General features: G+C 38.8%; 2 protein-coding genes and 1 pseudogene across 4 annotated transcripts; all 3 read right to left on the bottom strand.

Annotated features, from left to right (window-relative positions):
• Window positions 1-10,612: 10,612 nt before the first annotated feature.
• LOC101139752 (short-chain dehydrogenase/reductase family 42E member 1-like) lies at window positions 10,613-11,515 on the bottom strand (annotated as a pseudogene).
• Window positions 11,516-24,049: 12,534 nt separating this feature from the next.
• Window positions 24,050-67,058, bottom strand: IL18R1 (interleukin 18 receptor 1). 2 transcript variants are annotated; one of them, XM_055378369.2, is made up of 12 exons: window positions 66,716-67,045; window positions 66,450-66,567; window positions 60,157-60,242; window positions 54,800-55,043; window positions 50,767-50,932; window positions 46,807-46,963; window positions 41,139-41,201; window positions 37,807-37,927; window positions 35,806-35,945; window positions 32,592-32,753; window positions 28,187-28,345; window positions 24,050-26,284 (listed from the first exon to the last, which is right to left on the bottom strand). In XM_055378369.2, the coding sequence occupies exons 3-12, from the start codon at window positions 60,212-60,214 to the stop codon at window positions 25,929-25,931; spliced, it is 1,626 nt and encodes a 541-aa protein (XP_055234344.1). In that variant the 5' UTR covers window positions 60,215-60,242; window positions 66,450-66,567; window positions 66,716-67,045; the 3' UTR covers window positions 24,050-25,928. The 2 variants fall into 2 exon arrangements, with proteins under 2 accessions (XP_055234344.1, XP_018877151.1); XM_019021606.4 differs by having other exon boundaries at window positions 32,592-32,750; window positions 66,450-67,058.
• Window positions 67,059-76,299: 9,241 nt separating this feature from the next.
• IL1RL1 (interleukin 1 receptor like 1) lies at window positions 76,300-116,483 on the bottom strand. 2 transcript variants are annotated; one of them, XM_031008340.3, is made up of 11 exons: window positions 116,413-116,483; window positions 89,945-90,154; window positions 89,222-89,432; window positions 87,997-88,171; window positions 87,441-87,603; window positions 85,984-86,055; window positions 85,103-85,244; window positions 84,865-85,010; window positions 80,185-80,331; window positions 79,030-79,197; window positions 76,300-76,740 (listed from the first exon to the last, which is right to left on the bottom strand). In XM_031008340.3, the coding sequence occupies exons 2-11, from the start codon at window positions 90,003-90,005 to the stop codon at window positions 76,355-76,357; spliced, it is 1,671 nt and encodes a 556-aa protein (XP_030864200.3). In that variant the 5' UTR covers window positions 90,006-90,154; window positions 116,413-116,483; the 3' UTR covers window positions 76,300-76,354. The 2 variants fall into 2 exon arrangements, with proteins under 2 accessions (XP_030864200.3, XP_055234345.2); XM_055378370.2 differs by lacking the exons at window positions 76,300-76,740; window positions 79,030-79,197; window positions 80,185-80,331; window positions 116,413-116,483 and adding an exon at window positions 90,933-91,013 and having other exon boundaries at window positions 84,522-85,010.
• Between the last annotated feature and the right edge of the window lie 21,162 nt (window positions 116,484-137,645).

The following is a 137,645-nucleotide window of genomic DNA, read 5'->3' as shown; positions in this document are numbered from 1 at the left end:
TTCTATTAGAGAATAGAGGCCACCTGCCTCTCCCTGCCCCACATGCAAGAGGAAAAGTTGTCACTGGATGGCATCACTATCAGCTCTCAAATATGAAAGGGGGAGCAGGTCCCCTCCAGAGAATCAGATCTGGGCTGTGTCCAAAGGACTTGAGTCCCCTCTCTTGATAAGGCAGTCATGGGACCTTTCAAACCACTTACTTGAAATATCTTGGGGATCCAGCTGGAGCATTCGCAGGGCAGAGGGGTGGGGAGGCATATGGCTCAGAGCAGGGTCTCGGTTTCAGCAGCTGGAGGGAGCCTGGGGCATCTGTAACAAGCCTGGAGTGTTTCTGTTGCCCCATAGGGGAGGGCAGATGAACTTCCCTGAGGAACCTCAACCTTTAAGAGTAGGCCAGGGCTAATGGAAAATAAAGAATGACAAACCTAAAAGGAATGCAAGGAGCAGAGCAGAGAGACCACCTTGGAAATCCAGACAGAGAAAGCTTGGAGGAGAGACTAGACATCAGTTTCAGAAGCTGCAGAGGAGTTGGGCATGAGAAGGACTGAAAAGTGTCCACCAAACAGTCTTGGTTTGGCCACCAAAAGCTCAGCATGTGCAGCTGGGGTGAGATAATGGAGTGCTTCAGGGTGGAGAGAGAGGAGTAGAGGGAATGTGGGAAGCGGGGAAGAACCACGCCTCCTAGAGTCTGCATGATGCAGGAAGACAGGAGGAAGTGTTTGCTCATTTCTGGAGATGAGAGGGCCTTGGGTAGGATTCCACTGCGAGGGGAGTGCGTCAGCAGGTCAGTGAGGACAAATACAAGTGAGAGTGAGGAGAGGGTGCATGGACTGCTTTCTCCCAGGAAGCCAGAAGAAGTGGGGTCCCTGATACCATGGAGAGATTAATCTTGGACAAGAGGCAGGTAGAACCATGCAGGTGAAAAGGAAAGTCTGCCCAGACCACTTTGTCCAGGTGGAGCCAGAAAGTACAGGAAAGTACAGGATGCTACCACCTGGCTGCTGATGCTGACCTGGCTGTCTGCTGAGAGCAAGGCATGTTCATGGAAGAAAGTAAGGGGGTTCTGTGCAATGTGCCTTGCAGAATATCAGGGATAGGTGTTAAGGTCACTGCATTATCCCCATTGCTGACAACTGACAGCTCTTCTTACAAGGACTGCAATCAAGGAACAAGGCAGGACCAGCAATGGCCTTTAAAGATGTGGTCTCCCTACTTGCCTTTCCCTTGTCCACAAAGTCTCCGAAAGAACAGTCCTCCAACTCCACCACCAGACACATCTTCCTAAGCAGCAAGCCTGGGCATTTCATTTCCATGCCCAAAACGTCACCGGCTCCCGCCACCCATGTGATGAAGCACAGATTCCAGAGCACCATGGACAAACGCTGTAGCGTTTGGCTCTCTCATGTCTTCCCTGATTTCTTCCTCAGAGAGCCGTTTCCTGACCACCTGGATAAAGAAGCGCCTCTCTCCCTTCTTGCCATCAACCATCTCTCTTGCTACTCATTTTAAATGACTTGTGTCTTAGCACATATTATTGTCTGAAAATATCTTATTCCTAAAACTTCTCCCCAACTAGAATATAAGTTCCATCCCAGCAGGAACTGAGTTTGTCTTTCTGAGTCCTGCAGCCTCTCTGCAGGAATAGTGCCTAGCTGATAACAGGAGCTCAGTAATGACTTGTTCAGGATTTAACCATGCTGCAGTAGATCAGTTGTTCCTTACACCTTGTCCTTACACTAGATTAGGAGCTCCTGAAGAGCAGAGATCCCATTTCAGAAATCATATATCCTGATCCTAGGAGAGTGCCAAATGAATAATTAGTAATAAATTCTGTGTTCTGAAAAAATGATAAACACTTCCAGAGCCATCAGAACAAACACATAGCAATCTATTATGGTGATTCACATACTGTGTGGCTCCAGTTAAGTCACTTAGGCTCTTTTTGGACCTCGGCTTTCTTACCTGCAAAATAAAATGTCTGGACTGTATCAGTAGTTCCTCCACCTTAGAATGAGGGAATCAGAATTTCTGATGTTTAAGTCGGGATATTTGTAATTTTAAAAAAAGCTCCCTGACTTGTAAATCATAAGATCAGATGGTTGCTAAGATCATCCCAGCTCTACCATCCCACAATTTATGTCTAAATGTCCAAGCCTGTAGCAAATTAGTTACCACGATGCCCAGCAGTCTCCAGCACTCAGGAATTTCCGCCAACCTTGAGATGACAGATACTGCCTACTGATGCACCCACCCACCAACTGGCCTCAGACCTCCAGCTGCCTGGGGCTGATTGCAGGCTGCAGCTTTCACTCTGGGACAGTGTTTCTCAAATCATCTTGATTATAAGAATCACCCGAAACACTTATTACAAATGCAGATTTTTGGGCTTCCTGAGGACTTATTAAATCAGATTCTCAAGGAGAAGAACAATGGAACCTACATTATAAACAAGTGTCAGAGCCACCATGCTCATCTGGGAGACATTTTTGGGAAACCCTGCTCAGGGATAAGCATAGAGCTTGGGAAGGTGGGTTAGTGCTGAGTTACAGCAGCTGTTGCCAGCATTATAGGCAACTGACCAACATGAGCCCAAGACCATTCTGGAAGTCTCATTTATGTGGGACAACACACCCACACTGTGTGGCTTGCTTGTTAATATCTACCTTTTGAAGGCCGTCTAATGTCTAAGTGATGTCTTCCATGCTGCCATCACTAAAAAGCTTCACTGAATCGGAAGGAGCCACCAAAATGCAGAGTACATCATTTACTGAGCACTGGGCAACTTAAGCCAAAGCAAGCTTCAGACTCTGCTTATGGGAATAAAATAATGTGGCACTCATTTACTTTCTGTAAAGTGAAGCAGGGTGCTGTCCTTCTCATATTACAGATGGACAACCAAGGCTCACTTTGCTTGGAATGGCAGTGCCCATTCTCAATGATAATCACATACCTGGTAAGTATTAGAAGGGGGATTCATATCCAGGTGTAGAGGGTCTCAAAGCTTCTGATTTCCCCATCACCATATGTTGTCCTTCACAGAAGGAATTGAGAGCCCAACAACGCTGGGAGAATCTACAGAATCGCTTCTTTAACTATTTTCCAGATGCGTTTTTTGAGAATCACATATGTTTTTTCAGAGGATGAAGATTTCCCTTTCAGTTGGTCAAGGCTACACCTTCATCTGTCTCTGGCAGAAATAATGAACTAAACTTTACCCACAAAACTTTTTGGTGAGAAACGGGGGAGAGAGAGGAAAGTGCTGGAGAAAGCAGTGTCAACAGGGATCTGAGACCCAGGGAGAGAAATGTCACCATCAAAGGCAGACTTAAACTACTTTACACAGAGAACACCTGCAGACAGAGATTTGGTCTTGTGTAATAGCGACAGTATTTAATTCAACTAATATCATTATGATTCTCAGATGCTCCGTGGTGGCTTTAGACCCCATTGTCTAGGGATAACAGAAAATGAAGCTGTAGTACCTGCCATCAAAGATGTTACAGTTAAGTTTAAATGGGCATTCAAATTTGGCAAATATCTTGAATCTCTCTGCTCTTAGCCCTTCCTGTAAAATGCTCAAAGCACTTTAAACGGGTTTATTTTATAACCATCAGTTTTTTTAAGTGAAGACTCTGTATATATGGAGATGTAAATTTTGTTAGTAAATAACCCATTTTGTTATTCTAAAATATTTCTTGAAAAGTAATTGTATTAGCAACTCATTTTTTAAATTATTTAAGCTATTCTCCCAACTTATGTTTTCTGGTTAGGAAATCTAGTAAAAAAAAAAGAAGTACTGCTCTCTTACCTTTATTTCCTGCTCTTAAGACATAAAAAAAAGAGGAAGGAACTTCAAGTCCTTATTTCAGTAACTGCCAGCTTTTGTATCTGAAGGAAAATATGTGAAAATATCCATTTTCAAAGGGTTCTACTATATTTCTTCCTATCCAGAGAGATACCTGGAGAAGACACAGTAGCCATGTTACTCACACCAGCTCAAAAATAAAGGGTTATAACTGGAGGAAAAAGGAAAACCTTATTTTGTAAATGACCATGGACATTGTGAAATGGATGGTCATACAGAGGAAAATCAAATAAACTACCTCTTTCAGTAGGAAGTGCTCTGAAGAAGAAGCATCTCAAACTCTTCTCTGACCAACCTCCTTGACGAGATAAAGTTTGTGGTTGGGTTTAGTTGAAAGAGTAAGCTGGTTTCCTTTACAGGAATTTCCTGTAAAGAATATTAACTCTCAACTCAATTTCTCAACTGTGGGTTTTGGTTTTCTTCTTGTAAAACTAACCTCCAAAAGTGTGACCTTTGAGATAAACACTAAAGCCTATTTTGTGATTAACTTTCTAATTTTGAAAAAGAAAAATTATGTCTCCAACACCAATTTTATAAAGCAATAACTTATTAATACATAAAGGAAAATACATTTAAAGTCTAAAGTTACTTGAGTTTTTTTGTTCCTATTGAGAGATAGTTTCAGAATATAACATATAATTGAAAACTCCATTGTTCCTTTGATAGAGCAACTGAAACCATTTAATACTTCAAATACTCTGAGACCACAATAGTTGTAATGAGTTTTGTCTAGAAACCATCTTGGTTAAGTCTAGATGACATCCTCCGTCAAGAGTCTAGTATTCTAATAAAGGTAAAGCTGGCACAGCTGAGCACATCAACGCTCCAGGCTGCTTCTACACATATGTAGAGAATAACATGAAATACAAATGAAAACTAAATTTACTTTGGTATGAAAGCAAAATAAGTGTTTACCTGAGGTGAGGGTAGGAGGATACAAGAAGAATTAGTAACTGCAGACAGGAAGGAGCCCCAAAAATGTATCCACCACTGGTCATGAGTCTACCTAGGATTCCAAGAGGATGTGAGGGTTTGTTCCAAGCCTATTCCAAGAGTGGTAACAAGGAGCAGTGAAACAGACACGCCAGGCATGTGATGCTTCAGGTTTACAATGTCATGTGGCAACAGGCCCAGTAGTAAGAACAAGGGCAGGAGACCCGGGAAGTTTTGGAGAAATGAGGTTGAATGAATGAAAAAGGCTAATAATAAGGTGTTGTTTTTGGTAAGTGTTCAATAACCATTGAATGGAACTATATTCAAGTGAATTGGGGTGTGGAAGCTGTCCTTGTGAAGTTTCAGAGATCTTGATGCAGACCTCAAAACTCAATCTAAAGTTATTGTATAAGCCATGCTTGCATTGCTATAAAGAAATATCCGAGACTGGGTAATTTCTAAGAAAACTGGTTTAATTGGCTCATGGTTCTGCAGGCCGCACAGAAAGCAGAGTGGCATCTTTTCCTGGGGAAGCCTTAGGAAGCTTCCAATCATGGCAGAAGGCAAAAGGAGAGCAGTCACATCACATGGTGAAAGCAGGTGCGAGACACGGGTGGATGCAACACACTTTTAAACTACCAGATCTCACTCACTATCATGTGGACAACACCAAAGGGATGGTGCTAAACCATCATGAGAAACCTGACCCCACCATCAGATCACCTCCCACCACGCCCCACCTCCAACATTGGAAATTACAATTTAACGTGAGATTTGTTCAGGAACTAATATACAAACTATTTCAGTTATTTAGTTGTCTCCTAAAGTGAATTTGATCACTTTAATAGAGTTTGAACAGGGCTTACAGGAGATGGAAAGTCTTGCTGTAGACATTGTGGAGCTAGTCTCTAAAAATGGCTGCCATCAATTCTTCCACCAACTCCTCACCTTTTCCCATTTACTTCCATGTGCATTTTGTTTCTCACATCAAGAGATAAAATGTGTTTTCTCTGTCTTTGAATCTAGGCTGGCTTTATGGTTCGCTTTTGATGAAAAGAACACAGTGGAAGTGACACTGTTGCTAGTTGCAGACCAGTTTTTAAAAGATCTTCAGCTTCCAATTCCTCTTTTGGGAGCCAGACACCAGGTAACAAGCCCAAATATCCTGAGATCACCTTACTGTAAAGAAGCCTAAGCTAGGCAGGTTGTGAGAACAGGAGAGAAAGAGATGCTAGGCCAAGCCCCAGCTGTTCTAACCCACCCAGCTTCAAGTCTGTGAGTGAATACCTACAGCAGATGTGATGTGGAGAAGAACAACAGCTCAGCTGAGCCCAACCCAGATTGCAGCATTGTGAAAAATAATACGTTGTTAAGTTTAAGTCACTATGTTAGGTTTAAGTCAATAAATTTTGGGGTAGTTTGTTAGACAGCAATAGATGATGGAAAAATATATTACCATATTACCATTGGCCAAATGAGTTCTATTTCACTTGAGATAAATTCCTGGATGAAATGGAAATGAGTCAATTTGGTGAATTTATGTTTCAAATTATGTTGTGCATACCTATTATTTTCTCAGAAATACGGTTCAAGGAGAAATAAAACACTTTTTTGACTTCCAACTATTCATATTTTTGAGAGAGAAATAATTATAGTGTATAGTCATGAATCTAATCCAAGAAACATATACTATCCATCTTCTACCTGCAAGATCTTTTGCTGGTCGACCTAAGAACAAGCTGTGTCATAATTAATATAAGTAAAGACTTTATTCGGGCAGAGCTTGAGGATCACATTGTGGGACCATAGATTCAAGTTGTTCTGAATATATTCTCTGACTAGCAGCAGTTACAAGTAGATTTTTAAAGGAAAATAAGAGGCAGTTTCTAAGTTGTTTAGCAAGAATTACATTAAAATAAAACAAGCTATTGATTGGCTATCCATGTTGTCTGTCTCATGATGTTCGAGAACCTGAAGATAATGAATGAGGTAGCTAGTCAGAAACAAAATGACTTTAAACAATTGCCCTAGGCATGAGTGCAATGGGGGGTGAGAGGTGGGGAGCATGACTGAAGTCACGTACTCATATCTCTCTGGGCCTAATAAATTTTGCATACCTCAGGTAGCTCACACTACTCTGAGCTATTTTTCTTCTCTCTTTTCTCCCCACTTTGATCAAAAATCTTCCCATGGAAGCACTGATGATCAAACTCTGCTTAGGTTAGAATAATAGGCATCCTTCATCCCTTGGCATCCCAAGGAAGGCCCATTCCTAGATAGATCCCAGTCAAGTGATTTATATAACTTCCATTGCTTGTTGAATTATCTCTAGTTTTTGAAGTTTTATGCTTTTGTTTGTCTTGGAAGAAGTACAGCAATGAGAGATATGTGGTGAAACCTATTTCACTGGGGATTCAATCCAAATTTTAGGAAAATAATAAAAACTCAAAAACAATTAATGGTCAGGGCTGCGATCTAATAACAGGTATGCTATAATCTTCCTTGGAAACATAATTTTACTCTCTCCAGTTTCCCATTTCTACCAAAGATAAATCTTACTAGGATCAATTTACTTGTAAAATAAGATATAGTATTATACTTGGTCTGATTATTTACATAAAGTGCAATAAGAATCATGATTAGACCTATAGGCTGTTTTAAGGTGGCTTTGCTGGAACTTTCACAGGGCATTTTGGATTACACTTTTAAAAGCCTCGAGGTTAGGAAGCCAAGCCAAGAATTTGCCACCAGAATGTACCTGTGATACCTGTACAAATTGGGTAAATTCCTCTCTTCTTGAGGTTCCAACATGTCTTGAGGACCCTAGAGCTGTCAGAAAATGGCATTCTTTACTTACTGCAAAATTAGAAATCTTAAAAAGGAACCATGTAGATAAGTTACTATGCCATCCTTTTCAAGAGGCTTTTGATCGGTTCTATAAAGTCAATTTCAATTCTTCAAAGCAGTCTGGTTATATCTGAAAATATGCCATTCCAGTCAAAGCCTTGGTAAAATAATCAGTGTCTCCAATTGTGTCCTGTTACAGAAAACAGATTCTTATTAAACTTATGCAAATAACTACATTCCCAATAAAATAAAAATACTCACATATAGTTTCCAAATTTTGGAGAAATCAGGTGGAGAGAGAGGCAAATGCTTCAATTTTACTCACAAAGATCTATTTTACCCAATGGCTATAATCTACAAATAGCTGAAAAGAATTTTTTTCATGACTCTGGCAAACAAAATATAAAAAGAATCAGCAATGCTTCAAAAAAACATCTTAAAAATCATTTCAGCCCTCTATCACTTCAGTCCCATGTCATTAACTTTTCTTGTGCTTGAGGTTGGGCTAGCAATCTTCATGAATGCATCAGTTTATTAGAGTTCTGAGTGTTTTTACACAGTCCAATCATATAATATCTAAAGTAATCAGAAACCTGTATTCAAGAGTACTTGTCAAGGTACAATTTCAAGAATCTCCTTGGAGAAAAAGCAAATTTTGGACTATAGCTGATTATAAACCATTTTTTGAGAAGAATCAAAGTAAGACAACAAATGTCTGTGGATGACAAAGGACTTAGTACTCTAAGTCTTTAGCCATGGCTAAAGATGCAAGTGACAAGGAAATTGGGTTATTTCTGTGGCAGACAACATTTTAACATAACAATCATAATTATGTCTGACAATGTATATAAAGACATATCAGAATTTTACAAATTTCACATGATTTTGGAGCACATATTAATAATATATCCACACCAATGACGCAGGATTTTTGCTCCTTAGCTCAGCTAGGTCTGGGTTTTTCTCTCAAAACCAGGAAGAAATATGCACTCAGGCATCAAAGAGTGAGTGGAGTAGAATTTATTAAGTGAAAGGAAGGCTCTCAGCAGACAGGGACCCTGAAAAGCAGGTTTCCGGCTGCCCCCTTCACAGCTGAATACCAGGGCATAAGGTGTGAATTCCTGGCAGCTCCACCCCGTCTTTCCAATGCACATGTGGGCACTTAGACTGACTTGCTCCATATTGATTTATTTTCCTTACTGCACATGTGTTAAGGGATGGGATTTTCCACTGTAGGCATGTTTAGGCAAGCCTCCTGTGCAAGTTCCCTTATCTGCACAAAACAACTGATGTAAGTGCTTATGGGGTGGGTCGCCGGTTCTCTGGGGACCCTTCTCTTACTATCTGCCTAAGGCAAGCTGGCTAACTCCTTTCATTACCCCCTCCAGGAGGAGACCCCAACTGCTATTGGAGAAAGTGGATAATGACTGTTCTTAACTGCTTCCTGCTGACAGGGTGTGCAGTTCTGGGAAAGCTGAATTAGGGCTCCTCCTAAGTATGGTTTAAGGGTCCCTGGAAGAATAGCACATCCATGCATGGATTCATTTGCATCATCGTTTGAAGTTCAATGGCCTCTAAATGAGAATAAACAATTTGGGTTATTAGCAGACATATATAAAAATGAAACAAGGGGGGAAGGACAGCTCAAAAATCCCAAGGCTGCCAACATGCCCAGATAACTGATGGCTACAGCTATGCCTGCTAAGATTTGGGTGCATGGTGCTTTGCTTTGGTTAGCTCCCTTGGTCTTATTTTCCCCAAAAAAAAAAAAAGAACCCTCTGGGTTCACCTGGCAGGATTTGCAAGATAATTGCTCAGAATTAAAATATTGATCCAGATTTTTACTTTACCCATCCCTTTTGTTTCTTCTGATCTGCAGCCAGAGATCACTGGTTGGTTCACAGGAATAAGCAAGGTTAGTCTAAAATGTAGGCAAAATCTTAAAAACAATTGATGAGATTAGAATTTAATGACAAGTATATATGTTTTGAAACATAATTTTTCTCTCTCCAGTCCTCATTTTTATCAAAAACAAATCATGATAGGACTGAGTTGTTTGCAAAATAGACTTTAGTCTTATACTTGGCCTGATTATTTGCATAAAGTGCAACAAGAATAATTATTTTTCACATAGCCTTTTAAATTGGCTTTGAGGGAACTCTGTTCCACAAGAAATCTCAGATAAAACCTTTTAAAGCCCAGCCTAGCCGTGGGTTTGTACCCTCAAACACCTATGAGTTTTGTGAATTTCTCTCTTCTTTAAGTCCCAAAAACATAGGGCCTGTTAGAAAATGACATTCTTTAGTCACCACAGGTTAGGAATCCTGTGCAGGGACGGTGTAGACAAGGAATGAGGCCAGTTTTCCTAGGGGGCTTTTATTGGCTCTTCAAGTCAAGCCAGATTCCTTAAGTGGAAGCATATCCTTCCAGTCAAAGCCTTGGTAAACAACCAGTTTCTCCAGTTGTGTCCTGTTGCAAAAGAAAATGGACTTTTATTACACTGATGCAAATAACTGTATTGCCACAGGCTAAGAATACTTACAAATAGTTTCCAAATTCTGGAGAAGCCAGGCAGAGAGAGAAACAAATATGCTCCAAATTTTGTTCAGAAGAGTATAGCTTACTCAATTATTAAAGACTGTAGATAGCTCAAAATAAGTTTCCTTGCCTCTGAAAAACAAGGATCAGCAACGTTTTAAGCCAAAAGTTAAAAAGATTACTTCAGTTTTCTATTAGCTCAGTCTATTCCATTAACTCTTGTTCTGCTTGATATTCACGAACATTTCAGCTCTTCATGAATCCTGTACATTTCCCTCTATTCCAATATTATAATCTCCAAAGTTCTCAGAAACCTGCATTTTAGAGCACCTGTCAAAGTTCTATAGCTGATTACAAACCATCTTTTGAAAAGAATCAAAACAAGACAACAATTGTCTATGCATGACAAAATGTCCAGTGTAGTTACTGTCAAGAACATGATTGACAAATAAATTTGGTTATCTCTTTCTTGGCTTTCCCTAAGCTAAAATAATGGGTGACACCAGTTTTGTAACCTTCAGTGTGGGTGAGGAGGGGCTGGAAGTTGTAGAGTCAACCCAAAATGAGGCGAGCCATCTGTTTTAGGAAAGCAAAGCAGTAGACCACAGTCAACGGCTGGTGGGTGGATGGGAGCATGTAATCGAGACCCTCAACCAGAGGCCAGAAGAACTCAAAATTGTTCACTGGTCAGCCATCTGAGACGAAGTAGGGCTGTCCAGAGGCAATATGGCCCTTGTCAGCTCTCAGAGCCTCTGAGGCCAGAATGTGAGCCTGCACCAAGTTATCCACATGGACAGACTCAACCAGGCTTCTGGGATCTCCACAGACAAACTTGAACATGTCTTTCTCAATATAGCTGACTATTCTGGGAAGGTGTCTTTGTTCTCCAGGCCCATAGATGCCAGCCGGCCTCAGAGCACAGGTTCTTAAGACACCATCACCTCTGTCCAGGGGCGTGCTCTTCGCCTCCAGCACCTTCTTCTCTGGCACCCCCTTCCTCTGGCAAACCTGGAGGATGTTGTCTGTACTCCCAATGCTGACTTCTTTGATCAGGTTTTGATTTAGTTGCTCCTTCCCTGACAAACCATAAGAGGCAATATGGAACACACATGTGACATCTGTGTCCTGGAAGGCTTTCTCTATGTCAGAGAGGTGGCGGATGTCTCCATGTACAAACTTGATTCCTTCTGGAATGGTTTGAGCAGGACTGCTGATGTCGAATAGAATTACGTGGACTCCCTTTTGGTTCAGAGCATGGCCCAGGTGGAAACCAAAATAGCCACCTCCTCCTGTAATGAGGAAAGTTTCCTTTGGAGATCTTTGGGTGTCCATATGTGGCAGTCAAAAGACAACTGGACAGCAGCAGGAAGAAGGGCGTGGCCTGCAGACTGAAGGAGACGGGCTGGCCCAGGCCTTGGGAGCCACCTGCTGCCTCTACTCGGGCACTGGAGCCCTCAGACTGGCCTCTGGTAAGTTATTTTAATTATGTTCTAGTCACAGATAAGGTCTTACTCTTTCCAGCATAGTTAAAGGGGTGGGCAATTCCATATGTCCACAAGCCTTCCCAAATTGTAAAGTATACAAATCAAACGGTTCTCAAAAGCTAAAAAAGTAGTTTATAACCTTAAAACATTTAGCAAACCTAGTATCTGACCCACATAATTTAGACCATATATTTACATATGAAGACATTTGCACTTTACCAATTATCTTTAAAACTGTTTTTATGTTTCAAAGATTAAAGTCACATGAACTAAAAGGCATTACAGCTTTTATTTCTCCTTGAAAAATATTTGATCTAAGCATTTATTTTTCTTTAGGTCAATGAATTAGAGCTGTTTTATATAACCATCACACACATAACACATATGATTACAAAGACAGAAGAAGGTCCAGTAGTTGTAAGATTTTTCATTTGGAGCCGAGCGCAGTGGCTCATGCCTGTAATCCCGGCACTTTGGGAGGCCAAGGCGGGCAGATCACTTGAGGTCAGAAGTTCGAGACCAGCCTGGCCAACATGGTGGAACCCCATCTCTACTAAAAATACAAAAATTAGCTGGGTGTTTTGGTGTGTACCTGTAATCCCAGCTACTCAGGGGGCTGAGACAGGAGAATCACTTGAACCCGGGAGGCAGAGGTTGCAGTGAGCAGAGACTGCAGCATTGCACTCTAGCCTGGGTGACAGCAAGATGCTGTTTCAAAAACAAAAACAGATTTTTTCATTTGCCTATCTCCTAATTGGGCCATTGGCCTCAGGGTGGAGTCCTTCAAGAAGCAGGGCTAGGAAAGCATGCAGTTTTCAGGGCCCAAGAAACAGGCATAGCTGGAAAACAAAAACAGATTTTGGGAGGGACCTATCTGTTTTTAATTTCTCGGGTTCCATAAGGAAAACAGAGTTTTCTTCCCAAAATGGGGTCTGTAGCACCTTCTCTGTTTTTCCCAAGGAGTCCCATGCTCTCACAAGTTATCTTAGGGCCTCTCATGCGTGCACCAAAAATGGCAAGACTAAATGGAGAGAAATAATTCAGTTGACTGAGAAAAAGCCTTTTTCCAGAAAAACAAAATCCAAGGAAAAAAAAAAAGGCCTTTTAAATATACCAATATCTTGGATATCCACTTTTAATTAAGCTGAGCACTCTTTAAGAAAGTCTTTTTAAGTCCCCTGTTAACCGACTTTAGCCAGGCCACGCGGCCAGTATTTCTGGCTTTTGAACTTTACGGAAAGTAACCTCACAGATGAAACCAACAAGCCTCAACTAAGGTTATGACTTAACTGTGAGTGTATGAGGTATTTTCAAAGAAGTGGTAAGCAGTTTTTACAAAATCTAGAATCTTTAAAGGTGGCTCTGAGAAAGGAAGATTTAAGAAAGGAAGCTAGAAGTTGTTCACAGAGGGGAAGGAAATCAGCAAATGGTAAAAGTCACACGATATTAACCACAAAGTACTCATTCCCTAAGCCAGAATTGAACCCAGGCTGCCATTATAAAATGGCAGAGACCAAAGCAAAGTATTGCCACATGGTTACAATGTCAAACTCCCAAGAACATAAAACAAGATGGAGACCCGAAGCAGGTTGCTGACCATTTGCCAGGCTGGCTTGAACAGTAGGCTTATGGGGTCCTAGGCCCATATTCTATCCTAAGGTACTCCTCTTCATGCAGAACCATATAGAAAGTCACGCAAAGCACACCAGATTGGCTACAGCTTAAGACTGGCCTCATAAATTCTTTTTTCCGTTAATCCAAACTTCACGGAGGATATAAACAGTGATTTTATCATCCATTCAATCATTTGTACAGGGAGAGGGAGGCCAGAAGTCCGACTGGTAAAAACTTTTATCCTTTTGCCGGCATGTCAGACTTCTGGGTTCCCTTCCCCTGAGCTCGGTTTTAAGCCAAGCAGCTTAAGGTTTGGGGTAATTAAGTTTTCCCTGTTTGGGGGCTGCACCCAAGGGGAGTGTCCTGTGGTATGGGAACACAATTACCCATCTGTGAAGAGAGGACGGAGGAGGCAAAAGGGGAAAGAAGGCTTTTTCTTTTTTCCTCAAAGGAATCCCAGTGATTCAGGAGGCATTTGAGAGAAACACACGCTGAAGATGATTGGTTACCCATCTAGAAAGAAGGCAACAAGTCATCCCTAGTTTCTTTATCTTCCCAGCAAATACCTGGGGTATGTGAGGGAGAGAAAGAAGCATCCCCTTTTCTTTCTTCCATCCTTATATTCCCAAGTCCTAGTGACCTCAGCAGGGTGCAACCCGTGGGTGCCAATGCAGCTTTTCACCCATGTTAACAGGGGGCCTGGGAGTGGGAACTGTCCGCATTTACCTATGCGCTGCCTTTCCCCTGCTGTCGGTAATCTTTGAGTTCCCTAGATCTTGTCTATGCCATGGATGCGAGCCTGACCTCCATCCATAAAGTGGGAAGGCCTAATTGGCTTGAATCAGTCATGCTTGGGGGCAGGAAGATGCCACCAGGCATGGGTGGAGAGAGGGCATGACTTTAGTCCTATACTTATGTCTCTCCGGACCTGATAAAGTTTGCATACCTCACATGGCTCATGCTGCTCTGAACTCTTTTTCTTTTCTCACTGGGAACTGTCATCTTACAGATGAATATGAGATGATTTTTGTCCTTCAAGGGTTAACAGTTGAGTTGAGGGAGCAGAACCTCTAAAGGTCACTTCTTATACGGTAATGCTAGACAAAGATACACAGCAGACCACAGGAGAGGAGCTCTTAGCCAACCTGAGGACTGAAGGATGGCTTCTCGAGATCATTCACTGAATTTTCATTAATTTTTTTTAAACCTTACATGTAGATGGTGAAGGCGATGAGCTCTAATATTTTCACACTCTTCTCTAGACTTTCAATCCTCTGTCCCCCACAACCTGCTGCTTGACTCTCCCCTCAGGACATAGTTCCTCTAGCAGCTCACTTACCTGGTGGTTGTTTTCCCTCCCCGACTCCAGGTACCATTGGTTTCCAGCCACTGTACCTCCCTCCTCCCTAAGAACCCCCAGCTTCAAATATCATGTCCTTGGGCTATCCCACCCAGTATCCCTACTTGGTGCAGTCATCCACAAAGCCCTGGGACACTCTGCTTTATTCCCTGAAGAGTTTAGTTCTGGGCTTACTCTTACTCTTCAGAACTCTTCCTGCTTTGATTCCTGGTATTAGCATTGATATAGATGATCCATTTAACGTCCCCGTCTCTCAGTTCTTTGACTTCCTCTCCTCTAAAGCTCTTGTATTCCATCCTTACTTCACTATTTATTCCTGTAATCATAACCTAGACTTGTCATTACTAATAATTGCTATGCCTCTATATTCCCAATTGAAAGCATCCCACTCCCTTGGCAATTACCTCCTATCACCCAACTTACTTTCCAAAATATTCAAATTCCAGCACTCATTTAGTAACAAAAGAAATTTACACTGATCCTGTCAAATTTTCAATGATCCCCTTCTTGCATTTTCCAAATTAAATTCTATTATTATTATCAGTCCTTGAATAGTACAAAAAATTATTTTTATTCATTTAGTTAAATTTCTTTATATCTTTCATTAATATGTTTTTAAATTCTCCACTAGAAATGTATTTCTAGTGGAAAATTAATGCATTCTCACATTAATGCATTTTCAATGTATTCAACACATTAGGAAATCTCCTTCCTAAAGACCATCTACCTAGAACTTGCTCTTCTGCTTAAATATGGCAAATGCACAATTTTCAGCATTGGATTTCCATTACTCATCAGTCTGGAGATCTGGAGATGCCTTCCACCATTTTCCTTAGCTGGATTCCATTTCCCTGAAGCCCAAAGTACTATATGTTCCCTTTATGGAGGACCGCTTCTTCCAGGAGATCTCAGACAAAGGCACATGGCAGAAAATACCTTGAGGCCTTACTTGTCTGAAAATATCTATTTTATCCTCATATTTGAATAATTGTTTGACTCAGTAGAGAAATTTAGGTAATACATCATATTTTCTTCCAAAATGTTAAGGCAGTTCTGTCTCCATTTTGCTGAGTAATTAATTGGTGGGCTCTTTCAATCTGGAGCTTCATATCATTCTATTTTGAGATGCTTTCTTATTTCCAAAAATATTATCAGACTAATTTGCAAATTCTTCTATTTTTTCTCTATTTTCATTTATTTAGCTCCTTGTTTTACATTCTGGGTAACACTTCATTATCCTCCAACCCTGATATTGTCTTTTCCACTTTAGCTAATTCATTTCTAATTTCCAACTCATCTTTATTATTCTCTGATGTAATATCTTTTCTTGTCTCTCTGAAAATATTAAAGTTTGTTCTTTAAATATGTTTTTCCTTTGGCTTATCTCTGTTATCTCCAAGTTCCATTTTGTTATTTGTTAATCCTGGCTTTTCATAGTAAAGGATTTTCTTAAATATGTAAGGATTTTTCACTGTCTGCTAATATTTAATAATGGGATGCTATGGCAAAGGTTTTGCACACATACACACAACTACAGACAAATCTTACTTAGAAGTATATATACAAAGTTGTAAATAAAATATTAGCACGTAAAATACATATTTTTAAAATTCATTAGGATTGCAGAACTGCAAAGTTGCTTTGATATTATGAAAACATTAACATTCTCTATGGAATATGAATGGTCTATATGGTCTAAAACTGTATGGTCACCTCCAAAGTTGCAGAAAAGGTTTTGAACAAAAATAAACACTCACTTATGTTTAAAAAAAACACTAAACATGTTGTTTAGCTTCCATGTGTTTGTAAAGTTTTTGAAAATTCTCTTGTATTGATTTCTAATTGTATACCATTGTGCTCAGAAAAGATATTTGATATGATTTTAATCTTCTTAAATTTTTTAAGACTTGTTTTGTGGCCTAATATATGATCTATCCTAGAGAATGTCCCATGTTGAGAAGAATCTATATTATGCAGCTGTTGAATGGAATGTTCTGGAAATGTCTGTTACATCTATTTAGTCAGATTAACTAAGAAAAAAAGTAGAGAAAACTAGAATAAATAAAATCAGAGACCAAAAAGAAATGCTATAACCGATACCATAGAAATACAAAGGATTGTAAGAGGCTATTGTGAACAATTATATGCCAACAAATTGGATAAACTAGAAAAAATGGATACATTTCTGGACACATATAACCTACCATGAAGAAACAGAAAACCTGAAGAATCAATAACAAATAATAATATTAAGTCAGTAAAAAGTCTCCCATCAAAGAAAAGCCCAGGAGCTGACAGCTTCATTACTAAATTCTATGAAACATTTAAAGAATAACTAATACCAATTCTACTAAAACTATTATTTAAAAATTTAAGAGAAGGGAACACATTCAAACCGCATTCTACAAGGCAAGCATTACGATGATACCAAAATCAGACAAGGACACAATGAAAAAAGAAGACTACAGGCCAATATTCCCGATATATATAAATGCAAAATCCCTCAACAAAATACTAGCAATCTGAGTTCAACAGCACATTAAAAAGATTTTTCACCATTATCAAGTGGGATTTAATCCAGGAATGTGAGGATGTTCCAACATATGGAAATCAATAAACATGATGTATCACATTAACAGAATGAAGGACAAAAACTGTATGATCATTCCAATAGATGCCAAAAAAGCATTTGACAAAATTTAACATTCCTTCATGATAAAGCTCTCAACAAATTGGGAACAGAAGGTGTAGGTATGACAATGCAATAAAAGCCATATATAAAACCCACATCAATGCAATAAAAGCCATATATAAAAACCCACAACTAATATCATACTGGATGGGAAAAAATTGAAAAATTTTTCTCTAAGATCTGGAATAAGATAAGGATGCCCACTTTCACCACTTCTATTCAATATAGTACTGTAAGTCCTAGCCAGTGTAAACAAGCAAGAGAAATAAGTAAAAGGCATCAAAATTGGAGAGGAAGAAATGAAATTATCCCTGTTTATTAGACAGCATGATAATACGTATAGAAAACGCCAAAGAATTCACTAAAAAATGGTGAGAACTAACAAATTCAGTAGAGTTGCAGCATATGAAATCAACATACAAAAATCAATAACATTTTTATACCCAAATAGCAAACTGTCTGATAAAGGAATCAAGAAAACGATCCCATTTACAATAGCTACGAAAGAAATAAAATACTTAGTAATGATTTAGCCAAGGAGGCAAAAAATCTCCACACTTAAAACTATAAAACATTGATTTAAAAAATTGAAGACCACACAAAATATTGGAAAGGTATTCCATGTTCACAGATTAGAATTAATACTGTTAAAAGTGGAGAAAATATCTGGATAGCTATGTCTGAAAAGATAACATACAAATGGTCAACAGGTATATGAGAAAAATGTTCAATATCACCAATTATTAGGAAAATGCAGGTCAAAACTACAAAGAGATAAAAACTCACCTCAATAAAAATGGCAATTATCAAAAAGATAAAAAAATAACAAATGCTGGTACAAACAGGGAGAAAGGGAAACTCTTATATACTGTTGGTAGGAATGTAAATTAGTACAGCCATTATGGAAAATAGTATTAAGATTCCTCAAATAATTAAAAAATAGAACTACCATATAATTCAGAAATCCCACTGCTGAGTATATATCCCCCCAACAAAATGAAATCAGTATGTTAAAGAGATGTCTGCACTCTCATGTTTATTGCAACACTATTTGCAATAGCCAAGATATGGAATCAACCTAAGTGTCTATCAGTGAATGAATGCATAAAGGAAATGGAGTATGTATACACAATAAAATATTATTTATCCAATTAACAAAAAGAAATCCTGTCATTTGCCACATGTATAAACCTGGAGGACATTATGTTAAGTGAAATAAGCCAGGCACAGAAAGATGAATACCGCATTATCTCACTCATATGTGGAATCTAAAGAAGTTGAACACATAGAAGTAGAGAGTTAGGATAGTGGTTACCAGAGGCTAGGAAGCAGAAGGATCGGGAGAAATTGGCCTATAGGTACAAAAGTACAGTTAGGAGGGGTAAATTTTGGTGTTTCATTGCACATAGGGTGCCTATGGTTAACAAGATGGTATTATAGATTTAAAAATAGCTAGAACAGAGGGTTTTAAATGTCCTGATCACAAAGACGATAAATGTATGAAGTGATGGATATGCTAAATACCCTGATTTCAGTTTTAATAATGTGCACATGTATCAAAACATACAGTGTACCCCACAAATATGTACAATCATTATGTGTCAGTTTAAAACACATTGACCAATGGAACAGAATAGATGGTCCAGAACTAGGTCTAATAGGATATGGAAATTGAATAGACATTAAATGGGCATCTTATGTTAGTGGGTAAAAAAATGACCTTTTTAAGAAGTGGTGTTACGATAAATACACAGACATATGAAAACAATGCAATGGATCCATTTCTCAGACTAAACACCATAATAAATTCCAAATGGATTGAAGATTTAAAGTGAAAAATGAGTCCATATCTGTATTGAAAGAATGGATTAATTCTTTTAAAATCTAAAAGCAAAGAAAAAAAACTGGAAAACAATTGCAATTTACATCACAAAGTCTTAATACGTCTACCATGTAAAAACCTTCCCACAATGGTAATGAAAGAGATCAAAATCTCTGTAGAGAAATGGGCCAAAGCTGAGGGACAAGCACTCCAAGACATTGATCATAAGAATACAAAATGTTACAACCCCTATGAAGATGAATTGGGCAATATGGAGCAAAATTACATATGTATTACCCTCTGACCCAGCAATCCTATGTCTAATATCCCAAAAATATTCTAAGGAAAAAGCATGAAATATGCATGCATAAGACTTCTTTGTAACACAAATTGTAAGAGCAGAAGACTGGAAATATTTGGGACTGATTGAATAAACATGCATAAGACTTCTTTGTAACACAAATTGTAAGAGCAGAAGACTGGAAATATTTGGGACTGATTGAATAAACTATAGTACAGCCACACAATGGTATACCATGTATCTGTATTAAAAAAGTATTTATCAGAAATAGTTCCATGTACGATTATGGAGTGATCTCTAGAATATATCATCAAGTGGTAAAATCAAGGGGAGAAATTGTATATAATATCTACTGTTTATCTCTACTATTTATCTGTGAGAGGTGACAAGAAATAAATATGCATGAATATTTACTTATATAAAAATATAGAAGGATAAACCAACATCATTTTGAAAGATGTTTTGCCCTATTATAAAACAAAATAAAATTTTAAAAATCAATTCCTAAATATCAGAACAAAACAAATAAATATGTTTAACTGACAAAACCACAAAAAGAGGAATAATTTCAAATAACTTTAGAATACAATGATGACTCTATATTCTAGTGAAATATTCTCAAGGGATAAAACAGTACAAAAATGTTTTCAACTATTTTTAGGAAACAAAATATTAAAGGATGTGTTGGTATTATAATTCTTCTGAAATATATGCCTTTTCGATATATGTACATTGCGTGATAAAGCAAATTAACAATTATGTTGATGCCATTGGGAACTGGAATTTTCTGCGTGGCAGTGATTCCAATGTAAAGTTGATGAGGCTAAGTAAAACCTGCGGTCCTAAATTTAAATTGGATTTTCAGTATTAATTTATAATTCATTTTATGGATGTATATGTATTTCCTTATTATATCTACTTAGAAAGCCTAGAAACATTGATGAACTCAGTTAAGAGTGTGCAACTGTTAGACCCAAATTGTGGTCTCTGAAAACAATTTCTCACTGAAAGGAACCATGGCTCCTTAGAGAAATGGCTTTGTCCGGGACTAAGAAAAGAACAAGCCTGGAACACCTTACCATATCAGAAAATCACAACAACAAAATTAGGAAATGATCAAAAATACTACAGTGGAGTCAAAAGAACTTAGGAATCAACCTGAAGATGGCCCAAAATAGACAATTTTAGTGTTAGAAAATGATTGTTAATTTTGTTAAATGTTGGCAATCGTGATTTTGAAGATAAGCATCTATTTACTGGAGATGCATGCGGAAGTATTCAAGAGTAATGTCATCATGATGCAAGAAACCTACAACAAAAACATCCAGTATGAAAAAAAGACAGGGATAAATTAAATATGGGAAAATGTTAACAATCTTTGAGTCTGGATTGTAGATATATGAATATTTGTTGCATATTTCCTTCTACTTCTCCATATGTTTCAAATGTTTCATAACAAACATTTTAAAATGTAAAGTTAAAGCAGCCAAGTGCTCTCTTTTTTTCTCTTTGCTTAATATAAACTTGAATTCCCTCTTGGCCATACTTTTTCTAAGTTTCACAATTTGAGTGTAATAATATGATAACACTGAAAATCAAGAGAAACAACTTGAAAAGTCAGTAACTGGTTTGCAACTCACTGCAGAAAACAAATGTAACTTTAACATCACACCTTGCTTTTGATTTTTAAAAAAATCAACTTGGTTATCACCATTACTCATCAGCCTTAGCTCAAGTGACTTTGGTAATTTCAAAAATACATGACTAAAGAATGAAAACGTAAGGGTATTGGCTATTTTGTGCCTTGGTTTGTGAGTTTCTAAAGACGAATTTTAAAAGTGGTTTGATTCAAGAAAATCATTATAGAAAAGTGTGTGATCTGCTTACATGCTTACTTCCAAGAGGACAGCTCTCATATAAATGCTTAATTTCATGTATATTTGTTTAAAAATGCAAGCCAGTTATGGATCATATCTTAGTAACACCTTCATTCATCTTTTAATTTCATTCTGTACACAGTGCACATGATCACTGAGTAGAAATAAACAATGTAACAGAATCTTGAAAGTTTTAAAGCTAATTCTTTTGCTACACATATTTCTAAAAAGCCATTCATTCATTCATTCATTTTCACAGGCCATCTGAGATAATTATTTTAAAGTCAGTTTCGTTATAGAGGGCATTGTTTCTAAGGCATGTTTTGGAGTTTATATTTGTCCATATTAAGTCTGGTTGTAAGTGGTATAAAACCCAATATAAGTGGCCTTAGTCTGTTTCTTTCCAAGGTCACCCTATGACCAAGATGGTTTCTCATCAGGCCCATGTGCAAGTAACCAGAGCCAAATGCTCTTCTAGAGAAAACTCTAGGCCTAAGGCATTGACTTACTGACCTCTGTGCTCTGCTATTGTCTCCACTCTCATCTTAATAGTGTTCACTTGGAGAACATCTAAAGCAAAAGGCTTGGATCAGAAGGTGGCGCCTGCAGTGCCATTTCTGCCAATGTTTGAATGGCAGTGCCCAGCCTCACCTCCTGTTAAGACTGCCACTCAAAGCTGCTGCTCCTGGCAGTCTCAGTTAGGTGCACAATTGGCCTTCTCAATCAACAATTCCATATTAGATGGCTCTCAGTCAACTAAGACTTCAGCCTGTCTGTTTCTGGAGCTGGCAGCTGCAGCAAGAGCTTCCTGGTTGCACAGATTTCTTTCTGGTTGTGGCAAGATCAACAGCTCTATTTGGCAGCCCAGGTTTTTCATATGACTTTGGAAGACATCCCTGGAAGAGGAGCCTAGAGTCCGTTTCTTCATCTCTCTAAATAATTCTGTAATGATTTCTGTTTAAACTGGCTAGAGAGAATTATATTCATTGTATCTAAACCATGACCTCCTCGGAAGTATTCTGTCCTGTTAAATAAAATGTTATGTGAGTCCTCAACATACAACATGGATAAAAGCAGTGTGGCTCTAGTTGTGGTATGTGGAGGGGGTGGGAGCAGTGAGGTGAAAGGGAAGATCCAGGAGCCCAGCTCCCATGTTCTCCAATTTTCCATTCCACCATCCAGGATGGTCCCTGAGTCACCTCTGAGGAACCCCAAGACTCCCAAGCCACTATTTGAAAGTCAGTTAACATGTTCACCATTAATTATTAAACACACACATCAAATTGTAGCAATCACGTAAATGAGGTATGGTGTTCTCCCGGTGTGTCTGTGCACCCTCGAGTTATATGCCAGAAGCAGATAAAAATTTTCAAAAGTCTCACACAGAAATCTAGGTGTTGGTCTTAAGCTCCCAGCCTGGACTGTGATCACTATCAGCATGGCACGCAGGTGGGGCTGGAGGGCCCTGTGCCCTGCCCATGAGTTTCCTGTTAGGTCTGTGGCTTGGTCACTCTTTGAAGATCCTTGCATTGCTTAAGGTCACACTGCTCAGAGCAGCTTCTGCTCAGATGGCTTCTGCTAACCCTGGGTCCCCTCCCTCACAGCTGAACTTCAGACCAAGGTGACAGGTTAATTCCTCTGAGTATTTACAGCTATGATTCAACTTGGTTTGGGGCACTGATTTTGCTAATGTCCTCTCTTTGGACAACTGCCTCCTTTCTGCGCCTCGCTGAGAGCCCCAGCAAACCCAACTGGCGAGTCATTTGCCTCAACACAGGCCGGGGGCTCCTAGCAGATGCCGGAGGTTCTAACTCCATGTATCTCAGCAGAGGCCACAGTGGGCGGATGTGCTCCATCAATTGTGCTCTTTCACCCTGCACTGAATTTGAATGCCTATTTTTTTTTAATGGCTTATAAGGAATCCTGAGCATCGCTCTCACTCTATTTTCCTCCTCAGAGCCAGTCCTAGACAGCCCGCTTCCCCTCCGCAGGCCCCTGCCCTAGGCCCTCTTAGTCTAAATTGTCGGCCCCAGAAAAGTGCCTGCAGCCTCCAAGATGCTCATCTCCAAGAGGAGGCCGTACGCTGTCCTGTGCCAACCTGGTCAGACCGCTCATGTGCAACTGTGACCAAGTCCCTGAACTTACCATGCCTCAAGTTCCTGGGTTTGGAATACATGGGGCCTAAGGCTTCTCACTGCTTCGAGAGGATATAGCTCTAATGAGTAAATGCTTCTAGGACATGACAGACATGTACGAGGTGTTTCTTCACGTGCCCTAGAAAGGTAGTTGTGCTGATTCTCTAAAATAGACTTCACAGTTTAAGGGCATCTGAACCATAGAAAAGAAAGCTGTTTTATACATGAAAAGTTATTTGTTGGTCCTGGTTGGGGATGTTTAAACCAGAATTTTAAAATATGCCCATTAATTAACTGACATATGAAGACTTACCATGTATAAGTCCCTGTGTTTAGTATTGAGCGGCTTGTGAGAAACAGAAGAGAATTATTTTGCTCCTGGATGGAAGGTGTGAAACAAGAAGGTAGGTGCAAGGCAATTTGACATTTAAAAAGAGAGAGGTGCATGAATTCATTTTGAATGGCCCATATTCTATTAAAACAGGTAGGAGTCTATGTTAAGAACGAGGAATTGGAATCTTAAAGCAAGTGAAAAAGACGTCACGATATTTCAAAAATAAAGGCATTAGACTAATGGCTCATTAATGTATTTCAATGTATTTTATGCATTTTAAAACACACATCTAATGTATACATTTAAGACATTTAACTTGAAATGCATGTAATACAAAATATATTCAAGTATTTTAAAGCAAGTATAATAAAAGAGAAAAGCAAAATCATTCTATGTATTAGAGACTATGCAATAGCAATGAAATCTATTTTGATTATATATGTTCACTAACATGTTTTCACACATAAAATATGAGCTATTAATTAAATTATTTTACTCTTTTTAGTCATCCAGTTGGTACACAAAATTGTAAGCACTACAAACATTAAATCACATTCTTACACTGACAATCTCACGCTTTTTTGGTTTTCAGTAATATCTACTACATCCATTTGAAACAATCTCTGCTTTAAACTTTTGTAGAACATTCATGTTGCTCCCACATGTTCTAACCAGCCTTCTGAACTGACGGTTTCACAGTCACTTGGTGATTTTCTTGAATGGCTATTATTTTTGAGATCATCAAGAAGTCTCCCAGTGCTGGGCTCCCTTTAGGGAGTAAGACATGTGTCTTCCAACGTCAAAAGAGGCAGATGTACAATGGAGAGATATCTTTTGCCCTCTGGATATGCTTCTCCAATATGCTTCTCTACATGTGCAAACCTCCTCAAATCAAAACTGCCTTCCTCCCTAGATCTGCTTCCCTTCCCTGCTCTGTAGCTTCCATTAGTCCACTGCTAAATAATTGATCTAAGTAATCATTAATAATGATAATAAAAATAGTCATGGCAACACTGACGGAGTGCTGAGTCTGTGTCAGGAACCACCGTAAGTACTTTATTATATTTATTCATTTAGTTACCCCTGGGAGGTAGGTACAATTATTATAAATTCTAATTTCACAGACGAGGAAACTGAAGCACCAAGAGGTTGGATAAGGTTCCAGAGGCCACAGAAGTAAGTAGCAAACTCAGGACTGGAGCTCAGGATGGGCTGCACAGCCCATCTCTTAAATGCCACACCATGCTGCCTTATGCCAAGGGCATTTTTAATATGTAATTTTTAAAAAACAAGCCAGTAACTATCAGTTTTTTGCTATTCAATGGCTAATACAACCTGGCAAACATTTTGATATAAACATTCACACAAAATCAACAAATGTTTCAGATCATCAAAAGTGAAAGGCCCTGATAATTAACTCAATTAGAATTTGTGTCTCTTGTGAAAGATAAAGAGCTATTCTGGGGTCCTTTTAAGAAGTTCCCATAAGTAGATCCACATAAGCAGGCTCTACGTTGCAGGGCCTTACTGATCTTTCAAGAACCGTTGGCTGCAACTGTGGCCAGGATACATTAAATGCATCCTGAGGCTGAGGCCCTGCAGCCTCTGAAGGCGGCCCTGCCAGCCCCTCCTCCCACATCCTATGCACAACCAGATCCATGGTGTTAGGGAGTGAAAGCAGCATTTCAGTTACTCAGTCACCCACTGGTCCCTAGAAAATGCCTCTTCAGACACTTAAAATCCCCTCATTCAAATTAAGCACTGGCATTACAACTCTTAAAGATGCACCCTTTTTGTAGGGCATCGGTTATTTTGCATCATGCCCGGCTTCACACTTGCTGAATATGGGATTGAGTATGAGCAGCTGCATCCAGTTATGAAAGAGGGAGAAAAAGAATAGCTCCATTTCTTTTGAATTCCAGGTCTTCTGGGAGCACGTGACCACAGCCCACAGCGCAATCTTTAGTCTTATTCCCGCCAACCTAATGACAAGTTTCATCTTCAAATTGTGAGCAAGAGTTTTACAAAGTTAAATGTTTCGAGTCACAGTCTTTGTTATGAACAGGTTCATATGCCCAGTCCCCAGAATATCTTGAGTTCTTTTTGGCATTCACTGTTTCTGAAGATTAAGACTCTGAAAGAACAGGCAAGACTTCCGATTCGTCTCTACCTGGCTTGACTGTTTTTGCAGGCATTAAGTAAAGAAGGTTCTTCCAGAACCTTGAGTTATAAGAAAGAGATTTATCGGCCTTCCACTTCAGAACTCTGTGAGATTTCAAAAGTTTTAGTGATTGGGGCAAGAATGTGAAGTCAGTAACAGGTGTAAATTCAATTAAGATTATTTTAATTTTTCTTTCCACCAATGCTTCATGGAGTCCACTTTCAAGTTCATACCTGACCTCATTAGACATATAACTTTTACTTAGGACAATGATTAGTCTTCGGCTTTTCTCTATCAGTGAGTGGATTTCATCAACAACAGCTGAAAATGAAAGATAACCCATATTAATTTAAGATAACTGAAAGGGGGAACATGAGATAAAAGTCATTTTGCACAGTCTTATTTTATATTAACTCCTAACCTCACTAATAAGTTTTTCTTTAAGACAAACCATTTGTTCTCAATTTTATATGCTTATTAAAAAATCTCTAGGTAACAATAATAATGAACAACTACTTAGCACTTATTCTGTACCATACCTTATTTTAAATGTTTTTTGTATATTAACTCATTTAATCATCATAATACCCTGCAGAGAAGATACTGTTATCACCTCCATTTAACAAACAAGGAAGCCGGAGCACAGAGTGGTTAAGTAACCTGCCTAGAGTCACACAGCTAGTAAATGGCAGAATCAGAATCTAAACCCAAGTGGAATACATTTTTCTAACTATTATACTATCCTGCTTCTCCTCAAGCAGAAAAGAGCATGCTAAAATCAGAATTTAAAGATTAAAAGACAAAAAGGCACAACAAAACAAAACCATCCATTATTTTAGGCCAGGGGTTGGCAAACTTTTTCTACAAAGGGCCAGATAGTAAATATGTTAGGCTTTGCAGGTCACACTGTCTTTGTCACAACTACTCAGTTCTGTTGTTGTAGCTCAGATGCAGACGCAGGCGACAGGTAAACCAATGTGCGTGGCTGTGTTTCAATAAGGGTTGCAGGTGTGATGGAACCCGTGGCTGGTAAACTGCCAACCCCTGTTCTAGACCTCTCACTGTTCTCAAATAGAGGTTTAACCAAGCCTAATTACAACTGAATATTCAAACATTATTTTTATTTATGAATTAAGAATAAGTCTGTTTTCTGGAAAGACCCCTAGAAAATAACAGAAATATAGTAAAATTGATGTATGGCCCAGAATAAATGCTTTCTAAGTAACAATATGCCTTCTTAGATACAAAGAACTGCTATCCAAAAATACCACAATGTATGCATCTGATAATCTGGCATATTTTTTTGACAAGTTGTTTATTACTAAACAGTAGTGTAAGTTAGCAATATTTTCCTTTCTAATTTGTAATATGGGGGGGGAAATGTAACTATTTCTTTCTCACTGTTATATCTTTGATGCCCAGTTCACAACTTGGCACAGGAATAGCATCCAATAAATATTAGATTAATACATGAATGATGGTAATAATCAAACATTTGGTTTTTTTTAAGCATCAGTATCCAGAATAATTTGACACCAGATTTTAAATGTTTGTTCTAAAGACTTCAGAGAAAATCTAAAAATGTTACTCATTTTAAAAAAAAATTTAATGGTAATTTGCTTTAATATAGGCACTATGGCCATTTGTATTCCTATATTAATAAAAAAACATTGAATTTCATAGCTATGATCTGATGGGGATCACCGCTCTCCTGTTATTTTTCCCTTTTCAATTTTCATATTTTCTACTTAAATTTCGTCACCAATATCAACACAATAAAAACCCATGCATTTTCTAGTAATAATTAACCCGTGTTTATTTCTAGTAAGAGTTACTAGTGAGGATTAACTAGTCCACACATCACATGTTAAATTAGGAACCGCTGCTGTGGTATAGATATTCTCACCATGGGTCATTTCTAAATAAAGGCTTCATGATAACGCCAGCTCTGGACCCGGTTCTGAAAAGGAAATGCCCTCCCCCTTTCCCCAAAGTTTCAGAGATCCATGAAGCACAAAGAACAGAGCCCAAGAGAAGAGACTATTGGAAGCTCATTAGTTTGTTTTCTCACTATTGATTGTTGACTTACGTGGTTATTTCTTGCTTAAAGGACCTTATTCATTTGTTTTTAAGGAAAATGGGATAGCTCTCTGGGGGTTAGCTCATTCATTTTTTTAAAAAGAAACTATCTTGAATATTTTTCTATCTGGCTTTCCCTCTTACCTCCTCCAGGCACTACGTCCCTTTCAAATATGCATAACTTATACCCAAAATGTTTCTCCAACACCCTGGGCAAAATCTCCACAGCAAAGGTGTGCTCCTCTCCATTTTCAGGTCGGCATTCTTTTAGGTAAGACACAAAAGCATCATATGTTTTTCCATCTAGGAGGTAAGATTGACTCTTTTAATTCATGTGTAAATAAAATTTTATGTAAGTACAAACTTAAGTGAATGTCGTAAGTAATGAGTATAGAATCATTGAAAAAACAAATTATATATAAAGTTGTTTATATTTAAACCTCCCATGCTAACCAAGCAACCAATTAGCCAATGTGTTTTTAAGCATATACTTTAAGATCCCACTGCTTGACACCACAGAAGAATAGAGAGATATATGAGCCATAGATCCAGGCACTAAAGGAACTTAAGTCTTTAAGTTCCTTAGAAGGCCAAGAGCCCAAAGGTGCCCTCATTCCAGGAGTGGAAAGAAAATCTCACCCTGGTTTACTCATATCATTTAATTCTACCACCATCACAATTTCTATGCTCAGAAAGACCCCCAAGAAGGTGAAAATGTCTCCTAAATAACAAAGACCATGCTCCTAATTGGGTAATTAAAACATGATACCACTCTCTCTTCTAGCTTCATCCAATCTATTTTTAAAAGCAAAGCAGATGCATGCAACAACTTGGAAAAAGTTACAGACAACACATTAGCAGAAGAAAAATAGCATAACAAAAAAAGAATAACAAAACTCACAGACAAAATAACCTGGCCAGAGAATAAAGAGTGATCCCGATGGACATGCTTTCTGAAAGGAGGAAATTTTGAGTCAGGTCCTAAAAAATGCAATGGATGCTAATTGGGATCTGTAGAGAAAGAAGGAAAGTAGTGGGGAATGGTCTACCTTTATCCCATGACAATTGTTTTGATGGCAGATGATGGCAGATGGGTAAGATTTATGCATGGCATATTGTTGGGATTAATGAATTTGCTACTGAGTTTGAGGCTACATATAACTGCAACCCCTATTAAAATCTAATAGGATAAAACCATTCTAGATCTATGTCTCTTATGGTGCCACATCATTTATGCTCAACAGCGCAGCCTGGCATCCTCCATAGCACTCATGGTCACCAAACAACACTTTCTGCTTCTGGCAAAATCTTCTTCAGTTCTACCTACAGCATTCTGTTCAGCAATTTGGGTTAGAACCTATTGTTGATTTAAAGCAATTGCTTTGCAGAGTTGCATGCACTGAAAGATGAAAAATGTTGGTAAAAATTTCAGGCTTACATAAATATCAAAGGTATGAAATGTTGGTAAAAATAAAACCAGTTATCAATCAGTAAGTAGGTTCCCCTCAAACTTTTCTTAAACTGCTATCAAATATAACTACCTACTAGTTAAGTAAGAGCTAGTGCTTCCACTAGGGTTGTCACTGTGTCAGTGACGAAACAGGCATCAACATGTAAGACAATTAAATGAGCACACTTTTTTAAAGGGCATAATTTTCTTATGATGTAATGGATTGCAATAAACTGGGAAGACGATTTCATCAAATATGGGTTTATATTACATACAATATAGCTTTGCTCTTACCTATGAAAAATTAACTTTTCAACTATTAATTGCTTTCAAATTCCTTATTTTAAGCAATTCTTTTAATATAAATATGCTAATTTTATTACAATATATTTTAAATTCAGGTAGTAAAAGGTTTAGGGGATTTGAGAATTGACAGAGTAAAGTATTCAAAAAAAGGAATTTGAAAACTAATGGTAATGTTTTTATTCCCTATATTCAAACATAAAGGAAAATTATAAAGGAAATTATAATTCAAGTGGATATTTGGGACTTCAAGGAGTAAGTTAAACAAATGTTCCTCAAACTATGCTTGGTGAATGACCATGTTTTAATTTAAATTTGCCTTTTTTTGTTGTTGTTTATTGACTAGTTTCATTTCCAATCCTTCAGAAACCAATACTGAACACTTTCTTAGATATTGCAGCAGTATTAAATTGTGATAAAAGTTTTTATCTTCATACTTATATCTCCATTTCTGTCCTTTTCATGGACTGCATTTGTTCGTGGACCATAATTTAATGGAAGTGATTTAGAGCATGTCTCTAAATGTCTCTGCACTGCCATATTGACAGTTAAGAAGTGTGAATTGAAAAAATTACCGCAAATCATGTCAAACACAACTGGAGAAGAAAAAAAGAAATCTTAGCTCCAGAAAGTCAGAAAGAGAGGAGCTAGTCAATGTTTATTTGAAGACAAACACTGGCCTATGCAAACAGAGACCATTCAGAAAATATCAAATACAGATTTCCCCGTTTGTTACAGCATCATCTCTCCCCATAGCAAACTCACACGTGCACATGCAGGCTGAAAGCTAAATTCACTAACCTTGCTAATTTTATGTTGTTCAATTTAAAGTTCTAAATGTGAAAACTAAACCTATACAAATCTCAGAGGAACTAATATAATTTTTGTATAACTTGAGGTTAAGAAGGCTGTTTTACTTATGATCCCAAATCCAGAAAGCATAAAAGATATATTTGAGTATGTTTTTCAAAAAGTCTTTTATATAGCACACCACTATAAGCAAAGTCAAAAGACAAATTACAGCCTGGGAATATTTGCATTTCATATTATAGATAATAAACTAACCTCCCTAAAATATAAATAGCTCCTAGAAATAAATATGCAAAATAAAGCCATTGCCCCATGGAACAATAGGCAAAAGATATGAATGGGTGTGTTGAGAAAGGAAATACAACTGAGCCTTACGCAAATGAAAAGTTGCTGGTTCTCTTGCATAGTAAGGGAAATGCAAATTAAAATGTCACTTAAATACAACTTTTCACCTATCAGATTGGCACAACTCCAAATGGTTATGGGTAAGGTTATGGGAAAAAATTTGCTGTCATCTTTTGAAGGCAGTAGGGAGGGTGAATTCACAGTATCTAGCAAAATAATGGCTGTGTCTCCTTCTTGTATTCTAGAAACTCCATTTTGGAGAATTTTTCTTTCAGACCTACTTCATACATATGAAACGATGAATGTATAAAGCTGTCCATTGCAGCATTTTTATAACAACAAAAGATTGGAAACAAGCCAAATGTCCATCAAAAGGAGACTAAATAAACAGTGGTAGCTCTGCACAAATAAAATACTGTGAGGCCATAAAAAATGATGGACTGCTTTATAAAGTAACATGCAAGTGTGTCTAAGGTATAAGAGAGCAAAGTTGAAAAGAGTGTGCATATTAAGCCAGGATTTGTTCTTTTTAAAAGGAGGTGTGTAATAAGAATCTGTATTGATATTTGGTCAGATGTGCTATCAATGAGGGGTGGGAATCATAGATCCAGGACCAGGCTGGAAGAGGGGCTTCTGAAGTATAATTTCATAGACATTTTGGGTTTTGAACTCTGTGAAGGTTTTTTTCCTGCAAACACACACATGCAAAACAAAATAAAGTGCAATGAATTAGACTGACTTCCCTTAAATTAGTAATTATCTGGAAACTTGAGGACTTCTGGTCACCTTTAAGTATAAGGAAACTGAGGCATAGAGCCAGCGGGTCGACATAGTAGCAGATAAAAACTGGCAGATCTAGGAGACATGATCCCAGATCATTTGGCTTCCAGCTCGGAGTTCTTTTTTTCTTTTTTTTTTTTTTTTGAGACGGAGTCTTGCTTTGTCGTCCAGGCTGGAGCACAGCAGCGCGATCTCGGCTCACTGCAAGCTCCGCCTCCCGAGTTTACACGCCATTCTCCTGCCTCAGCCTCCCGAGTAGCTGGGACTACAGGCGCCTACCACCACCCCCGGCTAATTTTTTGTATTTTTAGTAGAGACGGGGTTTCACTCTGTTAGCCAGAATGGTCTCGATCTCCTGACCTCGTGATCTGCCAGTCTCGGACTCTCAAAGTGCTGGGATTACAGGCGTGAGCCACCGCACCCGGCCAGCTGGGGGTTCTTACACGTCCATTATGTAAGCCTCCTTTGCCAGGTTGAAATAATGAGCGATAGGACAATTCAATCTAACTTAAAGCAAATTTATTGAGTGTATGTACTATAAAGATACCTAGGTGATGCATGCACAAAGACACCCAGATATACAGTTCCTGGGCCCGAGCATCTCCCAGGGCATTTAGGAGGCTATGACATACATACACGAGACAATCAGAACAATTTTGGGCAACACATAAGTAAGCACAAGAAAAGAAGACACAGACAACATTCATAATGGATGGTACAGGCAGAACAATATTTCCCACAGAAAACCTCTCCCACAGATTAATTCTACAATATCATCACAATAAGATGAAGATTAATGCCTATTTATCTGATTTCTTAATGAGAACATAAGGTAAGAAATTCCAGCATTATATGTGTTACCTGTTAATGTTTCATCTCTTCTCGTTAAATGTCTATAAAATAGAACCAAGTCAACTCTATAAATGACACACACAGTCACTAGGCACACTACTGCCACCAAGATCAAAACAGCTATGATCATTCCTCTTGTGAAGACGTGGCCTGGGATATCAGCCATGTCTGCTAGAAAAGAAAGGGAAAAAGGAAAAGAAAATAATCAAGAAATCTTACCAGTGTTGTCCATCATCACGTGCTTGTCCATTTTTACTGTTAACACTAATGCAGTAGTTGCCAACCCACATGCTGACACATTCCACTGAGTGACTCCACATTCCTGCCTTTAGTCTGGAGTAGTGATATTTCTACTCAGATTTTTAAAGAATAAAAATGTTTACACGGATATTTAGAGAACTGAAGTGAAAACATTACACAGTAATGTATTCTATCCGTACCTGTGGAAATCAGATTTCTGCGGTGAAGAGATACTAGGCTGAAATACATAGGGACTCAGAGAAATATTAGCAAGTGGGTTGAGGTGCATAGTTTTGAGAGAAGAGAGAGAGCACTGGATTGACATTTGTCTGGGTTTGCAGCCGGGCTCCATCAATTATTTTGTATTGTAGGAAAAATCGTGAATGCCCTTAAACCTTGGTACCTTCATCTGTAAAATGAAGATACTAACTGCTTCACTTACAAGGCTGCTCCTTTGGGGAAGATTAAATGAAATATAACACAAAAAGTAGTTAATACAGCGCACAGCTCTTGGAATTTTAGCAAATTCTTTGTATAAAAGTATCATTTGGAAAAAAATACATTTTCTAGACTGATTCCGTTTATGTTTATTATGGACAATCTGAGATAATACAGAGGAATAAAAAGAATAAAGTAATTTTTAACAACAAATCACAATGTGGTGAAGGCTGTGTTAACATGATAGACTATTTCCTTCTGGGTTTTCTTTTTGTCTCTTAAACTTTTTAGTTAACTGAGATTATATGGTAATCACTCGTTATTTCTGAATATTATATTATGAGCATTTCAGTAGGTCATTAAAATTATAATTCATAATATCCTAATATTTAGATTGATTGCAATTTTTAGTAAGTGGACATAAAGTTGCAGTACATTTTATATGTATAAGTGTATACATGTATAATATTTATATAAATGTGTAACCGTGTATGTATATGCATATACATTTGCAAATATGTGTATATATACATGCATATATGTATATACATATACAAAAAGGCATATACATTTATCCATATTTCTAATTCTTTCTTAAAATAGATTGTAATGGTGGGGGCATCTCTAGGTCAATGAGCATAAACGTGCTTAAAACTTTTGCCATCTTGGTGCAATTTTTAAAAATTATCTTTCCATATCTTTCTACTATCTTTAGGATTCAGGCAAGCAGCTAATGTTGTTTAATAGTGAACTCTGAGCAGACCCAGGATCTGGGGCTCCTGTACCTTGGAAAGGACCGCATAGTCATAACTGTGTCACACATTTGCAAAAACACACACGCACACATTGGCACGGGGTGATGGTGGGTTGTGAGCCCCAATTTCTAAACCTACATTTGTGAGGGCAGCAGCAGGAGAATTGACTGGCCAGAAGCGTCTAGGGCAGGAATAGGACAGTCCTGCCCTGTTCTAAGAAAGGAGAGGTGACTGGTGGTGAGCAGGCCCCAGGAAAGCCTGGCCAGGTGATGGTCCAACAAAGATTTGAGCCCCGCTCCCTCACAAGTGAGTGGACCACAGCACAGGCAATCACACAGGGGTGGAAGACCACAGGCGACAAGCCCTGTGGAAGGTAAGAACACAGATTCCAGATTTAATCAGGTCTGAGTTTCAATACCTTCACCTGCCGTGTGACCCTGGGCAAGTTTCTTCACCTCTATAAAGCTTGTCGTTAAGACTGGATGAGATCATGGGAGGAACTTCACCCAGATCCTGTCATGTAATTAACATGTATGGGATGTGAGCTGTTGTTATGAGTGCATATGGTAGAGAGGCGGCTCTAAAACATGTGTGCTGGGGGAGCTGCCCCTGGGCACCAGGATAGCCCAGCTGGAGGGGGTTTCCAGCCTTTGTGCTCTTCCTGTCCCACTCCTTCCGTTTCTCACAAAGCCAAGGCCCAGTCTGTGTGTGTGGCTGTCTCTGCATGTTTGTGTGTGTCTGTGTGTATCTCTCCCTTACTCTGTCTCTCTGTCTGTTTCACTCTCATTTCTCTGTATTTGCATCCCTTCATGTCTCTGCCTCTCTATCTCCCTCTTTCTCTGTTCCTCTGTCTCTGTGTCTCTCCCTGTCTCTCTCATTTCTCTGTCTCTCTGTCTCTGTCTCTCTTTCCGTCTCTCTTTCTGTCTTCATCTCTCTAGAGTTGTCTGTTTGTCTCTGTCCCTCCATCTCATGTATCTCTCTTTCTCCTCTCTCTGTGTCTGTCTCTCTCCGTCTCCGTCTGTCTCTGGGTGTGTTAGTCTCTGTCTCTCTCCCTTTCTCTCTCTCTTGCAGATCTTGACCTTTCTCTACATATCCAGGGAGTTGATGGTGGAGCCTGGGAATGAACAGTGAATGAGTAGTGACAACTGGAAATCACAGCTTTCTGGCTCCAGTCACAGCCATTTCTGAGCAGCTACTGGGCTGAAGGCCCTGGGCTGTGCTACTTTGGTGGAGGAAAGGGATGGCGACCCTGGGGCCCTCCATCATGTGAGCACTGAAAAACTTTAAGAGCCCACAGATCAGGGCTATCAATGGCCTGCTTGCCAAGTCCAGGAGGCAATGAATGAATGAGCACACACAAGGACCCTGAGCCTGGTACCCTGCTGAGGCAGGCTGGAGCAGCAGTCACACCAAGTTTGCACTGGCCTCACCCCACGCAGATCTGCAAACTCCCCTCTGGCTGCTCTGGCTGCAGTGCTGGGTGCAGGGGTTGTCCTGATGGCCTCCCCATGAGCCTCACTCTCAGCATCTGTATCTCCAAGCCTCAGGCCCCCCGATTTCCACATGGGGTGGAATATGACTGTGAGAGCAGGTGAATGAGTTTTGTTTTCATTCTCTGCTTGGCATCATGAGACAGAGGGGCCCCACTGAATGCCTGTGACATGAGGTGACTGATTTCCCCTCTCAGGAGCTGGGTTCTGGTGTGGAAAATGAGAAAGTGGCCATCTTTGAGATGTCTCTCAGTAGCAATGAGCTAAGCTTCAAAACTTCCAAAAATAAATCTTTCTCACCTTTTCTCACCAAGATGAAGCTTTTGGTGTCTGTGCCTCCCGTGCTGGCCACAGTGCAATTATATAAAACATTTAGATTGCTTTCACCAATATTTTCAATTCTCAATACTTTTGAAGCATGCCATTTGCCTTCTGGAGTCCTGTAAGAGGGCAAAACAGTTTAGCAGTAGGCTCTGTTCGTTACCCTTGAGAGGGGAATTCACATGTTTAAAATGCTTGAAGGCAGCTGTGATGTTGCCTGCATTATTTCTTCCCTTTCTGGCCAGTACTCTTAAAGCGTGGACTACAATAAACGTCCCCTCCTCCGTGGAGCATCAGAACTGATGGAAACAGCCCTCCTGAGGCCATGTGGGAATGGTGCTGTCAATTACCTGAAGTTTAAATGGCTGGAAGATCATGATGCTAAGTTGAAAATATGAGAAAATATTCTCTCTCAATTATTTTTCTCTACTTCTCTCTTCCTAACAACTTGGAGTTCTTTCCACAGAGTGGTTCCCACTAATTATGACAAGGCTGTAAGTTGTTTAGCATAGATGCAGATTCGTATTACGTTTGTCCATGGAATCCAACAAACTGGTTTAATGTGTTCAGCATTAAAAAACATAACACTGTTCTCAAGCACCCCGAGGCACATGAGAAGTGCCAGTTAAGCTGTTCCATGAGTGTCAGAAAATGACTTGAGAAAGCCACTGGCAGCACGTTCTTTTTCTCTTCCTTAAAGGATTCAAGTTGTCCTGTGGTTGATGCCAGGTAAACACTTATGACATCCACTTCCCCCACCAATGACAGGCTCTGATAGCTACACCAGTCAACACAGCCAGACATGGGCCCCATGTGCCCACATTCCTAGCAACAGGGATCTCTAGGACCCGGGACACAGAGCCCCACTGTAGCCTCCAACTGCCTCAAGTACATTTTGGAATGTAATTCTTTTCCTAAGTCACCCATCCAGAAATAACAACCATCTAAAACCAATGAAATCCAGAAGTAAAACACAGGAGGCCACTGAGAGGACAAAACAGATGATATCAAAGGTGTGTGCACCCAACTATAAAGAAAGACCTCCCTGCTTTTGTAGCTTAAGCTGCATTTCTAAGAAATTCACTGTGGTTTTCTACCCCTCTAAAAATTAGAAAGAGATTTTCCAAAGGGAGAAATACAAAACTCAAATGGAGGCCAGTGGCTGAGGATGAGATATGATGGCAGGAGATCCACAAAGTTCACATGAATTCAACATGTAGTGGGCATGAATCACATGCCTACTCCTGGGCAAGAAGCCAGACTTTGTGGTGTAAAGAGCTTGTAGACAAGTGTCAGCAAGAATGTAGAGCTGCCAGCATGGTAACAAAGAAGGTACCAAAAAATGTGTAAAAAGCAGAAGAAAAAACTCAACAAGTGCAGCAAAAGTGCTAGACAACTTAGGCTCAGCACTCACTAGACCCTGAGTAGTGTATCAGTATAATAATGAATAATTACAGTATGACCCAAAGTCATTCAGAAAAGCTTAGGTGACTATATGTTTAGACTGATTCTTTTTATAAGTTTGACTATTCCTTAATGGAAGAATATAGGCTTATTTAAGTATCAATATGCATGCCATTTGGAACCTTTTTGGCACATTAGAAAAATAAACAACTTAACAAATTTTTCAAATAAAAAAAAGCTTGGCCTAGGCAACTGCCCTTTTCTAAGAAGCTAAGTAAAATCCCCATCCCCATCGGATCCTGACTGACCAAGTGCTACTTTATAAGGTGATGCTAAATACCCTCAATGGCCTTCTCATGGACCTTCTTTTCCAGCTTAGATCTTGGCAATACATTTCTGCATAATGCGTCCACCTAGGGTATGGCCACTATAATTATAAAATATGTCCATTATAATTATAATTTAAACTAGCCCAAAATACACATCAGCCACCCAGTGTTTTTAATATGATGTTATACATAATATATATGATTGTTATATGGTATATATCATGACATATATATTACACATACATACATAATTCTTATTTCTTTCTCTTCATGTATATTAGGATCCGATCCATTTTCTTCCCCGAACATCCAATAAATTACATCCTCTTCATTCAGCAAAGCAGAGCAGTTGAGCCTTACATTTTTTCCTGGTAAAAGTTGGCAACTAAAGTTCTGATTTTTGAAACTCAGGTTTCTCAAAAATTTCAAAACAATATAATCAATTTATGTTAACCTAAAGCAAAACATGGTGCTCCATCCCAGAAAGAGAATAAATATGCCTTGCTTTAAATAAAAAAAATATATAAAGCAGAAGAAATAGGTAGCAATTACAAGTCATCATCAAAACATGATTTGGCTTCTTTTTAAACATTTATTTTTTAATCAACTATTAAAAGAGTGATCAGTGTACTTTCTTTTAAGTACACAATTTAGTAGGTAGCATCAGGACAATACTCTCACTGAGACTTCTAGATAAACCAAATGGATAAATCACAAAAAAATTAAATTAAGCAAACATTAAAGACATCAAAGTACAGAGAAAATAAAGAGAAATTTTTGAACTACAAGTGTACTTAAGAAGGATCCTTTCTAGGGTGAGCTAAGATAGGTGGCCATTTCATTCCATGGAAGAATTTGCTTTGGTTTGTAATAAACAGAAAGAGTCTCATAGAAACAAGAAAATCCAGTGAAGCTCCCAGCAGCTGCACAGGCTTGCAGAATTACTGCTAAGCGCTCGGACAGCGTAAAAGGATGTAAAGGCTGCATGGTATCACTTGCAGTCTCATGGTAATCAGGAGAGCAAGTCTCACTAGAGAAAAGGCCTGCATCAAACACATGACTGCAGCACCCCCTCCCTCACCAGCTATCAGAGATGAAGACAGATTGGAGTGAACATACCTATATCCCAGCCACCCCAACTCAATTCTGAGTCAACTGAGATACTCAACTCTCAGGCTACCTACTTGTAAGAAAAAATAACACAAACTGTATTCACTTTAATTGTTTGATACATAAAGATCAACAACAATAAAAAGTTAAGAGACATACAAAGACACAGAAAATGTGCACCATAATCAATAGAAAAGACAGATAATAGAAGCAGACCTACAGATGCTGAATTTAGCAGATTAAAAACTGTAACTGTTTGAAAGAAAATAGAGGAAAAGATAAACAAGTGGATGGAAATACAGTCATTTTCAACAAAGTGTAATTTATTTTAAAAAGAATAAATTGAATATTTTTATATCATGCATATATGATATACCAACTGTAACAGTAATTTTAAATATACAGATGGACTAAACACCATACTGACCATATTTCAAAAAAGATCCAAATACATGCAGTTTATGAGAGACACTTATGTATAGAACAAAAAAAAATGTTAGTAGTAAACGGATGTTTAAAAAAAGACAAATATGCCAATTCCAAGCAAAAGAAAACTTGTGTGACTATTTCATATGACAGAGCTACACATTGAGAGAGGAAGTGTTATGATAGATAAAGAGAGATATTTCATAATGATAAAAGTGTTAATTCAACAGGCATAAATCCGTGTATGCATATAAGATAGCTCCAAACTATGTAAGACAAAAATTGACAGAACTAAAGGAGATAGAGACATATTGACCATAATAGCTGGAGATATTCACATCTCTTTCAGCAACACATGGAACAAGCAGATAAAAGATTAGTCAGGATATAAATTTTTTGAACAACACCATTAATGAACTTAACCAAATAAACATTTAAAGAATAATAAAACAAAAACCTATAGAATATACCTTTGTTTCAAATGCACCTTGAACATTCAGCAAGATATACCATACTGTGGGCCTTAAGTAAGTCACTACAAATTCCAAAAGGTTGAAATGACACTGTGTATAATCTTGGACTATAATGAATCTAAACAGGACATCAATAAGAGACAATAACTAGAAAGTTCACCAAATATTTGGAAATTAAGAAACACAAATTTTTTTTGGTGGAAAAAGAAATCATAAGGGAAATTTTAAGAAATGGTTTAAACTGAATAGAATGAAAATATGAGAAACAGCTAAAGTAGTGTTTACAGGGAAACTTGGAGTTTGAATGTATATGCTACCAGAGGATAATTAAAATTAATTATCTAACTCTTCAGGTCAACAAACTAGAACAAAAGGTGCAAGTTAAGCCCCACTGAGTAGAAGAAAAAAATAATAAAAACAAAGACAGAAATAAATAAAAATATAAAGCAGGTAAACCTCATGTACAAATGGCATAGGACCCCAGCTGCACTGGGCCCATGTGGTCATATAAACCACTGTGACCCCAATTGTGGTTATAAAGTGGGGACTTTGGAAGCAAAGTCCCCACCAAACAGAGACTTGCCACTTTTTAGTGATTTAACTTTAGACAAGTTACTTAGCCTTTTTGCACTTCAATTATTTAATTCATAAAATGAGAATACATGCCTCAGTGTTGCTTGGAGGATTTAATTCAACAATATATTTCAATGACCTAGCATGATACCTGGCTTAGCATATTTGGCATATGTGAATTTCTTCCTTTCTTTCTTTCCTTTCTCTTTTGAAAGAAATTACTCAATTGGACATGTTGATTCATAAGACTTATCTAGACAAACTCCAAATATACCATCAATTCAGTCAATTGATTCAAAGTGAATCAATTAATCAAACATTCACACCACAAAATTAGTTTGACTCATCTCTCCAGAGTGTTCTCACGGAATTTTTAAATTTATTATTGTTATTATTATTATTATTTTTTAGATAGAGTCTTGCTCCGTTGCCCAGGCTGGAGTGCAGTGGTGTGATTTCAGCTCATTACAACCTTGCCTCCTGGGTTCAAGAGATTCTCCTGCCTCAGTCTCCTGAGTAGCTGGGACTACAGGTGCATGCCACCATGCCTGGCTAATTTTTGTATTTTTAGTAGAGATGGGGTTTCACCATGCTGGTCAGGTTGGTCTCAAACTCCTGACCTCAAGTGATTCACCTGCCTCGGCCTCCCAAAGTGCTGGGATTACAGGCGTGAGCCACCATGCCCGGCCTAAATTTTCATATTTAGAAATGACCATAGAGAGAGTTAAAGACAAGCCACACACAGCACAACAAAAACCTTAGTCTACAGACCACAGGCAGTTCCACTGTCTCTTGAACTTTAAAATGTTGCCACTTTTAAGTCAGGTTAAAAGTGGCAACATTCAAAAAATGGCACTCTTTTCTTAGTTTTGTAATGTTATTCAGTAAATATGAAATGTGTATCCAGTGTCATTCAATAATGAATCATATTTACGCTTGGAAGGCTCTATTATGTCCCCTACTTATAAATGCAGAATATATGTATATTGAAATATACCTAATTCCACTGCAACATGGTTAAGCTTTGGTCCAAGAAGAACCGGAACTATATTACTGCGATCTAGAAGTGACAAAAGAAAAGACAAATGTATTAGTGTTGCCTTGAGCTTCTTTATGACAAGCATCTATGATAATATGCTCATTTCATGTAACAAAGATTCCAGTAGTTACTGGTTTATGTTCACTTGAGTCCTATTTGCATTAACTAAAGGTCATATTAACTAAGATTATATTGTTTAATGCTTCATTCTCCATCAACTCCATGCTGATGGAGATGTTGAAAGCACCTTGTATCTGGTTTTCTCTCACTCAGATCTGCAGCTTCTGCTCAATTCAACTAAAAGGCAGAGGAAGATGCCCATCCACTGCAGCCTGACTCCCAGAGGATCAAACATGCAAGAGTCAAACCACGCAAAATCACTGGGAAGAGCCTTTCTGCCCTGTCTCGGTTCTCTCCATCTGTCCTCAGCTGGCCAGTGATGGATTTACATGTTGCAGGGCCAAGACAGGTTGAGAAAAGCAAATCCCTCACTCTAGGTGCCCACTGTTCCCTTGCAGGATGCTGAGAGCAGTGTCCCTTCAATATTGTGCCCCAGGAGCCTCACCTTGGCCCTGGCCCTGCTGTTAAGTTCATGCCTGTAGGCCAAGTTCTACTTCTGCTCCTGAGTGGCTTCTGACCCCGATTGGAAGTACTGCACATAAATTCTGCCCCCTCAGTCCCCATATGGTGATGTTTGGGAAGTAAGTCATCACCCAACAGGCTCTTGCTTAAGGCAGCTGGCAACTGCAAACCCTAAGAGCAGCTGTGGTCATAGATTTGAACTGGTGCATAGTCAAGTTATTGTTAGCCTTGATATCCTCATTGGTAACTTTCCTCATGACCAGGACTGTTCCCTGCTAGTAGCCCCACTGCTTTGGAGGCATTCCCAAGCAACGTCCAGAACATCCCTTCTGGGACTTGCAGGTGCTCAGCAAGCAGAATGCCTGGTTGAGTGGAGTACAGTGAGACTCAGGAGTGCTCCTGCAGCTCCCACACCTCCCTGAGCCCTCTCAGAAAGTGCAGTGCCAGAGTGAGCAGTGGAGAATGCAGTGGGCAGATATGTGAGCAAGAACAGGAGAATGAAACCAGCACAGTGGACTCCGGGGTTCAGAGTCAGGTCTGGGTTATCCTGGGATTTGGAGTCTCTGGGCAAGCCTGGAATGTTGGCAGACAGGCAGGAGGAGCTGAGATGTATCCAGGGAAAGAACTAACTCTCAGGTCTGACAGTAAGAAGCAACACTGGCTTGAATTCAAAGACAAAGGGGCAGGAGGCAATTTCGGTGTGAGGGGGAAAACTGCTACTGACTACCTTTCTCTGGATCCATTTTTTCCCCCAGAAACTTACATGGGAGACTTGAGAAGGGGCAGTGTGAAGTACATCTTCAGCAAAGGATGCTGTCTACTAACACTCAAATTATATCATTGGAAATCCAGATCAGCCCTGAGTTTGCACAACTGGTGTAAAGTGAAGGGTGCAGTCCCATGTAGGTCATGGAAGGAAGACAACATCTTAGTGCCTGCCCTTGACCTGACCAGTCTACCTAGGAGGCTATCAGAGTCAAAATGGCATAGAGGTTGTCAGCAGTAGGAGGAGACGCCATCCGATCAGCCAGAGCATAAGACCAGGAAAGTGGCAGATGCCCAGTAGGAATTCAGGTGACTGTGATTCACGAGCACAAGCTGAAGGCAGTGGAACTCCTGGGCTCCAAAAACAGTCCCAAAGTATGGTGTTTTGGCAGGCTGAGTACTTTAAACTCAACGACATTGGAAGACCTCAAAGCAGCCTCAAAAAGCAAGATCTCTCTGACCTTCTTCTACCCTCCTGCTTCATGCCTCCATTCTCCCCAAAGCAAGTCACAGAAACCAGACTCCCTCTTCCCAAAGGCAGATCATAAAAACTAGAATCCTTTTCCCCAAAGTAAGCCATAGAACCTAGAAGCATGACTCTAACCTTCTCCTGCCTTTCTGTCTAGGAGTTGGCTATAAATTCTTTGGCCTTCTTTGGTCTGACAGTAAGTCTTAAGACCCTCTGCCCTCTACCCAGGAAAAGGAAATATAACAGAGAGGCCAAGAAGAATCTGGACAGGTCTTGCTGGGTTTCCCCACTCAGTCCATTAGCATTAGGTCATATCCTTTTGTCCAATCACATTTCTACATGGCTGTCCATGCTTCTAGAACCTAAGCATTTAAAAAGAAAAAAACGGGTTTCCATGAGTCTTAGGGTATTCATTTCTTTCCTTTTTTTTTTTTTTTTGAGACCAAGTCTTGCTCTGTCACCCGGGCTGGAGTGCAATGGCACAACCTCGGCTCACTGCAACCTCCATCTCCTGGGTTCAAGCAATTCTCCCTGCCTCAGCCTCCCAAGTAGCTAGGATTACAGGTGCCCACCACCAAGCCCAGCTAATTTTTCTGTTTTTAGTCGAGATGGGGTTTTGCCATGTTGGCCAGGCCTGTCCCGAACTCCTGGCCTCAGGTGATCCACCCGCCTCGGCCCCGCAAAGTGCTAGGATTACCGGCATGAGCCACCACACCCGGCCCCAGGGTCTTCATTTCTGAAGGCTCCCATGTCACATAAAACTTGCTTGCCCCTTGTTAATCTGTCTTTTGTTATGGGAACATTGCCATGACCCTTAGGATGGGGAGGACAGGTATCACACCTTTCCACCACTACAGCAGTCACTATGTAGCAGCTGAGAGATCTCCATCTGTGAAGGCAAGGGGACTGTAATAAAGACACAACATGGAGAAGGCAGGAGCTCAGAATCCCTCTGTCCTCAACACAGGTCAGAACACCTCCTGGCTGTCCTCCCCAACTCCAAGCTCTAATTTCTGTAGACTCATGGCAAAGTTCGCCAAATCCAAAGAAAAACAGCCAGGATGGTGAAGTGTCTAGACTTCTTGTTGTATGTGGCATCGAAGGAGTTGTTTCTGTCTCAGTGATGCACAAAACAGGCATGTAATGAGCACCTTTATGTGCCAAGTGCCAATCGTAGGTATCCAAGATGCAAAGTTGAGGAACAGAACTCAGTGCAAACCTTTCCAGAAACCTTTCAAGTTATTGACAGAGACACACATGTATTGCAATTCTGACAGCAATCAGAAATACAAACAAGAGGCCATGGGGGCATGAAGGAGGAGCGACATTTGAGTGGAGTCCTGAGAGACTCAGTTGACATTCTCCAAGAAGACAAGAAAAATAAGATGGACAATTATGGGAGAAGAATAGCTTGTGCTGCAGGTGAGGTTTGGGAACCCAGGAGTGGGAGATGGTCATTACAGCAGAACTCTTACTGTCCCTAGAGCCATCCTAGAGCTGTACACACACTCACTCAGTCATCGTCAGCCAACCCTACGAGGGATGAACCATTACTGTCCCATTTCATGACGAAGAATCTGAGGCAGAGAGGAACTAAGGAAATTAACTCACCCAAGGCCACAGTCTCATAGAGCTGTTGTGAGGATTATATGACATGATTCAACTCCAGTACTTGGCACTATCCCTGGCCCATAGCAAGTACCCTTTTAATAATGGATATTCCTACAGCTTCATCAAAGAAGGAAGGAAAGAACTGCTGATGGGCAGAAAGCAAAGATGGTGGGAAAGAGGGTGTAGGTTCTGAAAGTATCAAAGTAACAGAGATTTATATGAGATTAAAAATAGATGTAGGAAAGTAAAGTTGGAGAGTTTAGGGAAGATGATTATACACAGAATTTAAGTTTTTGAGTTTAAAATTTAGTTATGGGTTTCCCAGGTTCTGGGCTATGGCAGGCAGAATAATAGACCCTGAAGTTTCCCACATCCTACTCCTGAGTTCCTGTGAATACGATATGTGACATGGCAAAAGGAACCTTAGGTGTGATTAAATTAAGGATCTTGAGATAGGGGGATCACCCTGGATTATCTAGGTGGGCACAATGCTGTCTCAAGGTCCTTATCAGAGGGAGACAGAAAGGTCAGAGTCAAAAAGGAGATGAGGTGAGGGAAGCGAATGTGTTTGGCTCTGAAATGAAGTGGCACAAGCCAAGAAATGCAGGTGGTCTCTAGAAGTTGGAGAAAGCAAAGGCAAAGAAACACATTTTCAAGCCTGGCGCAGTGGCTTATGCCTGTAATCCCAGTACTTTTGGATACCAAGGCAGGGGGATCACAAGGTCAGGAGATCGAGACCATCCTGGCTAACACGGGGAAACCCCGTCTCTACTAAAAAAAATACAAAAATTAGCCAGGCGTGGTGGCGGTGCCTGTAGTCCCAGCTACTCGGAAGGCTGAGGCAGGAGAACGGTGTGAACCCAGGAGGCGGAGCTTGCAGTGAGCCTCAAGGCTGCGCCACTGCACTCCAGCCTGGGCAACAGAGCAAGACTCCATCTCAAAAAAAAATTAAAAAAAAAAAAAAAAGAAACGCGTTTTCCCCTACAGCCTCCAGAAGTAAAGCAATTCTGCCAAAACCTTGATTTTACCGAAGACACTAAACTTGGGATAATTTGTTACTGTGGCAACATGTGGGTGTATATAGCTATATGGTTGTAGTGAAGAGTAAAGATGTTGCTAAAGCAAAGGCTGTAGCAAATGTGAGCCCACAGATTTTGTTGAACAAGCCACCCACACAAGTGTTACAGTTTCCAGTTTCTCAGGATGATGGGGAAAAAGATCCAGACTGGATAAGCAACCTGTCTTCAGATCACGAAAGGAGCTGTCATTTTAAGAAGGAGCCAGATTTAATCTGTGAAATTCTTGAAGGCAAATCAAAATCAGTGGTTGGAAGCTACGAGAAGGGATATTTGGACTCAGTGGAAAAAAAAGACTTCAACAATCAGATATTAAAATCTGGACTACACTGCTGTGTGATTTTGTCATTTCCTTGATAGTTCCCAAGAAGGGACTGGATGATCAATCACTGGCTGTACCTTATGATGAATATCTTCACTGGGTGAGGTTTAATTAAATACCTTTAATGTCCCGGGATTCTGTTCCTCCATCACACACAGCCTGGGTCCAGCATCCCTCCCCTCCCACCAGCACATCAGTGTTCCTTACACTCTCCCAGTGGAGATCCCTTCCCCCAGCAGGTCACTGCTTCATGAGGCTCCCCCTCCAAGACCCAGGTCAAATGGAGCCTCCTGCATCTGTCCTTCCTCCAACCTCCCCCTGCACTCTTGCAGCCTCACAGATGAGGCTGTTTCATACACCTTTATGTAGCTTATTGCCTCTCCTGATTATAATCAAATCCCTTGAGAATAGTACAGTGCTCACTTCATCTCATACTTCCTTGCTTCCCTGCCTCCTTGTGCTAAGTACAGTTTATTGAGTATAGATATCTTCACTAAATATTTGTAAAGTGAAAATGTAAATTCAACAACAAAAGATTCCACAATTTACTCAAATTTCATACATAAGAGAGAGCTGACTCATGTGAGGTTTATTCATACAGATTTTCATTTCCTGCCAAAAAGAAAGGTTTATTTAGCCAAGTAGAGGAGCACCGGAATGAAGATTTTGACCGTTATATTTGAACTAGTGGTCACAACCCCAACTAAGTGGACTCTCAATTCCTACACAGTTTTGAAGAATGAAAAAATTCCATTTTACTAAAATACATCTGTTTCTTCCCAATTCTAAGATTTCCCTTACCTTCCACTATTGTTATATTGAAGGTTTTGGTGATGTTAAAGAGTTTTCCATTATGATGAAGGAAATGCACGCAGGAGTAATACCCCTGATCTTCAAACTCGGCATTCTTCTTTATCGTTGGGTTTTTATTGTTCTCCAGTAGTAGCTTTTTACAGTTCTGTTTTTAATAAAACAAGTTAAAATACTTTAAGTAAAAGCCGAATTGATATTACCGTGATCCAAATTTTTGAGTTAAAGATATTTAGAGAAAAAGGAAAAAAGAATGGAAAGTAGCAATTCCTGGACATATGTCCCAGTTATTTGGTACTACTTTTACTGAAACAATTAAATGCGATCCCATTGCTGTTGGCGTGATTATCATTATTAATATATGCTGGGAAGTAGAGCATGGGACAATATGAGCACTGTAGCTGCTTTCATCAATATTCTTTCACCTCTCTCTTTTACACACATGCAGAGAGAGAGAAACAGGGAGAGTGAGAGAGAGAGAACACTACTTCAAAAATCCTTGCTTGAGTCACAACTCTATTTCATGCATGTTCAGTCCAATTGTGTGTATTCTGGACTATGCATCCCAGGGATGGATAGTGGGATGGGTGGAGAATTACTCAGAGAATGAGTAGCTAGCAGACCACCCACACCTTTGACACCCTCCATCAGAAGCCAGCGAGCTGATTAGAAATGCATCAGCAATATTCAAATCCATACATACACTGAAACATCTCTTTCTCACACACACATTTCCATACATGTCACAGGAATTAATACTAATTGTAATAAAGCCACTTTCTTCAATCCAGCACATCTGACACCCAGAGGTAGGTCCCAGAGCCATGCAGGGACAACATGTGAAGGCTGGGGGCTGAATGGCCAACCTTGACCATTGGACACTGTTTCTGCAAACACCAAGCAAGGAGAACCTACTGCCCACAGACTTCTCCCTCACAGCTGGCAGCCACTAGGGCTAGACCCATTGTGCATAGAATGTGCCCGTGAAGCACCCACATATGTACCTCACATCAGTAAATTATTTATGTATAAGTCAAAATTTTATAAAGCCAAACTAATTTTTTTCAAGCTATAGAAAAGATCAGAGACTCTCCATTTTCCTTTCCAATCAATTGCCTACTGATTTAGCCTCCTTGTTCTCAGGTGAAGTCATGATCAGTCAACAGGCTTAGAATACTTAGCCCTGTGGTCAATTGTTTAGCTAAATATCCTTGGTGCACCAATCCTCTTAATTTAAATATCTGCATTTTGGAATTTCTTTTTTTTTTTTTTTTTTTTGAGACAGAGTCTCTCTCTGTCCCCCAGGCTGGAGTGCAGTGGCCCGATCTCAGCTCACTGCAACCTCCGCCTCCTGGGTCCAGATGATTCTCCTGCTTCAGCCTCCCGAGTAGCTGGGACTACAGGCGTGTGCCACCACAGCTGGCTAATTTTTTGTATTTTTAGTAGAGACGGGGTTTCACTGTATTAGCCAGGATGGTCTCGATCTCCTGACCTTGTGATCCGCCCGCCTCGGCCTCCTAAAGTGCTGAGATTACAGGCGTGAGCCACTGCACCCGAACGGAATTTCTTAAAACTTAGCACACCAAGCCTCACTAATTTACATGTACTGTAACACATTTGTACGTTGATGGAAAATAGAGTGAAGTCAACTCAGGACTGACTCGAATGTTTAGAAAACATTTCAGATAAGAGCTGTCTTTGGAAATCACAAGTAAACAGTGTTCAAGCATAAGGCACAAACAAAAGTTTCAAGGATATTATCATCACTCGCTTCAGCTTTCCCAAGTTCTGTTCAGACCACTCTCTCTTATAGGTCTTTAAAGTTTCCACGACAGAGTCACATTATTCAGATTTGTTATTCCATATAAACTACATCAGCTGTCCCCAACCGTTTTGACACAGAGACTGATTTCATGAATGACAATTTTTCCATGGACCAGGGTGGGTAGGGGTTGAGGGGGGATGGTTGGTTTTGGGATGATTCAAGTGCATTACATTTCTTGTGCACTTTATTTCTATTATTATTACACTATAATATATAATGAAATAATTATACAACTCACCATAATGTAGAATCAGTGGAGCCCTGAGCTTGTTTTCCTGCAAATAGGTGGTCCTATCTGGGGGTGATGGGAGACAGTGACAGATCATCAGGCATTAGATTCTCATAAGGAGCATGCAACATAGATTCCTCGCATGCACAGTTCACAATAGGGTTCTTGCTCCTGTGAGAGTCTAATGCCACTGCTGACCTCACAGGAGATGGCAATGTGAGTGAGGGAGACTGGCCCAGGGACTGGGGACCCTTGAACTACACAATTTGTGGTGTGTGTTTGTGTGTGTGGACGGGAGTGTGTATGTTTTTTATGCATACACACACTCTATACTCACACACACACTATGTATGTGTATACATAATTCCTATAGGGTGGTCTAAAAGAGCTTTTATTTTTTTATTATACTTTTAAGTTCTGGGTTACATGTGCAGAATGTGCAGGTTTGTTACATAGGTATACACGTGCCATGGTGGTTTGCTGAACCCATCAATTTGAGAAGTTAGGTATTTCTCCTAATGCTATCCATCCCCTATTCCCCCACCCCCCACAACAGGCCCCGGTGTGTGATGTTCCCCTCCCTGTGTCCATGTGTTCTCATTGTTCACCTCCCACTTATGAGTGAGAACATGCAGTGTTTGGTTTTCTATTCCTGTGTTAGTTTTCTGAGAATGATGGTTTCCAGCTTCATCCATGTCCCCACAAAGGACATGAACGCATCCTTTTTTATGGCTGCATAGTATTCCATGGTGTATAACAGCTTTTAAAATTCAACAAGTAAAAGGTATGCCAACTGAAGCAAACAGAAAAAAATAAACGGGCAACCCACAAAATTGCCTGATTGCAGTAAGATGCAACAAATATATACAAAAGTTTAATTTATTACTAAGAAAAGTGAAAAAACCACTAGGAGTTTTAGAAATTTTTCATATCAAATTTTAAACATTCTAGGAGCATTATTTCCCAGTGTTGTGGAGGTGACAGAAAACTGGGATTCTTTTTTCAAGTGTGGGGTAAAATTGGCAGAGCTCCCTGGAGATGAGTTTGATAGTGTGAAGAAAAAGACATAAAAACATGCTCACAGCCTTTGATCCAGTAATTCTACATTTAGGGATTTGGTTGAAGGACAAATTATATAAACACCCAAGGATTTGTGGAAATGGTATTCATTTTAGCCTTTAAATAATAGTGAAAATTAGGCAATTCACAAATGTCCAATAACAATGGGATTAGTTAGATGAAACAAGGGGGTTAGTTAGATGAAACCAGGCACATAAAAACTGAAAGTCCATGTTTAGAAGATCATTTAAAGATGTGAAGGGATAGTCACAATGTAATTCTTAGAGGAAAAAACACACAAAAAAATAAAATATACCACTTTTAAAAAGCAGATGCTTCACAGAAAAAAAAAGTCTCTAACTGATGGATTTATGAGTGATTTTTGCTTTCTTCATTTTTCAGTTTTAAAGTTAAAATATTATAAAAGCATTACCATTTCCAATTTTATAAAATGAACTAATATATTCAGAAAAACATATACAATTGAGTTTTACATGTTAAGTACATGTGACAGGAGAAAATGGAAATCCTTAAACTAGCATTCCTAAAAACTAACTTATCTAAAGAGAAGGAAAATGAAGGAAGAGTGTGGGAGAAGAAGCTGTGATCATTTATTGAACACCAAATCCAGGGAAACTACTGTGGAACATATTTTAATACTATGTATCAGCTCTTGACAACAAGCCAGTAAGGATACTTGGCTCAAACAGGGCAAGTGAGCCATGTGGGATCAGGCAGCTTATTTGTTATGAGACCAAAATGGTAGCTCTCAGCCCCTCATTTGGGAATTTTATCTTTTCCATCAAGTCTTAAAGTTAAAATATTATAAAAGCATTACCTTATACAACGATGTGCTGTTGACCAGTGTTTGATAGTAACTGTTTTCACAGGTTATCTGAAAAAATTTTTTAACTTCCACAATTTTACTAGTTACTTGTCTTTCAGTGAAACAGCTCTGTTTATTTCTTCTGATGACATTTAATTTCCATTTCTGAGTATAATTTCTAGGGAATAAAAGTGTAAAGGTATTTTATAATGCTACAGAAACTTTGCAAATATCACCCATCTTCCCTTTAGTAACCAGTTACAATATTTTTCCTTTATTTTTATTAAAGAGATTGATTCATTGATGCGCAAACCCTGCTCTGCCTCCGCTTGATTCAGAGGAGCAAGCACTTTAAAAACTGTCATGGGAGCAGGGGGTAATAAATGAAAACCTGAGCAGTCTACACACAGAGACGCACACATGCACATGCACACACGCACATATCCTACTGCAGACAATATATTATGGATGTCAGAAAAGAAAATCTTTACAATGTCAGTGATCTTCACTGATGGATAAGTTCAGAGAGTCTTGGCCCAGGATGGGAGGGTGGCTTTGGTTTCAAAAGGTCTATAAACTCCTGATGTTGTTTTCTAAATATGTGTATATATGCATTAGGTTTTGTTTCTCAAGGCAACTTGTTCCAATCCCCTTCTTTTACTGTTGAATAAACCAAAGTCTGGAGTTGCTGCCCTCAGTGTAATTGAATTAGCTCTTTAAATGCCTTACTGACCAAAAGTGAGTGTGAATAGATTTTATAGTTGTTACTCCTGATCAGAAATTAGCGATCAGGACTATCACTAGGCCAGGTGCAGTGGCTCACACCTGTAATCCCAGCACTTTGGGAGGCCAAGGCAGGTGGATCACCTGAGGTCAGGAGTTTGAGACCAGCCTGGCCAATGTGGTGAAACTCCGTCTCTACTAAAACTACAAAAATTAGCTGGGTGCGGTAATCCCAGCTACTCGGGAAGCTGAGGCAGGAGGCGGAGGTTGCAGTGAGTGGAGATCGCGCCATTACACTCCAGCCTGGGTAACAAGAGCGAAATTCCATCTCAGAAAAAACAACAACAACAACAACAACAAAAAAAAAAGGTGATCTGGAATTGGAAAACAATACAGTATTTTTTAAATGAAGTTTTTAAAGAGAAAATGTTTCAAATTTGAAGTTTGCTTCCACTGCACCTGTGATGTACAGATTTATTTGCTAAATACAGCAGACACGTGTTTTTAAGTTATCCTCTATGCCTGACACATTTGTGCCCACCTTAGGCTCTTCCAGTTCCCCTTTAGGTCTACAATAGGACAGAAGGAAGAAAAGACTAACACTTACTGAGTTCCAGGTATTAGACTATGTACATGCAAGGGAGATGACTACTTTCCTTAGGCTCAGATGAGAATGCTAAATCTCAGACAGGTTAAACAACTCACTCAGTCCACACACTTGCTACAGGATGGGGCCAGGATACAAATGCACATCTATTTGGCCCCAGAGGCCAGAAGTGCTCTGTACAATTCTACACTTTCACAATCCAATGAATCTGGCCCCTTCACCTTGGGCATGAATTTATAAAAGATTGGCCATGACTGGAGAATGTGGCAGGCTGTTGTCACAGTTATAGGTAGTGGGTCCATGGCCATGGGACATGTTAGAGCTACCTGGCCCTTGAAATGGATTCAGGATCCCATTGGCAGCACCTTCTTCTCAAGTGTGTTTTTGTAATGTCTCCCCAACTTTGACCTCAATGAATTGGAGAGAGAGAGATTTCTGGATCTCTATGACTTGTTGCTTAAAAGGAATAGGGTACATGAATATCCCCATTTTTTCAGACTACATTGTTCTCTACCTCTGTAATCCTTAATTCCTAACACTCAACAAATGCTAGAGGACTGATAACACTCCATGTGCAGGACACTGCTCTGGGAACACTGAGACAATCAACAACACACTGCACCTGCCATCCAGGAGCTCCAAGGCTGGGGTTAACACTGAGGCCAACTGACCCAAAGCTGTGACCACACTTTCCTGCTGCAGGCCCAGCCCATCCTGGTTATGAAAACCACTCATTTTTGTCCACACACACCAGGGGATAAACACCAGCCCCCACTTCTGAGGCTGCTCACCAAGCTGAACTTGCTGCCTGTCAGCCTAGGATTGGTTTATTAGATTTCTGTGTGTACATTTCCCTCTACCTTCATTTCTTCATCTCTATCATTGAAAACTATCCCTTTTGTATCCCCTTCCTTCTTAGTTGATTCCTTTCTTAAAATTTGGTGGGATAAAGTGATTTTCACTGCAGGATTAAATTATCAGTCCTCAGTAGCATTTGATTATTAGCAATGTACTCCTAAAAATTAAAGAATTACTGTCCTAATGGGAAATTTTCAGGTGTAAAGTCTGTTCACTGATAGATCCCACATCAAACTACAAAGGGTTACACACCTAAGTTAGAACACATATATGTATACACACACATCTGCAGTAAATACTGCTTACTAATTATGCTATATTTGAATATGTCTGTATCTTCTATGCTCCTGGGTGTCTAAAACAACCTGCTTCCATGTAGAATCCCATTTATTTTCAAGGCCATTGTCAAAGCTGCTTCTCTCCTCATCACTTTACTCTCATAGTGATCAGTCTCCAATATCCACTCTGGGACACCTCGTTTTTCTTAGCATCTGCTACCCTGCCTCTCCACACCTCTCTGAAATCCTGCCTCAATCTCTTGCTTCCATTGTTGCTTCCTAAGCCAGGCTGTATTCTCTACTACCCAAATCAGAAAGATGGCCAATGCCATTTGCTTCTGTTATCTCCAAGTGATGATCATGGATGCCTGGCCGTTCCTCTCAACGTGCTCTCTCAGGCACAATTCCTTTAAATTGTGCCTTCATTCAATCAGGAGTTGGACGTTTGTGGTGGGGGGGGGCGGTGTTTGTTGTTCTTTTTCCTTTACCCCATTTGTGAGTATTCATTTTTCCTTAGCTTGTTATGAAAAATCCCAGTTGTGACCCATTTCTGTAATTATCACTCTTAAAAGGTCATCTAAAAATGTATTGGTTTTTATCAAAAGAGTTATTTAATTTTTTTCTGATGTCTGGGAGTTCCTATGTATAAAAACAAACAAAAATGACCTAATTTGGTGCAAAACCACAGAAGTGCTACCAAGGTTTCACAGTGGTAGCTCACTCTGCTCTCAACAGCATGGTTGGTAATGATCAGGACTCACTCTAGAAGTGCTTCTAAAAGAAATCTGCTACATATGAAATCTACACACCATCACCTTCAGCTGGCCCTGAGCTATTTCTTACAGGTCAGTCTCAAGTCTCTATAAAACTACCTACATATGTAGGTAGGTACATCTAACAAGAAACATGTTCGGTAAGTGTGGGTGATGCTTTCAGTTGGCTGTGCTCATTTCATGGAAGTTATGCAACCCAATTTCGAGTATCCTGGCACAATCTAGGGCCACCTCATGAGTAAAATGCAAAGCCCTTCTGTGTTGCCCTCTCTCACTGCCGCCAGCTGTGGGTTGCGATTGGCTGCCAGACACACACTTCCTCCACTAGCACTGCCACCTGGCTCCCAGTGAGCCCCTGCAGACTGGACTAGTGTGTGTCTGCATCAACCCCATCCCTGCTCCCCACCAAGGATGCCACCCAGGAAGCTGACACTGCCCCATTCACAACACATTAATATTATCGTGAAGTCCGAGCTGCTGATTTCATTTGACTGGGGGCATGTAGACAACAGGAGCAGCTGAATTTTAAAACTGACTTTCATGCAATCATCACTTGTCATTGGTAAGGATCCCCTAAAAGGAAATCCTATCAAAGTAATCTCCTTTCATTAAGGTCACTAAGAAAATAAGCAGAGAGAGATAAACTTATTTTGTTCCATAACAAAGAATGTATTTCATGTCATAGGAAGAGCAGGAAAGAAAAAGATGTGCTGATTATCTGACCTTTCAGATTACTGCATATTTGAGTTGCTGAACAAAGGACAAGAGGGCTGTGAAATACATTTTGAAAAGAAAGGGTTACTCACTCCATTTGGAAAAAGTAAGATCCTGTGTCATTCAACTCAACTGGCCAAAACTCCAAAACACAATCATGCAAAGCAATTCTCGAGGAACTCCTTGGGTTCAGCTCCACATGTTCCTGTGATCCACTGCTTTTGTACCAGCTTTTGGTGGTTGTTTCAATCTCATGTGCAAGTGAACACGAGCAATGTTTCAGATAGAAAGGTTCCCCTTCAACCACAGTAATGTGGGGACGTGAAGTACAAGATTCTTCAAAAGATTAGTAAAGTAAAATAAATAAAAACAAAAACCAAAATGACAAAGGTAACTTTTTTTGGTCTCCTAATGCATTAGGTGAAGAAGCAAGGTTAGCAAGAAAGTCCTGAGAAATCTCGGTGTCAATTTCCTGTGGGTTCTTTATTTTTGCATCAATCTTTCCAACACTAGAAAGGATAAGGCACTTTCAGAACATAGATGAAAACACAACTTCTGACAGTTTCTCCCCAACAGGAAGGTATCAGAACTTAACCAACCGTAGCTAGAAGACTGATAATTGTGTCACCTCTTAGAAGAAAATATTACACATTACAACTTCTTCATAGGGAAAGCCACAGAAGTCACAGTGCTGCCATACCTACCTCAAAATATACCCTGCTGAGGAGTCTCAGTAGAAAAGAAAACAAGAAACCTAGCAACCTTGGCATTCTTCCTCTGCACCATCAGAAATCTCACTCACCTTGCGTTCACCCTGCCTATCTAACATTCCCTGGCAAGTGTGGGGATGGTCAAAGGTGTGCCTATGTAACTTACAGTGTGTGTATATTTATTATTACTGTAGGTCACCATGTTGGTAATCAAGAATTCATTAATATAATATCAATCCAAATTTGCATATCTGTCACTTTCCCTCTTTCTCAATTGACCCAGATTCTCTGGCTTTGGAAATATATCTGAACCATCATCTACACAGGATAGGTGCTCCTTCCCCTCTTTGTGCACTTGTGGTACTTCAAGTTCAGCATTAATGGGTCTTTCTCATAATCTACCCTCCAGTGACTCTCGGGTGCACTTTTACCGCATTTTGAGGATGAGAGTATTTAAATTGAACGAAACATTTCCCTTAGGACATGGACAGAATGCCCTCTCTATAGTCAGGGTTTGTTTCTCAAAGCAGCAGTCTGGTTTTAACTCAAAATTGTTAACCACAACATAAAGAGGAAGTGATGTGATAGAAGTATTCTGATATGGTTTGGCTGTGTCCCCATTCAAACCTCATCTTGAATTTAATCATGGGGGCAGTCACCCTCATGCCGTTCTCATGATAGTGAGTGAGTTCTCATGAGATCTGATGGTTTTGTAAGGGGCTTTTCCCCCTTTTGTAAGTTTCCTGAGGCCTCCCCAGCCCTGCAGAACTGAGTCCATTAAATCTTTCTCCTTTATAAATTACCTGGTCTCAGGTATGCCTTTATTAGCAGTGTGAGAATGGACTAATACAGTAAATTGGTACCAGGAGTGGGGTGCTACTGTAAAGATACACAAAATGTGGAAGTGACTTTGGAACTGCATACAGGCAGAGGTTGGAACAGTTTGGAGGGCAGTTTGGAACAGTTGGAACAGTTTGAAGAAGATAAGAAAATATGGAAAAGTTTGGAACTTCCTACAGACTTGTTAAATGGCTTTGACCAAAATGTTGATAATGTTATGGACAATAAAGTCCAGGCTGAGGTGGTCTCAGATGGAGATGAGGAACTTTTGGGGAGCTGGAGCAAAAGTGACTCTTGTTATGTTTTAGCAAAGAGATTAGTTGCATTTTGCCCTTGCCCTAGAGATCTATGGAACTTTGAACTTGAGAGATGATTATCTGGAAGAAGAAATTTCTAAAGAGCAAATCATTCAAGAGGTGACAGAGCATAAGAGTTTGGAAAATTCACAGCTTGAGAATGTGGTAGGAGAGAAAAATCCATGTTCGTGGGAATGGGGGGCACAGAATTAAAGCTGGTTGCAGAAATTTGCATAAGAAATGAGGACCCAAATGTTAATTGCCAAGACAATGGGAAAAATGCCTCTAGGGTATGTCAGAGATCTTCTTGGCAGACCCTCCCATCACAGGCCCAGAGGCCTAAGAGGAAAAAATGATTTCCTGGGATGGGCCCAGGGCCCCCTTCTGTTTGCAGCCTAGGGACTTGGTGTCCTGCATCCTACCCCTCCAGCCATTGCTAAAACAGGCCAAGATACCAGGTCAGGCTGTGCCTTCAGAGGGTGCAAGCCCCAAACCTTGGCAGCTTCCATGTGGTGTTGAGGCTGCAGGTGCACAAAAGTCAAGAATTGAGGTTTGGGAACCTACACCTAGCTTTCAGAGGATGTATGGAAACGCTGGATGTCCAGGCAAAAGTTTGCTGCAGGGGTGGAACCCTCATGTAGAATCTTTGCTAGGGTAGTGTGGAAGGGAAATGTGGTGTTGGGGGTCCCATACAGAGTCCCCATTGGAGTACAGCTAGTGGAGTATAGAGAAGACAGCCACCATCCTCCAGGCCTCAGGATGATAGATTCACTGACAGCTTGCACCATGCACTTGAAAAAGCCCAGAAACTCAACACCAGCCCATGAAAGAAACCAGGAAGGAAGATGTACCCTGCAAAGCCACAGGAGCGTAGCTGCCCAAGGCCATGGGATCCTACCTCTCGCAGCAGCGTGACCTGGATATGAGACATGGAGTTGAAGGAGACTATTTTGGAACTTTAAGGTTTAATGACTGCCCTATTAAATTTAGAACTTGCATGGGGCCAGTACCCCCTTTGTTTTAGTCAATTTCTCCCATTTGGAAGGGGTGTATTTACTCAATGCCTGTACTCCCATTGTATCTAGGAAGTAACTAAATTGCTCTTGAATTTACTGACTCATAGGAAGGGACCTGCCTTGTCTCAGATGAGACTTTGGACTTGGATTTTAGAGTTAATGCTGGAATGAGTGAAGACTTTGGGGGACTGTTAGAAGGGCATGATTGTGTTTTGAAATGTGAGAGCATGAGATATGGGAGAGGCCAGGGGTGGAATGACATGATTTGGCTCTACCCCAACCCAAATCATCTTGAATTGTAGTTCCCATAAGCCCCATGTGTCATAGGAGGGACCTGGTGGAAGGTAATTTAATCATGGGGGTGATTACCCTCATGCTGTGCTCCTGATAGTGCGTGAGTTCTCATAAGATCTGATGTTTTTATAAGGGGCTTTTCCCCTTTTTGCTCAGCCTTCTCCTTGATGCCACCATGTGAAGAAGGATATGTTTTCTTTCCCTTCCACTATGATTGTAAGTTTCCTGAGGCCTCCCCAGCCATACAGAACTGTGAATCAATAAAGTCTCTTTCCTTTATAAATTACCCAGTCTCAAGTATGCCTTTATTAGCAGCGTGAGAATGGACTAATACACATTCTTTGAAAACATGGATGTCGAATCTACCACAAAACACAAGAGTTAAGGAGCACCAACTTCATGTTTTCTGGTTGCAATGCAATCTCTATTTTATACCAATACTTCAACATAGAAGGTGTGATACATGTGTATATGTGGGTGTCAGCTTCAATTGACATGCAAAACCCTGGTGAGTCATTAACAGTTCATTTATTTTCCTGTTTTAGAGTTAATATAATGAAGTGCATAGGCCATACAATATGTGCTCCTTTATGTCTGGGTTATTTTGACATGATTGTTATAAATGCATTCATGCTGTAGCAGTGATGTGTTCTTTTCTCATTGTAATGTAGTATCTAATCGTGTTACCATTTCGCAATTTATCCATTTTATAAAAGGATGCATGTTGGGGATTTGGTTTATTAAACAAATGTCTATTGGATATTGGCTTATTTCTGGGTTTTCAGGTTTTCGCTTGTCTTAAAAAGCTTCTATAAACACATATGACTGTGTTTGGATGGACATGTGCTCTCTGGAAGTATTATCATTTGAAGAAACTTAATGTGAATGACACACTCTCCAGAGGTGGGAGGTTGATAATTGAAAGTCCACACCACCCCCCTCCTCAGACAGCTAGAAGCTTTGGATATCTAATCATGGTTTACCATTAGAGGCTTTGTTGATTACCATAATGCTTGTTGGAAATGGTCCTTGATGGGATAAATAAGTGGAATTCAAGGTTTGTGGACTTCCAAGTGCCAAAATAGGCACTCCTATTGTTCCATAAACACAGTATAAGAACCCAGCAGTGCCAACAACCAATGCCCTTTGGAATAAAGTCTGTGTTTGAAACTGTCTTGAGTTTGGACAATCATAGCATTTTGTCACTTAAACTCAACTAGGTTCAGTGAATCCTATATGTAGAACATTGTCATGTCTCCCCAGAGTGAAACATTCATGAAAAGTGCTCTCCAGGGCAGGCAGCTGGGAGCTTGGCAACTTTGCACAACTGGCTGCATGGCTGTTTCTGTGCCTGAAACATGCTCTCATTATAATGAGGAGTAAGGCTATTAGTGTACGTCCACAGGACATGGAACTCATGACACATTTTCCTGTACCTTGCTTTTCCACTCACTTGTTTCTGACAGATCATTACATATAAAAAAATGAAGATCTACCTCATTCTTTTATCATCTGGGTAGGGTTCTATTGCAGGGATCTCAATAATAAATGGATTCACGTAAGTAAATATACCCTGAGATTGGACCTGTGTTATTTGGAAGTACCAAGAGCTTAATTCAGCTATCTCTTCAGCAGTAATTATCAAAGTAGGGAAATGACCCCATGTGTTTCCCTCTCCTAGATAATAGATCAAGGCAAATTAATATTTGTGCTCCCACTTTCTCCCCCAAAGCCTAAGGAATGCCTTGCTGTTCAATCATGGAATGCTAAAGAATGAAGTCTCAGAATCCTTCTCAATTAAAAAAAAAAAAACAACTCTAGGCAATCACTGCTAATAAGTTAAAATTGGTATTTGACATCTACTATGAAGCCTACTTGAGCTCCTTGGTCTAGCCAGTCTCTTTTTTGTATATTCTGTCTCACTCTAATTTTTTTAAGCTGTCTAATATATTTGTCATTTACTTTTCTCATTATTACCTAAATAATGAGATGAATCTTTGCCTCCCTCTCAGGAAGGAGAGAGTGCGTTTCAAACTTCCTAAAACCCAATAATAAAGATGGCTGCCACCTCCTCAGTTTCAAATAACATGAAATAAATTTTCACCTCAGACAAATGTAATTTATTTCAAGATGCAAGTTTTTCACTCTGCTCTCACTACATGAACTCAGACTGCAGAATCTTTTCTTTTCTGAATAAATTCAGCATCTTCAGTAGCCACCACATAAAAAAAAACTTTGACATTCTTCCTCAATTACTCATGAAATATGTTTGAGAATATGTATAATCACTTACCTGCAGTGCTTACAAATATAAGCACCCAAAGGGTCAAGGGTAATTCTCTACAATTCATGGTTTGGATTCTGCTTTAAATGGCTTCTCTGGAAAACAGAATAAAACAGATTCAGCCAAAGCTTTCAAACAAAAGCGTGCCTATCTTATGAAGGTTTAAAAATCTTCTGGCACACAGATTTTTAAAAAAACAACCTAGAAGATTTTTATAATCCTTAATATAGTAACCAATTCTCAGAACTTTCAGCCATATAAAATTAATAAAATTTCAAGGCAATGAAGTTTTTCTTCTGGAAGAAATTCCTAATAATTTATTTCTCTGATACAACAGAGTCTGAAGAATTTCAGGCCTGGTCTACTAAATCCTGCTTCCAAGGCCAAAGTTCAGAACAATAGTACTGCTACAAATATTACCATTCTGTGAATAAACAATCTGTGACATGCTGAGCTATGTATGGCAGTTCTGCCCATGTAAGAGAGTGTGTGTGTGTTTTCACATCAAAACGTTCCTGAATTGTAATGAGATCTTCATTTAGGGTTGAATTTTTAAAAATCCATCTTCCTCCTTCAGAACGTACGTTTCATAATTCTAGGCACTAAGTCTATTTTGCTCTTCACTGTATCACTAAAATCCAGCACAATGCCTAGCACATGGCCAGCACCCACTAACATGTGTCACTGAGGCATAGGTGTGTATGCAGGTGTTTGCGTGTGTCTGTGGCTGCCCATATGAGTTTATTTTAGGGAAATGGAGAGATGAAGTGACAGTCTCCTACACTCCAGACCCCTCCTTTACATTGACTGTGACCCAGTGGAACTAAGATCTGCGCTGAACTTTGATCCTACTACAACCTAGCATTCGGACTTCTGATTACAACTTTGAGCCCAGTGGAGGAAGGATCCCCCACAGTGGAGACCATTCAGAGTCTAAATACTGCATAAACAACACCATATCCCTTGTTTACCATCCTGAGTGCAGGGAGCACAGCCTGATGGCAGAGTCAGGTTTCAGAAACACACAAACCTGGGCTGCCACTCCAGTTTGAGTCCTGACAAGCTGTGCAAAACTTGAGCAAGTCTTAGAGCCTATTTGGTCATTACCAAAATGGAGATGATAAGAAGGCCTGCTTCTGGAATTATTGAGTGATTAAACCATCTAAGGCTTATGGAGACTTCCTGAGTGCATGGCAGCTTCTCAGCTCAGAATAATGCCCCTCTCACCAACAACTACTCATCTTCCATCCTAAAAACAGGGTTGTCAATGCCTGAATCCAGGATAAAGCTTAATGGCTAAGCTGCCAAACCATTCACATACATCCTTATGGAAAAATCACCAAATATTTGGTGGAATTTCCAAGAGATAATAATCAATAAAGTAAAGGCCAAAGAAACAAGTATGAATGGAAAGTACCAACTGTGCATAATCAAATTAGACCGGTTCTATGGTTTGAAACCTCCCCCGCTACCTCCACACACATTTTATTATTAACTCTGCCTATTCTTTTATCTTGGATAGAATAAAAAATCTTATTTCCTTTATGTCACTCTGATTAAGACTGACGTAACCTTATAAAAAGCACCACTTTTAAAAAAATATTCAATATCTACCAAGAGACAAAGTTATCAGGAGATGGTTCAGCAAACTGACAAGTTAACTCTGAGTTTCAATATGAAACACATTAAGATCTCAGTATATAAAAATTAGCTGGTATTTGCACACCATTCTGCAAATGTGGATGTGTGTATGTAAAATTTTTAATGTACTTAAGTTTTATGTGTGAATTTAACAGATTAAGGTTATATTAAATAATGAATTCATTTCCAGAAAAAGAGATATTCTGATAAATGTAACAGATACTCTAGCAAGTATTAATAAAATAGGCATAGAAGAATATAAATATTAAATGTCTCACATGTAAGAATTTTAAGGGTTTTTAATTGTTATGTTTAACATCAATATTTTTGCTTTTCCATAACTCTTAAGTTTCTTTCTTTTTAAAGTTTTTCTGATTTCTAAAGCAATTTACACTCAATGTAGGAGATTTACAAAATGAAGACTGAAAGAAGAAAATAATCTCAACATGTATAATATTTTAGCATGTTTTCTTGTACTTTTTATAAATGTTGTCACATAATTAAGATGTTTGGCCGGGTGCAGTGGCTCACGCCTGTAATCCCAGCACTTTGGGAGACCGAGATGGGCGGATCATGAGGTCAGGAGACTGAGGCCATCCTGACTAACATGGTGAAACCCCGTCTCTACTAAAAATACAAAAAATTAGCCAGGCATTTTGGCAGGCACCTGTAGTCCCAGCTACTAGGGAGGATGAGGCAGGAGAATGGTGTGAATCCGGGAGGCGGAGCTTGCAGTGAGCCGAGATCTCATCACTGAACTCCAGCCTAGGTGACAGAGCAAGACTCCTTCTCAAAAAATAAAAGATGTTTAAAAGATTGCATATCCTGCATTTCCACTTAATATTACATAATGAGCATTTTTCCTATGTCACAAAACTCTTTGTTAAAACCATTCTAATTGCCACCTAATATTACTTCATGTGGATATATTATCATTTACCAGATGTATTATGAGATAATCACATGACCATCTTCACAGGTAAGGCCGGATGGCTCAGTTTTTTTGCATCATGGGCTCAGGTGGCAGCCTGGGTGGATTTGAATCTCCATTCTACCCTCTACCAGCTAACCAACTGTGGGCAACTGACTTGCCTGTTCTGTGCCTCAATTTTCTTATCTATAGAAGGGGATAATAATACCATCTCCTGGAGCTGATGTGAAAGTTAAATGAGTTACTATTGTAAGTGTCTGGTGAATGGTAATACCACTTAAATGTTAGCTATTATTATTTGTCTACATTTCTTATTATTTCCTGGATGTTACTCGATGGCAGTACAGTGATTGAGTTGAAGACTACATTGAAACCTGACAGATGCATGCTGACAAACTGCATTCCAGAAATGTTGCAATATTCATATTCTCTCACTCAATAGCACAAGAGAGCATCTATCGACCACACCCAGAAGCACACTGAGCAGCTTTACTTTTAAAATGTAATTAGACAGCCAAAATGGAAAAATGGTATCTCATTGTTTTCTGAATTTGCATTTCTTTGGGTATAAATGAGGCAAATATTAATCACTTATTATCAGCCATTTTATTTTCATGTTTATGAGCCATCTCTTTATGTCTCAGATGTTTGTCTAACTTGTTGTTTACTTTCTCTCTTTTGTTATGCTAATATATGACAAATTTTATATTGATGTAGTCAAACCGATCATTCTTTTGCTTTGAGATGTTTTCATTGCTTTTAAGTGTAGAATATACTTTCCTGTTGGTGGTCAAATAGATGCTTACGTAGTTTCTTCATTTTTATGGCTCAGTATTGTTTTGTTTTGTTTTTATATTTAACTTTTTTCATCCACCAACAATTAATTTTCTTGATTGACATGAAGATAGGGAGTAACTAAACTTACTTTCCTCAAATATCTACTAATTACTTCTCTATTGTTAATTAAATAATCCCGTATTTCCCCTACGGTTTGCTGACACTAACTTATAATGTACAGGTCCTCTCTGAGCACTCTACTGCAAGTCTAGCACAGCATGCTTTTCCAAATGCAAACACGCACATGCACACACACACATACACACATGCTCACACACACCAATGTTCCTCTACCCTCCCATATTTAGTTTTTCTATTCATAGCACTTATCACTAACTGTCATATTTTCACTTTATGTCTGCTTGTTTCTTTGTTATTTGCTGAATTATTGAATGAATTAAATCCATAAAATATACATAATTTTGAATCTAGGTGATCATCTGATCCATTGGCACATCTGCATAATCTACTTTTGAAATGCTTTTTAAAGCATGATATCTTGGAAAGTATGTTTTAGCAACTAATGTGAAGTCTAGGCCACCAGCTCTCACCGAAGTTTGGAAAAAAATAATGATGCCCGGGCTCCACCCAGTGGTCTGGAGGACAGACTGGGCATCCTGAGTCCTCAGAACTCCGCAGGTGACTCTAACGTACAGTCAGGTAGAGAGCCGCCGACGTAGGGCACTTATTTGTATTCTTAGGAAAGTACATTTAATACATCTTAAATGCGTATATTTGATGTGTCTAAGATATATTAAATATTTGTGCATGTACATATGTATGTACGTGTGTGTACACACACATAACGAATAATCACAAACTTACCTAAATCACCCAAAAGCGTGAAGTTTTCTCTAAATGAAAAAAAAAAGTTTCCTTCAAAAATTGGGTGACCTAGGCTTAAGGTCAGTTCCAAGCTGACCACTCTGTCTCCCAAGGCAGCACAGTAAAAAGCCCTTCCAGAGGGTCCAAACAGTCACCTGAACCCCTGGCTCTGCCCAGTTGCCCTTGTTTATGGGTCCCACCCTGAGAAACTGACCTTTCTCTAAAAGTAATTCACAGAAACACATAATGTACAGGGAAAGAGCCATTTCAAAGCTCTTTCTAATGAGGAACCTGAGATTTGAGGAAGTGAAATGGCCAGCCTCAGATTACAGCTATTCACAAGGACACACATGAATCAATGTAGATGCCTCAATATAAATCACTCATTAGCAACACATACAATCGAGCAACTCCTGAGACAAAATGCCTGGATGGAAATCATAACACCAGTTTTTTTAATATAATTTTTCTTCTACAGTGTTCCATGCATAGTCGTTTTACTCAGCCTGTGAGATGATAAAACAACCAAATGCAAAGAGGAGAAAATGATCTTGGGGCATAACATACACACATGCTTAAACTCTAACAAACAAAATAATTTGTGTGGAATCTGGCTTCTCATCTGTAAGGCCAAGAAAATCAATGCCACCTCATAGTCCTTGTCACACAAGTGTCTGTTGTTAGCCTTATGCTTCCCCCCCATATCTGCCTATGCCTGTGCTACCTGGGCCACCCTCCCCACTTCTCCCAGATGCCGGGTCCCTAGAGTCCTTTCAACTTGGCTCAGTATTTGCCTTCTCAAGGAAGCTCTCCAACTGCAACAGCCCCAAATGGCACATGCCTATGTCCAAGCCCGTCTCCATCACTCTGCAGGTGTTTCCATCACTCCTGGACTAGCTCCCACTCTCTGGTGAGGTCCCTGAAGGCAGGGATCCTGCCTTTTCTTTTTTTTTTCTTTTTTTTTTTTTTTTTTTTTTTTTTTTGAGATAGAGTCTCGCTCTGTCGCCCAGGCTGGAGTGCAGTGGCACAACCTCCGCTCACTGCAACCTCTGCCTCCCAGGTTCAAGGGATTCTCCTGCCTCAGCCTCCTGAGTAGCTGGGATTACAGATGCATGCCACTATGCCTGGCTAATTTTCTGTATTTTTAGTAGAGACGGGGTTTCACCATGTTAGCCAGGATGGTCTCGATCTCCTGACCTCATGATCTGCCCACCTCAGCCTCCCAAGTGCTGGGATTTAGACCCTGCCTTTTCAATCCGCATTCCTAGGCCTTAGCCTTAGTTCTCAGCCTTTGGATGTATATTTGTGCAGGGAGAGGGAAAACACTGTCCCCAGAACCTGCACAAACCCAATTCCCCAAATTTACCCCTCCTAGCCCATCCAAGGCCCTGAGGTTGAGAGGTGTGCTCCCAATAGCAGCACTGTGTATGACACAAAATCAGTATTTGCAAAGGGTCTTGAGAATGAAGCAAGGGAAGTCAGTGAAATGAATACAATAATCTTGGATCTCTGCATCTGGCTGCAATTGACACCTCATTAATTTGTCTGATAACTGCGATGCAACGTGCTGGGCATTTTAACTTCCCAAGGCTGGGCAGAAAAAAGACAAAGTCTCTGGAATCAGAAAAACTGTAGGTGTGGGTCTGGGATCTACTACTTAGTAGCTGGATACTCTTGGGTAAATGACGGAATTCCTCCTCCCTTTTATTAAAGCATAATAATAGTTCCTACTTCATGTGGCCCTTAGGAGGATTAAGTGAAAATAAGATATCTAAAAATTTTCTACAGTGTCAGGCACAGAGTAAGCACTTAAAAAATGACAACTATTGTTATCATTATTTCAGTCGTTCTCACCTCTCCAGAAAATAATTGGGGATGTCTTAATTTCTAAAACTATACTTTCAGAGAAAGACAGGATGCTGTCTCATCAATTATTCACACGTATTCACACACACTATCTCTCTCTGTCTTAATTGATCTTGTTTTGAGAATCCCTCCCCGCATGGTGGTCTTCCTTTCCTATGGAGGGTGGGGAGGGGATGCGGGTGGCAGCGGAGCCCACCCTTACCTTCAGAGAGGCGTCCCCGAGGCTGGGGCGGGGGCGGCAGCTCCTCCTTCACGCCAGGTCGCGACTGCGGGGGCCAAGTTCAGAAAGTAGGTGAGAAGCAGCGATCCCCGCCTCCTGACTACCGTGGAAAGTGAAAGAGAGGTGTGATTAAAGAGATAAGGCACCCAGAGAGGGCTACAAAAGAAAAAAAAAAAAAAAAAGAAGACAGAAAAAAAGTAGGAACAGAAAGAAGAATGTCAGGCGTCTGGCAGCTCCTGGCTGCTAACCCCGGCCAGTGGAGGCTGCAGGTGGGCACCGCCAGCGGTCGGGCGAAGCTCTGGGTCCGGGAGTGTAGCGGTCTGGGTCGCTCTCAGTCTGGGGCGCTCCCTGGCGTAGAATCCTCCCTGACTCGGGGGTCCCGGTCTGGGGACCCTCCGGTCCGGGTGCTCCTCGCAGCCGTACTCCAGGACCGGCTCCTCCACCCAGGCGCCCCGCGTGGAGTTACCGGAGCTACTGGATCGCGGGGTCCAAAGGTTGCTGCTGGAAAACCCAGCACCTTGCCCTTTTCCCGCGGACGGCGTGGGCCCCAGGCGTCTGGCGCTTCCTCCCCAGCCGCGCGGCGCGGGTCCCGGGAAAACCCGGGCCGTAGCCGGGTGACCTGCAGGGCCGGAAGGGGGCGCGCCCGGGCCGCTCGCAAGCACCCTGCAGGCCGCGGTTCACAGCAGAGGATGCCAGGAGGGAGGACCGCCGGCCTCAGCGGCCGCCCGGCTCTTCAGAGGAAGAGGAGGGGAGGGCTGAGGGTGGAAGAGGGGTCCCCGGGGGATGCCGAAGGTGAGAGGGGCTCCGCGTCTCAAGTACACAAATGCGCCCCAGGCTTTTTGCTTTCCCAGAAGGATGGGAGTTCACTATAGGGAAGTAATAGAGAGGGGTGCAATTGTTGAAGTTTTAATTTTTTTTAAGGAGACCAAAGGGGAATGTGTGTTTCTAGATTTTTATTTTGTGGCAGAACTGTTATTTAACAAAAGGAAAAGGGAAACCCATAGCCGACAGGCAAAATGTTTAATGAGACAGTGATTTTAATTCTTTTTATCCAATCAAGATAATTCACCACATAATAAATAAAAATATGTAATTATCTCAATAAATGCAAATAAAAGCATCTGAAAAAATTCAACACCCTTTCTGAATTAATAACGATCAGAAAACCAAGAGTAGAAATGACCTTTCTTAATCTGATAAAGAACATCTATAAGAAACCTACAGGTGACCTCATAATAGTGAAACATTTTACTTTTTCCTAAGATTAGTAATGAGATAAGGATTTTGGCTCCCACCTGGGACAACTGCTTTGCAACAAGTGAAGAAATAAAAATAAAATTAGAAAGCATAAAGATTGAGAAGAAAGAATTAAAACTACTGGTTTTAACAGAGATCATAATTATATGTAGACCAACTTTTGAAATCTACAAAAAAAAACTACTGGAAATATTAAGTTTATCAAGATCATGGAATATAAAAATCAATAGCAATTCTATATATTAGAGATGGAAACTTGAAAAGTGAAGTTTGTTAAAAATGCCATTTGCCATAGCATTTAAAAATCAAAATACCAAAGTATAAATTCATTGGATAATATATGAGATATCTTCTGTGAAAACTACAAAATATTGCTAACAGAGATGAAACATCTAAGTAATAAAGGGATATACCACGTTTATGGATTGGAAGACTTAAGACATCTATTCTCCACACCGTATATTTTTAGACTCTATATATTACAGAATCTATATATTTAATACAATTCAATCCAAATCCCAGGAAAATTTTTCAGAGAAATTAAGAAGCTGTTTCTAAAATTCATATGAAAATGCAAATAATCTAGGATTGTCCGGACAGAGACGGAGTTTTGCTCTTGTTGCCCAGGCTGGAGTGAGTGCAATGACGCGATCTCGGCTCACTGCAACCTCCGCCTCCCGGGTTCAAGCGATTCTCCTGCCTCAGCCTCTCGAGTAGCTGGGATTACAGGCATGCACTATCACTCCTGGCTACTTTTGTATTTTTAGTAGAGACGGGGTTTCTCCGTGTTGGTCAGGCTGGTTTTGAACTCTCGACCTCAGGTGATCCGCCCATCTCGGCCTCCCAAAGTGTTGAAATTACAGGGGTGAGCCACCTGCCCGGCCTCTCTGGGCAATCTTGACAAAGATGAACAAAGTTGAGAGACTTATACTGACTTGAGGATTTATAATAAGGCAATAGTAATTATGGCAATGTGATATTCACAGAAACATACAAACATACAAAATAAAAAGAAGACTAACAGATCCACACATATCTAGTCAATTGATTTTTTTAACAAAGCACCATGTCAATTCAGTGGGGAAAAAAGAGTCTTTCACAAACATTGCTGGAACAGCTGGGTACCTCTACAGAAGAAGCAGCAGCAGAAAAAAGAACTTTGTCCTTGCCTTGTTCTATATACAAGTATCAATTCACAATAGACCATGGACCTAAACATAAAAGCTAGAACTGTAAATATTTCATAAAAATACAGAGAAGACCCTTGAACAGGCAAAAATAAATAAATAAATCATGCCCTTGGACAGGCAAAAAAAAAATTCTTAGCTAGGACACAAAAACCAACAGCCATTTGGGACACATTGATTAATTGGACATCACCAAAATTAAAAATGTCTATTAAACAAAGACATCACTTAAAAATGAATAGATAACCCTGGAAATATTCTCACTTTACATCTATCTGGCAAAGAACTTGCATCCACAATACATAAATAATTCCTACACATCAACAATATAAAAAGAAATACAAATTAAATAAGGCAAAATATTTTGCCTTCACTAAAAAATATATATGAATGGCCAATGAAAACATGAAAAGGGCTCATCATCATTAGTCGGGGAACTTCAAGTTAAGACCATGGTGATCTTCATCTAACACCTGTGAAAATTATTAAAATATAAAGAAACTTGACAACACCAGTTATTGGTGAGGCAATGAAGCAACAGAGCTCTCATACACAACTGATGGGAATGTAAAGTAGTACAATTAGTTTGCGAAACAATGTATAAGTTTCTCTGAAAGTTAAATATGCACCTACCCTATGACCACTCTTAAGTGTCAAAATAAAATCGCAAGTCCACAAGTATGTTCATAGGAGCCATATTCATAATAGCAATAAACAGGAAACAACTCATATGTTCATCAACAAGAAATACAAAGGAATGAACTACTGAATCATGCAAAACATGCATGAATCTTAAAAGTATTGGTGAGTAGAAGTAGCCAGACCCAATGCCATATGACTTTACTGATATGAATATAAAGATACGACAAAACTAATCCATGGAGCTAGAAATCAAAACAGTGTTTGCCTGGTAGCACAATGGAACTTTCTGGGGTGACGGAAATATATCTGGGGTGATAATTACACAGGTACGTTCAACAGTCAGAAATCATCAAACTGAGCACTTAGGATCAACGTTTTATTGTGTGCTACGCAAACTTGATTCAATTAAAAATAATTGATTTTTTTCTTACAATTCACAGTCATTTTCACCATGATTGTGTGGCAGACATTCAACAAGTTTTGGCTATATTTGTTTTATTCACACTAACTTGCATGGCAGGAGAAGTATGTATTACTGTCACTGTACAGAGGAGGAAATAAGAGAGGTCAGTGGTGGTGCTGGTGTGAGAATCCAGGTCTTCTGGCAGTTTCCTGACCTCATTATGATTGTACCACCCTGAATCATGAGCCACTGCAGCTAAGAAAGTCCTTCGGGTTCATCTTTTCCATCCTCCTATCTTTCAGTTGCAGAAACTGAGCCCCAGGGAGCTCAGGTGACTTGGGAAGTGGTGTGTAAGTTTAGGAAAAGGGCAATGGAGAAAAGAGCTCAGCAACTTCAGAGTTTTCCCCAGGCCAGCCCTATCTGAGGTCTCTGAAGTGCTTCTCTCTTCCCTGCACATTTTCACGATTGGCTCCAAATCCCATCAGGGTTAGCAAGGAGTGTGCCTTCCTGGGCTATATACATGGCTCCCATCACACCTTCCTCCTCATCCTTCCCAGAGAGGCACTCAGCACACATTCAGAAAATGTAAATGTTGAATACTTGCAAAGGAGCTTATAATATAAATGGTTAAAACATATTTTAAAATAAGAAATATGGGGGCAAACTTAAAACAAAGGTATTAGGGAGCCAAGAAAGAGATCATTACAAAATCCGTGTAACTATGTCCTATATGCCTGCTGTAGAAAAATCCCAGATTTAGCTCTGTGCTTTCAAGTAGCTAATGTAAAGAGGAAAACAAATCAATTCCAAAATTTCCTGGGTCCATAGATCAAAACCACACTTGTCATTCTAAGTGGATGGAGAACCAAGGATAAGGACACATCTCTTCCTGAGAGTGAGACTGGGGAGAATTTATTCTTTAGTGGTCCTCATTGAGAGAAGTCAGAGAATATAATTAGCAAGAAAAGAAATACAGTGAAGTTTTGTAATAACAACTATTGCCATTTATTGAATTCTTACTCTGGCCCAAATATTTTTTAAACATTTGATTAGCACAGAAATCCAAAGTGTTTTATATTATTATATTTATTTTACCTAGGGAAACTAAGCTTTGGAGAAGTTAAGTACTTTGCTGAAGATCACACAGCTGGTAGACCCATAGAGGATGGCTTGTTGATTCCAAATACTATGATATCAACCAGTTAGCCATACAATACCCTTTTCATTGACCAATATTTTAGTAACTCAACAAAACCAAATGGTAATCTACAGAAGTAAGGTAGCCAGATTTAGCAAATAAAACTACAAGATCCCCAGCCAAAACTGAATTTTAGGTCTTCAGATGAAAGTTCATTGTCTGAATTCAATCTCAACAGCTGTCCTGATATTTTAATACAGGTTTCCTGTATTTTATCTGGCAACCCAATCTGGGGGTACAGATTAAAGGTATAGGTACCTAGACAAATGAGTAACCATAAGGAATCTTCTAGAGATATGATTTATCTTAGTACAGATTCTGAAAGGTGTTGAATGACAATGAGTTCAAGATGATGCTCTCTGTCAACAGTCCAGAGTTCAGTTTTCTTTTACCAGTTTTCTTTAAGCAGTTCAACTGAGATAAGCTCTCCATCCACTTACAAAATTTGAAGCACCAACAGGATTCCTATCTGAAGGGACACTCGCGGTAGCTCTGGATCCAGTCCTGCAACCCCCAAGGGTGTGTGCTTCCCTTCAGTGCTCTGACTGAAGTGGCCCTGACTGTAAATTAACTCCATTTTGCCAAAACAGTTTTGTCAAAATTCCCTACTACCTTTATAGAAATGTTACAACAAAATGGTCTCAAATTTAAAAGACAGTTTAAAAGCAGGACATATATGATATACTGATAGGATTGTTGCAGAATTATTTATCAGGATAGATATTTAAGTTGCATCCCTGTAGTACAACTGGGAGATGGAACACTATGAATGTATTTAAATGTTTTAAAATGTTTCAGTGACATGCCACATGTTTTCATTGTGATGTTTGCAAAACTCCACATGGTATCATCTCAGCTATAAAAATGATATGTAGAAAAACAAATTTTTGTTTGTTTGTTTGTTTGTTTTTCAGATGGCTCTCACTCTGTCACCCAGGCTGTAGAGCAGTGGCGTGATCTTGGCTCACTGCAACCTGCGCCTCCCGAGTTCAAGCGATTCTCCTACCTCGGACTCCTGAGTAGCTGGGATTACAGGCACATGCCACCATGCCAGGCTAATTTTTGTAATTTTTAGTACAGACAGGGTTTCACCATGTTGGCCAGGCTGGTCTCAACTCCTGACCTCCAGTGATTCACTCGCCTTGGCCTCCCAAAGTGTTGAGATTACAGGCGTGAGCCACCACACGCAGCCATAACCTTTTTTTAAAAGAAGCAAATTTAAATCTTAAGATGATGGATTTATGAGTGACTCTTATTATTTTCTTCTTTTATATTTTATTTTCTTCCATATTCTCCTTCTATCACTTTTATAGGGAGAAAATAATATTTCTAAATAGAATAAAACTATATGAAAGGAATTTTAGAATTGAAAAAAAGCTTGATCATAATGGCAATGAGGATAAGGTATTCCAACAAAATTAACAATATTGAGATGATGAGACTGAACATCCACTGAAATAAAATATATTAGGCCAGGTGCAGTGGCTCATGCCTGTAATCTCAGCACTTTGGGAGGCCGAGGCAGGTGGATCATTTGAGGTCAGGAGTTCGAGACCAGCCTGACCAACATTATGAAACCCCATCTCTACTAAAAATCCAAAAAAAAAAAAAAACCCGAGAAATTAGCCAGGGTAAAAAACGTAGAATGCACATGTAGTCCCAGCTTCTTGGGAGGCTGAGGCAGGAGAATCGCTTGAACGCAGGAGACTGGGGCTGCAGTGGGCTGAGATCAGCCACTGCACTCCAGCCTGGGCGACAGAGAGAGACTCTGTCTCAAATACATATATATATCATATTATATGTACAATATTCTGTATAAAATATATATTATATTATGTATAATATTCTATATAAAATATACATAATATTATATATAATATTCTATATAAAATATATATTATATATAATATTATATAATATAATATATAATATAATATATAATATTATATAATATTATATAATATATAATATTATATAATATTATATATTATATTATATATTATATTATATAATATTATATATAATATTATATAATATTATATAATATATAATATTATATAATATTATATATTATATTATATATAATATTATATATCATATATTATATTATATATAATATTATACATTATATTATATATAATATATATTTTATATAGAATATTATATAGAATATTATATAGAATATTATATAGAATATTATATATAATATTATATATTATATTGTATATAATATTATATATTATATTGTATATAATATTATATATTATCTTGTATATAATATTATATATTATCTTGTATATAATATTATATATTATATTATATAATATTATATATTATATTATATAATATTATATATTATATTACATAATATTATATATTGTATTGTATAATATTATATAATATTATATATTATATTATATAATATTATATATTATATTGTATAATATTATATATTATATTGTATATAATATTATATATTATATTATAAATAATATATATTATATATAGAATATTATACATTATATATAGAATATTCTATATTATATATAGAATATTATATAAGTAATATATAGAATATTATATATATTCTATATAATATTCTATATAGAATATTATATATATTCTATATATAATATTCTATATATATAATATATAATATTATATATTATATAATGTATAATATTCTATATATATAATATTATATATAATATAATATATATTATATACTATAATATATACTACAATATAGAATATTATATAAAATATTATATATAATATATTATATATTACAAATAATATATTATATTATATATAATATATTATATGTTATATATAATATATTATATTATATATAATATATTATATATTATATTATATATAATATTATTTATAATATAATATATATAATATATATAAAATATATACTATATTATATATGAATTATATTATATATAATATAATATATAATATATATGGAATATATATTATATAATCTATGAATTGTATTATATATAATATTATATATAAAATATATATTACATTACATATAAATTATATAAAAATATTATGTAAATTATGTTATACATATAATTTATAAATTATATAATAATTTATATATAATTATTATATAAATATATATAATTTGTATTTATATAATAATTATATATAAATATATATAATTTATATTTATATAATAATTTATATAATAATTATATATAAATATATATAATATATAAATTATATTATATATCATATTGCATATAAAATATATTATATTGTACATAATTTTATATAATATTATATATAATTTATATTATGTAGAACATATATTATATAGAATATATACTATATAATATTTATATATATCAATTATATATATTATATATATAATATATATAATAATAATATATATATTTATATATGTATATAATATATATGTACATAATATTGTATTATATAATATAGTATATAATATATAATATTGTATATAAATATTATATAGAATATTGTATATAAATTTTATATAGAATATTGTATATAAATTTTATATAGAATATTGTATATAAATTTTATATAGAATATTGTACATAAATTTTATATATAATATATATAATATTATATATTATATTATATATAAAATTTATATATAATGTAATATATTTTATATACAATATGATATATAATATAATTTATATATTATATATATTTATATATAATGATTATATAAATTATTATATAAATATAAATTATATATATTTATATGTAATCATTATATAAATTATATAAATATTAATTATATATATTTATATAAGAATTATTATATAAATTATAATATAATATATAAAATATATATTATATTATATGCAATATTTCATATTATATATTATATAAAATATATAATATATTACATATAATATTTTATATAATATATTATATAATATATTATATAGAAAATATATATTATATTATATATAAAATATATATTATATATAAAATATATATTATATATTAATTCTATATAATTAATAATTATGTATAAAATATATATTATATATTAATTCTATATAATTAATAATATATAATATATAATATATCAATTCTATATAATTGATAATTATACATAAAATATATATTATATATAAAATATTATATATTATGTATAAAATGTTATATATTATATATTATATATAAAATGTTATATATTATATATCATATTTAAAATGTTATATATTGTATATTATATATAAAATGTTATATATTATATATAAAATGTTATATATTATATATTATATATAAAATATATATAAAATATTATATTATGTATAATATATAAAATATTATATATTAAACATTATATATTATATGAAATATTATATATTATATATGAAATATTATATGTTATCTATAAAATATTATAGATAATATATAATATAGATTATATATGAAATATTATATATAATATATAGATTATATATGAAATATTATATATAATATATATATTATATATAAAATATTATATATAATATATTAAATAATATTATTTTTATAGGTTATATATTATACATTATCAGATATTACATATTATATTTTATATAATTATATATAATTATATACACGTTTTATATATTATATGTTATATATAAAAATTATATATAACATATATTATATTATATATAACATATTATATATAATATTATATATAACATGTTATATATAATATTATATATAACATGTTATATATATAAAAAATAAAGAAAATCTGGCATGATGGGAACAAGATTTACAACTGACATTCTGCCTGAGGGAATCAGAATGTTCTTCAAAATGATGTGAAAATCTACTGTTGAATGATTAGTTTGCTGTTTAGACTATTGACAAAGAATGAGGAGAAACAAAGCAAGACAGAGAGAGAGGAAAAAAGAGTAGTGAAAACATCCCACACCACAGTGAAGACAGGCAAGCAAAAGGGAAAAGGGAAGGAAATGGTGGCTGGAGGATGGTGAAGGATTGAGGAGGAAAATTTCTGGCCATATTGCATCCACCCAGAAGCAGGGAAATGGAAGCAAAGTTACCAGATGAAACCTGAGGCCTGAATCCCTTTAATATTCCTGCTCCTCACACTTCAGTGCAGGGGCATAAGCCAGCTAGGAGAAGTCAGGAAAGCTTCAAACTCAGATGCCTTTGCACATCACAGCAGGCACTATTGCTTTTGGGCAGCCAAGGGAGTCAAACTAGAGGCCTTTCTGGGAATTTTGCTTGGCACAGGCATTTGGTACCTCACGTGCTTCCAGAATTTTGAATTCAGGGACCTTTTATTGGCAATGTGGTCCTCCCTCCACTTGATGGTCCCCTGTACTTTCATAAGATGCCGGAGGGAGTCCTGAAGCGCCTCAGCCTGCAGCATGTCCAGCTCGCTCGGAGCCTCCATCTCAATAAGTATCACCTTGGCGTCGTTCTGGATGAGGGCACAGTGCAGGGCAACCTCCTGCTCGTAGGCAAACTCCTTGTTGTGAGTGATCTGAGGGGTCAGGATGAAAATGTGCCGCCTGCTCTTTCGTATGTTGGTTTCCACTGCAGTGACTACATCTAGTCATACAAGAAATAGATCAGATTTCCTATCAGTCTAATGCTTTAAACATAAACATCCTGAACATTTAAAAGTCTTATTGTTATAATCTGGTGTGAGATTCTCTGACATCAAGTCACTTACTCAGAGAAGTGGAAATATGTGTGGATAGAGAACCCGTTTTGTTCTTTGTGTTCCTCTCATTTGTGAGAATATCAGCCCCAATGTCCTCTTTTTATTTCCCAGGTAGCTTAGTCTTAACTAAAACAGAGTCCTTCCAAGTAAATGGGAATGTAAAGATATTTAGTCTATTGTTGCATTAGAGACTTAGAATTCTGGTTCATTCTTCTTAGAATACATATTATCTTCTTAGAATATTTGCTTATATGTTTTTCAATGGCTTAAAATTTTAACTCACATATTAAAAAGCACAAACTCAGGAAGCTTTGCCCCTCAAAATTGTCCAAAGTCTCTAGGAAAGTAAGTCCTGACTTTACTTCACCCCCATTAATCTCTGTTGTAGAAACTGATTTGATCCAAACTAGAAAAATCTCAAGGGACAATAGATCCTCTTTCCCATTTGGTGTTTATACAGCGTAGACGCCATGGTAATTCCAATTAGCTCTGGGTGGACTCAGAAAGAACATGAAATACCCAGTCCTCACTGCAACAGGAGAAAGCACAACCGTGAATAAAACAATCCAAGATATTCTCACAGACGGGTGTCTGAGGGATTGCAGATGCATGAGGCAGGCCAGCTGAGAAGAGGTGCTCCCAGAGGGAGAAGCACAGCTGCTCCAGAAGCCCCACGTGGAGAGGCAGGTACATGACCACCCTCTGACCTCCTGCCAGTGCCTCCCATTGGCCAAACCCAGCCTGGAGCAGAGGAGAAGGGTGCAATGGATTCCATGATGATCAGCCACCCAGGGCCACTGGATGGAGTGGTGGTGCAGAGAGGATTTTGATGGGGCAAATGCAAGATAAGTTGCATGAGACTATAGACAGTACCTTAGTCAGTCATGAACTTTCCTAAGTGAAGAGTGAAGTTTGGTGTTGTTGGGTTTCATTTATTTTGGTTGAGGAAAGGTCAGAGGACATGCATTGACAGAGGGAAGTAGAAAACCATTCCAGATTAGTATGTTGTCACACATTGAAGGCAGCACAAGCTTGAGTGTGAGAGAGCTAGCATCTGGGTTTGGCTGAGGAGAAGTGTAACTAGAACTTAGGTGGATGGACTGAGAAAGAAGAGGTGAAGAGCTTGTGGCCAGATGTGGCACATTGTTGAGCTCACAAACAACAGGAGTCCCTGCAGGTTCTTGAGTACATTTGTAATATGAAAAGAGTGTTTGAGAGCATTACTCATTACTTCTACCTGCATGGGTGGCCAGTGGGAAAATGGGGGAAGAAGAGAGCCTTGAGAGAAGAAATGCATTAGATTCTCCTAAATTGTATCTTTCACAAGTCTCTTGAGCCGTTATTGAGGCTATTAGCATTCCCAGATATTCCAGGGTAAACCAAAGTCACCTGTTGTTCATACCTTTACATCTATAGGCATGTGAATTCCTCTTCTTAGTAAAATGAGTTTAAAATGTAAAACTGAACATTTACTTTATTATGCTGAGGCCCTTGATAGCTGAGCCCCAGTTATATTCCAAACCCTTCCTGGTCTGTGAGAAATTAGAGAAGAGTTCACAAGGAGGGTCCATAGGTACTGGACATAAATGTATGAAGGGAAGGGAAAAATAACTACTGCAAACACAGGAGTTGTGATAAAACTGTCAAAAGTATATAAAATTGGGTAGGAATATTAAGGAACAGAAGCTATAGTTCTTTTTGTTCTGGTGAGAATATAAATTTGCAAATGTTTCACCAACATAAAGGAAGTCATGAAGACTCTCTGAGTACTTTTAAGGTATTTCAGCTAGTGCCTATGGCTACCAGAACAAAATTCGTCAATTTTTAAGTCCTCTTTCAAATCTTATGGACAGAATTAAGAAGTGGCAGAGTTATCCTGGTGGGGGACCAAGGGAATAAAGTAGGGATGATGGTTTGCTAAGTCCTTGAAGCAAAGGACTCCTAACTCTGAATTCACACCACCAAAATTACTGTGAAGATCTCATCACCGGGACAATGATGGGAGAGGGATGATTGAAGGATAAGTGTCTGCTTCTGGATAAATATTTAAAGTTCTGGTCTTAAGGCCTGTGGTAGTAAATGCAATTCATTATCCAATGCAGGGATAAGGCCACCTAGTTCACAGCCTTTAATAAGCATGAATTTCTGTCCCTAATGTATGTCAATAGCTTTACCTTCTCCAGGTAGCATATCTCTCCCATAAATGCATAAGGTATAGCCACATTTATTTTCAAGAACATCAGGCAGAATCTGGTGAACAAAGTGCTCTACACGACTGGCCCCATCTGTACTGGATTTGTAGTTCCGTGGGTAGATAACATAAGCATCATAGAGCTTTCCATCTGAAAATGAAAACAAGAAGTACAACTTCTTACTTGATTCTAAAAATTCTCACTGGACTCTTCGAAGACATTCCTCTCCAAGTTTTATGGCTGTTGGTGAATGTATGTCATCCTCCAAAATATTCTAGACTCAAGAGATGTTGACGGCAAACCACTGCCACAAAACACTATCAGGAAATAACAGTCTTTATCCCAAAGTGTTTCTCCTTTTTACTGTCACAGACTAAATAACAAAAAAGTGGACAAGAACCTGTCCATCTCATCAATTTTGATTAATAATCTATGAATAAGGGGGCCTTCTGTGCTGAATAGACTTTGGTTTCATCTTTGGTTTCCCCATACTCCCCTGGGGAAGTGAAAAAATTTAAAGCTAATAGTAGCAAGGGCATAGAATTTTTTAAGGGATCTGAATTTTCCACAGATCAAACAATGAGCTCCTACTTCAGTCAACTGTTTGAAAAATGCAACATGTATCTGCCTCCAAATGAAAGCATGAAGTTTGCATCTAGCAGGCAGAACTGACTCCTTTCATGCACATGCTTGTGTGCCTGGGTTAGACTTTACAGATCAGGGTTTCAGGTAGAACACACATGCATTCCGATGGACCTTTCTAACCTGCTCACATCTGGAAAACAGGAACAATTTTGCTACTGTGTTTAACTTCATAATGTCTTACCAATACATTATGAAATTTACACCTTTCTGGGCTTGGGGCAGATTCTGTTATTGGGAACTCAGTAGGAATAGCAATCCTATCGGGGAAGAAAAGTGAGCTGTTGAGATGGATCTCAGGACCATGAGGATTTACATAGCAGGATGGAAAATGGCCTCTAAGAAAATCCAAAAACACAACTCACTGATAACAGATTAGCAAGCAAAATGGAATCTGGGTTTAGCAGCCTAGCTACTGAAAGATTAATAGACAAGTAACCAAGAGTTATTATGGGACTTTTTCTTTGGGAGAAAAACTTGGTATTTGCCACTTACCATTCCTAGTCTTGTAAGGTTTAGCTATGTCTCTCCAGAGCAGAGTGGCCTCAATCCAGAACATTTTTAGGATGATAACCAGGACATTGATTAGCATTAAAAATACACTACATACTGCAATTATGCAGTAGGTGCTATGATGATCAACTATTCAAAAGAAAGAAAAAGATTATTATTACTACTGACACAAGATATAATAAACTGATACATGGATGCTGGCTTCCCTTGGGAGTACAAGAATTTCACATAAGATATACCCACTGGGAATTTTCATGGCAGCTTTAAGTACCAGGACAGTCACATTTATTGAGCCTCTACAACACATCAGGCTAAGCATTATAGGGAATTCTCAAAGGCAAAAGAGGCAGAGAGACACTTGTCAACTTAACTAAGATGGGAGGCAAAAGCATGATTTTTGCTGGCAGAGGAGTTTAGAAGGAGAGCTTGCTCCATGCAGGACTGGGAAAGGGAGCCTTCCTGGAGGAGGAGGAGGCCTCTGAAAGATGAGTAGGATTCAGGGAGATGCAAAAAAGGAAATGCCCACCTGGGCAGAGAGAATACCATAAGCCTAAGTGCAGAGAGGAAGTGTGTTTTCTGAGGAAGTGGAATAACCCAGTTTGGGGAATTGGTGGAAGATATGATTAGGAAGTTTGGTCAGGGCCAGGTTCTGTCCAGACTTGAAATGCCAACTAAGGCAGATTGCCTTATTCTGAAGGTCACAGGAGCATTGGAGACTTGAGTGGTTTTCCCAAGAGATTAATCTGATGGTAGCAGAAAGTTTGTTTCTGTGGAAAGAAACTATGGGCACTCAGAGAAGAATGGAGTGTGGTACTTGGGTTGCAAGATGCAGAGTGTTGTAACTCATGCAATAATGAGAAAGGAACGGACAAGGTGCTGTCAGGGCATTATGCAGAAGGCATCAACAGGTCTGAGAGACTTGTTGCCTCTAAGGGCTTGGCAGTGTGGGAGGTGGAAGAAGAAGCGAGAGTCACCTAAGTGGCTAAAGCATCTTTGATAAAGAATTCAAAAGTCAAATTACTAAGTTCTAGGTCCTACTCATAGCCCATACTTCTCTCATGGTGAACATTACTCAACCAACCCAGAACTTTTTCCTAGTACTCCTTGCTTCACAAAATGCAGATGCAACATGCATATGCACTGATGAATGTGAGAAGAATCTCAAATGAGATTTGCTGATATGGTTCCTTTCCATCTTAAGTCTCCATGCATGGGCTCCCAGTTTTAAGGTAGAAAAATCACTGGCCCATATTCACGAATTCCTCCACAACATCGAATAGTTTATCAGTTCTCTCAGTGACCAGCAGTATGGAATCAAGGATTATCAAGGTGATATGACACAAAATTGGGGGGAAAAAGTGAAAATTGACAAAGAGCTTACTGTCATCAGGTTAAATAATGAAAACTCCGTAAGTAAATCATTTCAACAGGATTCCTTTCCAGGTCACTCTCTCTCTAAAAACCCCAGCTGGATGCACAGAGGAATGTGTACTTCCTGTGGGGATTGCTGGGAAGTAACCTTGCCATTGGCTGGATGCTTCCAAGTAGAGGAAAGAAGTTGATCCAAGACATCAGAGGAAGTCTTCATAAGTGTGAATTATTTTATAAAAGTATAAGTAATTCAGGTATGTGATGACGAAACATTACTTTCTGTATACACATATAACTAGGAAAATGCTGGCTGTGTTTGAATCCTGGCTCCATAACTGTAGTATTTGGCAAGTTATTCAACTTTCTTTGTCTTTCACTTTGAAGTATTGAGAAAATAAATGAGAAAGTTAAATGTAAAATAAGTAGATGAGTCCTTGTACATAGGAAATAATGAATAAATGTGTATTATTATTATTATGAGCATCAAATATGTATTTAGTAGTAGTTAATAAAATGGAGACATAGGCCTTTCAAGTTTTTGTTCTCTTAAATTCAAGAAATGCTATAATTTCAGAAATAAAAAAGAATTCATCATGACAACTCAATAGCAGTAGTAATAATTTGTGTTTAATTTATACAGTTGCTGAAACAGAGTGTAACCATGTTGATTTAAAGAAAAACAGGTGAAATACAAATAAGCTAGAAGGAGCAAAATCATTAAACACCTGTAACACGAAGATAATTCAAACACATAGGTAACCAGGGACATTGATCAATGACAATGTAGCAAAGCAGGAGGACACAAGGGCAGTGTGGGTGGGCAGGCTGGATGGATGGCTGCAGGGTCTACTGGGCCCACCACCACCCCAAGCATGGCCCTCACATAGCACCTTGATGGGGTCCACAGCCTTCCTGGGGTGCCACACTTATCACTGGCAGACACCAGAGACCCACAGAACACTACGGCACTTATAGCCATCTACATGAGTTATGATTCTGTTTATTTTATGAAAAACTTACAAATCAGGGGTTAAAGTCAAAATTAAAACAAGAAAATCCCCACATACCACCTCAGGCAGAGACCTGCCACGATTACACCATATTGGGGGCCCGCTGTCCCCACACCCCTATCCTTTCTCCTCCTGTTGTGCCTCTCTGTGTGTATCTGGATGAATCCTAACCATACCACACACATGGGTGGGAACTCAGGGTTTAACACTTTCTTTGGCTATTTGACAAGCACATTAAACAATTTCTACATGGTTGTACAGCCCCTGAGGAGTGATGAGTCTAAAAATATATTTCTCTCTTTCCTTCCTTTTATACGGGATACAATGCTTCACATAGCAAACAGGATGTCTTTGCCTGGATATGTGAAGAACAAGTGAGGAAACTGACAAGTGCTCAGGAGTGAAATGCTTGGAAAGCTGTTTTCCAAGACAACATTGCATTCAGAGACACACCAAGGGAGTGGGGAGAAGGATCAGTCCACCTCTGTGGGAGGAGCACTTCATCTCTGATGTTTCACATTGTCTGGGCATAGTGATGATAAAAAGCACAATGACTTGTAGACAGCTTTATCACTGTTTTGAAAACTCTGTAGACAACATATCCCCTTCTTGCCTGCACCCAGGAAGGATCACTCTCTCCACCCTGCTTTGGCTATTTGTGATGCCACCAATTATTTATATGTAAAAAAGGATGTTACATTTTTAGAACATTATATAGCGTCTGAAATTAACCCAATAAAGATTCATCAGTTTCATGTTGTCCTTTTATTGTGTCAAATTATAATGGTATCGTTAAAATCCTGCTAGATTCAGAAAAAACTGTAGGGAAGCAATAAACAATTCAACTTTCCAAATGATGAGGAAAGTTATTGAATTTACCAAACATAAATATAAAAATAGTATTTTGTTGTACAATTAAGACTTATAGCTAGAGAAGTAGAAATGTACACAAAAAAACATTTGGTATCAATAATTTGGTTGTGCATTCATTTATTCTGTCAACAAATATTTAGCTGAGCACTGGCTAGCTGCCAGGTATTGCACTAAGGACCCAAAGATGGACGAGATGATGTCCCTGCCCTCACGGAGCTTGCGGTCGTGTTGAGCAGACTGTCAAACAGATTTAGGTAAGGCAATGTGACCAGTGCTATGATACAAACAGGATGCTACAAGAGTACTTGGAAAGTGTGTATACTGCAAACTGAGGGCCAAGAAAGGCTCCCTGGAATAGGTGGTACCTGAATTACATGGTGAATAACAGATGCAATAAAGAAATGGGCTGAGCTACCAGACTTCCCATGTGTTCCATGTACCTTAAATACTTTATAAAGTTTAACAATGATAATGTGTGTGATATGGTTTGGGTCTGTGTTCCTGCCCAAATCTCATGCTGAATGGTAATCCCCAGTATTCGAGGTGGAGCCTGGTGGGAGGTGATTGGATCATGGGGGTGAGTTCATCATGAATGGTTTAGCACCATCCCCTTGATGCTGTCCTTGCAATAGTGAGTGACTTCTCATGAGATCTGGCTGTTTAAGTGTGGCACCTCTCTCTCGCTCCTGCTTTTACTGTTTGAAGTGCCTGCCTTTGCTTTGCCTTCTGCCATGAGTAAAGCTCCTGAGGTGTCCCCAGAAGCAGATGCCGCCATGCTTCCCATACAGCCTGCAGAACCGTGAGCCAATTAAACCTCTTTTCATATAAATCACCCAGTCTCAGGTATTTCTTTATATCAATGCAAGTATGGCCTAACAAATGTCTTATTATAAAGTAGCACCTAGGATTTTCTCACTGAAATGGCAGTAGTTTGATACTTCCCCTTCTTGTTCACTTTACCACCCTCGCTAACAAAATGAGTGTTCATTATGACCAGAAAAAGGTATAGAAGGGACCATGCTTACAACATGTAATACAAGTTATAAAAGAGCACAAAAGAACACGTTCAGTTTACGGTTGTTGGTGCATTTTCTTTCACATACAGTGAGACAGAGGGAGTTCATAAAGTTAGAAAGCAAGGATGACCAAAGAAGCAGCTGAGTGTTCTAGACAAACCAACGATAGGAGGGAGTGGGGGAGGACGAGCAATTTAAGCAGCAGAGAGGCTCCCAGCAAACAGGAACAGTCTACAAAGACCAGATAGCAAACAACATCCCAAAGAAGAGAAGCACATTTTAGGGCACAGGCCATTCCCATTGTCTTGATGGATCTCTTGGAACCACACTCCATTCTGCTCACACTTGCTAGAGAAAGTTCAGGTGACCAAAGTCTCAGAAACACTCCTTACTTGGATTTTTCCTACTTAGTCTTACGGTGTGCCTTCTCAAGCCATGCAAATTCAGGGCCAGACAGTCGTACTGCAGCAATAAATCCTCTTCCTTCACGTCAGCTATTCTTAAAACCATGTCTAGACAAGCCAGCCCATTGCTGAAACTAAGAAAGCAACCTGTTACTTTTAATGCCTACTTTGCAGGTGCAAACCATGTGCAAGGGGAAGAGGATGGTTCTCTTCAATATAAAAATACCTTTGATTTTGCCCTTCCTCTTGTTGAATTCTTGGTTCACCAAAGTCTGTAATTTTTGTTCCATTAAGCTGCCACAGGACGGCAGCCAAGAACTGAGTGCCTTTTCCAAAACAAGCAGAGCAAGTTAGGTTTGCGTTTTTTCCTAGAGGGGAGTAAGGACATTCACCAATAAAATTAACTTCTGCGACTGGCATTTTATCCCATTTAATGTAAAAAAAACCTTACTGAACACTTAGTATGCACCCCACCAGGACCTCCCTCCCTCATCTCTAGCACCTTCCTCTTTCTATGTCCTCTCTTGCCTCCTCCCTGCTTCCATTACCTTCATTCACCCAGCTGGGTTTGAAGCTCAGCTCCCACTATGTTCTCATCTGCATGGGAAACTAACAAGGCCAATGATTGTGTCTTCACCAACCCCACATTATAAAGGATTTCTAGTAAAAGGATTGCCCTCTACTAGAAATTAGAGTTTCTTTCCAACTGCCCTCTTCCACGTCTTTCTACAGAACTCTCTTCATCTCTCCATAAGCTACTTTGAAGATAAACATGTTTTACCGGATCTGGCTACCATTGCCCAGAATGAACACCCTGCAGGTCTCCATCCCAAGCTCTGGGATAGAGATGAAGACGAAATTAGATGCATACATGAAAACATCATGAATTACAAAGTACAATAAACAAATGTAAACACTGCAATTGCTGTGTCCCTGTTCCCAATATTAGCAAATGCTTGGGGCAGGTGCTTCCAGGGATGTCACCTCACTTACTCCTCAGGGTTCCTTATGCTAATTGCCTGACCCCTGCTAAGGGAATTCAGAACAGGGGTCATATGGAAGGATTTTTCCAGGCAATATTTACAGCATTCTGATAAATTTTCTTACCAATTTCCACTTCCTTTATTTCATTGTGTGCAGGGGCTCCGATTACTGGAAACAGAGAAAAGCCTTGCTCATCTTAAAGACAAAAAGAAATATAAGTATTAGGAGAGCATTGAATGCTAGTCAATATAAAGCTTGTATTTTCATGTTTCTATTCTATTTCATAGCAATGTTTTTCAAGTTCTTCTGACAATAACCCATAATGACAAACACACACACACACACACACACACACACACACACGAAACAGAAAGGCACTTAAATAAAACTTTCTTTTATTACCTATGATGCTCTTTAATATCTTTATTCTGTGATATCACTTAAACAAATGCAGGTCCAACCCATAAAACTAATTACATGACCTAGTAGTTGTTAGAAAACTACTCTTCTACAGAATAAGAATAAGACTACAGAGAAGATTTCAAAAGACCCATGAAAATAATAAATGGATGAGTCCACAGATTTGCTCGCAGTTCTCCACTAGGGTGGCCCATCCTCAGTGAAATCTTCCCCGTATGGAATTCTGACTCCTGTGACCACTAAGGCTGAAAGACGGGCAGTGCTTGTGGAGCACTGCTGCAATCCTCCATCCCTTCATGCTCATTTATTTAATGACAGTGTGATTAAGGACCACTGTAAGGGTTGATATTAAACAGAAAGAGGCACTGATAGAAATGTGGTCTGGTGATGCTTATTTTACAGCGGTGGAGTATTGAAAAACTCCAAAAATTTGTCTCCAATATTGCTTTGCCCTGAAAAAACTGTCAAACGTAAAGGGGCTATTACATCTACGTCTGTAGATCGACTTGTGCTAAGGAGACCCCAATCCTTTGTAGATTGATAAGCTATGATTGTGAAATCTTTCCCTTAAATAAGCTTTTATAAAATTTAAAATAACTTGGAAAACACATTTTTAGAATGAAGTGACCTACTCAAGGCCACTGATGATGTTGAAAGTATTGCAAACAAAGATTAAAAACCACTCGACAACATTTATGTACACCATAGTATACCATCACAAAGCCTCTCATTAAACTTTGAATCCAATGAGTATTACTAAAGATTAAGTTCTTTTTTAATTTGCAGAAACTCTGACACCAAACTAGAAAAAAAAAAAAAAGCTGGTTTTGCTCTCCAAATAGTTGTATTGCCATTCAAAAAAAGTAAGTTAAGTTAGCATTCAGATTGCTTTATCTTTGGAAAATTAAGTCACAAAAAAAGAATAAAGAACAGATGTGGCTTTGAATTAGTAATGTAATTTCCCCCTGAAATTTCTTAAATCTTGATAGTGTGTTCAGAAAACCTCTTTGCGTCATAGTTCAGAATGTATAAGATAAGATGGAGCAGGAGGAAGTAAAGGGAGGAGGGAGAAGTGCAAGAAACCCAACCAGAAGGGCACCACTGTTCCCACTTCGACTTCTTTCACATAGTATTCTATCTCATTAATGTCAGTAGCTTACCCTTGACCGTGAAGGACCTGGTCGCCGTCACACTATAATTGGCTCCATTTTCATTGTGTATAAATTTACAGGTGTAATCACCTGCGTCCTCAGTCATCACATTATCAATGACCAAAAATGACTTGTGCGCCCTGTACCTTGATCCTTGAAGAGCCTGACAATTCTGAAATAAGAAATTCCATTTCCTTCTCAGTAATTCTTCACTTTTATTTATTTATCTGTTGACAGAATGTTTGTTGCCTAGGCTGGAGTGAGTGGTGCAATCTGGGCTCGCTGTAACCTCTGCCTTCTATGTTCAAGTGATTTTCATACCTCAGCCTCCCAAGCTGCTGGGATTACAGGTGTGTGCCACCACACCCAGCAGATTTTTATATTTTTAGTAGAGATGGGATTTCCTCATTTTGGCCAGGCTGGTCTCGAACTCCTGGCCTCAAGTGATCTGCCTGCCTTGGCCTCCCAAAGTGCTGGGATTACAGGCATGAGCCACTGTGCCCGGCCACTTGTGTCTATTTTAATTGTGTAATTTTCATCTATTTCCTTCCAAATTTCTTCTTACCTTAAACCACTCAAGAGGTGCTGTCCAATTGTAGAGGTCAATGGTAGGACAATAAATTTTGGAAGTTTTTTCTGATCCAGATACTGTTGAATACATCAAATAATCTGGAACATAGCAATCTGATTGTTTTTTATATATGGTGACATTCGCATATCCAGTCCTATTGAATGTGGGACTGTTAAAGTAAGTCAGACAATTAAAACAGTCACTTAGCATTGTGAAATAACTTAATCTACATTCAGCCTTTACTTAATATTGCTTTTCTTCTTAAAAACCATCAATATACATAATGGTTATTTTCTTATTTAAAAATAAACATTAAAATCTAGAGTTTAAATACTTTTTTGTTACACTTGAGCTAAAAACATAGCCCCCATAGTAGCCCTAACAATGACTTCTTCACCATTTATTCATACACTACATCTGCTGTAATGCTGTAATCCCAGTGTAATAAAGATAATTACTATTTATTCAGAGTTTACTCTGTACCAGTGATGATGATGAGCACTTTTCACACATTACCTTAGTTCATTTTCACAATAATGCCTTGAGATGAAATATATTATTACATTATATGCATTTTACAGAGAAAGAAACTGAAGGGCAGAGAAGTAACTTGCTGGCATCGCACAGTTAACTAGTGGCAGAGCATGAATTTGACACTTGTCTAGTTTCAGACCTAGGTCCTTAACTAATACATCCTGCTTTTTGATTTAATTCATTTGACATTTTTTGTATGCCAAATACAACCACAAAATCAAAACATTTAACAATTTGTGAACAAAAGTAATTAATTTTTAGGCACACAATCTCATCAGCCTTCTGTGGCTTAACTTGAAGGTTAAAAGCCCCTTTTCACCTACTAGAGGCCCCCTGAGATGGAAAACATCCAGATTACTATTTTCTGTGCTAGTTTGTTCTTAATTCCAGCCAAAAGTAAGCAATTGCTCTCAGTTATCTTGGTCACTAGGAAAGCTAGGTTTTTCTCTAAGTCAGCTACAAATCAATCCCTGCATTTGTAAATCCAAATAGCTCAGAATGAGCTAGACCTCAACCTGATAGTATTCCTAGAAGTTTATCCAAATCACTTTTATTCAAATCACTTTATAAATTTAACTGTTCCAGAAAGGACTAGGGAAGGAGTGAAAGCAAGGGCAGCTCAGGCAATCAACCATTGAAGAAAGGGGAGCAGGGTGAAAGAAGATGGGAGCTTTCTGCATAATACCTTCTGACAATACAGATATAAATACCAGAATCAGCAACTTCAGCTGGTAGAAACTTAAGAAGTTGGCCTGAGGCAAACACACGATTTCTTTCCTGAGTGGGAATACTTTTGTTTGTTTGTGAGTAATACCAATCCACGGTGTAACTAGGTTTTCCTTGTCTAGGACATCTTACAATTAAAGCCTCATTTTCCAGGCCCCATGATTGTTTAACTGCAAATAAAAGATATAAAGACAATCCTGAAATGATCAAATGAAAAGATCATAATTCTTATACTCTCAATATTTTCTTCTAGGATTAAATTTAGAAGCCGGTCATATACTGTGATACCTTGGGAAAGAATAAGTAACTGATTAAGATCTCTTACGAAACGTTAATGAATTAATTTGGAGCTAAATCCCCCACAGTTATCCAATGGAAAAGCAGCCTTATCTATCTAAACAAACTGTGTGTCAGTCAGTAAACATCCACAACACTTCCCATGTGCAGGCACCACATTAAATTCTGCTGCATTTGAATACGTAAAGCCAAACTGATGATATATTCACTACAAAGAATTTATTCTGATAGATTTGTAATGAAAAATGACTGTACAAAAGCAATATATTTTTCAGTTTACAATTCAACTGGAACAACTGGAAGCAAACTGCTTAAAACAAGGTAAATGTTCTTGAAATTATTTAATTTATAAAAATTTAAATTATACTTAGAAGGCAATACTTACTAAACTTTGCTGCTGTGGAATACATGAGAATTGTGAGAATTGCTAAGATCCAAAACCCCATTCTGTTTATCAATCAAGAGCAAGTATTGGTAACTGGTTGTTGAGATTACTCCAGATGAGTCACTGGCATATGACAGTGAAGGTCACCACACATGAGGCAGTTGGTGATACTCTTCAAGACTGAGTTGGGAAGAGTAGCCTATATCTCAACTGAAAAATAAATCAGACAAAACCATAAACAGAATTTTTATCAGCCATGATTTTTACTTTCTCAGCACCACCCAGGAGAATGAATCACTCAACACATATTTATTAAGTGCAAAGAGATGTAACAGCAGGTTTCAGATATGCAAGCATTGCACTTATTCCTATGGAAGTTTTGGGTCATATAGCTCTCACAATGATCATGCTATTTCACAATTATCATGCTACTTCGCAGTTATATTTCACCAGTCTCATGAGAATGTCCTGAAAGAAATTAAATTAAGAAGAAAAGAATATGAGTTTCTATTTTTGAAAAAAAAAAACATAAAATTCAGTAGACTTTAGAAAATAAAATGTGTCATGTGAAACCACAGACATCCACACAGGCTGGTGGCAGCATGCTTACAAAAATAACCCACAAACAGACACATGTGCAAGTAGTCATCACAAAGCAACTAAGGAGTAGCAAAATCAGAACTAGACTAAAGCATTAGCCAAGTGATTGTCCTATTCTCAACCCCAAACCCTCAAACTTTTGTTCCTGACTCAGCTTGTTCCCAGGAGTCACCAAAGGCTTTCTAAGAGTAGTTGAAGGTCTATGAACAATAATAAATACATTTATTTTTTATTTCAGAAAAATAATCTTTACTTTCTTACTTCTTTTCTTAAAATATAAGGGGAAGAATAGAACCAACATAGAAATTTACTAACATAAGGGTAAACACAATCATGAATTATGAAGACTTTTCTTATTACAAATTTTAGATAAGTAATTGATGCTTACCCAAACTGAAAGACAGAGGGGATGAACTTGGAGTCAGTGACGGAGCTAAGAATAGTTTCCAGTCTTTGTAGGTCCCTCCTCATAGACTACTCACTCTCGTCTATTTTAAAGGGGAGACACTCCTCCCATCCTGAAATTTGATTTGTGGCCAAATCTATGACTTGTTCAAAAATGCTGGTGCATCATGTACTAAGAATTCTTGATGTTGACAAATAAATATTTAAACATAAAAACAACATTGAGTAATCCCTTGAGAGGAAATAATTGAATCATTTCCTCCTATTTTAGAATCAACTTCTCAGGCTGATTAATAACTAATGCTTATTGCCTGTGCCCCGATATTAGGACACTTTCAGTTCTAAATGGTCTTGACATCGGGGACCTGGAGGCTGCCTTTCCAGATATTCCTTGACTCCTCATTTGGCAGACACCACTCAGGAAAGCTCCGCCAGCCTTGGCAGCATTGGTGCCAGGAGTTTCAAAAGCAAAGGTGTGGGAGAGGAAATGCGAAGTAAGCAGCACTTTCTGGAACTTAGAAATTCTCTGTCTAGGGTCCAGAATGTGACTCCACCCCATCCCAAAACAGATTTCAGCTCCTTGGATTTAAGTCCCAGTAGGCCTCTCTGCCTGGATGAAGAAAAAAAAAAAAAAAGGAGTTTTTCTAGAGTGCATAGAGTGCACAGAAAGAGAAGGAGGCTGTGACTAAGAAGCTTCCCTCAAGGGGAGTGACAAAGGAAACCATAACCCTGAACTCTAGGGCTCCAGGTAAAAAAAACTTGAAAAGCAAAATTTGATTTTAGCTATGCATAGTTGCGATGACCCTATCATGAGTAAACTCAACCTACATTTATAAGTCATCACATCTCAGAAGGATTCAGGAACTAATTCCAGACCAATATAATAATATAATGATAATAGCTAACTTTTCTTTAGAATGTCCTCTATGCCAGACACAGTCTAAGTGATTTACATGTATTAATTCCTTCATTCTCACACTCACCCAATGAGGCAGGCGCTATTATTATGATGCCCATTTTACAGACAAGGACACTGAGGCACAGAGAGATTAAGCAACTTGCCCATGTCACTTCACATTAAGGGGTGAAGTCAGAATTTGAACTCAAGAAGGCTGGCTCTGAAGACTAGACTAATCACAGAATCCAACTGCCACTGCTTGTGGAAGGTTCAGAAAGGAGGAGCTGCAAAAGGGAGAGTTATCAGTACGTTTTTTGAGCCAGCATCTTTGCTCCCCATGGGGGCTGGGACTACTCTTGAATCTCTTATCTGTCAGGGGTTTAGTCAGCCTTTTGGCCTGTGGAGTGGCTCTGAGGAAGAGATACACAGTCCTTTGACCGCGGGAAGATTGACCACAAGAATGTTCACCGTGAATTAGAGGAATTAGGTCTGCACATTATTATTCTTGACCTACTTGTGGAAGTCCGTTTTATCAGGATATTATTGCAGTTTGGGTGTGAGATCACAGCCAGAAGCCAGCGAGTCTGCAACGCTGCCTGCGATTCCCCAAGTGCTGAATAGGGTTTGTTCAATAAAATAACACAAACTCGGAATTCTTTTACATTTGGTATCCCAAAACATCTTTTTAAAACATGTATTAAGTTGGAGCATTCATTCTTAAACTAGGCCACGTAAGCATTAGTTTCTCAGTTTAAAAAATAAAGCTTCCATCAATTTTAACATCATAATGATGAAATTCTGCAGGAGTATTTATTAAAGTTGAACTCTTCCTATAAAATAATTCAGTTGTTCATTTGACAATTAAGACCTTTCATTCAAAGTACAATACTCTGTGGTACTTATCATTAACATCACTCAAATTTTATAGTTACAAATAAAAACCCAAGGATAAGACTGTTAAAGTAATTTGACAAAGTTCACCCAGTTGTGGCTGGGGTTGAAACCAGACTTGCTGAACTTCATAGTCAAGCTTTTCTTCCCCCCAATGTCAACTAAAAAAGAGAACATTCTCTATACCAGAGATTAGGGTGGTAAAGCTTTTCTTTTTATAATTTGGACTGGGTTATTAAAATAAGCTAGTCTATAATTTCTTCTTTGAAAAGAACTAAATTATTTTGGCTTTTCACTATTCAGGCACCATTCAACATAACAGAGAGTAGTTTATAGCAACTTAAGACAAACTGCAAAAAGGCAAGGGCTTCTAATACATGAATAAAGCAAGGCATTTTAAGCACCCATAAATTTCTGCCAACTTAATCAGAAATCTTCCAGTGTCTGCTTGTTTCTCTGGCAAACACCCACTTTTTTAAGACTTCTCATAACTACTCTCCCTTTTCAGATTAATCTCATAGAATCTAACCTCATTGAACCAGCTTTTTCTTAATTTTGTTACAGTTTTGAAATCCTGTATGTGCCTATTTATAATCTACTTCACTTACATAACCACTAAAAAAACAAAAAACAAAAGAACAAACAAAACCTTATGTTTTGAGGGCAACAACTAACTGCTGGCATATGGAATGTGACACTCAAATACTTCCGAACTTAGAAGGTATCTTTCAAGGCTTCTTCATTTGCCTTAGCAGATATCACACTGAAATGTAAAATGTAAATGTCCTAACACACTCCAGAGCTGGCCATGTGTGGCCTGCTCTTACTGTAAACCGGTGTCAAAAGACAGGGAACTTGGTTACATTAATCTTACATGAATTTCAGTGAGTCAGGCTCTCATTCAGTGACTCTCACAATAAGCCGGGGATGGATTTTTTTTTCCCCCTCATTTCACTAGAGGACATCTGGGTATCATTTTTATTCTGTTTTTAAATTTTTTTTTATTGATGAAAATGTTTGCAGGACCTGCAGTTGATGGGGCAGAACAAGCATGCCCCTAGATGGCCTAGCCTGGGCCTCTGGAGAGTATGCTGGGCCCCCCAGCTCCATTAGCTGTGTAGCCGTGGGCAAAGTGCTTGTCTCTGGGATCCTTCTTGCCCATACTCCAAACTCTAGGCCCACTCAAGCCTCCACTCCTTCCCTTCAAACTCCTTCTTGCTTCACCCAATCCTCCCCTCCAAAAACCAGAAGACCCGTCTGAATGGCTATTATCAAAAACCCAAAAAACTGCAGATGTTGGCATGGATGTGGAGAAAAGGGAATGCTTATAAATTGTTGCTGGGAATGTCAATTAGTTCAATCTCTAAGGAAAACAGTACGAAGATTTCTCAATGAACCAAAAGTAAAACTACCATTCAACCCAGAAATCTCACTACTTTTCTAAGGAAAAGAAATTAGTATATAAAAAAGACACCTCTCCACCTCTACTAGTATGTTCACTGCAGCACTGTTCACAATAGGAAAGTCATGGATCCAACTTAAGTGTCCATCAACAGTTGACTAGATAAAGAAAATGTTGTACCTACGCACCACGGATTACTATTCAGCCATAAAAAGAATGAGATTATGTCCTTTGCTACATGGATGGAGCTGGAGACCATTATCTTAAGTGAACCAGTTAAGAAACAGAAAACCAAATACCACATGTTCTTACTCATATGTGGGAGCTAAACCATGGGTATGCATGGACATAAAGATGGAAATAATAGACACTGGGGACTCCAAAAGTAGGGAGGGTAGGGGGTGATGAATGAAAAATTACCTACTGGGTACAATATTCACAATTTGGGTAAGACCAGTCCCCACCAGTAATGCAATATACCTTTGTAACAAACAAGTACATGTACCTTAGAATCTAAAATTTAAAAGAACAAACAAACAAAAACAGAAGAAACCATCATATATTCAAGGAACAAGTGGAATTCACAAAAGCTTCATGTCTCCAGAACAGAACTTCTGATCTCCTCCAGCCTCCTTGCCTCCCTTGCCCCAAAGAAAATTCAGCATCTCCCATTGTCTTCTAATTGTAATGATGACAACTCCATGCTGAATGTTGGCTCAGAACAAGACTCCATTTATTGTTGACTCTTCTCTTCCTCACATATTGGACATGCAATCCATCAGGACAACTTATGGTTTCATCTTCAAAGGACATCCTACCTGCAATTGCATCTCTCCATTCTCAATGCCACCATCCTTGTCCAAGCCATTATGGTCTCTCACTTGGATTTTAATAACTGCTTCTAAATTGCTATCCCTGCTTCCACTTGTACCCTCTTAAGTATATTCCTAAAACAGACACTCTGGAGATTCTGTTAGAACCTAGGTCAAATCAAGGGGGCCTCCAAAGTCTTCCACCTCACCTAGAGGAAAAGCCAACATCTTTACAGAAGCTAGGAGGTACCACACGATGGAACACCACCAATCACCTCTCTGACCCCTCCCCTCCAACCCCGTATCCTCATTGCTGTTCCTTGAAGGCACTAGGCAGACATTGTTCCTTCTGCCTGGACAGCTTCTTCCTGTTACCCACCTCCTCCAAGAGCTAACTTACCTCCTCCAAGTGAGCACTCAAACTGTACATTCTCTGTGAGACTTAGCCTAACTACTCAATTTTCTGTTCTTTTTTTGCTTCTGATTTTTAAAAATTGCGCTGAAATTTACATAACATAAAATTAACTATTTTGAAGTGCACAATTTAGTGACATTTGGTACATTCACAATGTGGTACAACCACTAACTCTATCTAGTTTCAAAACATTTTCACCATCCCCAAGTATAACCCCATACCCATTAACATGAAGTCCCCATTCTTCCATTTCCACCACAAACCCATAGCCACCACCAATCTGCTTTCTGATTCTATGGGTTTATCTATTCGGAATATTTCCTATAAATGGAGTCACACAATAAGTGCCCTTTGTGACTGCCTTATTTCACTTAGCATAATCTTTCCAAGTTTTGCTCATGTTGTAGCATGGGTCTGTACTTTATTGCTTCTAATGACTGAATAATATTCCACTGTGTGTACCTACCACACTTTGTTTATCCATTCATCCCTTAATGGGCATCTGGGTTGCTTCTAGCTATTGACTATTTTGAATAATGCTGCTATTAGTGTCCAAGTATTTGTTTGAGTTCCTGACCAATCGATTTTGAATTGCAATGTCTCCTCTCCCAATCCCCATCTCCTTAACCTGGTCCAATCTTTTTCTAAGGCATTCATCACTGTCTAACATTCTACTTATGCATCATGTTTATTATTTTCTGTTTTATCCATGGGAATATGACCTCCAGAAGGCAAGATTATTTTTGTGAGTTTTGTTTATTGATATAGCTCATGTGCCTGGAAGAGCACCAAGTAGGTGCTCAGAAATGTTTACTTATTATCATTATCATTATTATTTCTGAGGCAAGGTCTCACTCTTTCACCCAGGATGGAGTGCAGTGGTGTGATCATGTCTCACTGCAGCCTCCACCTCCCAGGCTCAGGTGATCCTCCCACCTCAGCCTCCAGAGTAGCTGGGACTACATGCACACATCACCATGCCCAGCTAATTTTTGTATTTTTCGTAGAGATGGGGTTTCACCATATTGCCAAGGCTGGTCTCAAACATCTGGGCTCAAGAGATCCACCAACCTTGACCTCCCAAAGTGCTGGGATTACAGGCTTGAGTCACCATGCCCAGCCTCAGAAATATTTATTGAATGAACCAGTACAGATGACCAGGGGATGGAATTTGGGATTCAAAAAATAAAGCTTTTATATATGGATCTAAACAGGAGCAGTCTACCTTTTACCATGCTCTTACATGTCTACCCCGAATATCTGTCTTATTTCTTTTATCTCATCGGAAGATGAGACCTGAGTCACCCTTCGGAGGTCCCATGGGAACTCCTGGGCCGAGAAGAGATGGAGCATAGAGAGCCAGAAGAAGCTCTGTGGACTGCAGACACTCAGGAAAAAGAAATGGGCTCGTGGCCATGTGAAAAACAGCCAGCAGTCTTAACAGTTTGCACATGTGAAATGACTAAATCATCATTAAGATCCCTTCAAGACTAATATTTTAGACCATTGTGTAATTTCTCACATACTAATTCCACAGACTTTATTGCTATGGTCTGCATTTGTCATCATTTATTTAGTTCATATACATCTTCTTTTGTCCTGAGGTCAGTGTAACTTATTCTCCCAGCAGCAGAATCTGCTTCTAAAGCTTCTATGGAAATCTAAAGTCTGCATGGCAAATTAAATTACTGGGAATACCCAAGACATGGTTAAAGAATAAGAACAAAGTCAGAGAACTTACACAACCTGACCTTAAGACTTAATATAAAAGCTACCATAGTGAAAACAGTGTGGTATGGGCATAAAGACAGACATGTTGATCAAAGAAGACAGAGTCCAGAAGTAGACTCAAAAATATATAGTAAATTGATGTTTGATTAAAGTGCCAACATAAGTTTATTGTGAAAAACACTGCCTTCGACACATAATGATAGAAAAATTGACTCTCTATGTGAAAAAGCTCTACCTCACATTATACAGAAAAATAAAATAAAAATGGATTGTATTACATAACAGAACATCTTAAACCTGAATTAGGAACATATTTTTTAAATGGATACAAAAATCACTAATCATGAAAGAAAAATAAATCATAGCTGGGACTTTATTAAAATTAGAAACTTTTCTTCTTCAAAGACATCATTAGAATTTGAATAGACTAAGCCACAGACCAGACAAAATACTCATAATTTGCACATCAGATGAAAGACTTGTATCTATACTTCATAAATAACTCTTACAAGTTCATATCAAAAAGATAAAATAGCCCAATTTTTAAAATGAGGAAAAGACTTGTACTGATATTTCACAAAAGAAAATATATCTATGTTCAATAAGCACAGGACAAAGTGCACAAAGTTACTAGTTATTAGATAAATGTAAACAATTAAAATCACAATGAGATTCTATTTCTTCTTTTTATTATACTTTAAGTTTTAGGGTACATGTGCACAACGTTCAGGTTTTTTACATATGTATACATGTGCCATGTTGGTGTATTGCACCCATTAACTTGTCATTTAGGATTAGGTATATCGCCTAATGCTATGCCTCCCCCCTCCCCCCACCCCACAACAGGCCGTGGTGTGTGATGTTCCCCTTCCTGTGTCCATGTGTTCTCATTGTCCAATTCCCATCTATGAGTGAGAACATGTGGTGTTTGGTTTTTTCTCCTTGCGATAGTTTGCTGAGAATGATGGTTTCCAGCTTGATCCATGTCCCTACAAAGGACATGAACTCATCATTTTTTTATGGCTGCATAGTATTCCATGGTGTACATGTACCACATTTTCTTAATCCAGTCTATCATTGTTGGACATTTGGCTTGGTTCCAAGTCTTTGCTATTGTGAATAGTGCCACAATAAACATACATGTGCATGTGTCTTTGTAGCAGCATGATTTATAATCCTTTGGGTATATACCCAGTAATGGGATGGCTGAGTCAAATGGTAATTCTAGTTCTAGATCCCTGAGGAATCACCACACTGACTTCCACAGTGGTTGAACTAGTTTACAGTCCCACCAACAGTGTAAAAGTGTTCCTATTTCTCCACATCCTCTCCAGCACCTGTTGTTTCCTGGCTTTTTAATGATCACCATTCTAACTGGTGTGAGATGGTATCTCATTGTGGTTTTGATTTGCATTTCTCTGATGGCCAGTGATGATGAGCAATTTTTCACGTGTCTTTTGGCTGCATAAATGTCTTATTTTGAGAAGTGTCTGTTCATATCCTTTGCCCACTTTTTGATGGGGTTGTTTGTTTTTTTCTTGTAAATTTGTTTGAGTTCATTGTAGATTCTGGATATTAGCCTTTGTCAGATGAGTAGATTGCAAAAATTTTCTCCCATTCTGTAGGTTGCCTATTCACTCTGATGGCAGTTTCTTTTGCTGTGCAGAAGCTCTTTAGTTTAATTAGATCCCATTTGTCAATTTTGTCTTTTGTTGCCATTGCTTTTGATGTTTTAGACATGAAGTCCTTGCCCATGCCTATGCCCTGAATGGTATTGCCTAGGTTTTCTTCTAGGGTTTTTATGGTTTTAGGTCTAACATTTAAGTCTTTAATCCATCTTGAATTAATTTTTGTATAAGGTGTAAGGAAGGGATCCAGTTTCAGCTTTCTGCATATGGCTAGCCAGATATCCCAGCACCCTTTGTTAAATAGGGAATCCTTTCCCCATTTCTTGTTTTTGTCAGGTTTGTCAAAGATCAGATAGTTGTAGACATGCAGCATTATTTCTGAGGGCTCTGTTCTGTTCCATTGATCTATATCTCTGTTTTGGTACCAGTACCATGCTGTTTTGGTTACTGTAGCCTTGTAGTATAGTTTGAAGTCAGGTAGCGTGATGCCTCCAGCTTTGTTCTTTTGACTTAGGATTGACTTGGCAATGTGGGCTCTTTTTTGGTTCTGTGTGAACTTTAAAGTAGTTTTTTCCAATTCTGTGAAGAAAGTCATTGGTAGCTTGATGGGGATGGCATTGAATCTATAAATTACCTTGGGCAGTATGGCCATTTTCATGATATTGAGTCTTCCTACCTATGAGCATGGAATGTTCTTCCATTTGTTTGTATCCTCTTTTATTTCCTTGAGCAGTGGTTTCTAGTTCTCCTTGAAGAGGTCCTTCACATCCCTTGTAATTTGGATTCCTAGGTATTTCATTCTCTTTGAAGCAATTGTGAACGGGAGTTCACTCATGATTTGGCTCTCTGTTTGTCTGTTATTGGTGTGTAAGAATGCTTGTGATTTTTGCACATTGATTTTGTATCCTGAGACTTTGCTGAAGTTGCCTATCAGCTTAAGGAGATTTTGGGCTGAGACGATGGGGTTTTCTAGATATACAATCATGTCATCTGCAAACAGGGACAATTTGACTTCATCTTTTCCTAATTGAATACCCTTTATTTCCTTCTCCTGCCTGATTGCCCTGGCCAGAACTTCCAACAGTATGTTGAATAGGAGTGGTGAGAGAGGGCATCCCTGTCTCATGCCAGTTTTCAAAGGGAATGCTTCCAGTTTTTGCCCATTCAGTATGATATTGGCAGTGGGTTTGTCATAGATAGCTCTTATTATTTTGAGATACATCCCATCAATACCTAATTTATTCAGAGTTTTTAGCATAAAGCGTTGTTGAATTTTGTCAAAGGCCTTTTCTGCATCTATTGAGATAATCATGTGGTTTTTTTCATTGGTTCTGTTTATATGCTGGATTATGTTTATCGATTTGTGTATATTGAACCAGCCTTGCATCCCAGAGATGAAGCCCACTTGATCATGGTGGATAAGCTTTTTGATGTGCTGCTGGATTCGGTTTGCCAGTATTTTATTGAGGACTTTTGCATCAATATTCATCAGGGATATTGGTCTAAAACTCTCTTTTTTTGTTGCGTCTCTGCCAGGCTTTGGTATCAGGATGATGCTGGCCTCATAAAATGCGTTAGGGAGGATTCCCTCTTCTTCTATTGATTGGAATAGTTTCAGAAGGAATGGTAACAGCTCCTCCTTGTACCTCTGGTAGAATTCGGCTGTGAATCCATCTGGTCCTGGACTTTTTTTGGTTGGTAAGCTATTAATTATTGCCTCAATTTCAGAGCCTGTTATTGGGTCTATTCAGAGACTCAACTTCTTCCTGGTTTAGTCTTGGGAGAGTGTATGTGAACAGGAATTTATCCATTTCTTGTAGATTTTCTAGTTTATTTGCATAGAGGTGTTTGTAGTATTCTCTGATGGTAGTTTGTATTTCTATGGGATCAGTGGTGATATCGCCTTTGTCATTTTTTATTGCGTCTATTTGATTCTTCTCTCTTTTCTTCTTTATTAGTCTTGCTAGCGGTCTATCAATTTTGTTGATCTTTTCAAAAAACCAGCTCCTGTATTCATTGATTTTTTGAAGGTTTTTTTGCGTCTCTATTTCCTTCAGTTCTGCTCTGATCTTAGTTATTTCTTGCCTTCTGCTAACTTTTGAATGTGTTTGCTCTTGCTTCTCTAGTTCTTTTAATTGTGATGTTAGGGTGTCAATTTTAGATCTTTCCTGCTTTCTCTTGTGGGCATTTAGTGCTATAAATTTCCCTGTACACACTGCTTTAAATGTGTCCCAGAGATTCTGGTATGTTGTGTCTTTGTTCTCGTTGGTTTCAAAGAACATCTTTATTTCTGCCTTCATTTCGTTATGTACCCAGTAGTCATTCAGGAGCAGGTTGTTCAGTTTCCATGTAGTTGAGCGGTTTTCAGTGAGTTTATTAATCCTGAGTTCTAGTTTGATTGCACTGTGGTCTGAGAGACAGTTTGTTATAATTTCTGTTCTTTTACATTTGCTGAGGAGTGCTTTATTTCCAACTATGTGGTCAATTTTGGAATAGGTGTGGTGTGGTGCTGAAAAAAATGTATATTCTGTTGATTTTGGGTGGAGAGTTCTGTAGATGTCTATTAGGTCTGCTTGGTGCAGAGCTGAGTTCAATTCCTGGATATCCTTGTTAACTTTCTGTCTTGTTGATCTGTCTAAAGTTGAGAGTGGGGTGTTAAAGTCTCCCATTATTATTGTGTGGGAGTCTAAGTCTCTTTGTAGGTCTCTAAGGACTTGCTTTATGAATCTGGGTGCTCCTGTATTGGGTGCATATATATTTAGGATAGTTAGCTCCTCTTGTTGAATTGATCCCTTTACCATTATGTAATGGCCTTCTTTGTCTCTTTTAATCTTTGTTGGTTTAAAGTCTGTTTTATCAGAGACTAGGATTGCAACCCCTGCCTTTTTTTGTTTTCCATTTGCTTGGTAGATATTCCGCCATCCCTTTATTTTGAGCCTATGTGTGTCACGGCATGTGAGATGGGTTTCCTGAATATACGACACTGATGGGTCTTGACTCTTTATCCAATTTGCCAGTCTGTGTCTTTTAATTGGAGCATTTAGCCCATTTACATTTAAGGTTAATATTGTTATGTGTGAATTTGATCCTGGCATTATGATGTTAGCTGGTTATTTTGCTCGTTAGTTGATGCATTTTCTTCCTAGCCTTGATGGTCTTTACAATTTGGCATGTTTTTGCAGTGGCTGGTACCGGTTGTTCCTTTCCATGTTTAGTGCTTCCTTCAGGAGCTCTTGTAGGGCAGGCCTGGTGGTGACAAAATCTCTCAGCATTTGCTTGTCTGTAAAGTATTTTATTTCTCCTTCACTTATGAAGCTTAGTTTGGCTAGATATGAAATTCTGGGTTGAAAATTCTTTTCTTTAAGAATGTTGAATATTGGCCCCCACTCTCTTCTGGCTTGTAGAGTTTCTGCCAAGAGATCAGCTGTTAGTCTGATGGGCTTCCCCTTGTGGGTAACCCGACCTTTCTCTCTGGCTGCCCTTAACATTTTTGCCTTCATTTCAACTTTGGTGAACCTGACAATTATGTGTCTTGGAGTTGCTCTTCTCAAGGAGTATCTTTGTGGTGTTCTCTGTATTTCCTGAATTTGAATGTTGGCCTGCCTTGCTAGATTGGGGAAGTTCTCCTGGATAATACCCTGCAGAGTGTTTTCCAGCTTGGTTCCATTCTACCTGTCACTTTCAGGTATACAAATCAGACGTAGATTTGGTCTTTTCACATAGTCCCATATTTCTTGGAGACTTTGTTCGTTTCCTTTTATTCTACTTTCTCTAAACTTCTCTTCTCACTTCATTTCATTCATTTGATCTTCCATCACTGATACCCTTTCTTCCAGTTGATCGAATTGGCTACTGAAGCTTGTGCATTCATCACGTAGTTCTCGTGCCATGGTTTTCAGCTCCATCCGGTCATTTAAGGACTTCTCTGCATTGGTTATTCTAGTTAGCCATTCATCTAATGTTTTTTCAAGGTTTTTAACTTCTTTGCCATGGGTTCGAACTTCCTCCTTTAGCTCGGTGTAGTTTGATCATCTGAAGCCTTCTTCTCTCAACCCATCAAAGTCATTCTCCATCCAGCTTTGTTCCATTGCTGGTGAGGAGCTGTGTTCCTTTGGAGGAGGAGAGGTGCTCTGATTTTTAGAGTTTCCAGTTTTTCTGCTCTGTTTTTTCCCCATCTTTGTGGTTTTATCTACCTTTGGTCTTTGATGATGGTGACAAACAGATGGGGTTTTGGTGTGGATGTCCTTTCTGTTTGTTAGTTTTCCTTCTAACTGTCAGGACCCTCAGCTGCAGGTCTGTTGGAGTTTGCTGGCGGTCCACTCCAGACCCTGTTTGCCTGGGTATCAGCAGCAGAGGCTGCAGAACAGTGGATATTGGTGAACAGCAAAAGTTGCTGCCTGATCGTTCCTCTGGAAGTTTTGTCTCAGAAGAGTACCCAGCCGTGTGAGGTGTCAGACTGCCCCCTACTTGGGGAGGTTGCCTCCCAGTTAGGCTACTCGGGGGTCAGGGACCTACTTGAGGAGGCAGTCTGTCCGTTCTCAGATCTCCAGCTGCGTGCTGGGAGAACCACTACTCTCTTCAAAGCTGTCAGACAGGGTCATTTAAGTCTGCAGAGGTTTCTGCTGCCTTTTGTTTAGCTATGCCCTGCCCCCAGAGGTGCAGTCTCCAGAGGCAGGCAGGCCTCCTTGAGCTACGGTGGGCTCCACCCAGTTCGAGCTTCCCGGCTGCTTTGTTTACCTACTCAAGCCTCAGCAATGGTGGGCACCCCTCCCACAGCCTCGATGCCAACTTGCAGTTTGATCTCAGACTGCTCTGCTAGCAACGAGCGAGGCTCCACGGGTGTAGGACCCTCCAAGCCATGTGCAGGATATAATCTCCTGGTGTGCCATTTGCTAAGACCATTGGAAAAGCACAGTATTAGGGTGGGGTGACCCGATTTTCCAGGTGCCATCTGTCGCCCTTTTCTTTGACTAGGAAAGGGAATTCCCTGACCCCTTGTGCTTCCTGGGAGGCGATGCCTCGCCCTGCTTTGGCTCACACTCGGTGCGCTGCACCCACTGTCCTGCACCCACTATCTGACACGCCCCAGTGAGATAAACCCAGTACCTCAGTTGGAAATGCAGAAATCACCTGTCTTCTGTGTCGCTCATGCTGGGAGCTGTAGACTGTAGCTGTTCCTATTCGGCCACCTTGACTCCACAATATCGAGATTCTATTTCATAGCTAATAAAAAAGACTGACAATACCAAATTTTGGCAAGGATGTGGCACACCTGGAACTCTCATGCATCATTGATAGGAGTGTAAAATGATACAATGAACATAGTTTGGCAGTTTCTGATTATATGCTTGTGTTACACTCCAGAAATTCTCCTCCTGGGGATTTACCTAAGAGAAATAAAAACTTATGCACACAAAAAGACTTGTACACAAATGTTCATACCAGTTCAATTCATATAGCCAAATACTGGAAACAAGACCAACGACCGTCAGCACATATATGGCTAAACTATTCTATATTCATACAATGGAACACTACTCAGCAAAAAAAAAAGAACTACTGATGAATCTTAGAAACATACTGAATGAAAGAAGCCAGTTTTAAAAGAATGCATGTTATATGGTCCCATTTATATAATGTTCCCAAAATGCAAGGCCAGTGAGTGGGTACCTAGAATGGAAGATGAAGGGTAGCAATTACTTATAAAGGAGTATGAGAGAGATTTGTGGAATGTGTCAATTGAGATGATGGTTTCAGAGGTGGTATGCATGGATATTTGTACCCTCCTCACCTCATGTTGAAATTTGATCCCCAATATTGAAGGTGGGGCTTAAGGGGGAGCGTTTGGGTCATGGGGGTGGATCCCTCATGAATAGATTAATTCCCTCCTTCAATCCCCTCCCTTGGTGGTGAGTTCTCACTCTATTACTTCCCATGGGAGCTGGCTGTTAAAAAGAACTTAGCACTCCCCCATCCCTTGCTTCTTCTCTCCCATGTGATCTTTGCACAAGCCACCTCCCCTTAGCCTTCCACCAGGATTGGAAGCAGCCTGAGGCCCTCACCAGATGCTGTTGCCCAGTCTTGAACTTTGCAGCCATTAAAATCATGAGCCAAATAAACTTTTTCTTAATAAATTACCCAGCCTCAGGTATTATTTTATAGCAATACAAAACAAAGACAATGGAGTATACATGTATCAAAACTTATTGAACTTTACACTTAAAAATGTGTGTATTTTAGTGTATATAAATTATATACACCATATATATATATATATACACACACACACACACACTATATATATATATAAAACCTAACAAAAAGTTAAAGAACATCTACTGTATGGCTCAATAACTCCCCTCTTACCCAAGAGAATTAACAAACATATCCACAAAACACTTGTAAAAGAATGTTCATAAATGCCATATTCATAATACCAAAAATTAAAAATAATACAAATGTCTATCAACAGGAGAATGGATCTTTTTTTTAATGTAAACTACTCAGCAATGAAAAGGAAGGAAATACTGATATAACCACAGGATGACTGTCAAAAACATCATGTTATGTAACTCTGAGTTCGTTTCCGAACAAAAAAATAATAAAGCCTTGCTCCCGAAAAATTATGCTAAGCAAAATAAACTAAATACAGAAGACTACATATTATATATCATACCTATAGGAAGCCCAACAATAGGCAAATTATAATCTATCATGCTGGAAACTAGAGAGTATGTGGAAATTTGATTGGAAAGGGGTGAGGGCAACTCTCTGGGAAGAAGAAATGCTTTCTGTGCTGTTGGGATGGTGATATGGATGATGATACATGGGGGATACGATTGCTGAATCTCATTCAACTGAATATGTAAGATTGATGCTTTTAAATGAATATTAGTTGTTTCTCAACAAGTAAAGTAAAAGAAAAGAGTAGAAAATCATATTCTCTCATTATGTAATAGGAAGAGAACTGTATTGAAGTCGGGAGACCCAGATTCATTTCTGGGATCTGTCACAACACGATAAATGTCCACTGGAGGCCTTGCCAATATTTTGTCATCAAGCTCCTCATAATAAGCCAGCTGTAGAGGAAATGGTTCCTTTTCAAAAATTATTCATAGAACAAGTTGTCCTGTGAATAATTCTGGTTTCGATCATTTTTCCCTCAAAACTTTTAGATAAGTTTCCGCTCTGAATTTATTTCCATTTTTCCATATAAGATTAAGGGCAATGGGACAGGCAACACAAAAGCATGAAGGATGGCCAGAAGGACAGCACTGTGGAATGTGAGCAGCTGAAGGCCTGAAGAGCAAAGACTGAAGTTTCCCAAAGAAGAAGGAATTCTGCCTCAAGACTGCAACACAGAAACCCCGCCTGAAATTCCGACTGGCTGCCTTATGGAATTCAGAGTCAAGACTACAACACCAACTCTTATCTGAATTTCCAGTCTGCCAGCCTGCCTTGTAGCTTTTAGACTGCCAGGCCCCACAATCTCATGAGTCAGTTCCTTAAAATAGATAAGAGAGAGTATAGATAGATTAGGTAGATACATAGATACATAGATAGATAATCTCCTATTAGCTCTGTTTCTCTGGAGAATTCTAAGACAGCACATATCAATGACAAGACTAATCAGACTAGAGTTGTTTGACTTCGGACTGTTTTAAATGTAACTATAGTGAACCACACAATAATGTTTTTACCTTGACCACTTAAGAATGATTTAATTTTCCTCTTAATCTCCATCATCTCAAATTTGCTATGTATTGCTGATATCTCTGTGAAACAGTTTCACTTGTGTTTTCTACAATTTCCTTTGCTTGGAAGATGCAAAGAGGGGTGGATTTATGATCCCTTGGTGATTTTGGTAAGTTTGAGAGAGAGATTGGGTCATCCACCACCACTGTGCTTCCTCTAGTAAATTCATGTTTGCAGCCTTAAATGTAGATGCATCTAGTAATTATTCGGACCATAAAATATCAGGAGGGTCGGGGGCAGTGGCTATTGACTCATCGGTGGTAAGGATGTCAGTGTTCTAACATCTAACATGGCTGCACATACCAACACTGCATCAACTGGGCTTAGAAAAGCAAATACTGAACCCAGAAAACCAGTTGTTCTGCATCAACTGAGCTTAGAAAAGCAAAATACTGAACCCAGACAACCAGTGAGGGTTATTCTTTCATGCCAATCACTGTTTCAGATGCTGGGGATACAGCAATGCACCACACAGAGCAAAGGGAAATAAAAACCTCCTGCCCTTGTGGAATTCATGTCCTACAGGAGGACAATAAGTAACATAAAGAAATAAAAAAAAGTTACAAAAGATTTTAGAGTGTGATCCACTTAAGGAGAAAAATACAGCAGGAGGAGAGCAATTTCAGGCCAGATGTCCTGGGAAGGCCAACTAGGAAGGAGACATTTAATAAACAGCCCAGGTCGAAGGGGCAGGCAGCATGAAAGTCCAGCCATGGAGGCAAGCCCGGTGTGTCCAAGGGCCAGTAGGGAAGCCACATGGCCAACAGGGCCTGAGGAACTCCAGAGCAGTGAGAGCTGGTTGGAGAAGGGTAGAGACTAGATTGCGAGTGAGTCACCCTGAGCACCTTGGCTTTTATTAAGTGTAATGAAGACCACTGGAGTGTTTCAAGCTAAGGAGTGACATGACCTCTAACTTGATGTAGGTATTAAACACTCTGAATGTGAAAACACTCTTAAGAATGGCAAGGGATGAGGTATCCAGGTGAGACAGAGACGGTGGCTATGACCAGGGCGGGGAAGTGCAGGTGGTGAGACATGATTGGGATGCAGATAGATTTTGAGGGTAGAACTAGTAGGACTTCTTGATGTACAGGATATGAGAGCAGTCAAGAGAGGCTTGGGGCCCTGAGTAACTGGTCAAATAGGGTTGCTAGTTACTGAATTAGGAAATGGCAGGTGGTAGAGGTTTTAGAGTAGGATTACACTAGTTTTGGCCATATTCAGCTTGACACCTCATTAGACATAAAACTGGAGATGTGAACTCATCAGTAGGATGAATATTTGCTTCTGAAATTCAGGAGACATATTGGGCTAGAGATACAAATTTGGGATATGTCACTGTATAGATGAAATTAAATCCATGAGACCAGGTAAGATCTTCAAAAGAGTGGAAGTAGCTAGGCCATGAGGGCACAATAGAGCAACTTCTGATTTTCACTGTAAAACATCCCAGAGAATAAGTGTTCATCCTTCCCTGAAGGATGAATTTGGATCTCTGCATACAACACTGCAGAGGTGGTGAGCATCTGGCATGAAGTGACCCTGAGTTCTGACCCAGGCCAGCTGCACTGACCCCACCACCTTAAAGACGACACTGGAGTAAACACAAACCGAAGCTGTGCCATAAGGCATTGTATAGGCACCAAACAGTTTTTTGCTTTTTTCCTCACCATGGGGTAAAAGAAAATAATGCAGGACAAAACCTAACCCACTGACTTTAAGACATTTTTGTTTTGAAGAACTTCTTATAGTTTATTAAAAGGTAACAGAAAGAGAATAAAGAGAAGTTTTTAAAATAACAAAGCAAAAGAAAGGGCTGGGAGTGATGGTTCACACCAGTAATCCCAGCACTTTGGGAGGCTGAGGTGGGAGGACTGCTGGAGCCCAGGAGTTCAAGACTAGCCTGGGCAACATAGTAAGTCCCCATCTCTACAAAAAATTTAAAAATTAGTCTGCCATGATGGCACATGCCCGTGGTCCCAGCTTCTTGGGAGGCTGAGGCAAGAGGATCGCTTGAGCCTGGGAGGTCAAGGCTGCAATGAGCCATGATCATGTCACTGCACTACAGCCTGGATGACAGAATGAGATCTTGTGTCACAAAAAAAAAGAAAAGAGAGCGAGAGATACAAAAGATACTGAGAATATGCCCCAAAATTCTATAAGGGCAGAAATCCTGCCTTATAGCCTGCTGGATTACTATAAGCACCTAGTGTACTAGCTTACACTGAGTTGGTGGTTAATAAATATTTGGTAATTGTTTGAAAAACACAACCCATAAATCCACACCTACATGTACATTTTATCCCCTCATCAAATGTATTTAAGTGTGAAGGCTAATATTTACCTTCATTTTGTTGCACCTCCCTTTCTTTTCTGTTTCTCTTCTGTGACTGCACTGTATAATAATTGTTCTCATTGACAATATTTGTATCTAAAAAAATTGTTCCATCAAAGCATATTTGTTAAGAGAAAGAGTTGAATCCTAGCTAGCAGAGGCAGTTTGGTAACCATCACTAGCAAAGGGGAGGGAGATATATTTGTGATTATATAGCATTTGTGTTTTCAAAATGTGTTCTATGGACAGTCACTTTAGGATATTTTAATTAACTCCTCAGTTAAAGAAAAAAAGTGTAAGAAATGTACAGCCAAACACATTGCAATAAGTTCTATTCCCAAAGGACTTTTGAAACCTTTTAATAAGGAGATATTTCTAACCACCAGGAAGATATAACCCGCTGAGTTTTCTGAGCTGATTTACTTATTTTTAAATTCTTTTATGTTAGAATCCCTTCTTTCTTTGTTTTCCTTGTTTGTTTGGTTTGTTTGTTTTGCAATAATATTATGGAATTTGAATCCACTTTGGAAACATTGCATTACTTGTTTCTTTAAATTTCAATTTTGTTAATAATTAGTTTAAATTATGATGTCTTTATGCTGTTATCAATATCGTCAATTACCACCATGTTGCTTAGGAATCCTCAGTCCTGCGTCTTCCCCTTACCTTGAGCTATAAGCAGCCTCTGTCAAAGTGGAACAATTTCTCCAACATCTTTCTTCAGGACCCACAGGCTACTGCTTCACATCTCCTCTTCTCTCCACCACCTCAAGTTTCAGTCCTTGAAGCACTTTTCTTCTCTGCTCACACTCACTCCCCACATGATGTCATCCAGTTAACTGGTTTGAAACACCATCTCTATACTGATTACACTCTTGCAGTTACACCTGCCATCCACACTTTTCCCCTGAACTTCAGGTCTCATGTCCACCTGCTGACTCAGCGCTTTCACTTGTCTATATTCCAGACATCACAAAAATAACCTGTCAAGAATGAATCCATGTTCTTCTCCCAAAATCTGCTCTTCCAACCATCCTTCTCATCTTGGTTGATGGCAACTTCATCTTTTTTCAGCTGCACATATCAAAATCCTTGGAGGCATCCTTATACCTCTCTTTCTCCAGCACATCACTCTCAAGCCACCAGTAAGTCCCAGTGAACCTACTTTCCAAATATAGCCAGAACTCAGCCATGTGACCACTTCTCATGGCCACCTCTGCTGATCCAAGCCACCACCATTTCTTGCCTGAATTATTGCACTAGTCTTTGCACTGATCCTTCCCTTGTCCCCTATAATTGATTTTCAAAGCAGAAGCTAGAGTGGTCCTTTCAAATTACTCCTCTCTTCAAACCTCTGCTTTACCCAACAAAAGCCAAATTGCTTGCAATGAACAAGAAGACCCCCTGGGGGTCTGTCACCTCTCACCTCTCTGATTTACATCCTGCTACACCCCCAATCTTAACTACACAACACGTGAGCTTTTGTCCTTCCTGTTGCTTGGCCTCCCGAGCCTGCTCCCACCTCAGGGTGTTGCACCAACTGTTTACCCTCTCTTGCATTTTCTTCCTCCAGGTGTCTGTGTGACTCACTCCCTCACTTTCTCAATGAGGTCTGCCACTTTCTTAATGAGGTCTATCCTCCCCCACCCTTTGACCAACTAACCCTGTGGTCCCAATCTTCCTAACTCTGCTTGATTTTTTTCCTCCATGGCATTTATAGCTTGCAACACACTGAATGGTCTATGGTTGAGTTTATATGAGGATCAACTTTCTCTCCAAATGTGTGTTTACTGAAATCAAATCTTTTTTTGTTTTTATAAGAGATATGAGAAAATTTTTATAAGTTAAAAATCTACGAAGTAATTGACATATTGAGTTTGTTCTCATGTGAAAAAAATATCACAAATTGTATTTACTCATCAACTACCACTTTGTAAAGCTATACAAGGGAGAAAGTCTAATAAGGAACACAGGACATTAATCAGGTTTGTTGTATTAAAGGAGTGAGTTTATGAATTACATTTTTTATTATTCTTAAACTATCTGTAACAGTGTAATATTGTTAGGGTAATTACAGTGCATTTTAAAAAGTATTTTGCTGAAACTTTTTTTTTTGAGACAGAGTCTGGCTCTGTCGCCCAGGCTGGAGTGCAGTGGTGCCATCTGGGCTCACTGCAAGCTCCACCTCCTGGGTTCACACCATTCTCCTGCCTCAGCCTCCCGAGTAGCTGGGACTACAGGCACCCACCACCACACCCAGCTAATTTTTTGTATTTTTACTAGAGATGGGGTTTCACCATGTTAGCCAGGATGGTATGGATCTCCTGACCTCATGATCCACCCGCCTCGGCCTCCCAAAGTGCTGGAATTACAGGCGTGAGCCACCATGCTGGGCTGAAACATTTTAATTTTAAAGAAATTGCTCTGATTTTAAAATATTGCCCTTATAAGCAGCTGAGTATACATGAAAACATCATTCAATGGAAAATAACAAAAGAAGACATGTAAATAATACAAGTGCTGAGCGAGTTGTACAATTTCAGAATGCTTTGAATCTATCAAATTTCTAAGTTGATCCATCATTGTACAGGAAGTTTGACACTCAATCAGAGCCAGCCTTGCCAATTACAAGAACTCTTCTTTGGAATTTTGGTTTCTAAGGGTCACACTTTTTGGAATATAATATTTTGTCTCTTAAATAGTCTGTATCTGCTACTAATAAATAGTAGCTGGGTATCCATATCATGTAACAGAAGGGAAATGAAATTGTACAATTTTTTTAGGTAATTCTAGGTAATTTTTACATAATTTTAGATAACTCTCCAGGTAATTCTGAAATACTTTTGGTTGAAAATGGGCTGTATTGGATGGTTTGATTGCTTTCTTTTTTATAAAAATGAAACTCCCAGCTATCTTCCAAGCTGCTGCAAGATGAAATGCTCCTTTCTTTATCTACCTTGTTCTCCCCTTCTCTGAAGAAGGAAATTCTACCATAGGGCCCAGGAACCTGAGCAACTGTGTTACTTATTTTAGATCCTTTGTCATTCTAGGTTTCCTCAGGTTCACCAAGAGAATATCTATGCCCACCAGATTACATAAAAAGCATGAGATGAGGTTCGGGAAATAAGATAAAGATTTATAAACTGGAATTCGGAATGTGGTTTATGGAAAGATTTAAGGTAAATTAGCATATCTCAGCTCAGGGACAGACAAGTCTTAGCAGGACTCCTCCTATCAAAGAAATCTTATTTCCATTTTCTTCCCATTTTTCTGTGCTCAAGACATGATTAACTAACTGCAGAGACATGCCAAAGACAATCAAATCCTTTTTTATGTGAATATCAGATTTAAGAAAGCTTTCATCATAAGGGTGGAACTAGAAATCAGAGGTGAGTGAATTAGTCCTGGATCTGACCCTGCGACCAGAGGCACAAACCATCACTGGCAGACTGAGATAAGGGGAGGATGAAAGTGGCAGCAAACAGCCTGAAGACAAAGAAAACGGAAAAACCAAATGGAGCCATGTTTACATTAGACCTCTAATTTCCTGAAAATACTCCCTTAATGAAAGCAGGAACCAAACCCACTTTAAGTAACTCATTTGGTTGCTATGATTGAGGAATGTGTTAGTTTCAAAAATCTTAATGTAGATTATATTTTGAAAAGGTTATTCACTTTGCATAGGGGCTAGTTTTCTAGATAATTCCTCTAAAAGGTGATTTTTCTGGTGTCTTGAGAGTTGGTGTGTACATTCGTGATCTGGCACAGACTAGTCAGGGTGCACAAAGCAGCTCAGATTTCCAGAAACCACTACTTAAGAAAAAAAGGTGAAATGAAAAGAAAATAATTTTGCACATTACAACCCCAAATCACACAAGGTTTTGCTCAAGAAGAGAAAAATGATGAGGGAATTCCTCACTAAAGTCTCGGTCTTTACCCATAAGCTCACTGTTCCTAAAGAGTCATGAAATCCAAGAAAACTTGTCCTGAACAAGGGCATCAAGAGACTCTGATTTTCTTTATAGTTTGAGATCTCTGCTCAGATGGTAAATCAAAGACATTCAAGTATAGTGTGAGGTTCTTTCAGCCAAGATTGCAGCAAAAGGTACATGATATTTTCTGATCATAACGCCCCAGAGTGAAGAGGAATTACAGAAATGCTGACTGGTCCTGTGGGTAGACAGGGAGAGTGGGGATTTGGGAGGATGACCTGCAACCCCAGGGGGATCCACATCATCCCATTCCTTTTCCCCACGGCATACATCCCCATCCAGGAAGCCTCAGTTGGGTGGCAGTGGGGCTGAGAGGGCAGAGGCCCCATTACTCAATGACTCGGCCCTCGGACACTCCATCACACTTTGACTGCAAGGCTCCTGAGAGAAAGGCATAGGATGTGCGGAATCCTAATTAGGGAAAAAAAGTCAGACTAGCAGTACCAAGGGAAAGCAAAGACAGAAAGCAGATAAACTGTAAGTTTGCCTTTCTTCATGGCCCAGGACACACAGCTCTTCTGAGCAAATAACTCAGAATCTTCCAGCACCCAACTATCATCAGACACCTGCAAGTTAGCTCACTACAACCTTGGCATTATCAGTACTGCATATAGCCCCCTGGAGCCCAGGAACTATCCTATAAATATCCAGCAAGCCTTTGTTTCTTTGCAGTCAGCTCCTCTCTGGCTGTGCTGCCCGTTGCAACCTTGTAATGTATTTTCATACTTTCTCTAATAAATCTGTCTTTCTTTATCTACAACTGTCTTAGTAAATTCTTTTACCCCTGTACCACCAGACCAGATAGTTGTCGCTCACCTATGACAGGGAAGCCTTTGTTCCAATCACAGAATGGGCTCAAAATTGGCCACTGATATCCACACTAAAGCCATGTTTAACTAAGTTGTCACAAAAGTGGTCTTAGATAGGATCTGCAGTTGTTGAAATTCAAGACTACCCACCCAACTGATAAGTTATCAAGTCTTCTCTAAATCTCAGTTACATCTTGGTGGACACTATCTTTATTCTGTGTTTTTCCATTAGGATAGCATCCCCTTCTACCCAGGGCTCAGACACACCCAATTCCAGAGCCAATCCCACAGACTCAGCCCAGCCACACACATGTCCATGTTTAGTCTTGCTGTAGGGGGCCTGGGGCCCTCACCAGCATTGGTTGGAAGTACAGGATTGGAGTCAGCAAGGACTTGGTTTCATCCCTACTTCACAGCACTATCATCATAAGAATGGCAGGATGTGGTGTGTGGAAAGTGCTTGTCTCAGGGTCTGGCACATAGCAGTCTTAGTAAGTGTCAACTGCTGCTGCTGCTGCTGCTATGTTATTCCAAGTGTGCTAAGGACAAATACATCCCAGAAAAGTTGAAGCCATCCTACCCTTGGCCCACAAATATTTTAAAGATGTCTCTGTCATCACCCCATTTCTCCATTCTCCTCTGTGTCTGAGCCAAGGCCTCAGCCCCTATTCAGAATCCAGACGCCCTGCCTAACTAGCCCTTTCCTTTCTCTTTCTTGGAACTGGACTCTTGGTTGCTTTTAGATTTTTGTTCTAGAACCAGAGGGATCTTTTCCACCAACCTGTAGTAGGACCCTACTGCACATGCATGCGCATGCAAGCGCACACACACACACACACTCATGCACACACACATGCATGCTCCCACAATGTTGGCATCGCCACTGTTGTAGGACTCCTGCATTGTACCCTTCCAACCAGACTGCATTTGCCCTTGGACATGGATGTCAGCCTGGCTCAAAGTCATCACCCAAATCCTTGTGGGGCTCTCCTTTGCAGTTGTCTGCCTCTGCACTCCCAGAAAACCAGGAAGTATGGAGGAGTGGGCAGAGAAATATAAACCCTTGTGATTATAGGACAAATATTTTAAAGGACATAGAGGAAGAGTTCTCCTAGAGGAAAAACAGGTATCCGAAAACCGAAGACACCCCAGATACACTTGAGCTATGCGGCCACATCTCCAAACACAGAGGCACCCAAGTAGAAAAGTAACTTGGAATCAATCTCCTCACCTAAACAATGCATTCAAGAACAGAGAGAACCCCAGATCCTGCTGGGGATCCTGTAACATTGAAGTCAGCAGTCACAGCAGCATATCTACAGGGTGCAGAGATAAAAGTTCCCAGAGTGGGGAACAAAAAAAATAAGGACAATGATGAGGTCTGACATCATTAAGTGTTGACTGCTGGCTGAATAATGCACTAAACACTTACACCCATTTAACCTTCAGAAACCACCCTCTAAACATGATATTATTACTAATATGCTGGTCACCTCTTTGTAAGCAAGAAACCCAAGATTTAAAGACATAGATGAGTTGCCTAAGGTCATGCAACAAGTAAGTGTAAGAGCAGGGATTAAATGCAGATCTGCATTAGTCCAGAGCTTTCTGTCTCCAACCCTATGCATGGAATAGCCAAAATGAGATGATCATGTCCATAATGGTATTCAGGAACAATGGCATGTGAATAGTTTGGCCTCAGGATCTAGTAGGAGAACTGTTATAGCCAGACAGAAACATGCTTCCGATTTCCTTATGCCTGGAAGAAATTAAAGGAAAAACTGACATTCAGTGGATAAAGCTTTGGGAGCCAGTTCTGCCATGTTTACCTCTGCACCCTCTGTTGAAGTAGCCTTCAGAAAGAAGAAGAATGGAGCCACCAAGCAGAGGATCAAAGCAGGCACCCACAACAAACTTGAACTTACATCAGTCATTCACTCCCCACCCCTCCAGAAACAATGGCCCTCACTCAAGAGGGCCTTCTCATATCCACGTATCCACCCCCGTCATGTCCGTTCTCTATTTTCTTCTTGCAGATGGGTACGACCTTGCTTCCTCACCCCTTTTGGCTAGCAGCTTCTTGCTTCATTTCTTTTGTTTTTTTCCTTCATCTCCGTCTGAGTAGATTACACTGCTGGATTTTGTGGATTTCAGAAAGAATAACTCCAGAATATGAGCACTCTATGTGTATACTATAAAGCTCCCATCCTTTCTTACCCTCAACCAGGTCTTTTCCAACATGTTAGACCAAAGTCCCGTATTACACAAACAAGATTTCAAGGGATTTCATCGATCTGTACCATGATTTTCCCATTGGTAATACTACTTTTCTCACAAGCAAAATTGATAACAATGATTATTATTGTTATAATGTTATAACATTATTATATATTATATATATTTATATATAAATATAATTTATATAATTTATATATAAATATATAATATATATTATATATATAATTTATATATTATATATTATATTTAATATATAATATATATTAAATATATATAATATAATATATATAATATATATTATATTATATATAATATATAAATATATAAACTATATAAATATATATAGTATATAGTATATAATTATATTATATATAATATATAATTGTTATAATGTTATAACATTATTATATATTATATATATTATATATTATTACAACATATAATGTTATAATAATATAACAATGAATATTATTGTTACAATGACCTAAATTTGTATGTGAAAATTTTGTTCCCTTTGAGATAAAAGTATTTTTGAAAAACACTCCAAAGGCACTTACCGTCATTGGGTTGTACTTGAGTTCTTTCTTCCTCAACTTTCTGTCCACAGTTTCACAACTCGGAAAGCCAATTTCTCTAACAGCTTTATAGCTTTACTAAATACAACAGCCAGCCTTTCTTTAAAAACCTCCCATTTCCTTTATCAGTTAAGAGACAGGAATCAGGTTACTGATAAGCTGAACCCGATGATCACACTGTTAACAAATGTTAACTGCCGTTTTCACCACATTCTCCTCTATTTGAAAGATCTTTAATGAAGTTCTATTTCCAATTTTTACCTTATCTCTGTAGACACTTACATTTTGTCTTAACTATATTTTGCCTTCTTCATGAGTGACTTTCTCAGCAAAACCTCCCCAACTCCATGTAGGTGGCAGGTCACTCATTTCCCTTAACGCGAGTTGGTAGTTGTAACTTCCCTATAGTCACATTTCTAAGAACAACAGTACCCATTTCTGCAGCAAGTTGTTTATTTGGTGTTTCTTTCTTTCTTTTTTTTTTTTTTTTCTTTTTTGAGGCAAAGCCTCACTGTGTCACCCAGGCTGGAGTGCAGTGGCACAATATCAGCTCACTCTGCAGCAAGTTTTGTAATTGATGCCTCATTGGCAATGTTTTTGAAAACTTTGACACATCTCGTGTGCTTAAGTGTACACCAGGCTCTGTGTGCAGTAATTTGGTATGTGCTATCCCAGGCAATCCTCAGAAGCTGACAGGAGCCTCAGAGAGGAGAATTACCTTACCCAAGGTAGCAGCCAGTACAAGGGAAATCCAGGATCCAAAGTGTCTATACCTGGGCTTTTTCCACATGCCCCAGATGGCCTATCTCAGGTGGTTGTAATAGAGATTTATGGACATGTGCTGCAATTATTAGAATTCTGGATAAACTAACCTTAATTATCTATGCAATTTCTAAAAATATTGGTGACTTTCAAATAATCAGGATGTGCCATCTGCCAGAGTCTTCCCTAATATAATAGACCATGAGATTTAGGGAGAGCACAGCCTAGTTTTCCTCTTCCCAGCTGCTTGAATTTGGGCAAATTCTCTAACCTCTCTCTCGTGTGAAGGGTATTGTTGTCAATATTAAATCAGTAACCTATGGAGGGTGTTATCCATATTGATGAAATACTAGTGATTTTCTGCTCTATCATTTACCCATCCTATCACACCCAGCACAATTGTGTTTAAAATAAAAACAGGCTGGGCGCGGTGGCTCACGCCTGTAATCCCAGCACTTTGGGAGGCCGAGGCGGGCGGATCACGAGGTCAGGAGATCGAGACCATCCTGGCTAACATGGTGAAACCCCGTCTCTACTAAAAATACAAAAAATTAGCCGGGCGTGGTGGCGGGCGCCTGTAGTCCCAGCTACTCGGGAGGCTGAGGCAGGAGAATGGCGTGAATCCGGGAGACGGAGCTTGCAGTGAGCTGAGATTGCGCCACTGCACTCCAGCCTGGGCGACAGAGCCAGACTCCGTCTCAAAAAAATAAAAAAAATAAAAAAAATAAAAACAAACCTTCTGGCCGGGCTTGGTAGCTCACGCCTATAATCCCAACATCCTGGCCAACATGGTGAAACCCCGTCTCTACTAAAATACAACAATTAGCTGCGTGTGATGGTGCACACCTGTAATCCAAGCTACTCAGGAGGCTAAGGCACGAGAATTGCTTGAACCCGGGAGTCAAAGGTTGCAGTGAGCCAAGATTGCACCACGGTGCTCCAGCCTTGGTGACACAGTGAGACTCTGTCTCAAAAACAAACAAACAAACAAAAAAACCCTTTAAAATGTATTTGAAAAGATGGAATGATTCATAATATGTACCATATCTAAACACCATGTTTATGTCAAGAGATTAACAAAACCTGGGTAGCACCTGACCTTCAATCTTTAACGTCACTGAAGCTCGTTTTGGTTTGGGTGCAGAGCTAAGATGTCTTCTCTGTGTGAATACAACCTCACCTCCCCCACCCCTGCCTCAACACACAGACAAATGAACAGCTGTGTGTTTTTTGTGGATTTGTGTCAAGACGCTCGTCCCACCGAGTGAGCTAGATCACCTCTTCTCCTTACCTAAGGTCACCATACATAAAAGATGAAAATCTACATCGAGGAGATAATGGTAGACTCGTTTGTGTACTATGCAGTCTTTAGGTGGATTATGACTTCATAAGATCATCAATCATTTATTCTCCACTACTAGAGAACCGGAGAAAATATGCCTAAGTAATACACAAAACAATACTTATCGATGTCCCCAATATTGTGTCAGGCACTGTGAGAGGTGCAAGAGAAGATGAGACCCATTCCTGACCTTGAGGAACTAAACTAAAGACCATGGGAAAAGAGGGGTGGGGACAGGGATGCAGGATTTTACAAATCTGCAAATTTAAGATTTTTTGGTTTTTTTTTTTTGAGATGGAGTTTCACTCTTGTTGCCCAGGCTGGAGTGCAATGGCACAATCTCAGCTCACCACAACCTCCGCCTCCCGGGTTCAAGTGATTCTCCTGCCTCAGCCTCCCTAGTAGCTGGGATTACAGGCACCTGCCACCACACCCCGCCAATTTTGTATTTTTAGTAGAGACGGAGTTTCTCCATTTTGGTCAGGCTGGTCTCGAACTCCCGACCTCAGATGATCCCCCCTCCTTGGCCTCCCAAAGTGCCGGGATTACAGGCATGAGCCACTACCCCCAGCCTTAAGATTTAAATTATACAGAAATTTACAGCAATCAGAATATTTTTTAAATTATGGTATGTTATCAAGAGACTATAAAGTAGTCTTTACTCAGGAGTATAACTTTTTGGCCTGGCACAGTGGCTTCTGGCACTCTGGGAGGCCAAGGCAGGAGGATCACTTGAGGCCAGGAGTTTGAGACCAGCCTGGGCAACACAGTGAGATTTTGTCTCTACACAAATATTTTTAAGTAGAGTGGAACTTAAAAAAATTTTTTTCTAGCATGGTTGAGCTACAGTTCTATCCTAGTTCTAGATCTCTTAATATCCTTCACATCACATGAGAATCATGGCAGCAGTGTTTAGAAACTTGAACCACATCCACTGTGGAACTTATCCTTCAGTCTCTATCATTGGCATTTATGTACTTGATTGCCATCAAAACGAATAATGCCATTTTCAGTGCTCCCATAAATAGTTTTCAAATCCAGGGAGACTAACATCCATCAAGGTCCTCCTGAGTTAGTAATAAAGAAGGCCACATCCGAATGCAGACATGAGGACCTGAGCAGCCGTGGGCAGCTTGAGGAAGTTTCTCTTGAATGATCCGTCTATGCCAGGGCTCTGCAAAATGTGGAATTCAGACTCCTGCTGCTGTACCCACCTGTCAGGGAGAGACTAGGCAAGCTTGTAAGGGGCCAAGTCCTGCTCCGCTGTGAGGATCTCTCCCCAGGGGTGGAGGTCTTTAATGGTGCACCCCAAGTATGGTTTGCTCGCCGGCCATTACCCCTCTTGGAGATAACTCTCCTTAATGAAAGTGCCCTAGAACCTAAGGAGGGCAGAACAACATCTGTGGCAATTCAGCAATCAATGACCTGAATGGAAAGATCAAAGTTGGCCAAACTTATTTGTCCGAAATAACATACGGTGTTCCTGGAAAAGCAGAAAAGTGGGGTTTGTGCACACACGTGTGCTCAAGTGCTTGTTTGTGTGTGCACATGGAGGGTTGGGTCCACATGGAGAGGACATCTGAGCTCTGCACCCAAACTAAATGAATTTTCGTAATGTTGAAAACTGCCCTAAATTGGCAAAACCAAGAGATTAGCTGGTCTTCCTTGCACTTTGAAGAAACAAGTTCAGATCCGATACCAATTCCACATCTTATGATAACCCAGAGTCCCCTCATGACATCTGCTGATTTCTGGGGCTCATTTTCTCCAAGATCCTGTGTCTCAAGCTCCAGGAGTCCCATCTCTATTCCACTCAGCATCAGCCCAAAACTCAGTCCCCTCTCCAGTTTGCAAAAGAAATCCATTTACACCAAACATTTCTAAAATGTACCTAGCTAAAGATTCGCACATCACATGGAAGACCTGCTGGCCTCCTACCATCCACCAGGCCCTCTTCCTCCTCTCCTCTCCCCTGCTCATCACCCCTCTTCCCTTGCAGAGCTACTTGGGAGCACTTCAATTCTTTCCAGTGCTTGTCGCTGAATGGCCTCAGCCCAAATTCATCAAGGTACTAGGCAGCTAGAAAGCTTTATCTCTTTTAGAAAGAAGGCAGATAGTCCAGGCACGGTGGCTCATGCCTGCAATGCCAGCACTTTGGGAGGCCAAGGTGGGTGGATAACCTGAGGTCAGGAGTTCAAGACCAGCCTGACCAAGATGGTGAAATCCCGTCTATACTAAAAATACAAAAATGAGCCGGGAGTGGTGGCAGATGCCTGTTATCCCAGCTACTCGGGAGACTGAGGCAGGAGAATCACTTGAACCTGGGAGGCAGAGGTTGCAGTGAGCCAAGATCCTGCCATTGCACTCCAGCCTGGGCGACAAGAGCGAAACTGTGGCTAAAAAAAAGAAAGGAAAGAAGAGAGAAAGAAAGAGAAAGAAGAAAGAAAGAAAGAAAGAAAGAAAGAAAGAAAGAAAGAAAGAAAGAAAGAAAGAGAGAGAGAGAGAGAGAGAGAAAGAAAGAAAGAAAGAAAGAAAGAAAGAAAGAAAGAAAGAGATGGCAAATTCATTTTTCTCTGTCACATTTACCTCTGCTTCACCTTCATGTCTGCATGAATCCCCTTTCCCTCACTTCTAGAACATTCCCTCTTCTTACTTGGTTGCTTTAACCCATTAAATATGGTGTCTAGTAAAACCTACTCCTTTATTCTCTTGAGGAGTATAGTTTTTTGAAAAGTCATAAATATAAATGTCTGAATGGCTTATATAGGAATTCCAGCATCTATGAAAGAAACAAAACTGAAGGAGAATTCGTTTTAACCAGAAAATTCTAATCAAACCTAATACACAGCCAGAAATTTTACCTTCTCTTAAGACTAGCCCTGTGTGTCTTTACCGCACCCCTCACTCAGAATGCTTGTTCTCATGAGATTTAACAGGAAGCAAAAACTCAACCTTATTTTATGGTTACACCATACCATGTGCATTCAGATCTTTCACGATTCCATAATGGGTAAAAAACCTTCCTGTGTTCAGAAGTTAAATTGGCTGTTTTTTTATTTTACTGAGGCAGTTAGCCTTAATAATTGGCTCCTATTTGTCTGAATATGAACTGTAGGGATCAAAGACTTTGCTGTATTCATTCCTTTCTTGTCCACTCTTTGAGAAATTAAAAATTAAACAAGGCATGAAAGCTAGTATGTTTCACTCTTCCCCCTTACTCCTATTCCAAAGTTCAGAAAAAGCCTATGTTTAGTTAAGAGTTAACAGAGGTGCTTGATTTTGAGTTTGTGGAATAGAAGTTATGTTAAAGCCACATGTTCACCCGGAAGAAAAACAATAATTTTGGTAAAAAATTAGATTTTTATATTCTCTCTCTCTCTCTCTCTCTCTCTCTCACACACACACACACACACACAATTGCCCCTTCCTTCCTCATCATTCTTTTGCTCATTAAGCAAAAAAAAGTTTACTCAATTTTTTCTATGAAACACATTTAGATCTTTCTACATTTTAACAGGATTCACATGTCCCCCACCAGCCTTGAATAGTTTAAGCAAAAGAATGAGCAACTGGGTAGCTAGAAATTGTGAGTTGTCAACAAAAAATACCTTTAATAGCTGTGGCAGGCAGCCTCCAAGATGGCCCCATGATCTCTGCGTCCTGGTGTTTACATCCTTGTGTAGTCTTTTCCCTCACTGTACCAGGTCAGGTCTATGTCATCAATATAATATGGAATAAGTGATCACATGCCATTTCCAAGATTAGGTTATGAAAGGCATCCTGTACTTGTCTGGGACTCTGTCTCTTGAATCACCCCCTCTGAGAGAAGCCATCTCGAGGGCAGCCCCAGAGAGTGCTCCACACGGACAGGTCCTGAAGCCTTCTGCCAACAGCCACATGAGTGACCCTAGCAGCAAGTCCCTCAGTTGCAGTCAAGTCTTCAGAGATGACAAAGTGTAGTCAACAGCTTGACCACAACTTCATGAGCACCCCCGAGCCAGAATCACCAAGCTAGGTCACTGTCAGATTCCTGACCCTCAGGAACCATGTGAGATAATAAAGGTTTACTGGTTAAGCTGATAAATGTTGGAGTACTTTGTTATGGCACTATAGATCCCTAATAGTTGATAGAAAATGAAGTTATACTATATTCTTTGTGGATCTAACAACAAATACGTAGAAGTCAGGGGTACTTGCTAGTAAGAAATGACTTGATCTCCATGGGGTTTTCTTTTTTTTTTTGGTACTGTATTTCCCTTACAAAGTAGTCAAAAATTCAACTGCTACTCCTACTCAGAAGGCCTTTTAGTGTCTGTGATGTCAGAAAGCCATTTCTCTTGTAACTCTGGAGTTTCTGTTATCAGAGGAAACGTCCGATCTTACAGATTGTTCCACAGATATTAAAAGCACCCTTTCCCTAGTCTGATCAGATAAAGTCTCTCCCTTCTACACGCTCATACTATTTATTCAACAGATCTTTCTTCATGGATCAGAAGGAAACACATTTGTTTTGTCAAGAAAGCAACATTTCACCACAATGCCCTCACAACCGGGGGTCTTCCCCAAGTTACTGCTGGTCAGCAGCAGCATCTAAGAGACCTCAGGGAGACAGATCTCTATGAACCCTGAGGGGACATTCAGCGTCCAGCTGGCAATAGCAGTTGTGATAGCAAAGGCAAGCATTTGTGAGAACAGTGGGTGAAGGACCCCTTGGGCTGCAGTCCGTGCTTTGTGCAGACAGTCTTCTCTTTGATCACAAATGTTCCGATGATGCGATTCCTTCCTGCTGTAGTGGCTCTTGTGCCCTGAAATCTCAAACAAGCACTTTGTCTTATGACATGGTAAGAGCATAAAAGGAAAATCTGATCTGTAGGTTATGTTCTCAGTATTTTCCCTGTGTCATGGCTTTCATGCTTTGGTGTCTCAAATATCCTCTCTCCTTCTCCCATTGTAAGAGCATGAGAGGAAAGGCTGATCTGTAGATTGTGTTCTCACTCTTTCCTCCTGTTGAAACGTTGAAATAAATGTCAACATTTTCCTTCATGGCTGTATTTCTTCTAAAATCTAGAACTCTAGACACTTCTATCTGGGGCTGGTAAAAATTTAAAGATGTCCTTTGTTTTGCTGAAATTACCCAGTCCTGTCAATATGCATGACAGAATATCTTCTGAGATCAAGTCCAGATATTTTGAAGCATTACTAGAAAATTTAGATTTAGGAGGGAAAGGAGATTAGGAAAGGGGGAGAAAAAGGTGATTTCACAGGGACCACAGGCATGCGTTTTCAGGAAGGATTTTAGTCATCCACTTAAAATTGTTTTGCTTCAAAGTTATGTCCAGTTCTCTAGAAATTGATGACACATTTTTTAAAACAACAGCTTATTTCCCAAAGTACTTGTGTAACATGCAGCACATAAGATCGAACAGGCACTGCCCTTCAGTCTGAAGCACACAGCACCAGAGTAGTAGGGCACAAAAGTCACTTAAAAATTATTGATTTATATCAGTAATGCTCAGTTAATATGTTTTAAAATGTATAGAATACTACAAATGAAAAAATTCTCATAACCTAGTACTCAGAGATAATTATAGTCTAACATACCCACATATTTTCTGCTGGCCTTATTTCTTAGAGTGTATGTGGATATAATTGTGCAAGATATATATATAGCTATAGATGATAGATAGATAGATAGATAGATAGATAGATAGATAGATAGATAGATAGATAGATAGATATAATGTACAAACATTATATATACACAACAGAAAATGCAAAACTTCCCGAGAGACGCAAAAGAAAACAAGTGAATGAAGAGTCATGTCATGCTTCTAGAGAAGACTCAGTAATAAGATTCATAGTGAACTTTTTTGAAGTTGACAAAATAATTCTAAAATTAAAGTGAAGAATAAAGGAAAATGGCAAAGCTAACTTCTCACTAAGTGCCGGTGTGTGCCACACACGGGTTCCACCCACACAATCATCATAATAAACTTATAATATAGGGACTACTATTACCCTTACTTTACAGATAAGAAAACTGAGCCATGCCGAAGTAAATAAATTTGCTGGGTCACATTGCCAGTCAGCTAAGAAGCTGGGATTTGAACCCAGGCACAATGAAAGTGAAGCCTGCACTATTATCCAAAATCTGCATTGCTTGTCAATTTTCCAGAAATACTTAAGATCAGTCAGGAAAATATGAAAAATAGTAAAAGACTAGGAGAACAGATGATTTCTCCTTGAGCCTACTGTTGTCCTACAGATATTCCTCAGTAGGTATTCCTACAGATATTCTCTTCTGAGCTTACTATTGTCCAATAAAGTTTCAGTAATTAAAATAATATAGAACAGCCACAGGAGGAGACAGACAACTTATAAGAACAGAATAAAAAATCTAGAAACCAATGGAGCATTAATAGGAATATATCACAAGATTATCAACATGATGAAAAAGTCAGTATATCAAACCTGAAAGAAAGAATAGGCTTTAAATAAAGTGTTATGACCATTTTAAATTTAATTTAAGCATTACAAATGGTTTAATATTGTCATTATAAAATATAAACATATACAAGTAAAGTTTAACCAGTAAGAAAATTAAATTCCAAATGTATTAGAGATTTAAAAGGAAAAAGAAAAAAGTTAAATCTGTAAGCAGATAGAATTAAGTACTTATTTGGTAATGAGGTAGGAATAATATTGGCCTTCTAAACTCAATGATAGAGACAGGAATCATAATGTCAAAGACCAAATAAATCTGATCACATCTGAAAATACCATAAATAGAGGGCAAGCCAAAAACTGATGAAAATGTTACAAACACACACATACGCATACACATGCATGCACATGCACTCACACACTCAACACAAATATTTTATAAATTAATAACAGAAAAGACAGCAATCTAAACTTTAAAATATGCAAAAGATATAAACTAAATTCAAAAAGGAAGTACAGAGATTTTCAATAAACTAATTAAAATATTATACATCAAAAGAAATAAAAATGCTAATTAAAACCAATAAATGTGCCATTTTTACTTATGAAGCTTGGAGGTTTAAAAAAATTATAATAATAATACCCAGATATTTGGAGAGATAATAAGTATATAAACCGGTGCAACCTTTTTAGATGATAATTTGGAAATCTGCATCAAAATACCCCTTAACTCAGCAATTTCTCTTCTATTAATACAGTTGAGATAATCATGGATATTCAAAAATATTTATCTGCTCATTCACAACATTGTAACAATAGCAGGAAAAAACTAAATATAAAAAATAAAGTATTATTAATATATGGTATTTTTAAATAATAAAATACTTTGTAGTCATCCAAAATGACGTAGACTAATAATATTTAAATAAATAGAAAATGTTTGTGATATACTTTGTTTAGAGGCAAGTTTTGTGATTTCTACTTCCAGCCAAGATAGAGTAACAGGAATAAGATTTACCCTCCTGACTTAAATAACTAAACACTAAACAAAACATATGAATCAACAGCTTTCAAGATATAGACATCAGGCAATGGACGACGGTGAACCTTGAGAGATGGGAAGCAAAAAAAGAGGCTGGCAATTGCCCTGGTTACCGCCTGGAGAGTTTCTGAACTCTGGCAAAGAGAAGAGGAAGAGAGATGAAGTCCAGTGGTCTCTCTGAGATGAGGAATCAGAGCTGGGACTCTGGAAAGGCTAAGGTAACTTGAGTTCACAGAGTACGGAGGAGGAGATCACTACAGAGATATCTGCAGCATCCTCTTCAATTACTCAGCTCAGTACTGATGAGTTCATGCTTCTGAGGAAGTGATCTGTGGTCAAAGAAAGAAGCACCCAAAACGATCAGAGGGAACAATTACCACAACTCTTACAGGGTCAGAAATAGTACCTGTGCCCACTATTCAAAATGGAAAATGACATAACTCATGAGTTTTGTCTCAATAGTAGTATAAATTAACCACAGGCTAAATGTCACTCTGGTTACACATAAAAAAACTTAAAAGGGCCGGGCGTGGTGGCTCACGCCTGTAATCCCAACACTCAGGGAGGCCGAGGCGGGCGGATCACGAGGTCAGGAGATCGAGACCATCCTGGCTAATACGGTGAAACCCCGTCTCTACTGAAAATACAAAAAATTAGCCAGGCGTGGTGGCAGGCAACTGTAGTCCCAGCTACTCGGGAGGCTGGGGCAGGAGAAAGGCGTGAACCCGGGAGGCGGAGCTTGCAGTGAGCAGAGATCACGCCACTGCACTCCAGCCTGGGCGATAGAGCGAGATGCGTCTCAAAAAAAAAAAAAAAAAAAAAAAAAAAAAAAAAAAAAACTTAAAAGGAAGACCCAAAAATGTCAAACTTGTTTCAGGGCAACATAACAGTAATTCAGAGCATAGCTCAAATATTTATAGAAATACAAAAATATTCAGCACTCAGTATGTTAAAATTAACATTGTCTGGCATACAATAAAAAATTTCCAAGCATGAAAAGGAGCAGAAAATACTACCCTTAATAAAGAGAAGAATCAATCAATCAAAACTAGCAAAGAATTAACATAGATAAATAGAATAAGTAGAAAAGGACATGAAAACAGCTATTATATCTAAATTCCATATGTGAAAAAAAAACCTACATGAAATATTGTGTTAAGCAGAGATATGGCAGATTAAAAAAAGACCTAAATAAAACATCTACAGATAAAAGCTACATTTCAGATGAAAAATATATTGTATGGAATAGAAACTATGCAAAATAAAATACAGAAAGAAAACAGATCTGAAAAAAATACAGCATCTGTGAATTGTGGGGAAATTTCGAGTCATCTAATGTAAGTGTAATTGAAGTTCCAGGAGGAAAGGAGTGAACAAAAGGACAGAAAAAAAGTTATGTGAAGAAATAACGCCAAAATATTGCAAATTTGATGAAAAGTATAAAACCCTGAAGTACCCAGAAACTCAAACACTAAAAATAGTGATAAAGAAAAACTCTTAAAAGTGAGAAAAGAAAAAACCATGTTACTCTAGAGGAACTAGGGAGAGGGTGACATCAGATTTCTCATCAGAAACAATGCAAGCAGAATAAAATCTTTAAATGACTGAAAGAAAAAGTCACCTTAGAATTTTTTACTTAATAAAAATATTGTTCAAAAGTAAAGATGAAATAAAAACTTTTTCAGACATACAACAGCTGAAGCAATTTGTCAGTAACAGACAAGTACTACAAGACATGTTAAAGGAACGTCCTCCAAGTAGAAAGAACTGATACCAGACAGAGATCTGATCCACAGGAAGGGATGCAGAGCACCAGAAATGGTAACTATGGGGTAAATAAAAAGACTTTTATTTCTTATTGTTTAAATTATTTAAAAGATAATTGATTGTTCGAAGCAAAAGTAATGACAACATAATGTGGGTTTTACAATAGGGGTGTAGAAGCAACATGTATGACAGCAACAGCACAAAGACCAGAGAAGAGAAATGGAAGTTCACTGTTTTGAAGCTCTTAAATTACCAGTGAATTGGTACAATATCACTTGAAGGTGGACTGTGCTATTTAAAGATGTATGCTAACTCCAGATAACCCTAGAGAAACCACTACAATATCACAACAAAGAGCTATAGAGAACGATCTTACAAAGGAGAAAATTTGGAATGATAAAAAAAAACAAGTAATCCAAAATAAGACACAAAAAGGATAAATGAGGAACGAAGAACAGATGGGACAAATAGAAAACAAATAGCAAGAGAAGAATTTTAAGCCCAAACTGTCAATCACATTAACATAAATGATCTCCAAACACCCCAACTAAAAGCTAGAGATTCTTAGATTGGATTTAAAAAGGAAAACCCAACAACATTTTGCCAACAAGAATCCAACTTTAAATACAAAGACACAACAAGGTTCAAAGCAAAAGAAAGAAAAAAGATATTCCATATTAATGCCAATCAAAACATGGCTGGAGTGGCTATAATAAGATTAGACAAAAAATATGCATATTATATATTGCTCTAAAATTATATATAACCAGGAATAAAGAGAGTTATTCTATATATTATATATAACCAGGAATAAAGGGCGTTATTCCATATATTATGTATAACCGGGAATAAAGAGAGTTATTCCATATATTATATATAACCAGGAATAAAGGGAGTTATTCCATAATGATAAAGGGGTCAATTTATCTGAAGAATATAACAATACTGTTTATGCTTCTAATAATTGAGCTTCAAAATACATGAGGAAAAAACTGATAAAAATGAAAGGAGAAATAGACAAATCTTGAGTTACAGTCAGAGATGTCAATATTCTTCTTTCAGTAATTGATAGAAGAAACAGAAAAATCTGTAAAGATATAGAAAATTTGAAAACCATTGTTAAGCAATTAGATCTAATTGTTATTTACAGAACTCTCCACCTGACAGCACTGGAATAAGCACTCTTCTTAAGTATACAAGGATCATTTACCATGAGAGAGCATATTCCAGTCCCAAAACCAAGTCTCAATAAGTTAAATGGATCAAGGCATACAAAGTGTGTTATTTGACAACAATGGAATTAAATCACAAAGTCAATAAAAGAAATATATAGAAACTTTGTAAATGTGCAAAAACTAAATAATACACTTTTAAATAACCCATGGTGCAAACAAAAAATCAAAAGGGCAGTTAGAAAGTATTGTGAACTAAATGGAAACAAAAACACTACATATCAAAATTTGGGATATGCCACTAAAGAGGGAAATTTGCAACACTAAAGGCATACATTAGAAAATAATAAAAGTCATAAATCAATATTGGTTACCACCTTAAAAAACTAGAAAAAGAAGAGCAAAGAAAGCACAGAAAACAGAAGAAAATGAAATAATACAAATCAATGCAGAAAACAGTGAAATGGAACAGAAAAACAATAAAGAAAAATCAATGATGCCAAAAGCTGGTTTGTTGAGAAGATTAATAAAGTTGATAACTCTCTAGTCACACTGACTGAGGAAAAAAGAAAGAAGACACAAATTACTAATATCAAGAAAAAGAGAGTTGACACCACTAAGTTTCTATAGATGTTAAGAAGATAATAGGGGAATATGATAAACAATCAACAAGAATGACATATTGATAAATGCAATAGTATGAATGTACTGATAAATGCAATCGTATGGATGACTTTCAAAATAATTATGCAGAATAGAAGAAGCCAGAGAGAAACAAGCACATGCTGTATTATTCCATTTATATCAATTTCTAGAAAATGTGAACAAACTTATAGTAACAGAAATCAGGTCAGTGGATGCCTGTGGATTCGGTGGGAGAAGTTGAAGGATGGACTTCGAAAGGGGTGTAGAAGCTTTACGGGGGATGGGTATGTTCATTATCTTGATTGTGGTAAGGGTTTCACTGGTGTGTATACATATGACAAAACTTAGATTGTACAATTTAAGTGTATGCAATTTTTCATATCTCAATTATACCGTAATAAAGCCGTAAAAACAGGAAATTTTAAATGTAATATACATTATGATTCAATGTATAATAATCAACACATACCTGCAAATATATGTGTAAACACATGCACACATACACATATGCAACATCCCATACATGTGTGCACACAGACATAGGAAAACATGTCTAGGAAACAAGGACTCCAAAATCTCTGCAATGGTTAGCTGCATGCGTAGAATTGCAGATTATTTTTTTTCTTTCTTTTTATTTCTCTGGATTTGCTATTTCCTGCAATGAAATATATTATTTTTGAACATGTATCACAACAAATATGTTTCTGACTTTAATTTCTCAACATTTTTCTTATTGCATTTGTATTTCTATATTAGGTCTACATGAGAGTGATGATTAAACACTCCAGTCCCTAGTCTGGGAAAATAGACCTCTAATACTGCAAAGGCAGAACTTAGAACATACAAAAATCTAGAAGTTTGTTCTGCTCAAAAGTCAAGGATAGCATAAGACTTAAAAGGTGATGCAAGACTAAATGCCCTAAACCAAAAGATAAGCTTCAGATATATCTGTGTACGACAGTGTTCCCTCATTCCTATGTTCACACACACACACCCACACACACACACACACACATTTTTAAGATATTCCCAATGACGGGTCACGGGCAAGGTTCTGAAGGGCTCTGAGATTTTTAAATGCACAGAAAGACATGTTCCAGATAAACATAAGGGGTTACTCAATCTTTCTTCTAATTCCAAGAAAAAAATGACATCTAGCCTAATTCAGACAATTAATTCCCTTCAAAATGTTGAAGGTGCAATAAAAGGAAATTATGACACAATGTATGCCTCAGTAAAGGCATGTGAGGCCAATTGTCTCTCACTGTGAGAAATTTTTCCTCTGTAATGCAACCTTCTGTAATTATCTGTAACCATTTTCTGAATGTTCTTCAGTTTCCTGGTATAATTTAAACCTAATTACCTATTATCAACCATCCATATTTCAGATTGTCCAAGCTCATTTGTGCCAAGCCCAAGGATGAACCTGGATCCTAATTATCCTTTTAGTGCTAAGATGACTCCTATGACAACATGTAAACAGCACATTTGTTTCTCATACACTTTTACTTATTTACTTGAGAAACATTTACTATGCATGTTCTGTTTCCAAGTCATATGTTAAGTAAGTTGTATGTTCATAGAAACAGACACTTAACCTAGTAACCATGATAAAATGCACAAAAAAAGAATATATATAGCTCTCATTACATAATATTTTTAAAATTTATATGTCAATAAAACCTTAGGAATAGTAATATTCCCCCAAAATCTGAAACTTTCTGGAACAAAAGATATAACTATTCCTTATCTATAGTCTAAACAAATGACTATATCCTTAAACAAATTAAAAGGCATATGGAAACTAAACAAAAAAACCTCACTATATGCCAGTCTTTAATATTCTTAATATATCAGGAGACTTTACTAGTTGATACAAAAATGTTTTTGTTTGTTTGTTTGTTTTTGCTTTTTTGTTTTTTGAGATGGAGTTTCCCTCTTGTTGCCCAGGCTGGAGTGCAGTGGCGCGATCTTGGCTCACTGCAACATCCACCTCTTGGTTTCAAGCTATTCTCCTGCCTCAGCCTCCGGAGTAACTGGGATTACAGGCGCCCGCCACCACGCCCAGCTAATTTTTGTATTTTTAGTAGAGATGGGGTTTCACCATGTTGGTCAGGCTGGTCTCAAACTCCTGACCTCAGGTGATCCACCTTCCTCGGCCTCCCAAAGTGCTGGGATTACAGGTGTGAGCCACCGCACCCAGACAGAGGTTTTTAAAAATCTACAATTTACAAAAAATGCAAATGACCAATAAATACAATGTTCAGTACCCTCATAATAAAAATGTATTTGAGGAAATGACTGTATTTCTTATGTGCCAAGTTGGTAAGAATCAGAAAAGACTTTTAATGCTCAGCTTCTGAGTAAAGGAGTTACTCACTGTTCCAGGACCTGCAGTTGGTTGGAGGGTTGAATCTGGGATAAATTTGTTTTCTTCCCCAAGGCCCCTCAGCCTAGTGACATCAGCCAGGAGGGCCTCAGCCTCTCAGCCCAGCTCTGTTTACACTTGAGGCTCAGGGGCCAACTGTGAAAATAAAACAGGAGATCTTGAACACTTTCCAAAAGCCTGCCAGAAAGACAATATGGCATCTTTAGAAACTTGATGAAAATGTCATCAGATAAACGTCTTGGTAAATGGATTGTATCAGCTAGTGTTTGCCCAAAATTCTAAGTAAAAGTCAACAATTGAGAGAATTGGGCTGTAGAAAGCCTGAATAAAAGATAATTTAAAGAATATCTACAACCAATTCTTTCACTTTACCAAAGGTGACATTGAGGTGATGTGAAGGGGTATGTCCAAAACCACACAACTAGTTGGTGACAAATTCTGGGAATACACAATGACCTGCTCAGCCAGAGGTCTTTACTCAAAGTAGTTGACTTGTCTTTCTGATCTTTCCTTTTCCCCTAGAACTGCTCTCCCACCCAAGAGACTTCTAACTGTCTAATCTTGAGGAAAATCCCCTAAACTCTATATAAGTCATAGATGCCTTATCCCTTAAAAAAAAAAAAGCGGGGGTGGGGGGGAGTGGGTAATATTATCAAACTGTTAGGTGGTATAAATAACATAATAAGTAAGAAGAGTTAGTATGACATCCAGCAATAGTAGATCTTTAATAACTGTTTTTTCTTTCCAACCCTAAAGACTTATCCCTCTACTAATTGTAGACTAACCATTTTGGAGCATAGATTATATAATACTAGTAAAGTTAGTAATTAAATACATGCACTCCCTCCATGGGAGGAATAAGAAAAATTGAGAGAGTTGAAGAATGGGTAGTTAATGGTGGAAATTTGGAGAAGTTATTTTAAGGAAGGAAATCACTTCTTGGTATTCTCTCTAATCATAACACACAGATAGCTCACTTCGCCTAAATATAGGATGATTTCCGCTTCTGCAAACTAAGCTTTTATCCTACTGCTAAAACTACAGCAGAATAAAATTTTAAACTAAGTATTTCTTTAGAGAGAAGTATTTTATTACCTATAAGAGAAATGTCAAGGTTCTTGGCTAACCTCTCCATTGAAAGCATCTAGTATCTATAGCACAGATTTGGCAGAAACAGTACATATTCTCTTCTAGGTGAACTGCAAGGTGGCTTCAGCGGTGAGACAGATGAGGACCACACAGGGTAGAGCAGCAAGGTAGGAGGAATTGGGGATTCTGAGTGACTTCATGAAGCAGATCCATCTACCATCCCTAGAGCACCTGGCTACCCATGTGTTGTTACATGAGGAAGAGATAAACCTATGTTTTGTTTGAGCTACTCTGTTTTTGTTCTCAACTCTGACTAATGCATGAAGCATCACGTACACACAGTTACTGAGGATGCTGATCAAGAGTAACAAGTACAGTTAGCTAAGGGAATGTTTACAATCTCCTCCACAGTTACACATGCAAGAGTAAAGTAAAGGAGATGATTCTAACAGGAAATTAAAACTATTTTTGATTCTCTCATTTTCTCTTCAGTCTACTCCTTTTCCAAGTAGCTTTTGGGCACTTGTTATTTAACAGAATCTCTGTGAGGTTTCGTTACAGATCATCTCACTTCTTAACCATAAAACCGTGAATGATTTTTTGGCTTGTAACACCCCTAGGCCACTCTGCAAAGGAGGCTACTTTCCTAATTTGTTTGTCTGAGTACAAGCATCTTGATCCTAAGATCCAGGTAGAATCCAGTAGATACGTGACTCTGTATGACAGTACTAAGTATCTGTATGTAGCAATTGGGGCTTCTCTAACTCAGGAGATGATGTAGACTTCAAACAGCTTTGTTAAAGTCTGAACACGTGTGCTGTAATGAGAATTGCATGCTATTTGTTTTATAGATTGTATACAAGTAATTTGTCAGTAGAATGACCTTTAATTTGTGACCAAGTATCAAGGCAAATTATGAGGTTTATTCATAAGCAACTGGGTCACTTTTTAATACCCATTAAGAATTTCGAAGTACTTAGAATGCGAGACTCATTTTGAATTCAGTGGTATTTAGACCTGTAGAAAGATATGTACACATCTATGTAATAAGAATCAAGACCATGGTATAATTTAAGGAATCTATATATTTGCAATTATGTATTTGTGATGCCTAAAATATTGACCCATTAGAATAATAGTCATGTAACTCTTTTTTAAAAAGGTATAATTGGAAATTGTTTAGATTTACGATTTTAAGTGAAATCCTTACTAAGTTTATATCCAATATTTAAGCTTATACGTAGCGTCAAAATTTCTAAGAGAACTTAAATTTAATAAGAATTAATTCATTACTTGGGAAGGTTTTAGCCAAAGTTCTTAAGAAGAAAAATCAAATACAGTAAATGTATAAATGCGGTTTAAAATACCTTAAAATATTTAGTTTGCCAAATTTGTAAGTGGAGTAACCTAGTGTTGAAGTTTGTTAAAATGTGCTAGACATATAAATGGTATTATATGATTTTTAAGCTGGTCTTCAATTTATAATAAACTAGATTTTTTACATTTTTAACTTTGAAAAATTGAATAGTAATTTTAAAATCAAAATAAATTCACGAAGAGTCTTTTCTGCCCATAAAACTGCCCTCAAAAATCACTTAAAAAAAAACAAGGCTGGGCACGGTGGCTCATGCTTGTAATCCCAGCACTTCAGGAGGCTGAGGTGGGCGGATCATGGGTTTAGGAGTTCGAGACCAGCCTGACCAACATGGTGAAACCCTGTCTCTACTAAAAATACAAAAATTAGCCTGGTGTGGCAGCACATGCCTGTAATCCCAGCTACTCAGGAGGCTGAGGCAGGAGAATCACTTGAATCAGGGAGGCAGAGGTTGCAGTGAGCTGAGATCACGCCATTGCACTCCAGCCCGGGCGACAGAGCAAGACTCCGTCGCCCAAACTCATCAGACAGAGCTATAAAGGACACGTACAAGGTTTCGTTATCTGCCCCAACTTCCCATGACTAAGAATACACAGATAAACCTAACTTATCAATATTTACCTGGGGCTGCTCTGTTGTGCTCTGTTGTGTCCTGACAGCTCAGCAATGCCCCTTTGTTTCATCAAAGTAATTGCTACTGGTTTCACTGTTGATTTGGGGAAAGTTTACATGTCACTGTATTTCTAAGTAGATGCTGTTTACTTTCAGGCTGCAGGACTCTGCTTTGATAATGCATTCTCCAAGGGTCATTACGTGGAGGGGTTGAGAAGTTCTTTCCACAGCAAGTACCTCTTTCTGATGGTACCACAACTACAAATGTGCAGCACACATTACACTTTCCGTGTAACTACTTCCCCTAAGAAAGAATTAAGTTGTTCAGAGTCATTGTGCTGAGAAATGTTGTACCTGCCACCTGGGGATTACACTATTTCACTTCAACTCTGTTTCCTGAAGGAGACCTCTCTGCTGTCCAGGCTCCCTTCCTTTCTCTTTGCCTCTTCCCTCTTTCTCTGTGCATCATTTTCCTCTCTCTCCTCCTGACTTGTCTTTATTCTCCCTCCTCCCCACCCTCCACCTGCCAACTGCACTGCTTGGCTTCACTTTTTCAAGTTCAAGTCTCACTCTCTTTCTCTCCACGATGAAAACTGCAGTTATTGCACCCAGTCATGATCTTTTTCCCTAATGAAAACAAAAATGCTCTTTCTCATTATGAAACCAGATGTCTGCTACAGATTTAGCTAAATATTTACAAACATTGAGAATAGGATCTCCTGTGGAGGCCAAAATACCTGACAGGCTAGACTAGACCATGCTGACAGAGGATGGATCTGAAGAAGGCTTCATGCAGTGAGCTGTGAAGTCAGAGGCAGCTATGGAAAGGTTCAGGGCTGAAAGATTCAGGGCTGAAAACCCAACCAAAACTTGGGTTTTGGTCCTAGCTCTACTGCTTACTGGAGCAAACCAGGCTTTCAGAACTTGAATATGCAAAATAAAGATAATGATGGTACTTCCAGGATTGCTGAAAGGATTTAGTAAGATACTGTAGGGAAAGCGCTTTATAAAATTATAGTCATACAGTCATAAGGCATGGCTCTCTAAACATATGGAGGCTCTTTAAGAAGAGTTCTAAATCAGCAAACGATTTTTTTTTTTTTTTTTTTTTTTTTTTTTTTTTTTTTTTTTTTTATGACAGAGTCTTGCTCTGTCGCCCAGGCTGGAGTGCAGTGGCCCGATCTCGGCTCACCGCAGGCTCCGCCTCCCGGGTTCACTTACACCATTCTCCTGCCTCAGCTTCCCGAGTAGCTGGGACTACAGGCACCTGCCAGCACGCTGGCTAATTTTTTGTATTTTTAGTAGAGACGGGATTTCACCGCGTTAGCCAGGATGGTCTCGATCTCCTGACCTTGTGATCCACCCGCCTTGGCCTCCCAAAGTGCTGAAATTACAGGCGTGAGCCACCGCGCCCGGCACGATGTTGTTGTTTTTACTAATGCACATAGCAGAGAAACTTTTACCAATATAAATTCTTTATGTTCAAGAGGACATTTAGTCATTCATCAATTGTAGAACAAATGCTATTTTTTACCTGCCTCTTTTTATCCCTCCACCATGTGATGTGATTTGAGAGGACGTGGGAAGACACACCACCACCACCACCACCACCACCACCACCATCACCACCACCACCATCATCACCACTAAACTGCATTCCTTTAAGCTAAAGGTGTGTCCCTGCTGGAACTTAACTAGACATGAGAGGCTGAAAGGAATCTTTTCCTGTTAGTCATTCACAGTCTACTATGAATTATAATGCAATACACATTTCTTTCCCCGCATGACCTCTAGGTGAGAGAGGTGTTAGCTGAATGAGCTCCTAGAACAGTATTTCTCCATGTATGACTCCCAGACCAAATTAATCAGAGTTGCCTGGGGCTTTCAATAAAAAAAATGGATTCCTAGCAAACTTCTACTTCACAACTCTGCTTCAAGCCTGTCCCATACTTTTATTTCCAGCGTGAAGACAGTTCTGTCAGGGACAAAAGGAAATGATGACACTAGGAGGTTGCACACTTTCAAACCACAATATTCTTCTAAAGAAAGCTGAGGCTAAAGCAACTACCTCTTTTCAAAAATCCTCAGCCTTCTACCCAGCTGACTAATTGGGAAGCAGGGTCTTCTTCCCCTCAGGTGTGGTACTTAAACAGGGTTTGGAGTCCCTGGGTTCTGTAGTCCCAACAGCTTCCTATGTCTCACATGTGTCAGCTTGCACAGTGACTTGGAATCCTGGACCTTCTGGGCAGTTCTCTGTGAGCAGAGCTAAACCAAAAGGGAACACCAGTCCTTCCTTGGCCCTGGGCCAAAGTTTCCCTGGGCCCTCAACAGGCCCTCAGGAGCTGTTCTGCATGCAGAACAAGGGATAGAATAGGTTTCAGGACTGATTTTAGAATCGCCTTTGATGCTAATGGCTCCCACCTGGAGCACTGTAGAAGGTTTCTGGTTTTATTAATGGCGCAGCGGCTCCCTAACTCAACACATTAGAATTTTATCCCTTGCCCCTAACGTTCTACCAGGAGCCAAATATTGTTCCCAATAACACGAGCATCTCCCTCATATGTCCTCTTCTCTTG

Source organism: Gorilla gorilla, chromosome 12 (genome assembly GCF_029281585.2).
Source record: "Gorilla gorilla gorilla isolate KB3781 chromosome 12, NHGRI_mGorGor1-v2.1_pri, whole genome shotgun sequence".
Taxonomy (NCBI): domain Eukaryota; kingdom Metazoa; phylum Chordata; class Mammalia; order Primates; family Hominidae; genus Gorilla; species Gorilla gorilla.
The sequence above is the reverse complement of the archived record's forward strand: the minus strand, read 5'-3'. Positions and strand labels throughout refer to the sequence as shown.

What these genes read in the sequence shown, in the direction of transcription:
- IL1RL1 (XM_031008340.3), bottom strand. Translation starts at nt 90,005, where the DNA reads ATGGGGTTTTGGATCTTAGCAATTCTCACAATTCTCATGTATTCCACA. An exon ending in TATATCTGTATTGTCAGAAG is followed by an intron (nt 88,172 to 89,221) that starts GTATTATGCAGA and finishes TTACTTTAACAG; the next exon opens with TCCCACATTCAATAGGACTG. An exon ending in AGATATGCTACCTGGAGAAG is followed by an intron (nt 76,741 to 79,029) that starts GTAAAGCTATTG and finishes TTGTATGACTAG; the next exon opens with ATGTAGTCACTGCAGTGGAA.
- IL18R1 (XM_055378369.2), bottom strand. Translation starts at nt 60,214, where the DNA reads ATGAATTGTAGAGAATTACCCTTGACCCTTTGGGTGCTTATATTTGTA. An exon ending in CAATATAACAATAGTGGAAG is followed by an intron (nt 41,202 to 46,806) that starts GTAAGGGAAATC and finishes TGTCACTTCTAG; the next exon opens with ATCGCAGTAATATAGTTCCG. An exon ending in GAGAAAGAAATAAGAATTAT is followed by an intron (nt 35,946 to 37,806) that starts GTATGTATGTGT and finishes GCCCTCTTACAG; the next exon opens with GACTCCAGAAGGCAAATGGC.